Source organism: Chiloscyllium punctatum, chromosome 46, assembly GCF_047496795.1.
Source record: "Chiloscyllium punctatum isolate Juve2018m chromosome 46, sChiPun1.3, whole genome shotgun sequence".
Taxonomy (NCBI): Eukaryota; Metazoa; Chordata; class Chondrichthyes; order Orectolobiformes; family Hemiscylliidae; genus Chiloscyllium; species Chiloscyllium punctatum.
The window spans coordinates 17,250,240-17,392,215 of NC_092784.1; the positions used below are offsets into that span (position 1 = coordinate 17,250,240).

At 45.3% G+C, this 141,976-nt stretch overlaps 21 non-coding genes across 21 annotated transcripts; all 21 read left to right on the forward strand.

Annotated features, from left to right (window-relative positions):
• The first annotated feature begins 1,149 nt into the window (after positions 1-1,149).
• trnal-uag (transfer RNA leucine (anticodon UAG)) lies at positions 1,150-1,231 on the forward strand. The gene has a single exon. It is a non-coding gene; the product is annotated as a tRNA-Leu (tRNA).
• Positions 1,232-4,642: 3,411 nt separating this feature from the next.
• trnal-uag (transfer RNA leucine (anticodon UAG)) lies at positions 4,643-4,724 on the forward strand. The gene has a single exon. It is a non-coding gene; the product is annotated as a tRNA-Leu (tRNA).
• Positions 4,725-18,634: 13,910 nt separating this feature from the next.
• trnal-uag (transfer RNA leucine (anticodon UAG)) lies at positions 18,635-18,716 on the forward strand. The gene has a single exon. It is a non-coding gene; the product is annotated as a tRNA-Leu (tRNA).
• A 1,901-nt stretch (positions 18,717-20,617) lies between these two features.
• Positions 20,618-20,699, forward strand: trnal-uag (transfer RNA leucine (anticodon UAG)). Its single transcript has one exon. It is a non-coding gene; the product is annotated as a tRNA-Leu (tRNA).
• A 1,901-nt stretch (positions 20,700-22,600) lies between these two features.
• trnal-uag (transfer RNA leucine (anticodon UAG)) lies at positions 22,601-22,682 on the forward strand. Its single transcript has one exon. It is a non-coding gene; the product is annotated as a tRNA-Leu (tRNA).
• A 1,902-nt stretch (positions 22,683-24,584) lies between these two features.
• trnal-uag (transfer RNA leucine (anticodon UAG)) lies at positions 24,585-24,666 on the forward strand. The gene has a single exon. It is a non-coding gene; the product is annotated as a tRNA-Leu (tRNA).
• A 5,898-nt stretch (positions 24,667-30,564) lies between these two features.
• Positions 30,565-30,646, forward strand: trnal-uag (transfer RNA leucine (anticodon UAG)). The gene has a single exon. It is a non-coding gene; the product is annotated as a tRNA-Leu (tRNA).
• A 7,408-nt stretch (positions 30,647-38,054) lies between these two features.
• Positions 38,055-38,136, forward strand: trnal-uag (transfer RNA leucine (anticodon UAG)). Its single transcript has one exon. It is a non-coding gene; the product is annotated as a tRNA-Leu (tRNA).
• Positions 38,137-40,037: 1,901 nt separating this feature from the next.
• Positions 40,038-40,119, forward strand: trnal-uag (transfer RNA leucine (anticodon UAG)). The gene has a single exon. It is a non-coding gene; the product is annotated as a tRNA-Leu (tRNA).
• A 1,901-nt stretch (positions 40,120-42,020) lies between these two features.
• On the forward strand, positions 42,021-42,102 carry trnal-uag (transfer RNA leucine (anticodon UAG)). Its single transcript has one exon. It is a non-coding gene; the product is annotated as a tRNA-Leu (tRNA).
• A 1,901-nt stretch (positions 42,103-44,003) lies between these two features.
• On the forward strand, positions 44,004-44,085 carry trnal-uag (transfer RNA leucine (anticodon UAG)). The gene has a single exon. It is a non-coding gene; the product is annotated as a tRNA-Leu (tRNA).
• Positions 44,086-65,487: 21,402 nt separating this feature from the next.
• trnal-uag (transfer RNA leucine (anticodon UAG)) lies at positions 65,488-65,569 on the forward strand. The gene has a single exon. It is a non-coding gene; the product is annotated as a tRNA-Leu (tRNA).
• A 1,902-nt stretch (positions 65,570-67,471) lies between these two features.
• On the forward strand, positions 67,472-67,553 carry trnal-uag (transfer RNA leucine (anticodon UAG)). The gene has a single exon. It is a non-coding gene; the product is annotated as a tRNA-Leu (tRNA).
• Positions 67,554-69,470: 1,917 nt separating this feature from the next.
• Positions 69,471-69,552, forward strand: trnal-uag (transfer RNA leucine (anticodon UAG)). The gene has a single exon. It is a non-coding gene; the product is annotated as a tRNA-Leu (tRNA).
• A 3,915-nt stretch (positions 69,553-73,467) lies between these two features.
• trnal-uag (transfer RNA leucine (anticodon UAG)) lies at positions 73,468-73,549 on the forward strand. Its single transcript has one exon. It is a non-coding gene; the product is annotated as a tRNA-Leu (tRNA).
• A 1,917-nt stretch (positions 73,550-75,466) lies between these two features.
• On the forward strand, positions 75,467-75,548 carry trnal-uag (transfer RNA leucine (anticodon UAG)). The gene has a single exon. It is a non-coding gene; the product is annotated as a tRNA-Leu (tRNA).
• Positions 75,549-87,455: 11,907 nt separating this feature from the next.
• trnal-uag (transfer RNA leucine (anticodon UAG)) lies at positions 87,456-87,537 on the forward strand. Its single transcript has one exon. It is a non-coding gene; the product is annotated as a tRNA-Leu (tRNA).
• A 25,897-nt stretch (positions 87,538-113,434) lies between these two features.
• On the forward strand, positions 113,435-113,516 carry trnal-uag (transfer RNA leucine (anticodon UAG)). The gene has a single exon. It is a non-coding gene; the product is annotated as a tRNA-Leu (tRNA).
• A 3,916-nt stretch (positions 113,517-117,432) lies between these two features.
• trnal-uag (transfer RNA leucine (anticodon UAG)) lies at positions 117,433-117,514 on the forward strand. The gene has a single exon. It is a non-coding gene; the product is annotated as a tRNA-Leu (tRNA).
• A 3,916-nt stretch (positions 117,515-121,430) lies between these two features.
• Positions 121,431-121,512, forward strand: trnal-uag (transfer RNA leucine (anticodon UAG)). Its single transcript has one exon. It is a non-coding gene; the product is annotated as a tRNA-Leu (tRNA).
• A 1,917-nt stretch (positions 121,513-123,429) lies between these two features.
• On the forward strand, positions 123,430-123,511 carry trnal-uag (transfer RNA leucine (anticodon UAG)). Its single transcript has one exon. It is a non-coding gene; the product is annotated as a tRNA-Leu (tRNA).
• The last annotated feature ends 18,465 nt before the right edge of the window (positions 123,512-141,976 follow it).

Here is a 141,976-nt window from a genome sequence, read left to right on the forward strand (position 1 = left end):
CTGAGAATCTGGGAAAATTTCCCAGAGTATGGTCAGTCGGAGCAAAAGTAAGGAAATCGTTCGTTTCTGCAGTGGTTCACAATGCTACCTTTCCCGTGAGCAGTCGAAATGATTGTGCCACAGACTGCTTTTCATTTGGTTTTCTTTAAGTCACTGACGAGCAGGAAAATGTAAACGGGGAGGGCGAGTGGGGAAGGGAGGCAGTTGCAGCTCTGGTGAAATTCCTTTTTTGTGATTCACTCAGCAACCAGAGACGTGAAGGTGACTCAAGCGTGAGAGCTCTTCACATCGTGAACAAAAAGCAATCAAGGGCAGTTAGCACCTCTTCCGGAGTGGGGGTGGGGTGAGGTAATTACCTTTTGACTTCTGTTACTATGTTCAGAAACTGCCTTTTAGATTGAGGTGAAGAGAAACTGCATTTCTAAAACGCACCATGGAATTTAGCAAAATTTATTGAGTCGCTTATCTTCGATTCCCACACAGGTTTCCAACTCAGTTGGTATCCATGTGTGAAGATCTCTGCAGCGAATTGCACGGTGAAGGCAAAAAGGCAAGAAAAGTGGCATCTCGAACTGGCTCCGAGGTCAGAGCATCCTTACAATGTGATCTGTCGTTCTCGGATTGTAGTGCTACCTCCGGTTTTAGGGTGGAGACCATTCTTTGGGACTCGTATTCTGCAAAACAGGCACAGTGACTGAAACTATGCTGCGCGGTATGATGTGGAACACGGCCTACTCAGCTTTGTGCATCTTCCCTGTAGACCGGTGTGCTTCATATTCCGTGTAAACGTGAAAGTTGTCCTGTTTTGAGCAATGGGTGAAATCATTTAGCAATGCAAGAATCGAAATTGCAGTAATGTCAAATAGCTCATGATAATTTGACCAAATGATAACCGATCATATATTCTGACGCTCTCACAGATACATTTGTAGCTGAAAAGAGTCTGAGAAAATAGACTCAGCTGACCAATGATTTTTGTCTGGATTGACGGGCTATCATTATCTGCTGCGAAATTGATATTGTAGACGGGCACATCCCAGCAGCTGTGCGAGTCGGAGAGGGATCATGGAACCCTTTTCACGTGACTTTGCACCTGTTGTCATGCAGGAGCAGAATTGGAGTTGCAAGAAAGGTGTGCCGCCGCTGGCTGGTAGTGTGGCCGAGCGGTCTTAGGCGCTGGATTTAGGCTCCAGTCTCGACAGAGGCGTGGGTTCGAATCCCACCGCTGCCATTTCTGCTGATCAACTCCAACCACGCCGCTTCCTGCAGAGTTGTTTCGACCCCTGCTGCAGTTCGGTTTTAAACAGAAGCCAAATAGGTTTGCTTCCCGGGCAATGAAAGTGCCGATTTTTCCAACGTGTCTGTGCTGTCATGATCGTGTTCGCCTCTCGCGCGGAAAAATCGCAAGCAGCTCTACTCTTGCTTTATGTTCCAGACAAGTTGTCTTTTTACTGGAACCGAATGGAGACTGTTATTTCATCGCTGTTGTGAAACAAAGTCCTACGGTGACTCGACTCGTGGTTATTTGGTTTTCTGGCCAATGAGAAAATCCTTCCAATGAATTTCGACGTCATATGGTATTGAATTTCTCCCACTTCCTTCATTTCCGTCCTGGGTACATCGGAAGGGAAAGGTAATCTAATCGAGACTGTGATTGGTGAAATTCATTTTTTATGACCCATTCTTATAATATTCTTTCTTTCTCTCTTTTCGGCATTGTCTGGGAAGTGGTGGTGCACTCACGCTCCAGTATGTTTGAAAGAGTAGTTTGGAATTGCCCTGTTGTTAATTGTGAGATTACTTTATGGCTCATGCCCCCGGACTGTCTCACATTTAGCATTCATGCTCGCTGTGTCTGAGAATGCATTTGGTTTGGCAGTTTTGTTTGTGTTCCGTGTTAAATGCTTTCTGTTGTGCGATTCTCTCAATACATTACGAATTAACAGGGTTCGTGAGGTAACTTCCAGCGGCAAGAATCCTCAACTGAGAATCTGGGAAAATTTCCCAGAGTATGGTCAGTCGGAGCAAAAGTAAGGAAATCGTTCGTTTCTGCAGTGGTTCACAATGCTACCTTTCCCGTGAGCAGTCGAAATGATTGTGCCACAGACTGCTTTTCATTTGGTTTTCTTTAAATCACTGACGAGCAGGAAAATGTAAACGGGGAGGGCGAGTGGGGAAGGGAGGCAGTTGCAGCTCTGGTGAAATTCCTTTTTTGTGATTCACTCAGCAACCAGAGACGTGAAGGTGACTCAAGCGTGAGAGCTCTTCACATCGTGAACAAAAAGCAATCAAGGGCAGTTAGCACCTCTTCCGGAGTGGGGGTGGGGTGAGGTAATTACCTTTTGACTTCTGTTACTATGTTCAGAAACTGCCTTTTAGATTGAGGTGAAGAGAAACTGCATTTCTAAAACGCACCATGGAATTTAGCAAAATTTATTGAGTCGCTTATCTTCGATTCCCACACAGGTTTCCAACTCAGTTGGTATCCATGTGTGAAGATCTCTGCAGCGAATTGCACGGTGAAGGCAAAAAGGCAAGAAAAGTGGCATCTCGAACTGGCTCCGAGGTCAGAGCATCCTTACAATGTGATCTGTCGTTCTCGGATTGTAGTGCTACCTCCGGTTTTAGGGTGGAGAACATTCTTTGGGACTCGTATTCTGCAAAACAGGCACAGTGACTGAAACTATGCTGCGCGGTATGATGTGGAACACGGCCTACTCAGCTTTGTGCATCTTCCCTGTAGACCGGTGTGCTTCATATTCCGTGTAAACGTGAAAGTTGTCCTGTTTTTAGCAATGGGTGAAATCATTTAGCAATGCAAGAATCGAAATTGCAGTAATGTCAAATAGCTCATGATAATTTGACCAAATGATAACCGATCATATATTCTGACGCTCTCACAGATACATTTGTAGCTGAAAAGAGTCTGAGAAAATAGACTCAGCTTACCAATGAATTTTGTCTGGATTGACGGGCTATCATTATCTGCTGCGAAATTGATATTGTAGACGGGCACATCCCAGCAGCTGTGCGAGTCGGAGAGGGATCATGGAACCCTTTTCACGTGACTTTGCACCTGTTGTCATGCAGGAGCAGAATTGGAGTTGCAAGAAAAGGTGTTCTGCTGCCGGCTGGTAGTGTGGTAATCTAATCGAGACTGTGATTGGTGAAATTCATTTTTTATGACCCATTCTTATAATATTCTTTCTTTCTCTCTTTTCGGCATTGTCTGGGAAGTGGTGGTGCACTCAGGCTCCAGTATGTTTGAAAGAGTAGTTTGGAATTGCCCTGTTGTTAATTGTGAGATTACTTTATGGCTCATGCCCCCGGACTGTCTCACATTTAGCATTCATGCTCGCTGTGTCTGAGAATGCATTTGGTTTGCCAGTTTTGTTTGTGTTCCGTGTTAAATGCTTTCTGTTGTGCGATTCTCTCAATACATTACGAATTAACAGGGTTTGTGAGGTAACTTCCAGCGGCAAGAATCCTCAACTGAGAATCTGGAAAAATTTCCCAGAGTATGTTCAGTCGGAGCAAAAGTAAGGAAATCGTTCGTTTCTGCAGTGGTTCACAATGCTACCTTTCCCGTGAGCAGTCGAAATGATTGTGCCACAGACTGCTTTTCATTTGGTTTTCTTTAAATCACTGACGAGCAGGAAAATGTAAACGGGGAGGGCGAGTGGGGAAGGGAGGCAGTTGCAGCTCTGGTGAAATTCCTTTTTTGTGATTCACTCAGCAACCAGAGACGTGAAAGTGACTCCAGCGTGAGAGCTCTTCACACCGTGAACAAAAAGCAATCAAGGGCAGTTAGCACCTCTTCCGGAGTGGGGGTGGGGTGAGGTAATTACCTTTTGACTTCTGTTACTATGTTCAGAAACTGCCTTTTAGATTGAGGTGAAGAGAAACTGCATTTCTAAAACGCACCATGGAATTTAGCAAAATTTATTGAGTCGCATATCTTCGATTCCCACACAGGTTTCCAACTCAGTTGGTATCCATGTGTGAAGATCTCTGCAGCGAATTGCACGGTGAAGGCAAAAAGGCAAGAAAAGTGGCATCTCGAACTGGCTCCGAGGTCAGAGCATCCTTACAATGTGATCTGTCGTTCTCGGATTGTAGTGCTACCTCCGGTTTTAGGGTGGTGAACATTCTTTGGGACTCGTATTCTGCAAAACAGGCACAGTGACTGAAACTATGCTGCGCGGTATGATGTGGAACACGGCCTACTCAGCTTTGTGCATCTTCCCTGTAGACCGGTGTGCTTCATATTCCGTGTAAACGTGAAAGTTGTCCTGTTTTGAGCAATGGGAGAAATCATTTAGCAATGTAAGTATCGAATTTGCAGTAATGTCAAATAGCTCATGATAATTTGACCAAATGATAACCGATCATATATTCTGACGCTCTCACAGATACATTTGTAGCTGAAAAGAGTCTGAGAAAATAGACTCAGCTTACCAATGATTTTTGTCTGGATTGACGGGCTATCATTATCTGCTGCGAAATTGATATTGTAGACGGGCACATCCCAGCAGCTGTGCGAGTCGGAGAGGGATCATGGAACCCTTTTCACGTGACTTTGCACCTGTTGTCATGCAGGAGCAGAATTGGAGTTGCAAGAAAAGGTGTTCTGCCGCCGGCTGGTAGTGTGGCCGAGCGGTCTAAGGCGCTGGATTTAGGCTCCAGTCTCGACAGAGGCGTGGGTTCGAATCCCACCGCTGCCATTTCTGCTGATCAACTCCAACCACGCCGCTTCCTACAGAGTTGTTTCGACCCCTGCTGCAGTTCGGTTTTAAACAGAAGCCAAATAGGTTTGCTTCCCGGGCAATGAGCAGTGGTGTGGGAAAGTGCCGATTTTTTCCAACTTGTCTGTGCTGTCATGATCGTGTTCGCCTCTCGCGCGGAAAAATCGCAAGCAGCTCTACTCTTGCCTTATGTTCCAGACAAGTTGTCTTTTTACTGGAACCGAATGGAGACTGTTATTTCATCGCTGTTGTGAAACAAAGTCCTACGGTGACTCGACTCGTGGTTATTTGGTTTTCTGGCCAATGAGAAAATCCTTCCAATGAATTTCGACGTCATATGGTATTGAATTTCTCCCACTTCCTTCATTTCCGTCCTGGGTACATCGGAAGGGAAAGGTAATCTAATCGAGACTGTGATTGGTGAAATTCATTTTTTATGACCCATTCTTATAATATTCTTTCTTTCTCTCTTTTCGGCATTGTCTGGGAAGTGGTGGTGCACTCAGGCTCCAGTATGTTTGAAAGAGTAGTTTGGAATTGCCCTGTTGTTAATTGTGAGATTACTTTATGGCTCATGCCCCCGGACTGTCTCACATTTAGCATTCATGCTCGCTGTGTCTGAGAATGCATTTGGTTTGCCAGTTTTGTTTGTGTTCCGTGTTAAATGCTTTCTGTTGTGCCATTCTCTCAATACATTACGAATTAACAGGGTTTGTGAGGTAACTTCCAGCGGCAAGAATCCTCAACTGAGAATCTGGGAAAATTTCCCAGAGTATGGTCAGTCGGAGCAAAAGTAAGGAAATCGTTCGTTTCTGCAGTGGTTCACAATGCTACCTTTCCCGTGAGCAGTCGAAATGATTGTGCCACAGACTGCTTTTCATTTGGTTTTCTTTAAATCACTGACGAGCAGGAAAATGTAAACGGGGAGGGCGAGTGGGGAAGGGAGGCAGTTGCAGCTCTGGTGAAATTCCTTTTTTGTGATTCACTCAGCAACCAGAGACGTGAAAGTGACTCCAGCGTGAGAGCTCTTCACACCGTGAACAAAAAGCAATCAAGGGCAGTTAGCACCTCTTCCGGAGTGGGGGTGGGGTGAGGTAATTCCCTTTTGACTTCCGTTACTATGTTCAGAAACTGCCTTTTAGATTGAGGTGAAGAGAAACTGCATTTCTAAAACGCACCATGGAATTTAGCAAAATTTATTGAGTCGCTTATCTTCGATTCCCACACAGGTTTCCAACTCAGTTGGTATCCATGTGTGAAGATCTCTGCAGCGAATTGCACGGTGAAGGCAAAAAGGCATGAAAAGTGGCATCTCGAACTGGCTCCGAGGTCAGAGCATCCTTACAATGTGATCTGTCGTTCTCGGATTGTAGTGCTACCTCCGGTTTTAGGGTGGAGAACATTCTTTGGGACTCGTATTCTGCAAAACAGGCACAGTGACTGAAACTATGCTGCGCGGTATGATGTGGAACACGGCCTACTCAGCTTTGTGCATCTTCCCTGTAGACCGGTGTGCTTCATATTCCGTGTAAACGTGAAAGTTGTCCTGTTTTGAGCAATGGGAGAAATCATTTAGCAATGTAAGTATCGAATTTGCAGTAATGTCAAATAGCTCATGATAATTTGACCAAATGATAACCGATCATATATTCTGACGCTCTCACAGATACATTTGTAGCTGAAAAGAGTCTGAGAAAGTAGACTCAGCTTACCAATGATTTTTGTCTGGATTGACGGGCTATCATTATCTGCTGCGAAATTGATATTGTAGACGGGCACATCCCAGCAGCTGTGCGAGTCGGAGAGGGATCATGGAACCCTTTTCACGTGACTTTGCACCTGTTGTCATGCAGGAGCAGAATTGGAGTTGCAAGAAAAGGTGTTCTGCCGCCGGCTGGTAGTGTGGCCGAGCGGTCTAAGGCGCCGAATTTAGGCTCCAGTCTCGACAGAGGCGTGGGTTCGAATCCCACCGCTGCCATTTCTGCTGATCAACTCCAACCACGCCGCTTCCTGCAGAGTTGTTTCGACCCCTGCTGCAGTTCGGTTTTAAACAGAAGCCAAATAGGTTTGCTTCCCGGGCAATGAGCAGTGGTGTGGGAAAGTGCCGATTTTTTCCAACTTGTCTGTGCTGTCATGATCGTGTTCGCCTCTCGCGCGGAAAAATCGCAAGCAGCTCTACTCTTGCTTTATGTTCCAGACAAGTTGTCTTTTTACTGGAACCGAATGGAGACTGTTATTTCATCGCTGTTGTGAAACAAAGTCCTACGGTGACTCGACTCGTGGTTATTTGGTTTTCTGGCCAATGAGAAAATCCTTCCAATGAATTTCGACGTCATATGGTATTGAATTTCTCCCACTTCCTTCATTTCCGTCCTGGGTACATCGGAAGGGAAAGGTAATCTAATCGAGACTGTGATTGGTGAAATTCATTTTTTATGACCCATTCTTATAATATTCTTTCTTTCTCTCTTTTCGGCATTGTCTGGGAAGTGGTGGTGCACTCAGGCTCCAGTATGTTTGAAAGAGTAGTTTGGAATTGCCCTGTTGTTAATTGTGAGATTACTTTATGGCTCATGCCCCCGGACTGTCTCACATTTAGCATTCATGCTCGCTGTGTCTGAGAATGCATTTGGTTTGGCAGTTTTGTTTGTGTTCCGTGTTAAATGCTTTCTGTTGTGCCATTCTCTCAATACATTACGAATTAACAGGGTTTGTGAGGTAACTTCCAGCGGCAAGAATCCTCAACTGAGAATCTGGGAAAATTTCCCAGAGTATGGTCAGTCGGAGCAAAAGTAAGGAAATCGTTCGTTTCTGCAGTGGTTCACAATGCTACCTTTCCCGTGAGCAGTCGAAATGATTGTGCCACAGACTGCTTTTCATTTGGTTTTCTTTAAATCACTGACGAGCAGGAAAATGTAAACGGGGAGGGCGAGTGGGGAAGGGAGGCAGTTGCAGCTCTGGTGAAATTCCTTTTTTGTGATTCACTCAGCAACCAGAGACGTGAAAGTGACTCCAGCGTGAGAGCTCTTCACACCGTGAACAAAAAGCAATCAAGGGCAGTTAGCACCTCTTCCGGAGTGGGGGTGGGGTGAGGTAATTCCCTTTTGACTTCCGTTACTATGTTCAGAAACTGCCTTTTAGATTGAGGTGAAGAGAAACTGCATTTCTAAAACGCACCATGGAATTTAGCAAAATTTATTGAGTCGCTTATCTTCGATTCCCACACAGGTTTCCAACTCAGTTGGTATCCATGTGTGAAGATCTCTGCAGCGAATTGCACGGTGAAGGCAAAAAGGCATGAAAAGTGGCATCTCGAACTGGCTCCGAGGTCAGAGCATCCTTACAATGTGATCTGTCGTTCTCGGATTGTAGTGCTACCTCCGGTTTTAGGGTGGAGAACATTCTTTGGGACTCGTATTCTGCAAAACAGGCACAGTGACTGAAACTATGCTGCGCGGTATGATGTGGAACACGGCCTCCTCAGCTTTGTGCATCTTCCCTGTAGACCGGTGTGCTTCATATTCCGTGTAAACGTGAAAGTTGTCCTGTTTTGAGCAATGGGAGAAATCATTTAGCAATGTAAGTATCGAATTTGCAGTAATGTCAAATAGCTCATGATAATTTGACCAAATGATAACCGATCATATATTCTGACGCTCTCACAGATACATTTGTAGCTGAAAAGAGTCTGAGAAAGTAGACTCAGCTTACCAATGATTTTTGTCTGGATTGACGGGCTATCATTATCTGCTGCGAAATTGATATTGTAGACGGGCACATCCCAGCAGCTGTGCGAGTCGGAGAGGGATCATGGAACCCTTTTCACGTGACTTTGCACCTGTTGTCATGCAGGAGCAGAATTGGAGTTGCAAGAAAAGGTGTTCTGCCGCCGGCTGGTAGTGTGGCCGAGCGGTCTAAGGCGCCGAATTTAGGCTCCAGTCTCGACAGAGGCGTGGGTTCGAATCCCACCGCTGCCATTTCTGCTGATCAACTCCAACCACGCCGCTTCCTGCAGAGTTGTTTCGACCCCTGCTGCAGTTCGGTTTTAAACAGAAGCCAAATAGGTTTGCTTCCCGGGCAATGAGCAGTGGTGTGGGAAAGTGCCGATTTTTTCCAACTTGTCTGTGCTGTCATGATCGTGTTCGCCTCTCGCGCGGAAAAATCGCAAGCAGCTCTACTCTTGCTTTATGTTCCAGACAAGTTGTCTTTTTACTGGAACCGAATGGAGACTGTTATTTCATCGCTGTTGTGAAACAAAGTCCTACGGTGACTCGACTCGTGGTTATTTGGTTTTCTGGCCAATGAGAAAATCCTTCCAATGAATTTCGACGTCATATGGTATTGAATTTCTCCCACTTCCTTCATTTCCGTCCTGGGTACATCGGAAGGGAAAGGTAATCTAATCGAGACTGTGATTGGTGAAATTCATTTTTTATGACCCATTCTTATAATATTCTTTCTTTCTCTCTTTTCGGCATTGTCTGGGAAGTGGTGGTGCACTCAGGCTCCAGTATGTTTGAAAGAGTAGTTTGGAATTGCCCTGTTGTTAATTGTGAGATTACTTTATGGCTCATGCCCCCGGACTGTCTCACATTTAGCATTCATGCTCGCTGTGTCTGAGAATGCATTTGGTTTGGCAGTTTTGTTTGTGTTCCGTGTTAAATGCTTTCTGTTGTGCCATTCTCTCAATACATTACGAATTAACAGGGTTTGTGAGGTAACTTCCAGCGGCAAGAATCCTCAACTGAGAATCTGGGAAAATTTCCCAGAGTATGGTCAGTCGGAGCAAAAGTAAGGAAATCGTTCGTTTCTGCAGTGGTTCACAATGCTACCTTTCCCGTGAGCAGTCGAAATGATTGTGCCACAGACTGCTTTTCATTTGGTTTTCTTTAAATCACTGACGAGCAGGAAAATGTAAACGGGGAGGGCGAGTGGGGAAGGGAGGCAGTTGCAGCTCTGGTGAAATTCCGTTTTTGTGATTCACTCAGCAACCAGAGACGTGAAAGTGACTCCAGCGTGAGAGCTCTTCACACCGTGAACAAAAAGCAATCAAGGGCAGTTAGCACCTCTTCCGGAGTGGGGGTGGGGTGAGGTAATTACCTTTTGACTTCTGTTACTATGTTCAGAAACTGCCTTTTAGATTGAGGTGAAGAGAAACTGCATTTCTAAAACGCACCATGGAATTTAGCAAAATTTATTGAGTCGCTTATCTTCGATTCCCACACAGGTTTCCAACTCAGTTGGTATCCATGTGTGAAGATCTCTGCAGCGAATTGCACGGTGAAGGCAAAAAGGCAAGAAAAGTGGCATCTCGAACTGGCTCCGAGGTCAGAGCATCCTTACAATGTGATCTGTCGTTCTCGGATTGTAGTGCTACCTCCGGTTTTAGGGTGGAGAACATTCTTTGGGACTCGTATTCTGCAAAACAGGCACAGTGACTGAAACTATGCTGCGCGGTATGATGTGGAACACGGCCTACTCAGCTTTGTGCATCTTCCCTGTAGACCGGTGTGCTTCATATTCCGTGTAAACGTGAAAGTTGTCCTGTTTTGAGCAATGGGAGAAATCATTTAGCAATGTAAGTATCGAATTTGCAGTAATGTCAAATAGCTCATGATAATTTGACCAAATGATAACCGATCATATATTCTGACGCTCTCACAGATACATTTGTAGCTGAAAAGAGTCTGAGAAAATAGACTCAGCTTACCAATGATTTTTGTCTGGATTGACGGGCTATCATTATCTGCTGCGAAATTGATATTGTAGACGGGCACATCCCAGCAGCTGTGCGAGTCGGAGAGGGATCATGGAACCCTTTTCACGTGACTTTGCACCTGTTGTCATGCAGGAGCAGAATTGGAGTTGCAAGAAAAGGTGTTCTGCCGCCGGCTGGTAGTGTGGCCGAGCGGTCTAAGGCGCCGAATTTAGGCTCCAGTCTCGACAGAGGCGTGGGTTCGAATCCCACCGCTGCCATTTCTGCTGATCAACTCCAACCACGCCGCTTCCTGCAGAGTTGTTTCGACCCCTGCTGCAGTTCGGTTTTAAACAGAAGCCAAATAGGTTTGCTTCCCGGGCAATGAGCAGTGGTGTGGGAAAGTGCCGATTTTTTCCAACTTGTCTGTGCTGTCATGATCGTGTTCGCCTCTCGCGCGGAAAAATCGCAAGCAGCTCTACTCTTGCTTTATGTTCCAGACAAGTTGTCTTTTTACTGGAACCGAATGGAGACTGTTATTTCATCGCTGTTGTGAAACAAAGTCCTACGGTGACTCGACTCGTGGTTATTTGGTTTTCTGGCCAATGAGAAAATCCTTCCAATGAATTTCGACGTCATATGGTATTGAATTTCTCCCACTTCCTTCATTTCCGTCCTGGGTACATCGGAAGGGAAAGGTAATCTAATCGAGACTGTGATTGGTGAAATTCATTTTTTATGACCCATTCTTATAATATTCTTTCTTTCTCTCTTTTCGGCATTGTCTGGGAAGTGGTGGTGCACTCAGGCTCCAGTATGTTTGAAAGAGTAGTTTGGAATTGCCCTGTTGTTAATTGTGAGATTACTTTATGGCTCATGCCCCCGGACTGTCTCACATTTAGCATTCATGCTCGCTGTGTCTGAGAATGCATTTGGTTTGGCAGTTTTGTTTGTGTTCCGTGTTAAATGCTTTCTGTTGTGCCATTCTCTCAATACATTACGAATTAACAGGGTTTGTGAGGTAACTTCCAGCGGCAAGAATCCTCAACTGAGAATCTGGGAAAATTTCCCAGAGTATGGTCAGTCGGAGCAAAAGTAAGGAAATCGTTCGTTTCTGCAGTGGTTCACAATGCTACCTTTCCCGTGAGCAGTCGAAATGATTGTGCCACAGACTGCTTTTCATTTGGTTTTCTTTAAATCACTGACGAGCAGGAAAATGTAAACGGGGAGGGCGAGTGGGGAAGGGAGGCAGTTGCAGCTCTGGTGAAATTCCGTTTTTGTGATTCACTCAGCAACCAGAGACGTGAAAGTGACTCCAGCGTGAGAGCTCTTCACACCGTGAACAAAAAGCAATCAAGGGCAGTTAGCACCTCTTCCGGAGTGGGGGTGGGGTGAGGTAATTACCTTTTGACTTCTGTTACTATGTTCAGAAACTGCCTTTTAGATTGAGGTGAAGAGAAACTGCATTTCTAAAACGCACCATGGAATTTAGCAAAATTTATTGAGTCGCTTATCTTCGATTCCCACACAGGTTTCCAACTCAGTTGGTATCCATGTGTGAAGATCTCTGCAGCGAATTGCACGGTGAAGGCAAAAAGGCAAGAAAAGTGGCATCTCGAACTGGCTCCGAGGTCAGAGCATCCTTACAATGTGATCTGTCGTTCTCGGATTGTAGTGCTACCTCCGGTTTTAGGGTGGAGAACATTCTTTGGGACTCGTATTCTGCAAAACAGGCACAGTGACTGAAACTATGCTGCGCGGTATGATGTGGAACACGGCCTACTCAGCTTTGTGCATCTTCCCTGTAGACCGGTGTGCTTCATATTCCGTGTAAACGTGAAAGTTGTCCTGTTTTGAGCAATGGGAGAAATCATTTAGCAATGTAAGTATCGAATTTGCAGTAATGTCAAATAGCTCATGATAATTTGACCAAATGATAACCGATCATATATTCTGACGCTCTCACAGATACATTTGTAGCTGAAAAGAGTCTGAGAAAATAGACTCAGCTTACCAATGATTTTTGTCTGGATTGACGGGCTATCATTATCTGCTGCGAAATTGATATTGTAGACGGGCACATCCCAGCAGCTGTGCGAGTCGGAGAGGGATCATGGAACCCTTTTCACGTGACTTTGCACCTGTTGTCATGCAGGAGCAGAATTGGAGTTGCAAGAAAAGGTGTTCTGCCGCCGGCTGGTAGTGTGGCCGAGCGGTCTAAGGCGCCGAATTGAGGCTCCAGTCTCGACAGAGGCGTGGGTTCGAATCCCACCGCTGCCATTTCTGCTGATCAACTCCAACCACGCCGCTTCCTGCAGAGTTGTTTCGACCCCTGCTGCAGTTCGGTTTTAAACAGAAGCCAAATAGGTTTGCTTCCCGGGCAATGAGCAGTGGTGTGGGAAAGTGCCGATTTTTTCCAACTTGTCTGTGCTGTCATGATCGTGTTCGCCTCTCGCGCGGAAAAATCGCAAGCAGCTCTACTCTTGCTTTATGTTCCAGACAAGTTGTCTTTTTACTGGAACCGAATGGAGACTGTTATTTCATCGCTGTTGTGAAACAAAGTCCTACGGTGACTCGACTCGTGGTTATTTGGTTTTCTGGCCAATGAGAAAATCCTTCCAATGAATTTCGACGTCATATGGTATTGAATTTCTCCCACTTCCTTCATTTCCGTCCTGGGTACATCGGAAGGGAAAGGTAATCTAATCGAGACTGTGATTGGTGAAATTCATTTTTTATGACCCATTCTTATAATATTCTTTCTTTCTCTCTTTTCGGCATTGTCTGGGAAGTGGTGGTGCACTCAGGCTCCAGTATGTTTGAAAGAGTAGTTTGGAATTGCCCTGTTGTTAATTGTGAGATTACTTTATGGCTCATGCCCCCGGACTGTCTCACATTTAGCATTCATGCTCGCTGTGTCTGAGAATGCATTTGGTTTGGCAGTTTTGTTTGTGTTCCGTGTTAAATGCTTTCTGTTGTGCCATTCTCTCAATACATTACGAATTAACAGGGTTTGTGAGGTAACTTCCAGCGGCAAGAATCCTCAACTGAGAATCTGGGAAAATTTCCCAGAGTATGGTCAGTCGGAGCAAAAGTAAGGAAATCGTTCGTTTCTGCAGTGGTTCACAATGCTACCTTTCCCGTGAGCAGTCGAAATGATTGTGCCACAGACTGCTTTTCATTTGGTTTTCTTTAAATCACTGACGAGCAGGAAAATGTAAACGGGGAGGGCGAGTGGGGAAGGGAGGCAGTTGCAGCTCTGGTGAAATTCCGTTTTTGTGATTCACTCAGCAACCAGAGACGTGAAAGTGACTCCAGCGTGAGAGCTCTTCACACCGTGAACAAAAAGCAATCAAGGGCAGTTAGCACCTCTTCCGGAGTGGGGGTGGGGTGAGGTAATTACCTTTTGACTTCTGTTACTATGTTCAGAAACTGCCTTTTAGATTGAGGTGAAGAGAAACTGCATTTCTAAAACGCACCATGGAATTTAGCAAAATTTATTGAGTCGCTTATCTTCGATTCCCACACAGGTTTCCAACTCAGTTGGTATCCATGTGTGAAGATCTCTGCAGCGAATTGCACGGTGAAGGCAAAAAGGCAAGAAAAGTGGCATCTCGAACTGGCTCCGAGGTCAGAGCATCCTTACAATGTGATCTGTCGTTCTCGGATTGTAGTGCTACCTCCGGTTTTAGGGTGGAGAACATTCTTTGGGACTCGTATTCTGCAAAACAGGCACAGTGACTGAAACTATGCTGCGCGGTATGATGTGGAACACGGCCTACTCAGCTTTGTGCATCTTCCCTGTAGACCGGTGTGCTTCATATTCCGTGTAAACGTGAAAGTTGTCCTGTTTTGAGCAATGGGAGAAATCATTTAGCAATGTAAGTATCGAATTTGCAGTAATGTCAAATAGCTCATGATAATTTGACCAAATGATAACCGATCATATATTCTGACGCTCTCACAGATACATTTGTAGCTGAAAAGAGTCTGAGAAAATAGACTCAGCTTACCAATGATTTTTGTCTGGATTGACGGGCTATCATTATCTGCTGCGAAATTGATATTGTAGACGGGCACATCCCAGCAGCTGTGCGAGTCGGAGAGGGATCATGGAACCCTTTTCACGTGACTTTGCACCTGTTGTCATGCAGGAGCAGAATTGGAGTTGCAAGAAAAGGTGTTCTGCCGCCGGCTGGTAGTGTGGCCGAGCGGTCTAAGGCGCCGAATTGAGGCTCCAGTCTCGACAGAGGCGTGGGTTCGAATCCCACCGCTGCCATTTCTGCTGATCAACTCCAACCACGCCGCTTCCTGCAGAGTTGTTTCGACCCCTGCTGCAGTTCGGTTTTAAACAGAAGCCAAATAGGTTTGCTTCCCGGGCAATGAGCAGTGGTGTGGGAAAGTGCCGATTTTTTCCAACTTGTCTGTGCTGTCATGATCGTGTTCGCCTCTCGCGCGGAAAAATCGCAAGCAGCTCTACTCTTGCTTTATGTTCCAGACAAGTTGTCTTTTTACTGGAACCGAATGGAGACTGTTATTTCATCGCTGTTGTGAAACAAAGTCCTACGGTGACTCGACTCGTGGTTATTTGGTTTTCTGGCCAATGAGAAAATCCTTCCAATGAATTTCGACGTCATATGGTATTGAATTTCTCCCACTTCCTTCATTTCCGTCCTGGGTACATCGGAAGGGAAAGGTAATCTAATCGAGACTGTGATTGGTGAAATTCATTTTTTATGACCCATTCTTATAATATTCTTTCTTTCTCTCTTTTCGGCATTGTCTGGGAAGTGGTGGTGCACTCAGGCTCCAGTATGTTTGAAAGAGTAGTTTGGAATTGCCCTGTTGTTAATTGTGAGATTACTTTATGGCTCATGCCCCCGGACTGTCTCACATTTAGCATTCATGCTCGCTGTGTCTGAGAATGCATTTGGTTTGGCAGTTTTGTTTGTGTTCCGTGTTAAATGCTTTCTGTTGTGCCATTCTCTCAATACATTACGAATTAACAGGGTTTGTGAGGTAACTTCCAGCGGCAAGAATCCTCAACTGAGAATCTGGGAAAATTTCCCAGAGTATGGTCAGTCGGAGCAAAAGTAAGGAAATCGTTCGTTTCTGCAGTGGTTCACAATGCTACCTTTCCCGTGAGCAGTCGAAATGATTGTGCCACAGACTGCTTTTCATTTGGTTTTCTTTAAATCACTGACGAGCAGGAAAATGTAAACGGGGAGGGCGAGTGGGGAAGGGAGGCAGTTGCAGCTCTGGTGAAATTCCGTTTTTGTGATTCACTCAGCAACCAGAGACGTGAAAGTGACTCCAGCGTGAGAGCTCTTCACACCGTGAACAAAAAGCAATCAAGGGCAGTTAGCACCTCTTCCGGAGTGGGGGTGGGGTGAGGTAATTACCTTTTGACTTCTGTTACTATGTTCAGAAACTGCCTTTTAGATTGAGGTGAAGAGAAACTGCATTTCTAAAACGCACCATGGAATTTAGCAAAATTTATTGAGTCGCTTATCTTCGATTCCCACACAGGTTTCCAACTCAGTTGGTATCCATGTGTGAAGATCTCTGCAGCGAATTGCACGGTGAAGGCAAAAAGGCAAGAAAAGTGGCATCTCGAACTGGCTCCGAGGTCAGAGCATCCTTACAATGTGATCTGTCGTTCTCGGATTGTAGTGCTACCTCCGGTTTTAGGGTGGAGAACATTCTTTGGGACTCGTATTCTGCAAAACAGGCACAGTGACTGAAACTATGCTGCGCGGTATGATGTGGAACACGGCCTACTCAGCTTTGTGCATCTTCCCTGTAGACCGGTGTGCTTCATATTCCGTGTAAACGTGAAAGTTGTCCTGTTTTGAGCAATGGGAGAAATCATTTAGCAATGTAAGTATCGAATTTGCAGTAATGTCAAATAGCTCATGATAATTTGACCAAATGATAACCGATCATATATTCTGACGCTCTCACAGATACATTTGTAGCTGAAAAGAGTCTGAGAAAATAGACTCAGCTTACCAATGATTTTTGTCTGGATTGACGGGCTATCATTATCTGCTGCGAAATTGATATTGTAGACGGGTACATCCCAGCAGCTGTGCGAGTCGGAGAGGGATCATGGAACCCTTTTCACGTGACTTTGCACCTGTTGTCATGCAGGAGCAGAATTGGAGTTGCAAGAAAAGGTGTTCTGTACCGGCTGGTAGTGTGGCCGAGCGGTCTAAGGCGCCGAATTAAGGCTCCAGTCTCGACAGAGGCGTGGGTTCGAATCCCACCGCTGCCATTTCTGCTGATCAACTCCAACCACGCCGCTTCCTCCAGAGTTGTTTCGACCCCTGCTGCAGTTCGGTTTTAAACAGAAGCCAAATAGGTTTGCTTCCCGGGCAATGAGCAGTGGTGTGGGAAAGTGCCGATTTTTTCCAACTTGTCTGTGCTGTCATGATCGTGTTCGCCTCTCGCGCGGAAAAATCGCAAGCAGCTCTACTCTTGCTTTATGTTCCAGACAAGTTGTCTTTTTACTGGAACCGAATGGAGACTGTTATTTCATCGCTGTTGTGAAACAAAGTCCTACGGTGACTCGACTCGTGGTTATTTGGTTTTCTGGCCAATGAGAAAATCCTTCCAATGAATTTCGACGTCATATGGTATTGAATTTCTCCCACTTCCTTCATTTCCGTCCTGGGTACATCGGAAGGGAAAGGTAATCTAATCGAGACTGTGATTGGTGAAATTCATTTTTTATGACCCATTCTTATAATATTCTTTCTTTCTCTCTTTTCGGCATTGTCTGGGAAGTGGTGGTGCACTCAGGCTCCAGTATGTTTGAAAGAGTAGTTTGGAATTGCCCTGTTGTTAATTGTGAGATTACTTTATGGCTCATGCCCCCGGACTGTCTCACATTTAGCATTCATGCTCGCTGTGTCTGAGAATGCATTTGGTTTGGCAGTTTTGTTTGTGTTCCGTGTTAAATGCTTTCTGTTGTGCGATTCTCTCAATACATTACGAATTAACAGGGTTCGTGAGGTAACTTCCAGCGGCAAGAATCCTCAACTGAGAATCTGGGAAAATTTCCCAGAGTATGGTCAGTCGGAGCAAAAGTAAGGAAATATTTCGTTTCTGCAGTGGTTCACAATGCTACCTTTCCCGTGAGCAGTCGAAATGATTGTGCCACAGACTGCTTTTCATTTGGTTTTCTTTAAATCACTGACGAGCAGGAACATGTAAACGGGGAGGGCGAGTGGGGAAGGGAGGCAGTTGCAGCTCTGGTGAAATTCCTTTTTTGTGATTCACTCAGCAACCAGAGACGTGAAGGTGACTCAAGCGTGAGAGCTCTTCACATCGTGAACAAAAAGCAATCAAGGGCAGTTAGCACCTCTTCCGGAGTGGGGGTGGGGTGAGGTAATTACCTTTTGACTTCTGTTACTATGTTCAGAAACTGCCTTTTAGATTGAGGTGAAGAGAAACTGCATTTCTAAAACGCACCATGGAATTTAGCAAAATTTATTGAGTCGCTTATCTTCGATTCCCACACAGGTTTCCAACTCAGTTGGTATCCATGTGTGAAGATCTCTGCAGCGAATTGCACGGTGAAGGCAAAAAGGCAAGAAAAGTGGCATCTCGAACTGGCTCCGAGGTCAGAGCATCCTTACAATGTGATCGGTCGTTCTCGGATTGTAGTGCTACCTCCGGTTTTAGGGTGGTGAACATTCTTTGGGACTCGTATTCTGCAAAACAGGCACAGTGACTGAAACCATGCTGCGCGTTATGATGTGGAACACGGCCTACTCAGCTTTGTGCATCTTCCCTGTAGACCGGTGTGCTTCATATTCCGTGTAAACGTGAAAGTTGTCCTGTTTTGAGCAATGGGTGAAATCATTTAGCAATGCAAGAATCGAATTTGCAGTAATGTCAAATAGCTCATGATAATTTGACCAAATGATAACCGATCATATATTCTGACGCTCTCACAGATACATTTGTAGCTGAAAAGAGTCTGAGAAAATAGACTCAGCTTACCAATGATTTTTGTCTGGATTGACGGGCTATCATTATCTGCTGCGAAATTGATATTGTAGACGGGCACATCCCAGCAGCTGTGCGAGTCGGAGAGGGATCATGGAACCCTTTTCACGTGACTTTGCACCTGTTGTCATGCAGGAGCAGAATTGGAGATGGAAGAAAAGGTGTTCTGCCGCCGGCTGGTAGTGTGGCCGAGCGGTCTAAGGCGCTGGATTTAGGTTCCAGTCTCGACAGAGGCGTGGGTTCGAATCCCACCGCTGCCATTTCTGCTGATCAACTCCAACCACGCCGCTTCCTCCAGAGTTGTTTCGACCCCTGCTGCAGTTCGGTTTTAAACAGAAGCCAAATAGGTTTGCTTCCCGGGCAATGAAAGTGCCGATTTTTCCAACGTGTCTGTGCTGTCATGATCGTGTTCGCCTCTCGCGCGGAAAAATCGCAAGCAGCTCTACTCTTGCTTTATGTTCCAGACAAGTTGTCTTTTTACTGGAACCGAATGGAGACTGTTATTTCATCGCTGTTGTGAAACAAAGTCCTACGGTGACTCGACTCGTGGTTATTTGGTTTTCTGGCCAATGAGAAAATCCTTCCAATGAATTTCGACGTCATATGGTATTGAATTTCTCCCACTTCCTTCATTTCCGTCCTGGGTACATCGGAAGGGAAAGGTAATCTAATCGAGACTGTGATTGGTGAAATTCATTTTTTATGACCCATTCTTATAATATTCTTTCTTTCTCTCTTTTCGGCATTGTCTGGGAAGTGGTGGTGCACTCAGGCTCCAGTATGTTTGAAAGAGTAGTTTGGAATTGCCCTGTTGTTAATTGTGAGATTACTTTATGGCTCATGCCCCCGGACTGTCTCACATTTAGCATTCATGCTCGCTGTGTCTGAGAATGCATTTGGTTTGGCAGTTTTGTTTGTGTTCCGTGTTAAATGCTTTCTGTTGTGCGATTCTCTCAATACATTACGAATTAACAGGTTTTGAGAGGTAACTTCCAGCGGCAAGAATCCTCAACTGAGAATCTGGGAAAATTTCCCAGAGTATGGTCAGTCGGAGCAAAAGTAAGGAAATCGTTCGTTTCTGCAGTGGTTCACAATGCTACCTTTCCCGTGAGCAGTCGAAATGATTGTGCCACAGACTGCTTTTCATTTGGTTTTCTTTAAGTCACTGACGAGCAGGAAAATGTAAACGGGGAGGGCGAGTGGGGAAGGGAGGCAGTTGCAGCTCTGGTGAAATTCCTTTTTTGTGATTCACTCAGCAACCAGAGACGTGAAGGTGACTCAAGCGTGAGAGCTCTTCACATCGTGAACAAAAAGCAATCAAGGGCAGTTAGCACCTCTTCCGGAGTGGGGGTGGGGTGAGGTAATTACCTTTTGACTTCTGTTACTATGTTCAGAAACTGCCTTTTAGATTGAGGTGAAGAGAAACTGCATTTCTAAAACGCACCATGGAATTTAGCAAAATTTATTGAGTCGCTTATCTTCGATTCCCACACAGGTTTCCAACTCAGTTGGTATCCATGTGTGAAGATCTCTGCAGCGAATTGCACGGTGAAGGCAAAAAGGCAAGAAAAGTGGCATCTCGAACTGGCTCCGAGGTCAGAGCATCCTTACAATGTGATCTGTCGTTCTCTGATTGTAGTGCTAAATCCGGTTTTAGGGTGGAGAACATTCTTTGGGACTCGTATTCTGCAAAACAGGCACAGTGACTGAAACTATGCTGCGCGGTATGATGTGGAACACGGCCTACTCAGCTTTGTGCATCTTCCCTGTAGACCGGTGTGCTTCATATTCTGTGTAAACGTGAAAGTTGTCCTGTTTTGAGCAATGGGTGAAATCATTTAGCAATGCAAGAATCGAAATTGCAGTAATGTCAAATAGCTCATGATAATTTGACCAAATGATAACCGATCATATATTCTGACGCTCTCACAGATACATTTGTAGCTGAAAAGAGTCTGAGAAAATAGACTCAGCTGACCAATGATTTTTGTCTGGATTGACGGGCTATCATTATCTGCTGCGAAATTGATATTGTAGACGGGCACATCCCAGCAGCTGTGCGAGTCGGAGAGGGATCATGGAACCCTTTTCACGTGACTTTGCACCTGTTGTCATGCAGGAGCAGAATTGGAGTTGCAAGAAAGGTGTGCCGCCGCTGGCTGGTAGTGTGGCCGAGCGGTCTAAGGCGCTGGATTTAGGCTCCAGTCTCGACAGAGGCGTGGGTTCGAATCCCACCGCTGCCATTTCTGCTGATCAACTCCAACCACGCCGCTTCCTGCAGAGTTGTTTCGACCCCTGCTGCAGTTCGGTTTTAAACAGAAGCCAAATAGGTTTGCTTCCCGGGCAATGAAAGTGCCGATTTTTCCAACGTGTCTGTGCTGTCATGATCGTGTTCGCCTCTCGCGCGGAAAAATCGCAAGCAGCTCTACTCTTGCTTTATGTTCCAGACAAGTTGTCTTTTTACTGGAACCGAATGGAGACTGTTATTTCATCGCTGTTGTGAAACAAAGTCCTACGGTGACTCGACTCGTGGTTATTTGGTTTTCTGGCCAATGAGAAAATCCTTCCAATGAATTTCGACGTCATATGGTATTGAATTTCTCCCACTTCCTTCATTTCCGTCCTGGGTACATCGGAAGGGAAAGGTAATCTAATCGAGACTGTGATTGGTGAAATTCATTTTTTATGACCCATTCTTATAATATTCTTTCTTTCTCTCTTTTCGGCATTGTCTGGGAAGTGGTGGTGCACTCAGGCTCCAGTATGTTTGAAAGAGTAGTTTGGAATTGCCCTGTTGTTAATTGTGAGATTACTTTATGGCTCATGCCCCCGGACTGTCTCACATTTAGCATTCATGCTCGCTGTGTCTGAGAATGCATTTGGTTTGCCAGTTTTGTTTGTGTTCCGTGTTAAATGCTTTCTGTTGTGCGATTCTCTCAATACATTACGAATTAACAGGTTTTGAGAGGTAACTTCCAGCGGCAAGAATCCTCAACTGAGAATCTGGGAAAATTTCCCAGAGTATGGTCAGTCGGAGCAAAAGTAAGGAAATCGTTCGTTTCTGCAGTGGTTCACAATGCTACCTTTCCCGTGAGCAGTCGAAATGATTGTGCCACAGACTGCTTTTCATTTGGTTTTCTTTAAGTCACTGACGAGCAGGAAAATGTAAACGGGGAGGGCGAGTGGGGAAGGGAGGCAGTTGCAGCTCTGGTGAAATTCCTTTTTTGTGATTCACTCAGCAACCAGAGACGTGAAGGTGACTCAAGCGTGAGAGCTCTTCACATCGTGAACAAAAAGCAATCAAGGGCAGTTAGCACCTCTTCCGGAGTGGGGGTGGGGTGAGGTAATTACCTTTTGACTTCTGTTACTATGTTCAGAAACTGCCTTTTAGATTGAGGTGAAGAGAAACTGCATTTCTAAAACGCACCATGGAATTTAGCAAAATTTATTGAGTCGCTTATCTTCGATTCCCACACAGGTTTCCAACTCAGTTGGTATCCATGTGTGAAGATCTCTGCAGCGAATTGCACGGTGAAGGCAAAAAGGCAAGAAAAGTGGCATCTCGAACTGGCTCCGAGGTCAGAGCATCCTTACAATGTGATCTGTCGTTCTCGGATTGTAGTGCTACCTCCGGTTTTAGGGTGGAGACCATTCTTTGGGACTCGTATTCTGCAAAACAGGCACAGTGACTGAAACTATGCTGCGCGGTATGATGTGGAACACGGCCTACTCAGCTTTGTGCATCTTCCCTGTAGACCGGTGTGCTTCATATTCCGTGTAAACGTGAAAGTTGTCCTGTTTTGAGCAATGGGTGAAATCATTTAGCAATGCAAGAATCGAAATTGCAGTAATGTCAAATAGCTCATGATAATTTGACCAAATGATAACCGATCATATATTCTGACGCTCTCACAGATACATTTGTAGCTGAAAAGAGTCTGAGAAAATAGACTCAGCTGACCAATGATTTTTGTCTGGATTGACGGGCTATCATTATCTGCTGCGAAATTGATATTGTAGACGGGCACATCCCAGCAGCTGTGCGAGTCGGAGAGGGATCATGGAACCCTTTTCACGTGACTTTGCACCTGTTGTCATGCAGGAGCAGAATTGGAGTTGCAAGAAAGGTGTGCCGCCGCTGGCTGGTAGTGTGGCCGAGCGGTCTTAGGCGCTGGATTTAGGCTCCAGTCTCGACAGAGGCGTGGGTTCGAATCCCACCGCTGCCATTTCTGCTGATCAACTCCAACCACGCCGCTTCCTGCAGAGTTGTTTCGACCCCTGCTGCAGTTCGGTTTTAAACAGAAGCCAAATAGGTTTGCTTCCCGGGCAATGAAAGTGCCGATTTTTCCAACGTGTCTGTGCTGTCATGATCGTGTTCGCCTCTCGCGCGGAAAAATCGCAAGCAGCTCTACTCTTGCTTTATGTTCCAGACAAGTTGTCTTTTTACTGGAACCGAATGGAGACTGTTATTTCATCGCTGTTGTGAAACAAAGTCCTACGGTGACTCGACTCGTGGTTATTTGGTTTTCGGGCCAATGAGAAAATACTTCCAATGAATTTCGACGTCATATGGTATTGAATTTCTCCCACTTCCTTCATTTCCGTCCTGGGTACATCGGAAGGGAAAGGTAATCTAATCGAGACTGTGATTGGTGAAATTCATTTTTTATGACCCATTCTTATAATATTCTTTCTTTCTCTCTTTTCGGCATTGTCTGGGAAGTGGTGGTGCACTCAGGCTCCAGTATGTTTGAAAGAGTAGTTTGGAATTGCCCTGTTGTTAATTGTGAGATTACTTTATGGCTCATGCCCCCGGACTGTCTCACATTTAGCATTCATGCTCGCTGTGTCTGAGAATGCATTTGGTTTGGCAGTTTTGTTTGTGTTCCGTGTTAAATGCTTTCTGTTGTGCGATTCTCTCAATACATTACGAATTAACAGGGTTCGTGAGGTAACTTCCAGCGGCAAGAATCCTCAACTGAGAATCTGGGAAAATTTCCCAGAGTATGGTCAGTCGGAGCAAAAGTAAGGAAATATTTCGTTTCTGCAGTGGTTCACAATGCTACCTTTCCCGTGAGCAGTCGAAATGATTGTGCCACAGACTGCTTTTCATTTGGTTTTCTTTAAATCACTGACGAGCAGGAAAATGTAAACGGGGAGGGCGAGTGGGGAAGGGAGGCAGTTGCAGCTCTGGTGAAATTCCTTTTTTGTGATTCACTCAGCAACCAGAGACGTGAAGGTGACTCAAGCGTGAGAGCTCTTCACATCGTGAACAAAAAGCAATCAAGGGCAGTTAGCACCTCTTCCGGAGTGGGGGTGGGGTGAGGTAATTACCTTTTGACTTCTGTTACTATGTTCAGAAACTGCCTTTTAGATTGAGGTGAAGAGAAACTGCATTTCTAAAACGCACCATGGAATTTAGCAAAATTTATTGAGTCGCTTATCTTCGATTCCCACACAGGTTTCCAACTCAGTTGGTATCCATGTGTGAAGATCTCTGCAGCGAATTGCACGGTGAAGGCAAAAAGGCAAGAAAAGTGGCATCTCGAACTGGCTCCGAGGTCAGAGCATCCTTACAATGTGATCTGTCGTTCTCGGATTGTAGTGCTACCTCCGGTTTTAGGGTGGTGAACATTCTTTGGGACTCGTATTCTGCAAAACAGGCACAGTGACTGAAACTATGCTGCGCGGTATGATGTGGAACACGGCCTACTCAGCTTTGTGCATCTTCCCTGTAGACCGGTGTGCTTCATATTCCGTGTAAACGTGAAAGTTGTCCTGTTTTGAGCAATGGGTGAAATCATTTAGCAATGCAAGAATCGAATTTGCAGTAATGTCAAATAGCTCATGATAATTTGACCAAATGATAACCGATCATATATTCTGACGCTCTCACAGATACATTTGTAGCTGAAAAGAGTCTGAGAAAATAGACTCAGCTTACCAATGATTTTTGTCTGGATTGACGGGCTATCATTATCTGCTGCGAAATTGATATTGTAGACGGGCACATCCCAGCAGCTGTGCGAGTCGGAGAGGGATCATGGAACCCTTTTCACGTGACTTTGCACCTGTTGTCATGCAGGAGCAGAATTGGAGTTGCAAGAAAAGGTGTTCTGCCGCCGGCTGGTAGTGTGGCCGAGCGGTCTAAGGCGCTGGATTTAGGCTCCAGTCTCGACAGAGGCGTGGGTTCGAATCCCACCGCTGCCATTTCTGCTGATCAATTCCAACCACGCCGCTTCCTCCAGAGTTGTTTCGACCCCTGCTGCAGTTCGGTTTTAAACAGAAGCCAAATAGGTTTGCTTCCCGGGCAATGAGCAGTGGTGTGGGAAAGTGCCGATATTTTCCAACTTGTCTGTGCTGTCATGATCGTGTTCGCCTCTCGCGCGGAAAAATCGCAAGCAGCTCTACTCTTGCTTTATGTTCCAGACAAGTTGTCTTTTTACTGGAACCGAATGGAGACTGTTATTTCATCGCTGTTGTGAAACAAAGTCCTACGGTGACTCGACTCGTGGTTATTTGGTTTTCTGGCCAATGAGAAAATCCTTCCAATGAATTTCGACGTCATATGGTATTGAATTTCTCCCACTTCCTTCATTTCCGTCCTGGGTACATCGGAAGGGAAAGGTAATCTAATCGAGACTGTGATTGGTGAAATTCATTTTTTATGACCCATTCTTATAATATTCTTTCTTTCTCTCTTTTCGGCATTGTCTGGGAAGTGGTGGTGCACTCAGGCTCCAGTATGTTTGAAAGAGTAGTTTGGAATTGCCCTGTTGTTAATTGTGAGATTACTTTATGGCTCATGCCCCCGGACTGTCTCACATTTAGCATTCATGCTCGCTGTGTCTGAGAATGCATTTGGTTTGGCAGTTTTGTTTGTGTTCCGTGTTAAATGCTTTCTGTTGTGCGATTCTCTCAATACATTACGAATTAACAGGGTTCGTGAGGTAACTTCCAGCGGCAAGAATCCTCAACTGAGAATCTGGGAAAATTTCCCAGAGTATGGTCAGTCGGAGCAAAAGTAAGGAAATATTTCGTTTCTGCAGTGGTTCACAATGCTACCTTTCCCGTGAGCAGTCGAAATGATTGTGCCACAGACTGCTTTTCATTTGGTTTTCTTTAAATCACTGACGAGCAGGAAAATGTAAACGGGGAGGGCGAGTGGGGAAGGGAGGCAGTTGCAGCTCTGGTGAAATTCCTTTTTTGTGATTCACTCAGCAACCAGAGACGTGAAGGTGACTCAAGCGTGAGAGCTCTTCACATCGTGAACAAAAAGCAATCAAGGGCAGTTAGCACCTCTTCCGGAGTGGGGGTGGGGTGAGGTAATTACCTTTTGACTTCTGTTACTATGTTCAGAAACTGCCTTTTAGATTGAGGTGAAGAGAAACTGCATTTCTAAAACGCACCATGGAATTTAGCAAAATTTATTGAGTCGCTTATCTTCGATTCCCACACAGGTTTCCAACTCAGTTGGTATCCATGTGTGAAGATCTCTGCAGCGAATTGCACGGTGAAGGCAAAAAGGCAAGAAAAGTGGCATCTCGAACTGGCTCCGAGGTCAGAGCATCCTTACAATGTGATCTGTCGTTCTCGGATTGTAGTGCTACCTCCGGTTTTAGGGTGGTGAACATTCTTTGGGACTCGTATTCTGCAAAACAGGCACAGTGACTGAAACTATGCTGCGCGGTATGATGTGGAACACGGCCTACTCAGCTTTGTGCATCTTCCCTGTAGACCGGTGTGCTTCATATTCCGTGTAAACGTGAAAGTTGTCCTGTTTTGAGCAATGGGTGAAATCATTTAGCAATGCAAGAATCGAATTTGCAGTAATGTCAAATAGCTCATGATAATTTGACCAAATGATAACCGATCATATATTCTGACGCTCTCACAGATACATTTGTAGCTGAAAAGAGTCTGAGAAAATAGACTCAGCTTACCAATGAATTTTGTCTGGATTGACGGGCTATCATTATCTGCTGCGAAATTGATATTGTAGACGGGCACATCCCAGCAGCTGTGCGAGTCGGAGAGGGATCATGGAACCCTTTTCACGTGACTTTGCACCTGTTGTCATGCAGGAGCAGAATTGGAGTTGCAAGAAAAGGCGTTCCCCCGCTGGCTGGTAGTGTGGGCGAGCGGTCTAAGGCGCTGCATTTTGGCTCCAGTCGCGACAGAGGCGTGGGTTCGAATCCCACCGCTGCCATTTCTGCTGATCAACTCCAACCACGCCGCTTCCTGCAGAGTTGTTTCGACCCCTGCTGCAGTTCGGTTTTAAACAGAAGCCAAATAGGTTTGCTTCCCGGGCAATGAACAGTGGTGTGGGAAAGTGCCAATTTTTCCAACGTGTCTATGCTGTCATGATCGTGTTCGCCTCTCGCGCGGAAAAATCGCAAGCAGCTCTACTCTTGCTTTATGTTCCAGACAAGTTGTCTTTTTACTGGAACCGAATGGAGACTGTTATTTCATCGCTGTTGTGAAACAAAGTCCTACGGTGACTCGACTCGTGGTTATTTGGTTTTCTGGCCAATGAGAAAATCCTTCCAATGAATTTCGACGTCATATGGTATTGAATTTCTCCCACTTCCTTCATTTCCGTCCTGGGTACATCGGAAGGGAAAGGTAATCTAATCGAGACTGTGATTGGTGAAATTCATTTTTTATGACCCATTCTTATAATATTCTTTCTTTCTCTCTTTTCGGCATTGTCTGGGAAGTGGTGGTGCACTCAGGCTCCAGTATGTTTGAAAGAGTAGTTTGGAATTGCCCTGTTGTTAATTGTGAGATTACTTTATGGCTCATGCCCCCGGACTGTCTCACATTTAGCATTCATGCTCGCTGTGTCTGAGAATGCATTTGGTTTGGCAGTTTTGTTTGTGTTCCGTGTTAAATGCTTTCTGTTGTGCGATTCTCTCAATACATTACGAATTAACAGGGTTCGTGAGGTAACTTCCAGCGGCAAGAATCCTCAACTGAGAATCTGGGAAAATTTCCCAGAGTATGGTCAGTCGGAGCAAAAGTAAGGAAATATTTCGTTTCTGCAGTGGTTCACAATGCTACCTTTCCCGTGAGCAGTCGAAATGATTGTGCCACAGACTGCTTTTCATTTGGTTTTCTTTAAATCACTGACGAGCAGGAAAATGTAAACGGGGAGGGCGAGTGGGGAAGGGAGGCAGTTGCAGCTCTGGTGAAATTCCTTTTTTGTGATTCACTCAGCAACCAGAGACGTGAAGGTGACTCAAGCGTGAGAGCTCTTCACATCGTGAACAAAAAGCAATCAAGGGCAGTTAGCACCTCTTCCGGAGTGGGGGTGGGGTGAGGTAATTACCTTTTGACTTCTGTTACTATGTTCAGAAACTGCCTTTTAGATTGAGGTGAAGAGAAACTGCATTTCTAAAACGCACCATGGAATTTAGCAAAATTTATTGAGTCGCTTATCTTCGATTCCCACACAGGTTTCCAACTCAGTTGGTATCCATGTGTGAAGATCTCTGCAGCGAATTGCACGGTGAAGGCAAAAAGGCAAGAAAAGTGGCATCTCGAACTGGCTCCGAGGTCAGAGCATCCTTACAATGTGATCTGTCGTTCTCGGATTGTAGTGCTACCTCCGGTTTTAGGGTGGTGAACATTCTTTGGGACTCGTATTCTGCAAAACAGGCACAGTGACTGAAACTATGCTGCGCGGTATGATGTGGAACACGGCCTACTCAGCTTTGTGCATCTTCCCTGTAGACCGGTGTGCTTCATATTCCGTGTAAACGTGAAAGTTGTCCTGTTTTGAGCAATGGGTGAAATCATTTAGCAATGCAAGAATCGAATTTGCAGTAATGTCAAATAGCTCATGATAATTTGACCAAATGATAACCGATCATATATTCTGACGCTCTCACAGATACATTTGTAGCTGAAAAGAGTCTGAGAAAATAGACTCAGCTTACCAATGAATTTTGTCTGGATTGACGGGCTATCATTATCTGCTGCGAAATTGATATTGTAGACGGGCACATCCCAGCAGCTGTGCGAGTCGGAGAGGGATCATGGAACCCTTTTCACGTGACTTTGCACCTGTTGTCATGCAGGAGCAGAATTGGAGTTGCAAGAAAAGGCGTTCCCCCGCTGGCTGGTAGTGTGGGCGAGCGGTCTAAGGCGCTGCATTTTGGCTCCAGTCGCGACAGAGGCGTGGGTTCGAATCCCACCGCTGCCATTTCTGCTGATCAACTCCAACCACGCCGCTTCCTGCAGAGTTGTTTCGACCCCTGCTGCAGTTCGGTTTTAAACAGAAGCCAAATAGGTTTGCTTCCCGGGCAATGAAAGTGCCGATTTTTCCAACGTGTCTGTGCTGTCATGATCGTGTTCGCCTCTCGCGCGGAAAAATCGCAAGCAGCTCTACTCTTGCTTTATGTTCCAGACAAGTTGTCTTTTTACTGGAACCGAATGGAGACTGTTATTTCATCGCTGTTGTGAAACAAAGTCCTACGGTGACTCGACTCGTGGTTATTTGGTTTTCTGGCCAATGAGAAAATCCTTCCAATGAATTTCGACGTCATATGGTATTGAATTTCTCCCACTTCCTTCATTTCCGTCCTGGGTACATCGGAAGGGAAAGGTAATCTAATCGAGACTGTGATTGGTGAAATTCATTTTTTATGACCCATTCTTATAATATTCTTTCTTTCTCTCTTTTCGGCATTGTCTGGGAAGTGGTGGTGCACTCAGGCTCCAGTATGTTTGAAAGAGTAGTTTGGAATTGCCCTGTTGTTAATTGTGAGATTACTTTATGGCTCATGCCCCCGGACTGTCTCACATTTAGCATTCATGCTCGCTGTGTCTGAGAATGCATTTGGTTTGCCAGTTTTGTTTGTGTTCCGTGTTAAATGCTTTCTGTTGTGCGATTCTCTCAATACATTACGAATTAACAGGTTTTGAGAGGTAACTTCCAGCGGCAAGAATCCTCAACTGAGAATCTGGGAAAATTTCCCAGAGTATGGTCAGTCGGAGCAAAAGTAAGGAAATCGTTCGTTTCTGCAGTGGTTCACAATGCTACCTTTCCCGTGAGCAGTCGAAATGATTGTGCCACAGACTGCTTTTCATTTGGTTTTCTTTAAGTCACTGACGAGCAGGAAAATGTAAACGGGGAGGGCGAGTGGGGAAGGGAGGCAGTTGCAGCTCTGGTGAAATTCCTTTTTTGTGATTCACTCAGCAACCAGAGACGTGAAGGTGACTCAAGCGTGAGAGCTCTTCACATCGTGAACAAAAAGCAATCAAGGGCAGTTAGCACCTCTTCCGGAGTGGGGGTGGGGTGAGGTAATTACCTTTTGACTTCTGTTACTATGTTCAGAAACTGCCTTTTAGATTGAGGTGAAGAGAAACTGCATTTCTAAAACGCACCATGGAATTTATCAAAATTTATTGAGTCGCTTATCTTCGATTCCCACACAGGTTTCCAACTCAGTTGGTATCCATGTGTGAAGATCTCTGCAGCGAATTGCACGGTGAAGGCAAAAAGGCAAGAAAAGTGGCATCTCGAACTGGCTCCGAGGTCAGAGCATCCTTACAATGTGATCTGTCGTTCTCGGATTGTAGTGCTACCTCCGGTTTTAGGGTGGAGACCATTCTTTGGGACTCGTATTCTGCAAAACAGGCACAGTGACTGAAACTATGCTGCGCGGTATGATGTGGAACACGGCCTACTCAGCTTTGTGCATCTTCCCTGTAGACCGGTGTGCTTCATATTCCGTGTAAACGTGAAAGTTGTCCTGTTTTGAGCAATGGGTGAAATCATTTAGCAATGCAAGAATCGAAATTGCAGTAATGTCAAATAGCTCATGATAATTTGACCAAATGATAACCGATCATATATTCTGACGCTCTCACAGATACATTTGTAGCTGAAAAGAGTCTGAGAAAATAGACTCAGCTGACCAATGATTTTTGTCTGGATTGACGGGCTATCATTATCTGCTGCGAAATTGATATTGTAGACGGGCACATCCCAGCAGCTGTGCGAGTCGGAGAGGGATCATGGAACCCTTTTCACGTGACTTTGCACCTGTTGTCATGCAGGAGCAGAATTGGAGTTGCAAGAAAGGTGTGCCGCCGCTGGCTGGTAGTGTGGCCGAGCGGTCTAAGGCGCTGGATTTAGGCTCCAGTCTCGACAGAGGCGTGGGTTCGAATCCCACCGCTGCCATTTCTGCTGATCAACTCCAACCACGCCGCTTCCTGCAGAGTTGTTTCGACCCCTGCTGCAGTTCGGTTTTAAACAGAAGCCAAATAGGTTTGCTTCCCGGGCAATGAAAGTGCCGATTTTTCCAACGTGTCTGTGCTGTCATGATCGTGTTCGCCTCTCGCGCGGAAAAATCGCAAGCAGCTCTACTCTTGCTTTATGTTCCAGACAAGTTGTCTTTTTACTGGAACCGAATGGAGACTGTTATTTCATCGCTGTTGTGAAACAAAGTCCTACGGTGACTCGACTCGTGGTTATTTGGTTTTCTGGCCAATGAGAAAATCCTTCCAATGAATTTCGACGTCATATGGTATTGAATTTCTCCCACTTCCTTCATTTCCGTCCTGGGTACATCGGAAGGGAAAGGTAATCTAATCGAGACTGTGATTGGTGAAATTCATTTTTTATGACCCATTCTTATAATATTCTTTCTTTCTCTCTTTTCGGCATTGTCTGGGAAGTGGTGGTGCACTCACGCTCCAGTATGTTTGAAAGAGTAGTTTGGAATTGCCCTGTTGTTAATTGTGAGATTACTTTATGGCTCATGCCCCCGGACTGTCTCACATTTAGCATTCATGCTCGCTGTGTCTGAGAATGCATTTGGTTTGGCAGTTTTGTTTGTGTTCCGTGTTAAATGCTTTCTGTTGTGCGATTCTCTCAATACATTACGAATTAACAGGGTTCGTGAGGTAACTTCCAGCGGCAAGAATCCTCAACTGAGAATCTGGGAAAATTTCCCAGAGTATGGTCAGTCGGAGCAAAAGTAAGGAAATCGTTCGTTTCTGCAGTGGTTCACAATGCTACCTTTCCCGTGAGCAGTCGAAATGATTGTGCCACAGACTGCTTTTCATTTGGTTTTCTTTAAATCACTGACGAGCAGGAAAATGTAAACGGGGAGGGCGAGTGGGGAAGGGAGGCAGTTGCAGCTCTGGTGAAATTCCTTTTTTGTGATTCACTCAGCAACCAGAGACGTGAAGGTGACTCAAGCGTGAGAGCTCTTCACATCGTGAACAAAAAGCAATCAAGGGCAGTTAGCACCTCTTCCGGAGTGGGGGTGGGGTGAGGTAATTACCTTTTGACTTCTGTTACTATGTTCAGAAACTGCCTTTTAGATTGAGGTGAAGAGAAACTGCATTTCTAAAACGCACCATGGAATTTAGCAAAATTTATTGAGTCGCTTATCTTCGATTCCCACACAGGTTTCCAACTCAGTTGGTATCCATGTGTGAAGATCTCTGCAGCGAATTGCACGGTGAAGGCAAAAAGGCAAGAAAAGTGGCATCTCGAACTGGCTCCGAGGTCAGAGCATCCTTACAATGTGATCTGTCGTTCTCGGATTGTAGTGCTACCTCCGGTTTTAGGGTGGAGAACATTCTTTGGGACTCGTATTCTGCAAAACAGGCACAGTGACTGAAACTATGCTGCGCGGTATGATGTGGAACACGGCCTACTCAGCTTTGTGCATCTTCCCTGTAGACCGGTGTGCTTCATATTCCGTGTAAACGTGAAAGTTGTCCTGTTTTTAGCAATGGGTGAAATCATTTAGCAATGCAAGAATCGAAATTGCAGTAATGTCAAATAGCTCATGATAATTTGACCAAATGATAACCGATCATATATTCTGACGCTCTCACAGATACATTTGTAGCTGAAAAGAGTCTGAGAAAATAGACTCAGCTTACCAATGAATTTTGTCTGGATTGACGGGCTATCATTATCTGCTGCGAAATTGATATTGTAGACGGGCACATCCCAGCAGCTGTGCGAGTCGGAGAGGGATCATGGAACCCTTTTCACGTGACTTTGCACCTGTTGTCATGCAGGAGCAGAATTGGAGTTGCAAGAAAAGGTGTTCTGCTGCCGGCTGGTAGTGTGGTAATCTAATCGAGACTGTGATTGGTGAAATTCATTTTTTATGACCCATTCTTATAATATTCTTTCTTTCTCTCTTTTCGGCATTGTCTGGGAAGTGGTGGTGCACTCAGGCTCCAGTATGTTTGAAAGAGTAGTTTGGAATTGCCCTGTTGTTAATTGTGAGATTACTTTATGGCTCATGCCCCCGGACTGTCTCACATTTAGCATTCATGCTCGCTGTGTCTGAGAATGCATTTGGTTTGCCAGTTTTGTTTGTGTTCCGTGTTAAATGCTTTCTGTTGTGCCATTCTCTCAATACATTACGAATTAACAGGGTTTGTGAGGTAACTTCCAGCGGCAAGAATCCTCAACTGAGAATCTGGGAAAATTTCCCAGAGTATGGTCAGTCGGAGCAAAAGTAAGGAAATCGTTCGTTTCTGCAGTGGTTCACAATGCTACCTTTCCCGTGAGCAGTCGAAATGATTGTGCCACAGACTGCTTTTCATTTGGTTTTCTTTAAATCACTGACGAGCAGGAAAATGTAAACGGGGAGGGCGAGTGGGGAAGGGAGGCAGTTGCAGCTCTGGTGAAATTCCGTTTTTGTGATTCACTCAGCAACCAGAGACGTGAAAGTGACTCCAGCGTGAGAGCTCTTCACACCGTGAACAAAAAGCAATCAAGGGCAGTTAGCACCTCTTCCGGAGTGGGGGTGGGGTGAGGTAATTACCTTTTGACTTCTGTTACTATGTTCAGAAACTGCCTTTTAGATTGAGGTGAAGAGAAACTGCATTTCTAAAACGCACCATGGAATTTAGCAAAATTTATTGAGTCGCTTATCTTCGATTCCCACACAGGTTTCCAACTCAGTTGGTATCCATGTGTGAAGATCTCTGCAGCGAATTGCACGGTGAAGGCAAAAAGGCAAGAAAAGTGGCATCTCGAACTGGCTCCGAGGTCAGAGCATCCTTACAATGTGATCTGTCGTTCTCGGATTGTAGTGCTACCTCCGGTTTTAGGGTGGAGAACATTCTTTGGGACTCGTATTCTGCAAAACAGGCACAGTGACTGAAACTATGCTGCGCGGTATGATGTGGAACACGGCCTACTCAGCTTTGTGCATCTTCCCTGTAGACCGGTGTGCTTCATATTCCGTGTAAACGTGAAAGTTGTCCTGTTTTGAGCAATGGGAGAAATCATTTAGCAATGTAAGTATCGAATTTGCAGTAATGTCAAATAGCTCATGATAATTTGACCAAATGATAACCGATCATATATTCTGACGCTCTCACAGATACATTTGTAGCTGAAAAGAGTCTGAGAAAATAGACTCAGCTTACCAATGATTTTTGTCTGGATTGACGGGCTATCATTATCTGCTGCGAAATTGATATTGTAGACGGGCACATCCCAGCAGCTGTGCGAGTCGGAGAGGGATCATGGAACCCTTTTCACGTGACTTTGCACCTGTTGTCATGCAGGAGCAGAATTGGAGTTGCAAGAAAAGGTGTTCTGCCGCCGGCTGGTAGTGTGGCCGAGCGGTCTAAGGCGCCGAATTTAGGCTCCAGTCTCGACAGAGGCGTGGGTTCGAATCCCACCGCTGCCATTTCTGCTGATCAACTCCAACCACGCCGCTTCCTGCAGAGTTGTTTCGACCCCTGCTGCAGTTCGGTTTTAAACAGAAGCCAAATAGGTTTGCTTCCCGGGCAATGAGCAGTGGTGTGGGAAAGTGCCGATTTTTTCCAACTTGTCTGTGCTGTCATGATCGTGTTCGCCTCTCGCGCGGAAAAATCGCAAGCAGCTCTACTCTTGCTTTATGTTCCAGACAAGTTGTCTTTTTACTGGAACCGAATGGAGACTGTTATTTCATCGCTGTTGTGAAACAAAGTCCTACGGTGACTCGACTCGTGGTTATTTGGTTTTCTGGCCAATGAGAAAATCCTTCCAATGAATTTCGACGTCATATGGTATTGAATTTCTCCCACTTCCTTCATTTCCGTCCTGGGTACATCGGAAGGGAAAGGTAATCTAATCGAGACTGTGATTGGTGAAATTCATTTTTTATGACCCATTCTTATAATATTCTTTCTTTCTCTCTTTTCGGCATTGTCTGGGAAGTGGTGGTGCACTCAGGCTCCAGTATGTTTGAAAGAGTAGTTTGGAATTGCCCTGTTGTTAATTGTGAGATTACTTTATGGCTCATGCCCCCGGACTGTCTCACATTTAGCATTCATGCTCGCTGTGTCTGAGAATGCATTTGGTTTGGCAGTTTTGTTTGTGTTCCGTGTTAAATGCTTTCTGTTGTGCCATTCTCTCAATACATTACGAATTAACAGGGTTTGTGAGGTAACTTCCAGCGGCAAGAATCCTCAACTGAGAATCTGGGAAAATTTCCCAGAGTATGGTCAGTCGGAGCAAAAGTAAGGAAATCGTTCGTTTCTGCAGTGGTTCACAATGCTACCTTTCCCGTGAGCAGTCGAAATGATTGTGCCACAGACTGCTTTTCATTTGGTTTTCTTTAAATCACTGACGAGCAGGAAAATGTAAACGGGGAGGGCGAGTGGGGAAGGGAGGCAGTTGCAGCTCTGGTGAAATTCCGTTTTTGTGATTCACTCAGCAACCAGAGACGTGAAAGTGACTCCAGCGTGAGAGCTCTTCACACCGTGAACAAAAAGCAATCAAGGGCAGTTAGCACCTCTTCCGGAGTGGGGGTGGGGTGAGGTAATTACCTTTTGACTTCTGTTACTATGTTCAGAAACTGCCTTTTAGATTGAGGTGAAGAGAAACTGCATTTCTAAAACGCACCATGGAATTTAGCAAAATTTATTGAGTCGCTTATCTTCGATTCCCACACAGGTTTCCAACTCAGTTGGTATCCATGTGTGAAGATCTCTGCAGCGAATTGCACGGTGAAGGCAAAAAGGCAAGAAAAGTGGCATCTCGAACTGGCTCCGAGGTCAGAGCATCCTTACAATGTGATCTGTCGTTCTCGGATTGTAGTGCTACCTCCGGTTTTAGGGTGGAGAACATTCTTTGGGACTCGTATTCTGCAAAACAGGCACAGTGACTGAAACTATGCTGCGCGGTATGATGTGGAACACGGCCTACTCAGCTTTGTGCATCTTCCCTGTAGACCGGTGTGCTTCATATTCCGTGTAAACGTGAAAGTTGTCCTGTTTTGAGCAATGGGAGAAATCATTTAGCAATGTAAGTATCGAATTTGCAGTAATGTCAAATAGCTCATGATAATTTGACCAAATGATAACCGATCATATATTCTGACGCTCTCACAGATACATTTGTAGCTGAAAAGAGTCTGAGAAAATAGACTCAGCTTACCAATGATTTTTGTCTGGATTGACGGGCTATCATTATCTGCTGCGAAATTGATATTGTAGACGGGTACATCCCAGCAGCTGTGCGAGTCGGAGAGGGATCATGGAACCCTTTTCACGTGACTTTGCACCTGTTGTCATGCAGGAGCAGAATTGGAGTTGCAAGAAAAGGTGTTCTGCTCCGGCTGGTAGTGTGGCCGAGCGGTCTAAGGCGCCGAATTAAGGCTCCAGTCTCGACAGAGGCGTGGGTTCGAATCCCACCGCTGCCATTTCTGCTGATCAACTCCAACCACGCCGCTTCCTCCAGAGTTGTTTCGACCCCTGCTGCAGTTCGGTTTTAAACAGAAGCCAAATAGGTTTGCTTCCCGGGCAATGAGCAGTGGTGTGGGAAAGTGCCGATTTTTTCCAACTTGTCTGTGCTGTCATGATCGTGTTCGCCTCTCGCGCGGAAAAATCGCAAGCAGCTCTACTCTTGCTTTATGTTCCAGACAAGTTGTCTTTTTACTGGAACCGAATGGAGACTGTTATTTCATCGCTGTTGTGAAACAAAGTCCTACGGTGACTCGACTCGTGGTTATTTGGTTTTCTGGCCAATGAGAAAATCCTTCCAATGAATTTCGACGTCATATGGTATTGAATTTCTCCCACTTCCTTCATTTCCGTCCTGGGTACATCGGAAGGGAAAGGTAATCTAATCGAGACTGTGATTGGTGAAATTCATTTTTTATGACCCATTCTTATAATATTCTTTCTTTCTCTCTTTTCGGCATTGTCTGGGAAGTGGTGGTGCACTCAGGCTCCAGTATGTTTGAAAGAGTAGTTTGGAATTGCCCTGTTGTTAATTGTGAGATTACTTTATGGCTCATGCCCCCGGACTGTCTCACATTTAGCATTCATGCTCGCTGTGTCTGAGAATGCATTTGGTTTGGCAGTTTTGTTTGTGTTCCGTGTTAAATGCTTTCTGTTGTGCGATTCTCTCAATACATTACGAATTAACAGGGTTCGTGAGGTAACTTCCAGCGGCAAGAATCCTCAACTGAGAATCTGGGAAAATTTCCCAGAGTATGGTCAGTCGGAGCAAAAGTAAGGAAATATTTCGTTTCTGCAGTGGTTCACAATGCTACCTTTCCCGTGAGCAGTCGAAATGATTGTGCCACAGACTGCTTTTCATTTGGTTTTCTTTAAATCACTGACGAGCAGGAACATGTAAACGGGGAGGGCGAGTGGGGAAGGGAGGCAGTTGCAGCTCTGGTGAAATTCCTTTTTTGTGATTCACTCAGCAACCAGAGACGTGAAGGTGACTCAAGCGTGAGAGCTCTTCACATCGTGAACAAAAAGCAATCAAGGGCAGTTAGCACCTCTTCCGGAGTGGGGGTGGGGTGAGGTAATTACCTTTTGACTTCTGTTACTATGTTCAGAAACTGCCTTTTAGATTGAGGTGAAGAGAAACTGCATTTCTAAAACGCACCATGGAATTTATCAAAATTTATTGAGTCGCTTATCTTCGATTCCCACACAGGTTTCCAACTCAGTTGGTATCCATGTGTGAAGATCTCTGCAGCGAATTGCACGGTGAAGGCAAAAAGGCAAGAAAAGTGGCATCTCGAACTGGCTCCGAGGTCAGAGCATCCTTACAATGTGATCTGTCGTTCTCGGATTGTAGTGCTACCTCCGGTTTTAGGGTGGTGAACATTCTTTGGGACTCGTATTCTGCAAAACAGGCACAGTGACTGAAACCATGCTGCGCGTTATGATGTGGAACACGGCCTACTCAGCTTTGTGCATCTTCCCTGTAGACCGGTGTGCTTCATATTCCGTGTAAACGTGAAAGTTGTCCTGTTTTGAGCAATGGGTGAAATCATTTAGCAATGCAAGAATCGAATTTGCAGTAATGTCAAATAGCTCATGATAATTTGACCAAATGATAACCGATCATATATTCTGACGCTCTCACAGATACATTTGTAGCTGAAAAGAGTCTGAGAAAATAGACTCAGCTTACCAATGATTTTTGTCTGGATTGACGGGCTATCATTATCTGCTGCGAAATTGATATTGTAGACGGGCACATCCCAGCAGCTGTGCGAGTCGGAGAGGGATCATGGAACCCTTTTCACGTGACTTTGCACCTGTTGTCATGCAGGAGCAGAATTGGAGTTGCAAGAAAAGGTGTTCTGCCGCCGGCTGGTAGTGTGGCCGAGCGGTCTAAGGCGCTGGATTTAGGTTCCAGTCTCGACAGAGGCGTGGGTTCGAATCCCACCGCTGCCATTTCTGCTGATCAACTCCAACCACGCCGCTTCCTCCAGAGTTGTTTCGACCCCTGCTGCAGTTCGGTTTTAAACAGAAGCCAAATAGGTTTGCTTCCCGGGCAATGAAAGTGCCGATTTTTCCAACGTGTCTGTGCTGTCATGATCGTGTTCGCCTCTCGCGCGGAAAAATCGCAAGCAGCTCTACTCTTGCTTTATGTTCCAGACAAGTTGTCTTTTTACTGGAACCGAATGGAGACTGTTATTTCATCGCTGTTGTGAAACAAAGTCCTACGGTGACTCGACTCGTGGTTATTTGGTTTTCTGGCCAATGAGAAAATCCTTCCAATGAATTTCGACGTCATATGGTATTGAATTTCTCCCACTTCCTTCATTTCCGTCCTGGGTACATCGGAAGGGAAAGGTAATCTAATCGAGACTGTGATTGGTGAAATTCATTTTTTATGACCCATTCTTATAATATTCTTTCTTTCTCTCTTTTCGGCATTGTCTGGGAAGTGGTGGTGCACTCAGGCTCCAGTATGTTTGAAAGAGTAGTTTGGAATTGCCCTGTTGTTAATTGTGAGATTACTTTATGGCTCATGCCCCCGGACTGTCTCACATTTAGCATTCATGCTCGCTGTGTCTGAGAATGCATTTGGTTTGCCAGTTTTGTTTGTGTTCCGTGTTAAATGCTTTCTGTTGTGCGATTCTCTCAATACATTACGAATTAACAGGTTTTGAGAGGTAACTTCCAGCGGCAAGAATCCTCAACTGAGAATCTGGGAAAATTTCCCAGAGTATGGTCAGTCGGAGCAAAAGTAAGGAAATCGTTCGTTTCTGCAGTGGTTCACAATGCTACCTTTCCCGTGAGCAGTCGAAATGATTGTGCCACAGACTGCTTTTCATTTGGTTTTCTTTAAGTCACTGACGAGCAGGAAAATGTAAACGGGGAGGGCGAGTGGGGAAGGGAGGCAGTTGCAGCTCTGGTGAAATTCCTTTTTTGTGATTCACTCAGCAACCAGAGACGTGAAGGTGACTCAAGCGTGAGAGCTCTTCACATCGTGAACAAAAAGCAATCAAGGGCAGTTAGCACCTCTTCCGGAGTGGGGGTGGGGTGAGGTAATTACCTTTTGACTTCTGTTACTATGTTCAGAAACTGCCTTTTAGATTGAGGTGAAGAGAAACTGCATTTCTAAAACGCACCATGGAATTTAGCAAAATTTATTGAGTCGCTTATCTTCGATTCCCACACAGGTTTCCAACTCAGTTGGTATCCATGTGTGAAGATCTCTGCAGCGAATTGCACGGTGAAGGCAAAAAGGCAAGAAAAGTGGCATCTCGAACTGGCTCCGAGGTCAGAGCATCCTTACAATGTGATCTGTCGTTCTCTGATTGTAGTGCTAAATCCGGTTTTAGGGTGGAGAACATTCTTTGGGACTCGTATTCTGCAAAACAGGCACAGTGACTGAAACTATGCTGCGCGGTATGATGTGGAACACGGCCTACTCAGCTTTGTGCATCTTCCCTGTAGACCGGTGTGCTTCATATTCTGTGTAAACGTGAAAGTTGTCCTGTTTTGAGCAATGGGTGAAATCATTTAGCAATGCAAGAATCGAAATTGCAGTAATGTCAAATAGCTCATGATAATTTGACCAAATGATAACCGATCATATATTCTGACGCTCTCACAGATACATTTGTAGCTGAAAAGAGTCTGAGAAAATAGACTCAGCTGACCAATGATTTTTGTCTGGATTGACGGGCTATCATTATCTGCTGCGAAATTGATATTGTAGACGGGCACATCCCAGCAGCTGTGCGAGTCGGAGAGGGATCATGGAACCCTTTTCACGTGACTTTGCACCTGTTGTCATGCAGGAGCAGAATTGGAGTTGCAAGAAAGGTGTGCCGCCGCTGGCTGGTAGTGTGGCCGAGCGGTCTAAGGCGCTGGATTTAGGCTCCAGTCTCGACAGAGGCGTGGGTTCGAATCCCACCGCTGCCATTTCTGCTGATCAACTCCAACCACGCCGCTTCCTGCAGAGTTGTTTCGACCCCTGCTGCAGTTCGGTTTTAAACAGAAGCCAAATAGGTTTGCTTCCCGGGCAATGAAAGTGCCGATTTTTCCAACGTGTCTGTGCTGTCATGATCGTGTTCGCCTCTCGCGCGGAAAAATCGCAAGCAGCTCTACTCTTGCTTTATGTTCCAGACAAGTTGTCTTTTTACTGGAACCGAATGGAGACTGTTATTTCATCGCTGTTGTGAAACAAAGTCCTACGGTGACTCGACTCGTGGTTATTTGGTTTTCTGGCCAATGAGAAAATCCTTCCAATGAATTTCGACGTCATATGGTATTGAATTTCTCCCACTTCCTTCATTTCCGTCCTGGGTACATCGGAAGGGAAAGGTAATCTAATCGAGACTGTGATTGGTGAAATTCATTTTTTATGACCCATTCTTATAATATTCTTTCTTTCTCTCTTTTCGGCATTGTCTGGGAAGTGGTGGTGCACTCAGGCTCCAGTATGTTTGAAAGAGTAGTTTGGAATTGCCCTGTTGTTAATTGTGAGATTACTTTATGGCTCATGCCCCCGGACTGTCTCACATTTAGCATTCATGCTCGCTGTGTCTGAGAATGCATTTGGTTTGCCAGTTTTGTTTGTGTTCCGTGTTAAATGCTTTCTGTTGTGCGATTCTCTCAATACATTACGAATTAACAGGTTTTGAGAGGTAACTTCCAGCGGCAAGAATCCTCAACTGAGAATCTGGGAAAATTTCCCAGAGTATGGTCAGTCGGAGCAAAAGTAAGGAAATCGTTCGTTTCTGCAGTGGTTCACAATGCTACCTTTCCCGTGAGCAGTCGAAATGATTGTGCCACAGACTGCTTTTCATTTGGTTTTCTTTAAGTCACTGACGAGCAGGAAAATGTAAACGGGGAGGGCGAGTGGGGAAGGGAGGCAGTTGCAGCTCTGGTGAAATTCCTTTTTTGTGATTCACTCAGCAACCAGAGACGTGAAGGTGACTCAAGCGTGAGAGCTCTTCACATCGTGAACAAAAAGCAATCAAGGGCAGTTAGCACCTCTTCCGGAGTGGGGGTGGGGTGAGGTAATTACCTTTTGACTTCTGTTACTATGTTCAGAAACTGCCTTTTAGATTGAGGTGAAGAGAAACTGCATTTCTAAAACGCACCATGGAATTTAGCAAAATTTATTGAGTCGCTTATCTTCGATTCCCACACAGGTTTCCAACTCAGTTGGTATCCATGTGTGAAGATCTCTGCAGCGAATTGCACGGTGAAGGCAAAAAGGCAAGAAAAGTGGCATCTCGAACTGGCTCCGAGGTCAGAGCATCCTTACAATGTGATCTGTCGTTCTCGGATTGTAGTGCTACCTCCGGTTTTAGGGTGGAGACCATTCTTTGGGACTCGTATTCTGCAAAACAGGCACAGTGACTGAAACTATGCTGCGCGGTATGATGTGGAACACGGCCTACTCAGCTTTGTGCATCTTCCCTGTAGACCGGTGTGCTTCATATTCCGTGTAAACGTGAAAGTTGTCCTGTTTTGAGCAATGGGTGAAATCATTTAGCAATGCAAGAATCGAAATTGCAGTAATGTCAAATAGCTCATGATAATTTGACCAAATGATAACCGATCATATATTCTGACGCTCTCACAGATACATTTGTAGCTGAAAAGAGTCTGAGAAAATAGACTCAGCTGACCAATGATTTTTGTCTGGATTGACGGGCTATCATTATCTGCTGCGAAATTGATATTGTAGACGGGCACATCCCAGCAGCTGTGCGAGTCGGAGAGGGATCATGGAACCCTTTTCACGTGACTTTGCACCTGTTGTCATGCAGGAGCAGAATTGGAGTTGCAAGAAAGGTGTGCCGCCGCTGGCTGGTAGTGTGGCCGAGCGGTCTTAGGCGCTGGATTTAGGCTCCAGTCTCGACAGAGGCGTGGGTTCGAATCCCACCGCTGCCATTTCTGCTGATCAACTCCAACCACGCCGCTTCCTGCAGAGTTGTTTCGACCCCTGCTGCAGTTCGGTTTTAAACAGAAGCCAAATAGGTTTGCTTCCCGGGCAATGAAAGTGCCGATTTTTCCAACGTGTCTGTGCTGTCATGATCGTGTTCGCCTCTCGCGCGGAAAAATCGCAAGCAGCTCTACTCTTGCTTTATGTTCCAGACAAGTTGTCTTTTTACTGGAACCGAATGGAGACTGTTATTTCATCGCTGTTGTGAAACAAAGTCCTACGGTGACTCGACTCGTGGTTATTTGGTTTTCTGGCCAATGAGAAAATCCTTCCAATGAATTTCGACGTCATATGGTATTGAATTTCTCCCACTTCCTTCATTTCCGTCCTGGGTACATCGGAAGGGAAAGGTAATCTAATCGAGACTGTGATTGGTGAAATTCATTTTTTATGACCCATTCTTATAATATTCTTTCTTTCTCTCTTTTCGGCATTGTCTGGGAAGTGGTGGTGCACTCAGGCTCCAGTATGTTTGAAAGAGTAGTTTGGAATTGCCCTGTTGTTAATTGTGAGATTACTTTATGGCTCATGCCCCCGGACTGTCTCACATTTAGCATTCATGCTCGCTGTGTCTGAGAATGCATTTGGTTTGCCAGTTTTGTTTGTGTTCCGTGTTAAATGCTTTCTGTTGTGCGATTCTCTCAATACATTACGAATTAACAGGTTTTGAGAGGTAACTTCCAGCGGCAAGAATCCTCAACTGAGAATCTGGGAAAATTTCCCAGAGTATGGTCAGTCGGAGCAAAAGTAAGGAAATCGTTCGTTTCTGCAGTGGTTCACAATGCTACCTTTCCCGTGAGCAGTCGAAATGATTGTGCCACAGACTGCTTTTCATTTGGTTTTCTTTAAGTCACTGACGAGCAGGAAAATGTAAACGGGGAGGGCGAGTGGGGAAGGGAGGCAGTTGCAGCTCTGGTGAAATTCCTTTTTTGTGATTCACTCAGCAACCAGAGACGTGAAGGTGACTCAAGCGTGAGAGCTCTTCACATCGTGAACAAAAAGCAATCAAGGGCAGTTAGCACCTCTTCCGGAGTGGGGGTGGGGTGAGGTAATTACCTTTTGACTTCTGTTACTATGTTCAGAAACTGCCTTTTAGATTGAGGTGAAGAGAAACTGCATTTCTAAAACGCACCATGGAATTTAGCAAAATTTATTGAGTCGCTTATCTTCGATTCCCACACAGGTTTCCAACTCAGTTGGTATCCATGTGTGAAGATCTCTGCAGCGAATTGCACGGTGAAGGCAAAAAGGCAAGAAAAGTGGCATCTCGAACTGGCTCCGAGGTCAGAGCATCCTTACAATGTGATCTGTCGTTCTCGGATTGTAGTGCTACCTCCGGTTTTAGGGTGGAGACCATTCTTTGGGACTCGTATTCTGCAAAACAGGCACAGTGACTGAAACTATGCTGCGCGGTATGATGTGGAACACGGCCTACTCAGCTTTGTGCATCTTCCCTGTAGACCGGTGTGCTTCATATTCCGTGTAAACGTGAAAGTTGTCCTGTTTTGAGCAATGGGTGAAATCATTTAGCAATGCAAGAATCGAAATTGCAGTAATGTCAAATAGCTCATGATAATTTGACCAAATGATAACCGATCATATATTCTGACGCTCTCACAGATACATTTGTAGCTGAAAAGAGTCTGAGAAAATAGACTCAGCTGACCAATGATTTTTGTCTGGATTGACGGGCTATCATTATCTGCTGCGAAATTGATATTGTAGACGGGCACATCCCAGCAGCTGTGCGAGTCGGAGAGGGATCATGGAACCCTTTTCACGTGACTTTGCACCTGTTGTCATGCAGGAGCAGAATTGGAGTTGCAAGAAAGGTGTGCCGCCGCTGGCTGGTAGTGTGGCCGAGCGGTCTTAGGCGCTGGATTTAGGCTCCAGTCTGGACAGAGGCGTGGGTTCGAATCCCACCGCTGCCATTTCTGCTGATCAACTCCAACCACGCCGCTTCCTGCAGAGTTGTTTCGACCCCTGCTGCAGTTCGGTTTTAAACAGAAGCCAAATAGGTTTGCTTCCCGGGCAATGAAAGTGCCGATTTTTCCAACGTGTCTGTGCTGTCATGATCGTGTTCGCCTCTCGCGCGGAAAAATCGCAAGCAGCTCTACTCTTGCTTTATGTTCCAGACAAGTTGTCTTTTTACTGGAACCGAATGGAGACTGTTATTTCATCGCTGTTGTGAAACAAAGTCCTACGGTGACTCGACTCGTGGTTATTTGGTTTTCTGGCCAATGAGAAAATCCTTCCAATGAATTTCGACGTCATATGGTATTGAATTTCTCCCACTTCCTTCATTTCCGTCCTGGGTACATCGGAAGGGAAAGGTAATCTAATCGAGACTGTGATTGGTGAAATTCATTTTTTATGACCCATTCTTATAATATTCTTTCTTTCTCTCTTTTCGGCATTGTCTGGGAAGTGGTGGTGCACTCACGCTCCAGTATGTTTGAAAGAGTAGTTTGGAATTGCCCTGTTGTTAATTGTGAGATTACTTTATGGCTCATGCCCCCGGACTGTCTCACATTTAGCATTCATGCTCGCTGTGTCTGAGAATGCATTTGGTTTGGCAGTTTTGTTTGTGTTCCGTGTTAAATGCTTTCTGTTGTGCGATTCTCTCAATACATTACGAATTAACAGGGTTCGTGAGGTAACTTCCAGCGGCAAGAATCCTCAACTGAGAATCTGGGAAAATTTCCCAGAGTATGGTCAGTCGGAGCAAAAGTAAGGAAATCGTTCGTTTCTGCAGTGGTTCACAATGCTACCTTTCCCGTGAGCAGTCGAAATGATTGTGCCACAGACTGCTTTTCATTTGGTTTTCTTTAAATCACTGACGAGCAGGAAAATGTAAACGGGGAGGGCGAGTGGGGAAGGGAGGCAGTTGCAGCTCTGGTGAAATTCCTTTTTTGTGATTCACTCAGCAACCAGAGACGTGAAGGTGACTCAAGCGTGAGAGCTCTTCACATCGTGAACAAAAAGCAATCAAGGGCAGTTAGCACCTCTTCCGGAGTGGGGGTGGGGTGAGGTAATTACCTTTTGACTTCTGTTACTATGTTCAGAAACTGCCTTTTAGATTGAGGTGAAGAGAAACTGCATTTCTAAAACGCACCATGGAATTTAGCAAAATTTATTGAGTCGCTTATCTTCGATTCCCACACAGGTTTCCAACTCAGTTGGTATCCATGTGTGAAGATCTCTGCAGCGAATTGCACGGTGAAGGCAAAAAGGCAAGAAAAGTGGCATCTCGAACTGGCTCCGAGGTCAGAGCATCCTTACAATGTGATCTGTCGTTCTCGGATTGTAGTGCTACCTCCGGTTTTAGGGTGGAGAACATTCTTTGGGACTCGTATTCTGCAAAACAGGCACAGTGACTGAAACTATGCTGCGCGGTATGATGTGGAACACGGCCTACTCAGCTTTGTGCATCTTCCCTGTAGACCGGTGTGCTTCATATTCCGTGTAAACGTGAAAGTTGTCCTGTTTTTAGCAATGGGTGAAATCATTTAGCAATGCAAGAATCGAAATTGCAGTAATGTCAAATAGCTCATGATAATTTGACCAAATGATAACCGATCATATATTCTGACGCTCTCACAGATACATTTGTAGCTGAAAAGAGTCTGAGAAAATAGACTCAGCTTACCAATGAATTTTGTCTGGATTGACGGGCTATCATTATCTGCTGCGAAATTGATATTGTAGACGGGCACATCCCAGCAGCTGTGCGAGTCGGAGAGGGATCATGGAACCCTTTTCACGTGACTTTGCACCTGTTGTCATGCAGGAGCAGAATTGGAGTTGCAAGAAAAGGTGTTCTGCTGCCGGCTGGTAGTGTGGTAATCTAATCGAGACTGTGATTGGTGAAATTCATTTTTTATGACCCATTCTTATAATATTCTTTCTTTCTCTCTTTTCGGCATTGTCTGGGAAGTGGTGGTGCACTCAGGCTCCAGTATGTTTGAAAGAGTAGTTTGGAATTGCCCTGTTGTTAATTGTGAGATTACTTTATGGCTCATGCCCCCGGACTGTCTCACATTTAGCATTCATGCTCGCTGTGTCTGAGAATGCATTTGGTTTGCCAGTTTTGTTTGTGTTCCGTGTTAAATGCTTTCTGTTGTGCCATTCTCTCAATACATTACGAATTAACAGGGTTTGTGAGGTAACTTCCAGCGGCAAGAATCCTCAACTGAGAATCTGGGAAAATTTCCCAGAGTATGGTCAGTCGGAGCAAAAGTAAGGAAATCGTTCGTTTCTGCAGTGGTTCACAATGCTACCTTTCCCGTGAGCAGTCGAAATGATTGTGCCACAGACTGCTTTTCATTTGGTTTTCTTTAAATCACTGACGAGCAGTAAAATGTAAACGGGGAGGGCGAGTGGGGAAGGGAGGCAGTTGCAGCTCTGGTGAAATTCCTTTTTTGTGATTCACTCAGCAACCAGAGACGTGAAAGTGACTCCAGCGTGAGAGCTCTTCACACCGTGAACAAAAAGCAATCAAGGGCAGTTAGCACCTCTTCCGGAGTGGGGGTGGGGTGAGGTAATTCCCTTTTGACTTCCGTTACTATGTTCAGAAACTGCCTTTTAGATTGAGGTGAAGAGAAACTGCATTTCTAAAACGCACCATGGAATTTAGCAAAATTTATTGAGTCGCTTATCTTCGATTCCCACACAGGTTTCCAACTCAGTTGGTATCCATGTGTGAAGATCTCTGCAGCGAATTGCACGGTGAAGGCAAAAAGGCATGAAAAGTGGCATCTCGAACTGGCTCCGAGGTCAGAGCATCCTTACAATGTGATCTGTCGTTCTCGGATTGTAGTGCTACCTCCGGTTTTAGGGTGGAGAACATTCTTTGGGACTCGTATTCTGCAAAACAGGCACAGTGACTGAAACTATGCTGCGCGGTATGATGTGGAACACGGCCTACTCAGCTTTGTGCATCTTCCCTGTAGACCGGTGTGCTTCATATTCCGTGTAAACGTGAAAGTTGTCCTGTTTTGAGCAATGGGAGAAATCATTTAGCAATGTAAGTATCGAATTTGCAGTAATGTCAAATAGCTCATGATAATTTGACCAAATGATAACCGATCATATATTCTGACGCTCTCACAGATACATTTGTAGCTGAAAAGAGTCTGAGAAAGTAGACTCAGCTTACCAATGATTTTTGTCTGGATTGACGGGCTATCATTATCTGCTGCGAAATTGATATTGTAGACGGGCACATCCCAGCAGCTGTGCGAGTCGGAGAGGGATCATGGAACCCTTTTCACGTGACTTTGCACCTGTTGTCATGCAGGAGCAGAATTGGAGTTGCAAGAAAAGGTGTTCTGCCGCCGGCTGGTAGTGTGGCCGAGCGGTCTAAGGCGCCGAATTTCGGCTCCAGTCTCGACAGAGGCGTGGGTTCGAATCCCACCGCTGCCATTTCTGCTGATCAACTCCAACCACGCCGCTTCCTGCAGAGTTGTTTCGACCCCTGCTGCAGTTCGGTTTTAAACAGAAGCCAAATAGGTTTGCTTCCCGGGCAATGAGCAGTGGTGTGGGAAAGTGCCGATTTTTTCCAACTTGTCTGTGCTGTCATGATCGTGTTCGCCTCTCGCGCGGAAAAATCGCAAGCAGCTCTACTCTTGCTTTATGTTCCAGACAAGTTGTCTTTTTACTGGAACCGAATGGAGACTGTTATTTCATCGCTGTTGTGAAACAAAGTCCTACGGTGACTCGACTCGTGGTTATTTGGTTTTCTGGCCAATGAGAAAATCCTTCCAATGAATTTCGACGTCATATGGTATTGAATTTCTCCCACTTCCTTCATTTCCGTCCTGGGTACATCGGAAGGGAAAGGTAATCTAATCGAGACTGTGATTGGTGAAATTCATTTTTTATGACCCATTCTTATAATATTCTTTCTTTCTCTCTTTTCGGCATTGTCTGGGAAGTGGTGGTGCACTCAGGCTCCAGTATGTTTGAAAGAGTAGTTTGGAATTGCCCTGTTGTTAATTGTGAGATTACTTTATGGCTCATGCCCCCGGACTGTCTCACATTTAGCATTCATGCTCGCTGTGTCTGAGAATGCATTTGGTTTGGCAGTTTTGTTTGTGTTCCGTGTTAAATGCTTTCTGTTGTGCCATTCTCTCAATACATTACGAATTAACAGGGTTTGTGAGGTAACTTCCAGCGGCAAGAATCCTCAACTGAGAATCTGGGAAAATTTCCCAGAGTATGGTCAGTCGGAGCAAAAGTAAGGAAATCGTTCGTTTCTGCAGTGGTTCACAATGCTACCTTTCCCGTGAGCAGTCGAAATGATTGTGCCACAGACTGCTTTTCATTTGGTTTTCTTTAAATCACTGACGAGCAGGAAAATGTAAACGGGGAGGGCGAGTGGGGAAGGGAGGCAGTTGCAGCTCTGGTGAAATTCCTTTTTTGTGATTCACTCAGCAACCAGAGACGTGAAAGTGACTCCAGCGTGAGAGCTCTTCACACCGTGAACAAAAAGCAATCAAGGGCAGTTAGCACCTCTTCCGGAGTGGGGGTGGGGTGAGGTAATTCCCTTTTGACTTCCGTTACTATGTTCAGAAACTGCCTTTTAGATTGAGGTGAAGAGAAACTGCATTTCTAAAACGCACCATGGAATTTAGCAAAATTTATTGAGTCGCTTATCTTCGATTCCCACACAGGTTTCCAACTCAGTTGGTATCCATGTGTGAAGATCTCTGCAGCGAATTGCACGGTGAAGGCAAAAAGGCATGAAAAGTGGCATCTCGAACTGGCTCCGAGGTCAGAGCATCCTTACAATGTGATCTGTCGTTCTCGGATTGTAGTGCTACCTCCGGTTTTAGGGTGGAGAACATTCTTTGGGACTCGTATTCTGCAAAACAGGCACAGTGACTGAAACTATGCTGCGCGGTATGATGTGGAACACGGCCTCCTCAGCTTTGTGCATCTTCCCTGTAGACCGGTGTGCTTCATATTCCGTGTAAACGTGAAAGTTGTCCTGTTTTGAGCAATGGGAGAAATCATTTAGCAATGTAAGTATCGAATTTGCAGTAATGTCAAATAGCTCATGATAATTTGACCAAATGATAACCGATCATATATTCTGACGCTCTCACAGATACATTTGTAGCTGAAAAGAGTCTGAGAAAGTAGACTCAGCTTACCAATGATTTTTGTCTGGATTGACGGGCTATCATTATCTGCTGCGAAATTGATATTGTAGACGGGCACATCCCAGCAGCTGTGCGAGTCGGAGAGGGATCATGGAACCCTTTTCACGTGACTTTGCACCTGTTGTCATGCAGGAGCAGAATTGGAGTTGCAAGAAAAGGTGTTCTGCCGCCGGCTGGTAGTGTGGCCGAGCGGTCTAAGGCGCCGAATTTAGGCTCCAGTCTCGACAGAGGCGTGGGTTCGAATCCCACCGCTGCCATTTCTGCTGATCAACTCCAACCACGCCGCTTCCTGCAGAGTTGTTTCGACCCCTGCTGCAGTTCGGTTTTAAACAGAAGCCAAATAGGTTTGCTTCCCGGGCAATGAGCAGTGGTGTGGGAAAGTGCCGATTTTTTCCAACTTGTCTGTGCTGTCATGATCGTGTTCGCCTCTCGCGCGGAAAAATCGCAAGCAGCTCTACTCTTGCTTTATGTTCCAGACAAGTTGTCTTTTTACTGGAACCGAATGGAGACTGTTATTTCATCGCTGTTGTGAAACAAAGTCCTACGGTGACTCGACTCGTGGTTATTTGGTTTTCTGGCCAATGAGAAAATCCTTCCAATGAATTTCGACGTCATATGGTATTGAATTTCTCCCACTTCCTTCATTTCCGTCCTGGGTACATCGGAAGGGAAAGGTAATCTAATCGAGACTGTGATTGGTGAAATTCATTTTTTATGACCCATTCTTATAATATTCTTTCTTTCTCTCTTTTCGGCATTGTCTGGGAAGTGGTGGTGCACTCAGGCTCCAGTATGTTTGAAAGAGTAGTTTGGAATTGCCCTGTTGTTAATTGTGAGATTACTTTATGGCTCATGCCCCCGGACTGTCTCACATTTAGCATTCATGCTCGCTGTGTCTGAGAATGCATTTGGTTTGGCAGTTTTGTTTGTGTTCCGTGTTAAATGCTTTCTGTTGTGCCATTCTCTCAATACATTACGAATTAACAGGGTTTGTGAGGTAACTTCCAGCGGCAAGAATCCTCAACTGAGAATCTGGGAAAATTTCCCAGAGTATGGTCAGTCGGAGCAAAAGTAAGGAAATCGTTCGTTTCTGCAGTGGTTCACAATGCTACCTTTCCCGTGAGCAGTCGAAATGATTGTGCCACAGACTGCTTTTCATTTGGTTTTCTTTAAATCACTGACGAGCAGGAAAATGTAAACGGGGAGGGCGAGTGGGGAAGGGAGGCAGTTGCAGCTCTGGTGAAATTCCGTTTTTGTGATTCACTCAGCAACCAGAGACGTGAAAGTGACTCCAGCGTGAGAGCTCTTCACACCGTGAACAAAAAGCAATCAAGGGCAGTTAGCACCTCTTCCGGAGTGGGGGTGGGGTGAGGTAATTACCTTTTGACTTCTGTTACTATGTTCAGAAACTGCCTTTTAGATTGAGGTGAAGAGAAACTGCATTTCTAAAACGCACCATGGAATTTAGCAAAATTTATTGAGTCGCTTATCTTCGATTCCCACACAGGTTTCCAACTCAGTTGGTATCCATGTGTGAAGATCTCTGCAGCGAATTGCACGGTGAAGGCAAAAAGGCAAGAAAAGTGGCATCTCGAACTGGCTCCGAGGTCAGAGCATCCTTACAATGTGATCTGTCGTTCTCGGATTGTAGTGCTACCTCCGGTTTTAGGGTGGAGAACATTCTTTGGGACTCGTATTCTGCAAAACAGGCACAGTGACTGAAACTATGCTGCGCGGTATGATGTGGAACACGGCCTCCTCAGCTTTGTGCATCTTCCCTGTAGACCGGTGTGCTTCATATTCCGTGTAAACGTGAAAGTTGTCCTGTTTTGAGCAATGGGAGAAATCATTTAGCAATGTAAGTATCGAATTTGCAGTAATGTCAAATAGCTCATGATAATTTGACCAAATGATAACCGATCATATATTCTGACGCTCTCACAGATACATTTGTAGCTGAAAAGAGTCTGAGAAAGTAGACTCAGCTTACCAATGATTTTTGTCTGGATTGACGGGCTATCATTATCTGCTGCGAAATTGATATTGTAGACGGGCACATCCCAGCAGCTGTGCGAGTCGGAGAGGGATCATGGAACCCTTTTCACGTGACTTTGCACCTGTTGTCATGCAGGAGCAGAATTGGAGTTGCAAGAAAAGGTGTTCTGCCGCCGGCTGGTAGTGTGGCCGAGCGGTCTAAGGCGCCGAATTTAGGCTCCAGTCTCGACAGAGGCGTGGGTTCGAATCCCACCGCTGCCATTTCTGCTGATCAACTCCAACCACGCCGCTTCCTGCAGAGTTGTTTCGACCCCTGCTGCAGTTCGGTTTTAAACAGAAGCCAAATAGGTTTGCTTCCCGGGCAATGAGCAGTGGTGTGGGAAAGTGCCGATTTTTTCCAACTTGTCTGTGCTGTCATGATCGTGTTCGCCTCTCGCGCGGAAAAATCGCAAGCAGCTCTACTCTTGCTTTATGTTCCAGACAAGTTGTCTTTTTACTGGAACCGAATGGAGACTGTTATTTCATCGCTGTTGTGAAACAAAGTCCTACGGTGACTCGACTCGTGGTTATTTGGTTTTCTGGCCAATGAGAAAATCCTTCCAATGAATTTCGACGTCATATGGTATTGAATTTCTCCCACTTCCTTCATTTCCGTCCTGGGTACATCGGAAGGGAAAGGTAATCTAATCGAGACTGTGATTGGTGAAATTCATTTTTTATGACCCATTCTTATAATATTCTTTCTTTCTCTCTTTTCGGCATTGTCTGGGAAGTGGTGGTGCACTCAGGCTCCAGTATGTTTGAAAGAGTAGTTTGGAATTGCCCTGTTGTTAATTGTGAGATTACTTTATGGCTCATGCCCCCGGACTGTCTCACATTTAGCATTCATGCTCGCTGTGTCTGAGAATGCATTTGGTTTGGCAGTTTTGTTTGTGTTCCGTGTTAAATGCTTTCTGTTGTGCCATTCTCTCAATACATTACGAATTAACAGGGTTTGTGAGGTAACTTCCAGCGGCAAGAATCCTCAACTGAGAATCTGGGAAAATTTCCCAGAGTATGGTCAGTCGGAGCAAAAGTAAGGAAATCGTTCGTTTCTGCAGTGGTTCACAATGCTACCTTTCCCGTGAGCAGTCGAAATGATTGTGCCACAGACTGCTTTTCATTTGGTTTTCTTTAAATCACTGACGAGCAGGAAAATGTAAACGGGGAGGGCGAGTGGGGAAGGGAGGCAGTTGCAGCTCTGGTGAAATTCCGTTTTTGTGATTCACTCAGCAACCAGAGACGTGAAAGTGACTCCAGCGTGAGAGCTCTTCACACCGTGAACAAAAAGCAATCAAGGGCAGTTAGCACCTCTTCCGGAGTGGGGGTGGGGTGAGGTAATTACCTTTTGACTTCTGTTACTATGTTCAGAAACTGCCTTTTAGATTGAGGTGAAGAGAAACTGCATTTCTAAAACGCACCATGGAATTTAGCAAAATTTATTGAGTCGCTTATCTTCGATTCCCACACAGGTTTCCAACTCAGTTGGTATCCATGTGTGAAGATCTCTGCAGCGAATTGCACGGTGAAGGCAAAAAGGCAAGAAAAGTGGCATCTCGAACTGGCTCCGAGGTCAGAGCATCCTTACAATGTGATCTGTCGTTCTCGGATTGTAGTGCTACCTCCGGTTTTAGGGTGGAGAACATTCTTTGGGACTCGTATTCTGCAAAACAGGCACAGTGACTGAAACTATGCTGCGCGGTATGATGTGGAACACGGCCTACTCAGCTTTGTGCATCTTCCCTGTAGACCGGTGTGCTTCATATTCCGTGTAAACGTGAAAGTTGTCCTGTTTTGAGCAATGGGAGAAATCATTTAGCAATGTAAGTATCGAATTTGCAGTAATGTCAAATAGCTCATGATAATTTGACCAAATGATAACCGATCATATATTCTGACGCTCTCACAGATACATTTGTAGCTGAAAAGAGTCTGAGAAAATAGACTCAGCTTACCAATGATTTTTGTCTGGATTGACGGGCTATCATTATCTGCTGCGAAATTGATATTGTAGACGGGCACATCCCAGCAGCTGTGCGAGTCGGAGAGGGATCATGGAACCCTTTTCACGTGACTTTGCACCTGTTGTCATGCAGGAGCAGAATTGGAGTTGCAAGAAAAGGTGTTCTGCCGCCGGCTGGTAGTGTGGCCGAGCGGTCTAAGGCGCCGAATTTAGGCTCCAGTCTCGACAGAGGCGTGGGTTCGAATCCCACCGCTGCCATTTCTGCTGATCAACTCCAACCACGCCGCTTCCTGCAGAGTTGTTTCGACCCCTGCTGCAGTTCGGTTTTAAACAGAAGCCAAATAGGTTTGCTTCCCGGGCAATGAGCAGTGGTGTGGGAAAGTGCCGATTTTTTCCAACTTGTCTGTGCTGTCATGATCGTGTTCGCCTCTCGCGCGGAAAAATCGCAAGCAGCTCTACTCTTGCTTTATGTTCCAGACAAGTTGTCTTTTTACTGGAACCGAATGGAGACTGTTATTTCATCGCTGTTGTGAAACAAAGTCCTACGGTGACTCGACTCGTGGTTATTTGGTTTTCTGGCCAATGAGAAAATCCTTCCAATGAATTTCGACGTCATATGGTATTGAATTTCTCCCACTTCCTTCATTTCCGTCCTGGGTACATCGGAAGGGAAAGGTAATCTAATCGAGACTGTGATTGGTGAAATTCATTTTTTATGACCCATTCTTATAATATTCTTTCTTTCTCTCTTTTCGGCATTGTCTGGGAAGTGGTGGTGCACTCAGGCTCCAGTATGTTTGAAAGAGTAGTTTGGAATTGCCCTGTTGTTAATTGTGAGATTACTTTATGGCTCATGCCCCCGGACTGTCTCACATTTAGCATTCATGCTCGCTGTGTCTGAGAATGCATTTGGTTTGCCAGTTTTGTTTGTGTTCCGTGTTAAATGCTTTCTGTTGTGCCATTTTCTCAATACATTACGAATTAACAGGGTTTGTGAGGTAACTTCCAGCGGCAAGAATCCTCAACTGAGAATCTGGGAAAATTTCCCAGAGTATGGTCAGTCGGAGCAAAAGTAAGGAAATCGTTCGTTTCTGCAGTGGTTCACAATGCTACCTTTCCCGTGAGCAGTCGAAATGATTGTGCCACAGACTGCTTTTCATTTGGTTTTCTTTAAATCACTGACGAGCAGGAAAATGTAAACGGGGAGGGCGAGTGGGGAAGGGAGGCAGTTGCAGCTCTGGTGAAATTCCTTTTTTGTGATTCACTCAGCAACCAGAGACGTGAAAGTGACTCCAGCGTGAGAGCTCTTCACACCGTGAACAAAAAGCAATCAAGGGCAGTTAGCACCTCTTCCGGAGTGGGGGTGGGGTGAGGTAATTACCTTTTGACTTCCGTTACTATGTTCAGAAACTGCCTTTTAGATTGAGGTGAAGAGAAACTGCATTTCTAAAACGCACCATGGAATTTAGCAAAATTTATTGAGTCGCTTATCTTCGATTCCCACACAGGTTTCCAACTCAGTTGGTATCCATGTGTGAAGATCTCTGCAGCGAATTGCACGGTGAAGGCAAAAAGGCATGAAAAGTGGCATCTCGAACTGGCTCCGAGGTCAGAGCATCCTTACAATGTGATCTGTCGTTCTCGGATTGTAGTGCTACCTCCGGTTTTAGGGTGGAGAACATTCTTTGGGACTCGTATTCTGCAAAACAGGCACAGTGACTGAAACTATGCTGCGCGGTATGATGTGGAACACGGCCTACTCAGCTTTGTGCATCTTCCCTGTAGACCGGTGTGCTTCATATTCCGTGTAAACGTGAAAGTTGTCCTGTTTTGAGCAATGGGAGAAATCATTTAGCAATGTAAGTATCGAATTTGCAGTAATGTCAAATAGCTCATGATAATTTGACCAAATGATAACCGATCATATATTCTGACGCTCTCACAGATACATTTGTAGCTGAAAAGAGTCTGAGAAAGTAGACTCAGCTTACCAATGATTTTTGTCTGGATTGACGGGCTATCATTATCTGCTGCGAAATTGATATTGTAGACGGGCACATCCCAGCAGCTGTGCGAGTCGGAGAGGGATCATGGAACCCTTTTCACGTGACTTTGCACCTGTTGTCATGCAGGAGCAGAATTGGAGTTGCAAGAAAAGGTGTTCTGCCGCCGGCTGGTAGTGTGGCCGAGCGGTCTAAGGCGCCGAATTTCGGCTCCAGTCTCGACAGAGGCGTGGGTTCGAATCCCACCGCTGCCATTTCTGCTGATCAACTCCAACCACGCCGCTTCCTGCAGAGTTGTTTCGACCCCTGCTGCAGTTCGGTTTTAAACAGAAGCCAAATAGGTTTGCTTCCCGGGCAATGAGCAGTGGTGTGGGAAAGTGCCGATTTTTTCCAACTTGTCTGTGCTGTCATGATCGTGTTCGCCTCTCGCGCGGAAAAATCGCAAGCAGCTCTACTCTTGCTTTATGTTCCAGACAAGTTGTCTTTTTACTGGAACCGAATGGAGACTGTTATTTCATCGCTGTTGTGAAACAAAGTCCTACGGTGACTCGACTCGTGGTTATTTGGTTTTCTGGCCAATGAGAAAATCCTTCCAATGAATTTCGACGTCATATGGTATTGAATTTCTCCCACTTCCTTCATTTCCGTCCTGGGTACATCGGAAGGGAAAGGTAATCTAATCGAGACTGTGATTGGTGAAATTCATTTTTTATGACCCATTCTTATAATATTCTTTCTTTCTCTCTTTTCGGCATTGTCTGGGAAGTGGTGGTGCACTCAGGCTCCAGTATGTTTGAAAGAGTAGTTTGGAATTGCCCTGTTGTTAATTGTGAGATTACTTTATGGCTCATGCCCCCGGACTGTCTCACATTTAGCATTCATGCTCGCTGTGTCTGAGAATGCATTTGGTTTGGCAGTTTTGTTTGTGTTCCGTGTTAAATGCTTTCTGTTGTGCCATTCTCTCAATACATTACGAATTAACAGGGTTTGTGAGGTAACTTCCAGCGGCAAGAATCCTCAACTGAGAATCTGGGAAAATTTCCCAGAGTATGGTCAGTCGGAGCAAAAGTAAGGAAATCGTTCGTTTCTGCAGTGGTTCACAATGCTACCTTTCCCGTGAGCAGTCGAAATGATTGTGCCACAGACTGCTTTTCATTTGGTTTTCTTTAAATCACTGACGAGCAGGAAAATGTAAACGGGGAGGGCGAGTGGGGAAGGGAGGCAGTTGCAGCTCTGGTGAAATTCCGTTTTTGTGATTCACTCAGCAACCAGAGACGTGAAAGTGACTCCAGCGTGAGAGCTCTTCACACCGTGAACAAAAAGCAATCAAGGGCAGTTAGCACCTCTTCCGGAGTGGGGGTGGGGTGAGGTAATTACCTTTTGACTTCTGTTACTATGTTCAGAAACTGCCTTTTAGATTGAGGTGAAGAGAAACTGCATTTCTAAAACGCACCATGGAATTTAGCAAAATTTATTGAGTCGCTTATCTTCGATTCCCACACAGGTTTCCAACTCAGTTGGTATCCATGTGTGAAGATCTCTGCAGCGAATTGCACGGTGAAGGCAAAAAGGCAAGAAAAGTGGCATCTCGAACTGGCTCCGAGGTCAGAGCATCCTTACAATGTGATCTGTCGTTCTCGGATTGTAGTGCTACCTCCGGTTTTAGGGTGGAGAACATTCTTTGGGACTCGTATTCTGCAAAACAGGCACAGTGACTGAAACTATGCTGCGCGGTATGATGTGGAACACGGCCTACTCAGCTTTGTGCATCTTCCCTGTAGACCGGTGTGCTTCATATTCCGTGTAAACGTGAAAGTTGTCCTGTTTTGAGCAATGGGAGAAATCATTTAGCAATGTAAGTATCGAATTTGCAGTAATGTCAAATAGCTCATGATAATTTGACCAAATGATAACCGATCATATATTCTGACGCTCTCACAGATACATTTGTAGCTGAAAAGAGTCTGAGAAAATAGACTCAGCTTACCAATGATTTTTGTCTGGATTGACGGGCTATCATTATCTGCTGCGAAATTGATATTGTAGACGGGCACATCCCAGCAGCTGTGCGAGTCGGAGAGGGATCATGGAACCCTTTTCACGTGACTTTGCACCTGTTGTCATGCAGGAGCAGAATTGGAGTTGCAAGAAAAGGTGTTCTGCCGCCGGCTGGTAGTGTGGCCGAGCGGTCTAAGGCGCCGAATTTAGGCTCCAGTCTCGACAGAGGCGTGGGTTCGAATCCCACCGCTGCCATTTCTGCTGATCAACTCCAACCACGCCGCTTCCTGCAGAGTTGTTTCGACCCCTGCTGCAGTTCGGTTTTAAACAGAAGCCAAATAGGTTTGCTTCCCGGGCAATGAGCAGTGGTGTGGGAAAGTGCCGATTTTTTCCAACTTGTCTGTGCTGTCATGATCGTGTTCGCCTCTCGCGCGGAAAAATCGCAAGCAGCTCTACTCTTGCTTTATGTTCCAGACAAGTTGTCTTTTTACTGGAACCGAATGGAGACTGTTATTTCATCGCTGTTGTGAAACAAAGTCCTACGGTGACTCGACTCGTGGTTATTTGGTTTTCTGGCCAATGAGAAAATCCTTCCAATGAATTTCGACGTCATATGGTATTGAATTTCTCCCACTTCCTTCATTTCCGTCCTGGGTACATCGGAAGGGAAAGGTAATCTAATCGAGACTGTGATTGGTGAAATTCATTTTTTATGACCCATTCTTATAATATTCTTTCTTTCTCTCTTTTCGGCATTGTCTGGGAAGTGGTGGTGCACTCAGGCTCCAGTATGTTTGAAAGAGTAGTTTGGAATTGCCCTGTTGTTAATTGTGAGATTACTTTATGGCTCATGCCCCCGGACTGTCTCACATTTAGCATTCATGCTCGCTGTGTCTGAGAATGCATTTGGTTTGCCAGTTTTGTTTGTGTTCCGTGTTAAATGCTTTCTGTTGTGCCATTTTCTCAATACATTACGAATTAACAGGGTTTGTGAGGTAACTTCCAGCGGCAAGAATCCTCAACTGAGAATCTGGGAAAATTTCCCAGAGTATGGTCAGTCGGAGCAAAAGTAAGGAAATCGTTCGTTTCTGCAGTGGTTCACAATGCTACCTTTCCCGTGAGCAGTCGAAATGATTGTGCCACAGACTGCTTTTCATTTGGTTTTCTTTAAATCACTGACGAGCAGGAAAATGTAAACGGGGAGGGCGAGTGGGGAAGGGAGGCAGTTGCAGCTCTGGTGAAATTCCTTTTTTGTGATTCACTCAGCAACCAGAGACGTGAAAGTGACTCCAGCGTGAGAGCTCTTCACACCGTGAACAAAAAGCAATCAAGGGCAGTTAGCACCTCTTCCGGAGTGGGGGTGGGGTGAGGTAATTCCCTTTTGACTTCCGTTACTATGTTCAGAAACTGCCTTTTAGATTGAGGTGAAGAGAAACTGCATTTCTAAAACGCACCATGGAATTTAGCAAAATTTATTGAGTCGCTTATCTTCGATTCCCACACAGGTTTCCAACTCAGTTGGTATCCATGTGTGAAGATCTCTGCAGCGAATTGCACGGTGAAGGCAAAAAGGCATGAAAAGTGGCATCTCGAACTGGCTCCGAGGTCAGAGCATCCTTACAATGTGATCTGTCGTTCTCGGATTGTAGTGCTACCTCCGGTTTTAGGGTGGAGAACATTCTTTGGGACTCGTATTCTGCAAAACAGGCACAGTGACTGAAACTATGCTGCGCGGTATGATGTGGAACACGGCCTCCTCAGCTTTGTGCATCTTCCCTGTAGACCGGTGTGCTTCATATTCCGTGTAAACGTGAAAGTTGTCCTGTTTTGAGCAATGGGAGAAATCATTTAGCAATGTAAGTATCGAATTTGCAGTAATGTCAAATAGCTCATGATAATTTGACCAAATGATAACCGATCATATATTCTGACGCTCTCACAGATACATTTGTAGCTGAAAAGAGTCTGAGAAAGTAGACTCAGCTTACCAATGATTTTTGTCTGGATTGACGGGCTATCATTATCTGCTGCGAAATTGATATTGTAGACGGGCACATCCCAGCAGCTGTGCGAGTCGGAGAGGGATCATGGAACCCTTTTCACGTGACTTTGCACCTGTTGTCATGCAGGAGCAGAATTGGAGTTGCAAGAAAAGGTGTTCTGCCGCCGGCTGGTAGTGTGGCCGAGCGGTCTAAGGCGCCGAATTTCGGCTCCAGTCTCGACAGAGGCGTGGGTTCGAATCCCACCGCTGCCATTTCTGCTGATCAACTCCAACCACGCCGCTTCCTGCAGAGTTGTTTCGACCCCTGCTGCAGTTCGGTTTTAAACAGAAGCCAAATAGGTTTGCTTCCCGGGCAATGAGCAGTGGTGTGGGAAAGTGCCGATTTTTTCCAACTTGTCTGTGCTGTCATGATCGTGTTCGCCTCTCGCGCGGAAAAATCGCAAGCAGCTCTACTCTTGCTTTATGTTCCAGACAAGTTGTCTTTTTACTGGAACCGAATGGAGACTGTTATTTCATCGCTGTTGTGAAACAAAGTCCTACGGTGACTCGACTCGTGGTTATTTGGTTTTCTGGCCAATGAGAAAATCCTTCCAATGAATTTCGACGTCATATGGTATTGAATTTCTCCCACTTCCTTCATTTCCGTCCTGGGTACATCGGAAGGGAAAGGTAATCTAATCGAGACTGTGATTGGTGAAATTCATTTTTTATGACCCATTCTTATAATATTCTTTCTTTCTCTCTTTTCGGCATTGTCTGGGAAGTGGTGGTGCACTCAGGCTCCAGTATGTTTGAAAGAGTAGTTTGGAATTGCCCTGTTGTTAATTGTGAGATTACTTTATGGCTCATGCCCCCGGACTGTCTCACATTTAGCATTCATGCTCGCTGTGTCTGAGAATGCATTTGGTTTGGCAGTTTTGTTTGTGTTCCGTGTTAAATGCTTTCTGTTGTGCCATTCTCTCAATACATTACGAATTAACAGGGTTTGTGAGGTAACTTCCAGCGGCAAGAATCCTCAACTGAGAATCTGGGAAAATTTCCCAGAGTATGGTCAGTCGGAGCAAAAGTAAGGAAATCGTTCGTTTCTGCAGTGGTTCACAATGCTACCTTTCCCGTGAGCAGTCGAAATGATTGTGCCACAGACTGCTTTTCATTTGGTTTTCTTTAAATCACTGACGAGCAGGAAAATGTAAACGGGGAGGGCGAGTGGGGAAGGGAGGCAGTTGCAGCTCTGGTGAAATTCCGTTTTTGTGATTCACTCAGCAACCAGAGACGTGAAAGTGACTCCAGCGTGAGAGCTCTTCACACCGTGAACAAAAAGCAATCAAGGGCAGTTAGCACCTCTTCCGGAGTGGGGGTGGGGTGAGGTAATTACCTTTTGACTTCTGTTACTATGTTCAGAAACTGCCTTTTAGATTGAGGTGAAGAGAAACTGCATTTCTAAAACGCACCATGGAATTTAGCAAAATTTATTGAGTCGCTTATCTTCGATTCCCACACAGGTTTCCAACTCAGTTGGTATCCATGTGTGAAGATCTCTGCAGCGAATTGCACGGTGAAGGCAAAAAGGCAAGAAAAGTGGCATCTCGAACTGGCTCCGAGGTCAGAGCATCCTTACAATGTGATCTGTCGTTCTCGGATTGTAGTGCTACCTCCGGTTTTAGGGTGGAGAACATTCTTTGGGACTCGTATTCTGCAAAACAGGCACAGTGACTGAAACTATGCTGCGCGGTATGATGTGGAACACGGCCTACTCAGCTTTGTGCATCTTCCCTGTAGACCGGTGTGCTTCATATTCCGTGTAAACGTGAAAGTTGTCCTGTTTTGAGCAATGGGAGAAATCATTTAGCAATGTAAGTATCGAATTTGCAGTAATGTCAAATAGCTCATGATAATTTGACCAAATGATAACCGATCATATATTCTGACGCTCTCACAGATACATTTGTAGCTGAAAAGAGTCTGAGAAAATAGACTCAGCTTACCAATGATTTTTGTCTGGATTGACGGGCTATCATTATCTGCTGCGAAATTGATATTGTAGACGGGCACATCCCAGCAGCTGTGCGAGTCGGAGAGGGATCATGGAACCCTTTTCACGTGACTTTGCACCTGTTGTCATGCAGGAGCAGAATTGGAGTTGCAAGAAAAGGTGTTCTGCCGCCGGCTGGTAGTGTGGCCGAGCGGTCTAAGGCGCCGAATTTAGGCTCCAGTCTCGACAGAGGCGTGGGTTCGAATCCCACCGCTGCCATTTCTGCTGATCAACTCCAACCACGCCGCTTCCTGCAGAGTTGTTTCGACCCCTGCTGCAGTTCGGTTTTAAACAGAAGCCAAATAGGTTTGCTTCCCGGGCAATGAGCAGTGGTGTGGGAAAGTGCCGATTTTTTCCAACTTGTCTGTGCTGTCATGATCGTGTTCGCCTCTCGCGCGGAAAAATCGCAAGCAGCTCTACTCTTGCTTTATGTTCCAGACAAGTTGTCTTTTTACTGGAACCGAATGGAGACTGTTATTTCATCGCTGTTGTGAAACAAAGTCCTACGGTGACTCGACTCGTGGTTATTTGGTTTTCTGGCCAATGAGAAAATCCTTCCAATGAATTTCGACGTCATATGGTATTGAATTTCTCCCACTTCCTTCATTTCCGTCCTGGGTACATCGGAAGGGAAAGGTAATCTAATCGAGACTGTGATTGGTGAAATTCATTTTTTATGACCCATTCTTATAATATTCTTTCTTTCTCTCTTTTCGGCATTGTCTGGGAAGTGGTGGTGCACTCAGGCTCCAGTATGTTTGAAAGAGTAGTTTGGAATTGCCCTGTTGTTAATTGTGAGATTACTTTATGGCTCATGCCCCCGGACTGTCTCACATTTAGCATTCATGCTCGCTGTGTCTGAGAATGCATTTGGTTTGGCAGTTTTGTTTGTGTTCCGTGTTAAATGCTTTCTGTTGTGCCATTCTCTCAATACATTACGAATTAACAGGGTTTGTGAGGTAACTTCCAGCGGCAAGAATCCTCAACTGAGAATCTGGGAAAATTTCCCAGAGTATGGTCAGTCGGAGCAAAAGTAAGGAAATCGTTCGTTTCTGCAGTGGTTCACAATGCTACCTTTCCCGTGAGCAGTCGAAATGATTGTGCCACAGACTGCTTTTCATTTGGTTTTCTTTAAATCACTGACGAGCAGGAAAATGTAAACGGGGAGGGCGAGTGGGGAAGGGAGGCAGTTGCAGCTCTGGTGAAATTCCGTTTTTGTGATTCACTCAGCAACCAGAGACGTGAAAGTGACTCCAGCGTGAGAGCTCTTCACACCGTGAACAAAAAGCAATCAAGGGCAGTTAGCACCTCTTCCGGAGTGGGGGTGGGGTGAGGTAATTACCTTTTGACTTCTGTTACTATGTTCAGAAACTGCCTTTTAGATTGAGGTGAAGAGAAACTGCATTTCTAAAACGCACCATGGAATTTAGCAAAATTTATTGAGTCGCTTATCTTCGATTCCCACACAGGTTTCCAACTCAGTTGGTATCCATGTGTGAAGATCTCTGCAGCGAATTGCACGGTGAAGGCAAAAAGGCAAGAAAAGTGGCATCTCGAACTGGCTCCGAGGTCAGAGCATCCTTACAATGTGATCTGTCGTTCTCGGATTGTAGTGCTACCTCCGGTTTTAGGGTGGAGAACATTCTTTGGGACTCGTATTCTGCAAAACAGGCACAGTGACTGAAACTATGCTGCGCGGTATGATGTGGAACACGGCCTACTCAGCTTTGTGCATCTTCCCTGTAGACCGGTGTGCTTCATATTCCGTGTAAACGTGAAAGTTGTCCTGTTTTGAGCAATGGGAGAAATCATTTAGCAATGTAAGTATCGAATTTGCAGTAATGTCAAATAGCTCATGATAATTTGACCAAATGATAACCGATCATATATTCTGACGCTCTCACAGATACATTTGTAGCTGAAAAGAGTCTGAGAAAGTAGACTCAGCTTACCAATGATTTTTGTCTGGATTGACGGGCTATCATTATCTGCTGCGAAATTGATATTGTAGACGGGCACATCCCAGCAGCTGTGCGAGTCGGAGAGGGATCATGGAACCCTTTTCACGTGACTTTGCACCTGTTGTCATGCAGGAGCAGAATTGGAGTTGCAAGAAAAGGTGTTCTGCCGCCGGCTGGTAGTGTGGCCGAGCGGTCTAAGGCGCCGAATTTCGGCTCCAGTCTCGACAGAGGCGTGGGTTCGAATCCCACCGCTGCCATTTCTGCTGATCAACTCCAACCACGCCGCTTCCTGCAGAGTTGTTTCGACCCCTGCTGCAGTTCGGTTTTAAACAGAAGCCAAATAGGTTTGCTTCCCGGGCAATGAGCAGTGGTGTGGGAAAGTGCCGATTTTTTCCAACTTGTCTGTGCTGTCATGATCGTGTTCGCCTCTCGCGCGGAAAAATCGCAAGCAGCTCTACTCTTGCTTTATGTTCCAGACAAGTTGTCTTTTTACTGGAACCGAATGGAGACTGTTATTTCATCGCTGTTGTGAAACAAAGTCCTACGGTGACTCGACTCGTGGTTATTTGGTTTTCTGGCCAATGAGAAAATCCTTCCAATGAATTTCGACGTCATATGGTATTGAATTTCTCCCACTTCCTTCATTTCCGTCCTGGGTACATCGGAAGGGAAAGGTAATCTAATCGAGACTGTGATTGGTGAAATTCATTTTTTATGACCCATTCTTATAATATTCTTTCTTTCTCTCTTTTCGGCATTGTCTGGGAAGTGGTGGTGCACTCAGGCTCCAGTATGTTTGAAAGAGTAGTTTGGAATTGCCCTGTTGTTAATTGTGAGATTACTTTATGGCTCATGCCCCCGGACTGTCTCACATTTAGCATTCATGCTCGCTGTGTCTGAGAATGCATTTGGTTTGGCAGTTTTGTTTGTGTTCCGTGTTAAATGCTTTCTGTTGTGCCATTCTCTCAATACATTACGAATTAACAGGGTTTGTGAGGTAACTTCCAGCGGCAAGAATCCTCAACTGAGAATCTGGGAAAATTTCCCAGAGTATGGTCAGTCGGAGCAAAAGTAAGGAAATCGTTCGTTTCTGCAGTGGTTCACAATGCTACCTTTCCCGTGAGCAGTCGAAATGATTGTGCCACAGACTGCTTTTCATTTGGTTTTCTTTAAATCACTGACGAGCAGGAAAATGTAAACGGGGAGGGCGAGTGGGGAAGGGAGGCAGTTGCAGCTCTGGTGAAATTCCTTTTTTGTGATTCACTCAGCAACCAGAGACGTGAAAGTGACTCCAGCGTGAGAGCTCTTCACACCGTGAACAAAAAGCAATCAAGGGCAGTTAGCACCTCTTCCGGAGTGGGGGTGGGGTGAGGTAATTACCTTTTGACTTCTGTTACTATGTTCAGAAACTGCCTTTTAGATTGAGGTGAAGAGAAACTGCATTTCTAAAACGCACCATGGAATTTAGCAAAATTTATTGAGTCGCTTATCTTCGATTCCCACACAGGTTTCCAACTCAGTTGGTATCCATGTGTGAAGATCTCTGCAGCGAATTGCACGGTGAAGGCAAAAAGGCAAGAAAAGTGGCATCTCGAACTGGCTCCGAGGTCAGAGCATCCTTACAATGTGATCTGTCGTTCTCGGATTGTAGTGCTACCTCCGGTTTTAGGGTGGTGAACATTCTTTGGGACTCGTATTCTGCAAAACAGGCACAGTGACTGAAACTATGCTGCGCGGTATGATGTGGAACACGGCCTACTCAGCTTTGTGCATCTTCCCTGTAGACCGGTGTGCTTCATATTCCGTGTAAACGTGAAAGTTGTCCTGTTTTGAGCAATGGGTGAAATCATTTAGCAATGCAAGAATCGAAATTGCAGTAATGTCAAATAGCTCATGATAATTTGACCAAATGATAACCGATCATATATTCTGACGCTCTCACAGATACATTTGTAGCTGAAAAGAGTCTGAGAAAATAGACTCAGCTTACCAATGATTTTTGTCTGGATTGACGGGCTATCATTATCTGCTGCGAAATTGATATTGTAGACGGGCACATCCCAGCAGCTGTGCGAGTCGGAGAGGGATCATGGAACCCTTTTCACGTGACTTTGCACCTGTTGTCATGCAGGAGCAGAATTGGAGTTGCAAGAAAAGGTGTTCTGCCGCCGGATAGTAGTGTGGCCGAGCGGTCTAAGGCGCTGGATTTAGGCTCCAGTCTCGACAGAGGCGTGGGTTCGAATCCCACCGCTGCCATTTCTGCTGATCAACTCCAACCACGCCGCTTCCTGCAGAGTTGTTTCGACCCCTGCTGCAGTTCGGTTTTAAACAGAAGCCAAATAGGTTTGCTTCCCGGGCAATGAAAGTGCCGATTTTTCCAACGTGTCTGTGCTGTCATGATCGTGTTCGCCTCTCGCGCGGAAAAATCGCAAGCAGCTCTACTCTTGCTTTATGTTCCAGACAAGTTGTCTTTTTACTGGAACCGAATGGAGACTGTTATTTCATCGCTGTTGTGAAACAAAGTCCTACGGTGACTCGACTCGTGGTTATTTGGTTTTCTGGCCAATGAGAAAATCCTTCCAATGAATTTCGACGTCATATGGTATTGAATTTCTCCCACTTCCTTCATTTCCGTCCTGGGTACATCGGAAGGGAAAGGTAATCTAATCGAGACTGTGATTGGTGAAATTCATTTTTTATGACCCATTCTTATAATATTCTTTCTTTCTCTCTTTTCGGCATTGTCTGGGAAGTGGTGGTGCACTCAGGCTCCAGTATGTTTGAAAGAGTAGTTTGGAATTGCCCTGTTGTTAATTGTGAGATTACTTTATGGCTCATGCCCCCGGACTGTCTCACATTTAGCATTCATGCTCGCTGTGTCTGAGAATGCATTTGGTTTGGCAGTTTTGTTTGTGTTCCGTGTTAAATGCTTTCTGTTGTGCGATTCTCTCAATACATTACGAATTAACAGGGTTCGTGAGGTAACTTCCAGCGGCAAGAATCCTCAACTGAGAATCTGGGAAAATTTCCCAGAGTATGGTCAGTCGGAGCAAAAGTAAGGAAATATTTCGTTTCTGCAGTGGTTCACAATGCTACCTTTCCCGTGAGCAGTCGAAATGATTGTGCCACAGACTGCTTTTCATTTGGTTTTCTTTAAATCACTGACGAGCAGGAACATGTGAACGGGGAGGGCGAGTGGGGAAGGGAGGCAGTTGCAGCTCTGGTGAAATTCCTTTTTTGTGATTCACTCAGCAACCAGAGACGTGAAGGTGACTCAAGCGTGAGAGCTCTTCACATCGTGAACAAAAAGCAATCAAGGGCAGTTAGCACCTCTTCCGGAGTGGGGGTGGGGTGAGGTAATTACCTTTTGACTTCTGTTACTATGTTCAGAAACTGCCTTTTAGATTGAGGTGAAGAGAAACTGCATTTCTAAAACGCACCATGGAATTTATCAAAATTTATTGAGTCGCTTATCTTCGATTCCCACACAGGTTTCCAACTCAGTTGGTATCCATGTGTGAAGATCTCTGCAGCGAATTGCACGGTGAAGGCAAAAAGGCAAGAAAAGTGGCATCTCGAACTGGCTCCGAGGTCAGAGCATCCTTACAATGTGATCTGTCGTTCTCGGATTGTAGTGCTACCTCCGGTTTTAGGGTGGTGAACATTCTTTGGGACTCGTATTCTGCAAAACAGGCACAGTGACTGAAACCATGCTGCGCGTTATGATGTGGAACACGGCCTACTCAGCTTTGTGCATCTTCCCTGTAGACCGGTGTGCTTCATATTCCGTGTAAACGTGAAAGTTGTCCTGTTTTGAGCAATGGGTGAAATCATTTAGCAATGCAAGAATCGAATTTGCAGTAATGTCAAATAGCTCATGATAATTTGACCAAATGATAACCGATCATATATTCTGACGCTCTCACAGATACATTTGTAGCTGAAAAGAGTCTGAGAAAATAGACTCAGCTTACCAATGATTTTTGTCTGGATTGACGGGCTATCATTATCTGCTGCGAAATTGATATTGTAGACGGGCACATCCCAGCAGCTGTGCGAGTCGGAGAGGGATCATGGAACCCTTTTCACGTGACTTTGCACCTGTTGTCATGCAGGAGCAGAATTGGAGTTGCAAGAAAAGGTGTTCTGCCGCCGGCTGGTAGTGTGGCCGAGCGGTCTAAGGCGCTGGATTTAGGTTCCAGTCTCGACAGAGGCGTGGGTTCGAATCCCACCGCTGCCATTTCTGCTGATCAACTCCAACCACGCCGCTTCCTCCAGAGTTGTTTCGACCCCTGCTGCAGTTCGGTTTTAAACAGAAGCCAAATAGGTTTGCTTCCCGGGCAATGAACAGTGGTGTGGGAAAGTGCCGATATTTTCCAACTTGTCTGTGCTGTCATGATCGTGTTCGCCTCTCGCGCGGAAAAATCGCAAGCAGCTCTACTGTTGCTTTATGTTCCAGACAAGTTGTCTTTTTACTGGAACCGAATGGAGACTGTTATTTCATCGCTGTTGTGAAACAAAGTCCTACGGTGACTCGACTCATGGTTATTTGGTTTTCTGGCCAATGAGAAAATCCTTCCAATGAATTTCGACGTCATATGGTATTGAATTTCTCCCACTTCCTTCATTTCCGTCCTGGGTACATCGGAAGGGAAAGGTAATCTAATCGAGACTGTGATTGGTGAAATTCATTTTTTATGACCCATTCTTATAATATTCTTTCTTTCTCTCTTTTCGGCATTGTCTGGGAAGTGGTGGTGCACTCAGGCTCCAGTATGTTTGAAAGAGTAGTTTGGAATTGCCCTGTTGTTAATTGTGAGATTACTTTATGGCTCATGCCCCCGGACTGTCTCACATTTAGCATTCATGCTCGCTGTGTCTGAGAATGCATTTGGTTTGGCAGTTTTGTTTGTGTTCCGTGTTAAATGCTTTCTGTTGTGCGATTCTCTCAATACATTACGAATTAACAGGGTTCGTGAGGTAACTTCCAGCGGCAAGAATCCTCAACTGAGAATCTGGGAAAATTTCCCAGAGTATGGTCAGTCGGAGCAAAAGTAAGGAAATATTTCGTTTCTGCAGTGGTTCACAATGCTACCTTTCCCGTGAGCAGTCGAAATGATTGTGCCACAGACTGCTTTTCATTTGGTTTTCTTTAAATCACTGACGAGCAGGAAAATGTAAACGGGGAGGGCGAGTGGGGAAGGGAGGCAGTTGCAGCTCTGGTGAAATTCCTTTTTTGTGATTCACTCAGCAACCAGAGACGTGAAGGTGACTCAAGCGTGAGAGCTCTTCACATCGTGAACAAAAAGCAATCAAGGGCAGTTAGCACCTCTTCCGGAGTGGGGGTGGGGTGAGGTAATTACCTTTTGACTTCTGTTACTATGTTCAGAAACTGCCTTTTAGATTGAGGTGAAGAGAAACTGCATTTCTAAAACGCACCATGGAATTTAGCAAAATTTATTGAGTCGCTTATCTTCGATTCCCACACAGGTTTCCAACTCAGTTGGTATCCATGTGTGAAGATCTCTGCAGCGAATTGCACGGTGAAGGCAAAAAGGCAAGAAAAGTGGCATCTCGAACTGGCTCCGAGGTCAGAGCATCCTTACAATGTGATCTGTCGTTCTCGGATTGTAGTGCTACCTCCGGTTTTAGGGTGGTGAACATTCTTTGGGACTCGTATTCTGCAAAACAGGCACAGTGACTGAAACTATGCTGCGCGGTATGATGTGGAACACGGCCTACTCAGCTTTGTGCATCTTCCCTGTAGACCGGTGTGCTTCATATTCCGTGTAAACGTGAAAGTTGTCCTGTTTTGAGCAATGGGTGAAATCATTTAGCAATGCAAGAATCGAATTTGCAGTAATGTCAAATAGCTCATGATAATTTGACCAAATGATAACCGATCATATATTCTGACGCTCTCACAGATACATTTGTAGCTGAAAAGAGTCTGAGAAAATAGACTCAGCTTACCAATGATTTTTGTCTGGATTGACGGGCTATCATTATCTGCTGCGAAATTGATATTGGAGACGGGCACATCCCAGCAGCTGTGCGAGTCGGAGAGGGATCATGGAACCCTTTTCACGTGACTTTGCACCTGTTGTCATGCAGGAGCAGAATTGGAGTTGCAAGAAAAGGTGTTCTGCCGCCGGCTGGTAGTGTGGCCGAGCGGTCTAAGGCGCTGGATTTAGGCTCCAGTCTCGACAGAGGCGTGGGTTCGAATCCCACCGCTGCCATTTCTGCTGGTCAATTCCAACCACGCCGCTTCCTCCAGAGTTGTTTCGACCCCTGCTGCAGTTCGGTTTTAAACAGAAGCCAAATAGGTTTGCTTCCCGGGCAATGAACAGTGGTGTGGGAAAGTGCCGATATTTTCCAACTTGTCTGTGCTGTCATGATCGTGTTCGCCTCTCGCGCGGAAAAATCGCAAGCAGCTCTACTCTTGCTTTATGTTCCAGACAAGTTGTCTTTTTACTGGAACCGAATGGAGACTGTTATTTCATCGCTGTTGTGAAACAAAGTCCTACGGTGACTCGACTCGTGGTTATTTGGTTTTCTGGCCAATGAGAAAATCCTTCCAATGAATTTCGACGTCATATGGTATTGAATTTCTCCCACTTCCTTCATTTCCGTCCTGGGTACATCGGAAGGGAAAGGTAATCTAATCGAGACTGTGATTGGTGAAATTCATTTTTTATGACCCATTCTTATAATATTCTTTCTTTCTCTCTTTTCGGCATTGTCTGGGAAGTGGTGGTGCACTCAGGCTCCAGTATGTTTGAAAGAGTAGTTTGGAATTGCCCTGTTGTTAATTGTGAGATTACTTTATGGCTCATGCCCCCGGACTGTCTCACATTTAGCATTCATGCTCGCTGTGTCTGAGAATGCATTTGGTTTGGCAGTTTTGTTTGTGTTCCGTGTTAAATGCTTTCTGTTGTGCGATTCTCTCAATACATTACGAATTAACAGGGTTCGTGAGGTAACTTCCAGCGGCAAGAATCCTCAACTGAGAATCTGGGAAAATTTCCCAGAGTATGGTCAGTCGGAGCAAAAGTAAGGAAATATTTCGTTTCTGCAGTGGTTCACAATGCTACCTTTCCCGTGAGCAGTCGAAATGATTGTGCCACAGACTGCTTTTCATTTGGTTTTCTTTAAATCACTGACGAGCAGGAAAATGTAAACGGGGAGGGCGAGTGGGGAAGGGAGGCAGTTGCAGCTCTGGTGAAATTCCTTTTTTGTGATTCACTCAGCAACCAGAGACGTGAAGGTGACTCAAGCGTGAGAGCTCTTCACATCGTGAACAAAAAGCAATCAAGGGCAGTTAGCACCTCTTCCGGAGTGGGGGTGGGGTGAGGTAATTACCTTTTGACTTCTGTTACTATGTTCAGAAACTGCCTTTTAGATTGAGGTGAAGAGAAACTGCATTTCTAAAACGCACCATGGAATTTAGCAAAATTTATTGAGTCGCTTATCTTCGATTCCCACACAGGTTTCCAACTCAGTTGGTATCCATGTGTGAAGATCTCTGCAGCGAATTGCACGGTGAAGGCAAAAAGGCAAGAAAAGTGGCATCTCGAACTGGCTCCGAGGTCAGAGCATCCTTACAATGTGATCTGTCGTTCTCGGATTGTAGTGCTACCTCCGGTTTTAGGGTGGTGAACATTCTTTGGGACTCGTATTCTGCAAAACAGGCACAGTGACTGAAACTATGCTGCGCGGTATGATGTGGAACACGGCCTACTCAGCTTTGTGCATCTTCCCTGTAGACCGGTGTGCTTCATATTCCGTGTAAACGTGAAAGTTGTCCTGTTTTGAGCAATGGGTGAAATCATTTAGCAATGCAAGAATCGAATTTGCAGTAATGTCAAATAGCTCATGATAATTTGACCAAATGATAACCGATCATATATTCTGACGCTCTCACAGATACATTTGTAGCTGAAAAGAGTCTGAGAAAATAGACTCAGCTTACCAATGAATTTTGTCTGGATTGACGGGCTATCATTATCTGCTGCGAAATTGATATTGTAGACGGGCACATCCCAGCAGCTGTGCGAGTCGGAGAGGGATCATGGAACCCTTTTCACGTGACTTTGCACCTGTTGTCATGCAGGAGCAGAATTGGAGTTGCAAGAAAAGGCGTTCCCCCGCTGGCTGGTAGTGTGGGCGAGCGGTCTAAGGCGCTGCATTTTGGCTCCAGTCGCGACAGAGGCGTGGGTTCGAATCCCACCGCTGCCATTTCTGCTGATCAACTCCAACCACGCCGCTTCCTGCAGAGTTGTTTCGACCCCTGCTGCAGTTCGGTTTTAAACAGAAGCCAAATAGGTTTGCTTCCCGGGCAATGAACAGTGGTGTGGGAAAGTGCCAATTTTTCCAACGTGTCTATGCTGTCATGATCGTGTTCGCCTCTCGCGCGGAAAAATCGCAAGCAGCTCTACTCTTGCTTTATGTTCCAGACAAGTTGTCTTTTTACTGGAACCGAATGGAGACTGTTATTTCATCGCTGTTGTGAAACAAAGTCCTACGGTGACTCGACTCGTGGTTATTTGGTTTTCTGGCCAATGAGAAAATCCTTCCAATGAATTTCGACGTCATATGGTATTGAATTTCTCCCACTTCCTTCATTTCCGTCCTGGGTACATCGGAAGGGAAAGGTAATCTAATCGAGACTGTGATTGGTGAAATTCATTTTTTATGACCCATTCTTATAATATTCTTTCTTTCTCTCTTTTCGGCATTGTCTGGGAAGTGGTGGTGCACTCAGGCTCCAGTATGTTTGAAAGAGTAGTTTGGAATTGCCCTGTTGTTAATTGTGAGATTACTTTATGGCTCATGCCCCCGGACTGTCTCACATTTAGCATTCATGCTCGCTGTGTCTGAGAATGCATTTGGTTTGGCAGTTTTGTTTGTGTTCCGTGTTAAATGCTTTCTGTTGTGCGATTCTCTCAATACATTACGAATTAACAGGGTTCGTGAGGTAACTTCCAGCGGCAAGAATCCTCAACTGAGAATCTGGGAAAATTTCCCAGAGTATGGTCAGTCGGAGCAAAAGTAAGGAAATATTTCGTTTCTGCAGTGGTTCACAATGCTACCTTTCCCGTGAGCAGTCGAAATGATTGTGCCACAGACTGCTTTTCATTTGGTTTTCTTTAAATCACTGACGAGCAGGAACATGTAAACGGGGAGGGCGAGTGGGGAAGGGAGGCAGTTGCAGCTCTGGTGAAATTCCTTTTTTGTGATTCACTCAGCAACCAGAGACGTGAAGGTGACTCAAGCGTGAGAGCTCTTCACATCGTGAACAAAAAGCAATCAAGGGCAGTTAGCACCTCTTCCGGAGTGGGGGTGGGGTGAGGTAATTACCTTTTGACTTCTGTTACTATGTTCAGAAACTGCCTTTTAGATTGAGGTGAAGAGAAACTGCATTTCTAAAACGCACCATGGAATTTATCAAAATTTATTGAGTCGCTTATCTTCGATTCCCACACAGGTTTCCAACTCAGTTGGTATCCATGTGTGAAGATCTCTGCAGCGAATTGCACGGTGAAGGCAAAAAGGCAAGAAAAGTGGCATCTCGAACTGGCTCCGAGGTCAGAGCATCCTTACAATGTGATCTGTCGTTCTCGGATTGTAGTGCTACCTCCGGTTTTAGGGTGGTGAACATTCTTTGGGACTCGTATTCTGCAAAACAGGCACAGTGACTGAAACCATGCTGCGCGTTATGATGTGGAACACGGCCTACTCAGCTTTGTGCATCTTCCCTGTAGACCGGTGTGCTTCATATTCCGTGTAAACGTGAAAGTTGTCCTGTTTTGAGCAATGGGTGAAATCATTTAGCAATGCAAGAATCGAATTTGCAGTAATGTCAAATAGCTCATGATAATTTGACCAAATGATAACCGATCATATATTCTGACGCTCTCACAGATACATTTGTAGCTGAAAAGAGTCTGAGAAAATAGACTCAGCTTACCAATGATTTTTGTCTGGATTGACGGGCTATCATTATCTGCTGCGAAATTGATATTGTAGACGGGCACATCCCAGCAGCTGTGCGAGTCGGAGAGGGATCATGGAACCCTTTTCACGTGACTTTGCACCTGTTGTCATGCAGGAGCAGAATTGGAGTTGCAAGAAAAGGTGTTCTGCCGCCGGCTGGTAGTGTGGCCGAGCGGTCTAAGGCGCTGGATTTAGGTTCCAGTCTCGACAGAGGCGTGGGTTCGAATCCCACCGCTGCCATTTCTGCTGATCAACTCCAACCACGCCGCTTCCTCCAGAGTTGTTTCGACCCCTGCTGCAGTTCGGTTTTAAACAGAAGCCAAATAGGTTTGCTTCCCGGGCAATGAACAGTGGTGTGGGAAAGTGCCGATATTTTCCAACTTGTCTGTGCTGTCATGATCGTGTTCGCCTCTCGCGCGGAAAAATCGCAAGCAGCTCTACTCTTGCTTTATGTTCCAGACAAGTTGTCTTTTTACTGGAACCGAATGGAGACTGTTATTTCATCGCTGTTGTGAAACAAAGTCCTACGGTGACTCGACTCATGGTTATTTGGTTTTCTGGCCAATGAGAAAATCCTTCCAATGAATTTCGACGTCATATGGTATTGAATTTCTCCCACTTCCTTCATTTCCGTCCTGGGTACATCGGAAGGGAAAGGTAATCTAATCGAGACTGTGATTGGTGAAATTCATTTTTTATGACCCATTCTTATAATATTCTTTCTTTCTCTCTTTTCGGCATTGTCTGGGAAGTGGTGGTGCACTCAGGCTCCAGTATGTTTGAAAGAGTAGTTTGGAATTGCCCTGTTGTTAATTGTGAGATTACTTTATGGCTCATGCCCCCGGACTGTCTCACATTTAGCATTCATGCTCGCTGTGTCTGAGAATGCATTTGGTTTGGCAGTTTTGTTTGTGTTCCGTGTTAAATGCTTTCTGTTGTGCGATTCTCTCAATACATTACGAATTAACAGGGTTCGTGAGGTAACTTCCAGCGGCAAGAATCCTCAACTGAGAATCTGGGAAAATTTCCCAGAGTATGGTCAGTCGGAGCAAAAGTAAGGAAATATTTCGTTTCTGCAGTGGTTCACAATGCTACCTTTCCCGTGAGCAGTCGAAATGATTGTGCCACAGACTGCTTTTCATTTGGTTTTCTTTAAATCACTGACGAGCAGGAAAATGTAAACGGGGAGGGCGAGTGGGGAAGGGAGGCAGTTGCAGCTCTGGTGAAATTCCTTTTTTGTGATTCACTCAGCAACCAGAGACGTGAAGGTGACTCAAGCGTGAGAGCTCTTCACATCGTGAACAAAAAGCAATCAAGGGCAGTTAGCACCTCTTCCGGAGTGGGGGTGGGGTGAGGTAATTACCTTTTGACTTCTGTTACTATGTTCAGAAACTGCCTTTTAGATTGAGGTGAAGAGAAACTGCATTTCTAAAACGCACCATGGAATTTAGCAAAATTTATTGAGTCGCTTATCTTCGATTCCCACACAGGTTTCCAACTCAGTTGGTATCCATGTGTGAAGATCTCTGCAGCGAATTGCACGGTGAAGGCAAAAAGGCAAGAAAAGTGGCATCTCGAACTGGCTCCGAGGTCAGAGCATCCTTACAATGTGATCTGTCGTTCTCGGATTGTAGTGCTACCTCCGGTTTTAGGGTGGTGAACATTCTTTGGGACTCGTATTCTGCAAAACAGGCACAGTGACTGAAACTATGCTGCGCGGTATGATGTGGAACACGGCCTACTCAGCTTTGTGCATCTTCCCTGTAGACCGGTGTGCTTCATATTCCGTGTAAACGTGAAAGTTGTCCTGTTTTGAGCAATGGGTGAAATCATTTAGCAATGCAAGAATCGAATTTGCAGTAATGTCAAATAGCTCATGATAATTTGACCAAATGATAACCGATCATATATTCTGACGCTCTCACAGATACATTTGTAGCTGAAAAGAGTCTGAGAAAATAGACTCAGCTTACCAATGATTTTTGTCTGGATTGACGGGCTATCATTATCTGCTGCGAAATTGATATTGTAGACGGGCACATCCCAGCAGCTGTGCGAGTCGGAGAGGGATCATGGAACCCTTTTCACGTGACTTTGCACCTGTTGTCATGCAGGAGCAGAATTGGAGTTGCAAGAAAAGGTGTTCTGCCGCCGGCTGGTAGTGTGGCCGAGCGGTCTAAGGCGCTGGATTTAGGCTCCAGTCTCGACAGAGGCGTGGGTTCGAATCCCACCGCTGCCATTTCTGCTGATCAATTCCAACCACGCCGCTTCCTCCAGAGTTGTTTCGACCCCTGCTGCAGTTCGGTTTTAAACAGAAGCCAAATAGGTTTGCTTCCCGGGCAATGAACAGTGGTGTGGGAAAGTGCCGATATTTTCCAACTTGTCTGTGCTGTCATGATCGTGTTCGCCTCTCGCGCGGAAAAATCGCAAGCAGCTCTACTCTTGCTTTATGTTCCAGACAAGTTGTCTTTTTACTGGAACCGAATGGAGACTGTTATTTCATCGCTGTTGTGAAACAAAGTCCTACGGTGACTCGACTCGTGGTTATTTGGTTTTCTGGCCAATGAGAAAATCCTTCCAATGAATTTCGACGTCATATGGTATTGAATTTCTCCCACTTCCTTCATTTCCGTCCTGGGTACATCGGAAGGGAAAGGTAATCTAATCGAGACTGTGATTGGTGAAATTCATTTTTTATGACCCATTCTTATAATATTCTTTCTTTCTCTCTTTTCGGCATTGTCTGGGAAGTGGTGGTGCACTCAGGCTCCAGTATGTTTGAAAGAGTAGTTTGGAATTGCCCTGTTGTTAATTGTGAGATTACTTTATGGCTCATGCCCCCGGACTGTCTCACATTTAGCATTCATGCTCGCTGTGTCTGAGAATGCATTTGGTTTGGCAGTTTTGTTTGTGTTCCGTGTTAAATGCTTTCTGTTGTGCGATTCTCTCAATACATTACGAATTAACAGGGTTCGTGAGGTAACTTCCAGCGGCAAGAATCCTCAACTGAGAATCTGGGAAAATTTCCCAGAGTATGGTCAGTCGGAGCAAAAGTAAGGAAATATTTCTTTTCTGCAGTGGTTCACAATGCTACCTTTCCCGTGAGCAGTCGAAATGATTGTGCCACAGACTGCTTTTCATTTGGTTTTCTTTAAATCACTGACGAGCAGGAAAATGTAAACGGGGAGGGCGAGTGGGGAAGGGAGGCAGTTGCAGCTCTGGTGAAATTCCTTTTTTGTGATTCACTCAGCAACCAGAGACGTGAAGGTGACTCAAGCGTGAGAGCTCTTCACATCGTGAACAAAAAGCAATCAAGGGCAGTTAGCACCTCTTCCGGAGTGGGGGTGGGGTGAGGTAATTACCTTTTGACTTCTGTTACTATGTTCAGAAACTGCCTTTTAGATTGAGGTGAAGAGAAACTGCATTTCTAAAACGCACCATGGAATTTAGCAAAATTTATTGAGTCGCTTATCTTCGATTCCCACACAGGTTTCCAACTCAGTTGGTATCCATGTGTGAAGATCTCTGCAGCGAATTGCACGGTGAAGGCAAAAAGGCAAGAAAAGTGGCATCTCGAACTGGCTCCGAGGTCAGAGCATCCTTACAATGTGATCTGTCGTTCTCGGATTGTAGTGCTACCTCCGGTTTTAGGGTGGTGAACATTCTTTGGGACTCGTATTCTGCAAAACAGGCACAGTGACTGAAACTATGCTGCGCGGTATGATGTGGAACACGGCCTACTCAGCTTTGTGCATCTTCCCTGTAGACCGGTGTGCTTCATATTCCGTGTAAACGTGAAAGTTGTCCTGTTTTGAGCAATGGGTGAAATCATTTAGCAATGCAAGAATCGAATTTGCAGTAATGTCAAATAGCTCATGATAATTTGACCAAATGATAACCGATCATATATTCTGACGCTCTCACAGATACATTTGTAGCTGAAAAGAGTCTGAGAAAATAGACTCAGCTTACCAATGAATTTTGTCTGGATTGACGGGCTATCATTATCTGCTGCGAAATTGATATTGTAGACGGGCACATCCCAGCAGCTGTGCGAGTCGGAGAGGGATCATGGAACCCTTTTCACGTGACTTTGCACCTGTTGTCATGCAGGAGCAGAATTGGAGTTGCAAGAAAAGGCGTTCCCCCGCTGGCTGGTAGTGTGGGCGAGCGGTCTAAGGCGCTGCATTTTGGCTCCAGTCGCGACAGAGGCGTGGGTTCGAATCCCACCGCTGCCATTTCTGCTGATCAACTCCAACCACGCCGCTTCCTGCAGAGTTGTTTCGACCCCTGCTGCAGTTCGGTTTTAAACAGAAGCCAAATAGGTTTGCTTCCCGGGCAATGAACAGTGGTGTGGGAAAGTGCCAATTTTTCCAACGTGTCTATGCTGTCATGATCGTGTTCGCCTCTCGCGCGGAAAAATCGCAAGCAGCTCTACTCTTGCTTTATGTTCCAGACAAGTTGTCTTTTTACTGGAACCGAATGGAGACTGTTATTTCATCGCTGTTGTGAAACAAAGTCCTACGGTGACTCGACTCGTGGTTATTTGGTTTTCTGGCCAATGAGAAAATCCTTCCAATGAATTTCGACGTCATATGGTATTGAATTTCTCCCACTTCCTTCATTTCCGTCCTGGGTACATCGGAAGGGAAAGGTAATCTAATCGAGACTGTGATTGGTGAAATTCATTTTTTATGACCCATTCTTATAATATTCTTTCTTTCTCTCTTTTCGGCATTGTCTGGGAAGTGGTGGTGCACTCAGGCTCCAGTATGTTTGAAAGAGTAGTTTGGAATTGCCCTGTTGTTAATTGTGAGATTACTTTATGGCTCATGCCCCCGGACTGTCTCACATTTAGCATTCATGCTCGCTGTGTCTGAGAATGCATTTGGTTTGGCAGTTTTGTTTGTGTTCCGTGTTAAATGCTTTCTGTTGTGCGATTCTCTCAATACATTACGAATTAACAGGGTTCGTGAGGTAACTTCCAGCGGCAAGAATCCTCAACTGAGAATCTGGGAAAATTTCCCAGAGTATGGTCAGTCGGAGCAAAAGTAAGGAAATATTTCGTTTCTGCAGTGGTTCACAATGCTACCTTTCCCGTGAGCAGTCGAAATGATTGTGCCACAGACTGCTTTTCATTTGGTTTTCTTTAAATCACTGACGAGCAGGAAAATGTAAACGGGGAGGGCGAGTGGGGAAGGGAGGCAGTTGCAGCTCTGGTGAAATTCCTTTTTTGTGATTCACTCAGCAACCAGAGACGTGAAGGTGACTCAAGCGTGAGAGCTCTTCACATCGTGAACAAAAAGCAATCAAGGGCAGTTAGCACCTCTTCCGGAGTGGGGGTGGGGTGAGGTAATTACCTTTTGACTTCTGTTACTATGTTCAGAAACTGCCTTTTAGATTGAGGTGAAGAGAAACTGCATTTCTAAAACGCACCATGGAATTTAGCAAAATTTATTGAGTCGCTTATCTTCGATTCCCACACAGGTTTCCAACTCAGTTGGTATCCATGTGTGAAGATCTCTGCAGCGAATTGCACGGTGAAGGCAAAAAGGCAAGAAAAGTGGCATCTCGAACTGGCTCCGAGGTCAGAGCATCCTTACAATGTGATCTGTCGTTCTCGGATTGTAGTGCTACCTCCGGTTTTAGGGTGGTGAACATTCTTTGGGACTCGTATTCTGCAAAACAGGCACAGTGACTGAAACTATGCTGCGCGGTATGATGTGGAACACGGCCTACTCAGCTTTGTGCATCTTCCCTGTAGACCGGTGTGCTTCATATTCCGTGTAAACGTGAAAGTTGTCCTGTTTTGAGCAATGGGTGAAATCATTTAGCAATGCAAGAATCGAATTTGCAGTAATGTCAAATAGCTCATGATAATTTGACCAAATGATAACCGATCATATATTCTGACGCTCTCACAGATACATTTGTAGCTGAAAAGAGTCTGAGAAAATAGACTCAGCTTACCAATGAATTTTGTCTGGATTGACGGGCTATCATTATCTGCTGCGAAATTGATATTGTAGACGGGCACATCCCAGCAGCTGTGCGAGTCGGAGAGGGATCATGGAACCCTTTTCACGTGACTTTGCACCTGTTGTCATGCAGGAGCAGAATTGGAGTTGCAAGAAAAGGCGTTCCCCCGCTGGCTGGTAGTGTGGGCGAGCGGTCTAAGGCGCTGCATTTTGGCTCCAGTCGCGACAGAGGCGTGGGTTCGAATCCCACCGCTGCCATTTCTGCTGATCAACTCCAACCACGCCGCTTCCTGCAGAGTTGTTTCGACCCCTGCTGCAGTTCGGTTTTAAACAGAAGCCAAATAGGTTTGCTTCCCGGGCAATGAACAGTGGTGTGGGAAAGTGCCAATTTTTCCAACGTGTCTATGCTGTCATGATCGTGTTCGCCTCTCGCGCGGAAAAATCGCAAGCAGCTCTACTCTTGCTTTATGTTCCAGACAAGTTGTCTTTTTACTGGAACCGAATGGAGACTGTTATTTCATCGCTGTTGTGAAACAAAGTCCTACGGTGACTCGACTCGTGGTTATTTGGTTTTCTGGCCAATGAGAAAATCCTTCCAATGAATTTCGACGTCATATGGTATTGAATTTCTCCCACTTCCTTCATTTCCGTCCTGGGTACATCGGAAGGGAAAGGTAATCTAATCGAGACTGTGATTGGTGAAATTCATTTTTTATGACCCATTCTTATAATATTCTTTCTTTCTCTCTTTTCGGCATTGTCTGGGAAGTGGTGGTGCACTCAGGCTCCAGTATGTTTGAAAGAGTAGTTTGGAATTGCCCTGTTGTTAATTGTGAGATTACTTTATGGCTCATGCCCCCGGACTGTCTCACATTTAGCATTCATGCTCGCTGTGTCTGAGAATGCATTTGGTTTGGCAGTTTTGTTTGTGTTCCGTGTTAAATGCTTTCTGTTGTGCGATTCTCTCAATACATTACGAATTAACAGGGTTCGTGAGGTAACTTCCAGCGGCAAGAATCCTCAACTGAGAATCTGGGAAAATTTCCCAGAGTATGGTCAGTCGGAGCAAAAGTAAGGAAATATTTCGTTTCTGCAGTGGTTCACAATGCTACCTTTCCCGTGAGCAGTCGAAATGATTGTGCCACAGACTGCTTTTCATTTGGTTTTCTTTAAATCACTGACGAGCAGGAAAATGTAAACGGGGAGGGCGAGTGGGGAAGGGAGGCAGTTGCAGCTCTGGTGAAATTCCTTTTTTGTGATTCACTCAGCAACCAGAGACGTGAAGGTGACTCAAGCGTGAGAGCTCTTCACATCGTGAACAAAAAGCAATCAAGGGCAGTTAGCACCTCTTCCGGAGTGGGGGTGGGGTGAGGTAATTACCTTTTGACTTCTGTTACTATGTTCAGAAACTGCCTTTTAGATTGAGGTGAAGAGAAACTGCATTTCTAAAACGCACCATGGAATTTAGCAAAATTTATTGAGTCGCTTATCTTCGATTCCCACACAGGTTTCCAACTCAGTTGGTATCCATGTGTGAAGATCTCTGCAGCGAATTGCACGGTGAAGGCAAAAAGGCAAGAAAAGTGGCATCTCGAACTGGCTCCGAGGTCAGAGCATCCTTACAATGTGATCTGTCGTTCTCGGATTGTAGTGCTACCTCCGGTTTTAGGGTGGTGAACATTCTTTGGGACTCGTATTCTGCAAAACAGGCACAGTGACTGAAACTATGCTGCGCGGTATGATGTGGAACACGGCCTACTCAGCTTTGTGCATCTTCCCTGTAGACCGGTGTGCTTCATATTCCGTGTAAACGTGAAAGTTGTCCTGTTTTGAGCAATGGGTGAAATCATTTAGCAATGCAAGAATCGAAATTGCAGTAATGTCAAATAGCTCATGATAATTTGACCAAATGATAACCGATCATATATTCTGACGCTCTCACAGATACATTTGTAGCTGAAAAGAGTCTGAGAAAATAGACTCAGCTTACCAATGAATTTTGTCTGGATTGACGGGCTATCATTATCTGCTGCGAAATTGATATTGTAGACGGGCACATCCCAGCAGCTGTGCGAGTCGGAGAGGGATCATGGAACCCTTTTCACGTGACTTTGCACCTGTTGTCATGCAGGAGCAGAATTGGAGTTGCAAGAAAAGGCGTTCCCCCGCTGGCTGGTAGTGTGGGCGAGCGGTCTAAGGCGCTGCATTTTGGCTCCAGTCGCGACAGAGGCGTGGGTTCGAATCCCACCGCTGCCATTTCTGCTGATCAACTCCAACCACGCCGCTTCCTGCAGAGTTGTTTCGACCCCTGCTGCAGTTCGGTTTTAAACAGAAGCCAAATAGGTTTGCTTCCCGGGCAATGAACAGTGGTGTGGGAAAGTGCCAATTTTTCCAACGTGTCTATGCTGTCATGATCGTGTTCGCCTCTCGCGCGGAAAAATCGCAAGCAGCTCTACTCTTGCTTTATGTTCCAGACAAGTTGTCTTTTTACTGGAACCGAATGGAGACTGTTATTTCATCGCTGTTGTGAAACAAAGTCCTACGGTGACTCGACTCGTGGTTATTTGGTTTTCTGGCCAATGAGAAAATCCTTCCAATGAATTTCGACGTCATATGGTATTGAATTTCTCCCACTTCCTTCATTTCCGTCCTGGGTACATCGGAAGGGAAAGGTAATCTAATCGAGACTGTGATTGGTGAAATTCATTTTTTATGACCCATTCTTATAATATTCTTTCTTTCTCTCTTTTCGGCATTGTCTGGGAAGTGGTGGTGCACTCAGGCTCCAGTATGTTTGAAAGAGTAGTTTGGAATTGCCCTGTTGTTAATTGTGAGATTACTTTATGGCTCATGCCCCCGGACTGTCTCACATTTAGCATTCATGCTCGCTGTGTCTGAGAATGCATTTGGTTTGGCAGTTTTGTTTGTGTTCCGTGTTAAATGCTTTCTGTTGTGCGATTCTCTCAATACATTACGAATTAACAGGGTTCGTGAGGTAACTTCCAGCGGCAAGAATCCTCAACTGAGAATCTGGGAAAATTTCCCAGAGTATGGTCAGTCGGAGCAAAAGTAAGGAAATCGTTCGTTTCTGCAGTGGTTCACAATGCTACCTTTCCCGTGAGCAGTCGAAATGATTGTGCCACAGACTGCTTTTCATTTGGTTTTCTTTAAATCACTGACGAGCAGGAAAATGTAAACGGGGAGGGCGAGTGGGGAAGGGAGGCAGTTGCAGCTCTGGTGAAATTCCTTTTTTGTGATTCACTCAGCAACCAGAGACGTGAAGGTGACTCAAGCGTGAGAGCTCTTCACATCGTGAACAAAAAGCAATCAAGGGCAGTTAGCACCTCTTCCGGAGTGGGGGTGGGGTGAGGTAATTACCTTTTGACTTCTGTTACTATGTTCAGAAACTGCCTTTTAGATTGAGGTGAAGAGAAACTGCATTTCTAAAACGCACCATGGAATTTAGCAAAATTTATTGAGTCGCTTATCTTCGATTCCCACACAGGTTTCCAACTCAGTTGGTATCCATGTGTGAAGATCTCTGCAGCGAATTGCACGGTGAAGGCAAAAAGGCAAGAAAAGTGGCATCTCGAACTGGCTCCGAGGTCAGAGCATCCTTACAATGTGATCTGTCGTTCTCGGATTGTAGTGCTACCTCCGGTTTTAGGGTGGTGAACATTCTTTGGGACTCGTATTCTGCAAAACAGGCACAGTGACTGAAACTATGCTGCGCGGTATGATGTGGAACACGGCCTACTCAGCTTTGTGCATCTTCCCTGTAGACCGGTGTGCTTCATATTCCGTGTAAACGTGAAAGTTGTCCTGTTTTGAGCAATGGGTGAAATCATTTAGCAATGCAAGAATCGAAATTGCAGTAATGTCAAATAGCTCATGATAATTTGACCAAATGATAACCGATCATATATTCTGACGCTCTCACAGATACATTTGTAGCTGAAAAGAGTCTGAGAAAATAGACTCAGCTTACCAATGAATTTTGTCTGGATTGACGGGCTATCATTATCTGCTGCGAAATTGATATTGTAGACGGGCACATCCCAGCAGCTGTGCGAGTCGGAGAGGGATCATGGAACCCTTTTCACGTGACTTTGCACCTGTTGTCATGCAGGAGCAGAATTGGAGTTGCAAGAAAAGGCGTTCCCCCGCTGGCTGGTAGTGTGGGCGAGCGGTCTAAGGCGCTGCATTTTGGCTCCAGTCGCGACAGAGGCGTGGGTTCGAATCCCACCGCTGCCATTTCTGCTGATCAACTCCAACCACGCCGCTTCCTGCAGAGTTGTTTCGACCCCTGCTGCAGTTCGGTTTTAAACAGAAGCCAAATAGGTTTGCTTCCCGGGCAATGAACAGTGGTGTGGGAAAGTGCCAATTTTTCCAACGTGTCTATGCTGTCATGATCGTGTTCGCCTCTCGCGCGGAAAAATCGCAAGCAGCTCTACTCTTGCTTTATGTTCCAGACAAGTTGTCTTTTTACTGGAACCGAATGGAGACTGTTATTTCATCGCTGTTGTGAAACAAAGTCCTACGGTGACTCGACTCGTGGTTATTTGGTTTTCTGGCCAATGAGAAAATCCTTCCAATGAATTTCGACGTCATATGGTATTGAATTTCTCCCACTTCCTTCATTTCCGTCCTGGGTACATCGGAAGGGAAAGGTAATCTAATCGAGACTGTGATTGGTGAAATTCATTTTTTATGACCCATTCTTATAATATTCTTTCTTTCTCTCTTTTCGGCATTGTCTGGGAAGTGGTGGTGCACTCAGGCTCCAGTATGTTTGAAAGAGTAGTTTGGAATTGCCCTGTTGTTAATTGTGAGATTACTTTATGGCTCATGCCCCCGGACTGTCTCACATTTAGCATTCATGCTCGCTGTGTCTGAGAATGCATTTGGTTTGGCAGTTTTGTTTGTGTTCCGTGTTAAATGCTTTCTGTTGTGCGATTCTCTCAATACATTACGAATTAACAGGGTTCGTGAGGTAACTTCCAGCGGCAAGAATCCTCAACTGAGAATCTGGGAAAATTTCCCAGAGTATGGTCAGTCGGAGCAAAAGTAAGGAAATCGTTCGTTTCTGCAGTGGTTCACAATGCTACCTTTCCCGTGAGCAGTCGAAATGATTGTGCCACAGACTGCTTTTCATTTGGTTTTCTTTAAATCACTGACGAGCAGGAAAATGTAAACGGGGAGGGCGAGTGGGGAAGGGAGGCAGTTGCAGCTCTGGTGAAATTCCTTTTTTGTGATTCACTCAGCAACCAGAGACGTGAAGGTGACTCAAGCGTGAGAGCTCTTCACATCGTGAACAAAAAGCAATCAAGGGCAGTTAGCACCTCTTCCGGAGTGGGGGTGGGGTGAGGTAATTACCTTTTGACTTCTGTTACTATGTTCAGAAACTGCCTTTTAGATTGAGGTGAAGAGAAACTGCATTTCTAAAACGCACCATGGAATTTAGCAAAATTTATTGAGTCGCTTATCTTCGATTCCCACACAGGTTTCCAACTCAGTTGGTATCCATGTGTGAAGATCTCTGCAGCGAATTGCACGGTGAAGGCAAAAAGGCAAGAAAAGTGGCATCTCGAACTGGCTCCGAGGTCAGAGCATCCTTACAATGTGATCTGTCGTTCTCGGATTGTAGTGCTACCTCCGGTTTTAGGGTGGAGAACATTCTTTGGGACTCGTATTCTGCAAAACAGGCACAGTGACTGAAACTATGCTGCGCGGTATGATGTGGAACACGGCCTACTCAGCTTTGTGCATCTTCCCTGTAGACCGGTGTGCTTCATATTCCGTGTAAACGTGAAAGTTGTCCTGTTTTTAGCAATGGGTGAAATCATTTAGCAATGCAAGAATCGAAATTGCAGTAATGTCAAATAGCTCATGATAATTTGACCAAATGATAACCGATCATATATTCTGACGCTCTCACAGATACATTTGTAGCTGAAAAGAGTCTGAGAAAATAGACTCAGCTTACCAATGAATTTTGTCTGGATTGACGGGCTATCATTATCTGCTGCGAAATTGATATTGTAGACGGGCACATCCCAGCAGCTGTGCGAGTCGGAGAGGGATCATGGAACCCTTTTCACGTGACTTTGCACCTGTTGTCATGCAGGAGCAGAATTGGAGTTGCAAGAAAAGGCGTTCCCCCGCTGGCTGGTAGTGTGGGCGAGCGGTCTAAGGCGCTGCATTTTGGCTCCAGTCGCGACAGAGGCGTGGGTTCGAATCCCACCGCTGCCATTTCTGCTGATCAACTCCAACCACGCCGCTTCCTGCAGAGTTGTTTCGACCCCTGCTGCAGTTCGGTTTTAAACAGAAGCCAAATAGGTTTGCTTCCCGGGCAATGAACAGTGGTGTGGGAAAGTGCCAATTTTTCCAACGTGTCTATGCTGTCATGATCGTGTTCGCCTCTCGCGCGGAAAAATCGCAAGCAGCTCTACTCTTGCTTTATGTTCCAGACAAGTTGTCTTTTTACTGGAACCGAATGGAGACTGTTATTTCATCGCTGTTGTGAAACAAAGTTCTACGGTGACTCGACTCGTGGTTATTTGGTTTTCGGGCCAATGAGAAAATACTTCCAATGAATTTCGACGTCATATGGTATTGAATTTCTCCCACTTCCTTCATTTCCGTCCTGGGTACATCGGAAGGGAAAGGTAATCTAATCGAGACTGTGATTGGTGAAATTCATTTTTTATGACCCATTCTTATAATATTCTTTCTTTCTCTCTTTTCGGCATTGTCTGGGAAGTGGTGGTGCACTCAGGCTCCAGTATGTTTGAAAGAGTAGTTTGGAATTGCCCTGTTGTTAATTGTGAGATTACTTTATGGCTCATGCCCCCGGACTGTCTCACATTTAGCATTCATGCTCGCTGTGTCTGAGAATGCATTTGGTTTGGCAGTTTTGTTTGTGTTCCGTGTTAAATGCTTTCTGTTGTGCGATTCTCTCAATACATTACGAATTAACAGGGTTCGTGAGGTAACTTCCAGCGGCAAGAATCCTCAACTGAGAATCTGGGAAAATTTCCCAGAGTATGGTCAGTCGGAGCAAAAGTAAGGAAATATTTCGTTTCTGCAGTGGTTCACAATGCTACCTTTCCCGTGAGCAGTCGAAATGATTGTGCCACAGACTGCTTTTCATTTGGTTTTCTTTAAATCACTGACGAGCAGGAAAATGTAAACGGGGAGGGCGAGTGGGGAAGGGAGGCAGTTGCAGCTCTGGTGAAATTCCTTTTTTGTGATTCACTCAGCAACCAGAGACGTGAAGGTGACTCAAGCGTGAGAGCTCTTCACATCGTGAACAAAAAGCAATCAAGGGCAGTTAGCACCTCTTCCGGAGTGGGGGTGGGGTGAGGTAATTACCTTTTGACTTCTGTTACTATGTTCAGAAACTGCCTTTTAGATTGAGGTGAAGAGAAACTGCATTTCTAAAACGCACCATGGAATTTAGCAAAATTTATTGAGTCGCTTATCTTCGATTCCCACACAGGTTTCCAACTCAGTTGGTATCCATGTGTGAAGATCTCTGCAGCGAATTGCACGGTGAAGGCAAAAAGGCAAGAAAAGTGGCATCTCGAACTGGCTCCGAGGTCAGAGCATCCTTACAATGTGATCTGTCGTTCTCGGATTGTAGTGCTACCTCCGGTTTTAGGGTGGTGAACATTCTTTGGGACTCGTATTCTGCAAAACAGGCACAGTGACTGAAACTATGCTGCGCGGTATGATGTGGAACACGGCCTACTCAGCTTTGTGCATCTTCCCTGTAGACCGGTGTGCTTCATATTCCGTGTAAACGTGAAAGTTGTCCTGTTTTGAGCAATGGGTGAAATCATTTAGCAATGCAAGAATCGAATTTGCAGTAATGTCAAATAGCTCATGATAATTTGACCAAATGATAACCGATCATATATTCTGACGCTCTCACAGATACATTTGTAGCTGAAAAGAGTCTGAGAAAATAGACTCAGCTTACCAATGATTTTTGTCTGGATTGACGGGCTATCATTATCTGCTGCGAAATTGATATTGTAGACGGGCACATCCCAGCAGCTGTGCGAGTCGGAGAGGGATCATGGAACCCTTTTCACGTGACTTTGCACCTGTTGTCATGCAGGAGCAGAATTGGAGTTGCAAGAAAAGGTGTTCTGCCGCCGGCTGGTAGTGTGGCCGAGCGGTCTAAGGCGCTGGATTTAGGCTCCAGTCTCGACAGAGGCGTGGGTTCGAATCCCACCGCTGCCATTTCTGCTGATCAATTCCAACCACGCCGCTTCCTCCAGAGTTGTTTCGACCCCTGCTGCAGTTCGGTTTTAAACAGAAGCCAAATAGGTTTGCTTCCCGGGCAATGAGCAGTGGTGTGGGAAAGTGCCGATATTTTCCAACTTGTCTGTGCTGTCATGATCGTGTTCGCCTCTCGCGCGGAAAAATCGCAAGCAGCTCTACTCTTGCTTTATGTTCCAGACAAGTTGTCTTTTTACTGGAACCGAATGGAGACTGTTATTTCATCGCTGTTGTGAAACAAAGTCCTACGGTGACTCGACTCGTGGTTATTTGGTTTTCTGGCCAATGAGAAAATCCTTCCAATGAATTTCGACGTCATATGGTATTGAATTTCTCCCACTTCCTTCATTTCCGTCCTGGGTACATCGGAAGGGAAAGGTAATCTAATCGAGACTGTGATTGGTGAAATTCATTTTTTATGACCCATTCTTATAATATTCTTTCTTTCTCTCTTTTCGGCATTGTCTGGGAAGTGGTGGTGCACTCAGGCTCCAGTATGTTTGAAAGAGTAGTTTGGAATTGCCCTGTTGTTAATTGTGAGATTACTTTATGGCTCATGCCCCCGGACTGTCTCACATTTAGCATTCATGCTCGCTGTGTCTGAGAATGCATTTGGTTTGGCAGTTTTGTTTGTGTTCCGTGTTAAATGCTTTCTGTTGTGCGATTCTCTCAATACATTACGAATTAACAGGGTTCGTGAGGTAACTTCCAGCGGCAAGAATCCTCAACTGAGAATCTGGGAAAATTTCCCAGAGTATGGTCAGTCGGAGCAAAAGTAAGGAAATATTTCGTTTCTGCAGTGGTTCACAATGCTACCTTTCCCGTGAGCAGTCGAAATGATTGTGCCACAGACTGCTTTTCATTTGGTTTTCTTTAAATCACTGACGAGCAGGAAAATGTAAACGGGGAGGGCGAGTGGGGAAGGGAGGCAGTTGCAGCTCTGGTGAAATTCCTTTTTTGTGATTCACTCAGCAACCAGAGACGTGAAGGTGACTCAAGCGTGAGAGCTCTTCACATCGTGAACAAAAAGCAATCAAGGGCAGTTAGCACCTCTTCCGGAGTGGGGGTGGGGTGAGGTAATTACCTTTTGACTTCTGTTACTATGTTCAGAAACTGCCTTTTAGATTGAGGTGAAGAGAAACTGCATTTCTAAAACGCACCATGGAATTTAGCAAAATTTATTGAGTCGCTTATCTTCGATTCCCACACAGGTTTCCAACTCAGTTGGTATCCATGTGTGAAGATCTCTGCAGCGAATTGCACGGTGAAGGCAAAAAGGCAAGAAAAGTGGCATCTCGAACTGGCTCCGAGGTCAGAGCATCCTTACAATGTGATCTGTCGTTCTCGGATTGTAGTGCTACCTCCGGTTTTAGGGTGGAGAACATTCTTTGGGACTCGTATTCTGCAAAACAGGCACAGTGACTGAAACTATGCTGCGCGGTATGATGTGGAACACGGCCTACTCAGCTTTGTGCATCTTCCCTGTAGACCGGTGTGCTTCATATTCCGTGTAAACGTGAAAGTTGTCCTGTTTTGAGCAATGGGTGAAATCATTTAGCAATGCAAGAATCGAATTTGCAGTAATGTCAAATAGCTCATGATAATTTGACCAAATGATAACCGATCATATATTCTGACGCTCTCACAGATACATTTGTAGCTGAAAAGAGTCTGAGAAAATAGACTCAGCTTACCAATGAATTTTGTCTGGATTGACGGGCTATCATTATCTGCTGCGAAATTGATATTGTAGACGGGCACATCCCAGCAGCTGTGCGAGTCGGAGAGGGATCATGGAACCCTTTTCACGTGACTTTGCACCTGTTGTCATGCAGGAGCAGAATTGGAGTTGCAAGAAAAGGCGTTCCCCCGCTGGCTGGTAGTGTGGGCGAGCGGTCTAAGGCGCTGCATTTTGGCTCCAGTCGCGACAGAGGCGTGGGTTCGAATCCCACCGCTGCCATTTCTGCTGATCAACTCCAACCACGCCGCTTCCTGCAGAGTTGTTTCGACCCCTGCTGCAGTTCGGTTTTAAACAGAAGCCAAATAGGTTTGCTTCCCGGGCAATGAACAGTGGTGTGGGAAAGTGCCAATTTTTCCAACGTGTCTATGCTGTCATGATCGTGTTCGCCTCTCGCGCGGAAAAATCGCAAGCAGCTCTACTCTTGCTTTATGTTCCAGACAAGTTGTCTTTTTACTGGAACCGAATGGAGACTGTTATTTCATCGCTGTTGTGAAACAAAGTCCTACGGTGACTCGACTCGTGGTTATTTGGTTTTCTGGCCAATGAGAAAATCCTTCCAATGAATTTCGACGTCATATGGTATTGAATTTCTCCCACTTCCTTCATTTCCGTCCTGGGTACATCGGAAGGGAAAGGTAATCTAATCGAGACTGTGATTGGTGAAATTCATTTTTTATGACCCATTCTTATAATATTCTTTCTTTCTCTCTTTTCGGCATTGTCTGGGAAGTGGTGGTGCACTCAGGCTCCAGTATGTTTGAAAGAGTAGTTTGGAATTGCCCTGTTGTTAATTGTGAGATTACTTTATGGCTCATGCCCCCGGACTGTCTCACATTTAGCATTCATGCTCGCTGTGTCTGAGAATGCATTTGGTTTGGCAGTTTTGTTTGTGTTCCGTGTTAAATGCTTTCTGTTGTGCGATTCTCTCAATACATTACGAATTAACAGGGTTCGTGAGGTAACTTCCAGCGGCAAGAATCCTCAACTGAGAATCTGGGAAAATTTCCCAGAGTATGGTCAGTCGGAGCAAAAGTAAGGAAATATTTCGTTTCTGCAGTGGTTCACAATGCTACCTTTCCCGTGAGCAGTCGAAATGATTGTGCCACAGACTGCTTTTCATTTGGTTTTCTTTAAATCACTGACGAGCAGGAAAATGTAAACGGGGAGGGCGAGTGGGGAAGGGAGGCAGTTGCAGCTCTGGTGAAATTCCTTTTTTGTGATTCACTCAGCAACCAGAGACGTGAAGGTGACTCAAGCGTGAGAGCTCTTCACATCGTGAACAAAAAGCAATCAAGGGCAGTTAGCACCTCTTCCGGAGTGGGGGTGGGGTGAGGTAATTACCTTTTGACTTCTGTTACTATGTTCAGAAACTGCCTTTTAGATTGAGGTGAAGAGAAACTGCATTTCTAAAACGCACCATGGAATTTAGCAAAATTTATTGAGTCGCTTATCTTCGATTCCCACACAGGTTTCCAACTCAGTTGGTATCCATGTGTGAAGATCTCTGCAGCGAATTGCACGGTGAAGGCAAAAAGGCAAGAAAAGTGGCATCTCGAACTGGCTCCGAGGTCAGAGCATCCTTACAATGTGATCTGTCGTTCTCGGATTGTAGTGCTACCTCCGGTTTTAGGGTGGTGAACATTCTTTGGGACTCGTATTCTGCAAAACAGGCACAGTGACTGAAACTATGCTGCGCGGTATGATGTGGAACACGGCCTACTCAGCTTTGTGCATCTTCCCTGTAGACCGGTGTGCTTCATATTCCGTGTAAACGTGAAAGTTGTCCTGTTTTGAGCAATGGGTGAAATCATTTAGCAATGCAAGAATCGAATTTGCAGTAATGTCAAATAGCTCATGATAATTTGACCAAATGATAACCGATCATATATTCTGACGCTCTCACAGATACATTTGTAGCTGAAAAGAGTCTGAGAAAATAGACTCAGCTTACCAATGAATTTTGTCTGGATTGACGGGCTATCATTATCTGCTGCGAAATTGATATTGTAGACGGGCACATCCCAGCAGCTGTGCGAGTCGGAGAGGGATCATGGAACCCTTTTCACGTGACTTTGCACCTGTTGTCATGCAGGAGCAGAATTGGAGTTGCAAGAAAAGGCGTTCCCCCGCTGGCTGGTAGTGTGGGCGAGCGGTCTAAGGCGCTGCATTTTGGCTCCAGTCGCGACAGAGGCGTGGGTTCGAATCCCACCGCTGCCATTTCTGCTGATCAACTCCAACCACGCCGCTTCCTGCAGAGTTGTTTCGACCCCTGCTGCAGTTCGGTTTTAAACAGAAGCCAAATAGGTTTGCTTCCCGGGCAATGAACAGTGGTGTGGGAAAGTGCCAATTTTTCCAACGTGTCTATGCTGTCATGATCGTGTTCGCCTCTCGCGCGGAAAAATCGCAAGCAGCTCTACTCTTGCTTTATGTTCCAGACAAGTTGTCTTTTTACTGGAACCGAATGGAGACTGTTATTTCATCGCTGTTGTGAAACAAAGTCCTACGGTGACTCGACTCGTGGTTATTTGGTTTTCTGGCCAATGAGAAAATCCTTCCAATGAATTTCGACGTCATATGGTATTGAATTTCTCCCACTTCCTTCATTTCCGTCCTGGGTACATCGGAAGGGAAAGGTAATCTAATCGAGACTGTGATTGGTGAAATTCATTTTTTATGACCCATTCTTATAATATTCTTTCTTTCTCTCTTTTCGGCATTGTCTGGGAAGTGGTGGTGCACTCAGGCTCCAGTATGTTTGAAAGAGTAGTTTGGAATTGCCCTGTTGTTAATTGTGAGATTACTTTATGGCTCATGCCCCCGGACTGTCTCACATTTAGCATTCATGCTCGCTGTGTCTGAGAATGCATTTGGTTTGGCAGTTTTGTTTGTGTTCCGTGTTAAATGCTTTCTGTTGTGCGATTCTCTCAATACATTACGAATTAACAGGGTTCGTGAGGTAACTTCCAGCGGCAAGAATCCTCAACTGAGAATCTGGGAAAATTTCCCAGAGTATGGTCAGTCGGAGCAAAAGTAAGGAAATATTTCGTTTCTGCAGTGGTTCACAATGCTACCTTTCCCGTGAGCAGTCGAAATGATTGTGCCACAGACTGCTTTTCATTTGGTTTTCTTTAAATCACTGACGAGCAGGAAAATGTAAACGGGGAGGGCGAGTGGGGAAGGGAGGCAGTTGCAGCTCTGGTGAAATTCCTTTTTTGTGATTCACTCAGCAACCAGAGACGTGAAGGTGACTCAAGCGTGAGAGCTCTTCACATCGTGAACAAAAAGCAATCAAGGGCAGTTAGCACCTCTTCCGGAGTGGGGGTGGGGTGAGGTAATTACCTTTTGACTTCTGTTACTATGTTCAGAAACTGCCTTTTAGATTGAGGTGAAGAGAAACTGCATTTCTAAAACGCACCATGGAATTTAGCAAAATTTATTGAGTCGCTTATCTTCGATTCCCACACAGGTTTCCAACTCAGTTGGTATCCATGTGTGAAGATCTCTGCAGCGAATTGCACGGTGAAGGCAAAAAGGCAAGAAAAGTGGCATCTCGAACTGGCTCCGAGGTCAGAGCATCCTTACAATGTGATCTGTCGTTCTCGGATTGTAGTGCTACCTCCGGTTTTAGGGTGGTGAACATTCTTTGGGACTCGTATTCTGCAAAACAGGCACAGTGACTGAAACTATGCTGCGCGGTATGATGTGGAACACGGCCTACTCAGCTTTGTGCATCTTCCCTGTAGACCGGTGTGCTTCATATTCCGTGTAAACGTGAAAGTTGTCCTGTTTTGAGCAATGGGTGAAATCATTTAGCAATGCAAGAATCGAATTTGCAGTAATGTCAAATAGCTCATGATAATTTGACCAAATGATAACCGATCATATATTCTGACGCTCTCACAGATACATTTGTAGCTGAAAAGAGTCTGAGAAAATAGACTCAGCTTACCAATGAATTTTGTCTGGATTGACGGGCTATCATTATCTGCTGCGAAATTGATATTGTAGACGGGCACATCCCAGCAGCTGTGCGAGTCGGAGAGGGATCATGGAACCCTTTTCACGTGACTTTGCACCTGTTGTCATGCAGGAGCAGAATTGGAGTTGCAAGAAAAGGCGTTCCCCCGCTGGCTGGTAGTGTGGGCGAGCGGTCTAAGGCGCTGCATTTTGGCTCCAGTCGCGACAGAGGCGTGGGTTCGAATCCCACCGCTGCCATTTCTGCTGATCAACTCCAACCACGCCGCTTCCTGCAGAGTTGTTTCGACCCCTGCTGCAGTTCGGTTTTAAACAGAAGCCAAATAGGTTTGCTTCCCGGGCAATGAACAGTGGTGTGGGAAAGTGCCAATTTTTCCAACGTGTCTATGCTGTCATGATCGTGTTCGCCTCTCGCGCGGAAAAATCGCAAGCAGCTCTACTCTTGCTTTATGTTCCAGACAAGTTGTCTTTTTACTGGAACCGAATGGAGACTGTTATTTCATCGCTGTTGTGAAACAAAGTCCTACGGTGACTCGACTCGTGGTTATTTGGTTTTCTGGCCAATGAGAAAATCCTTCCAATGAATTTCGACGTCATATGGTATTGAATTTCTCCCACTTCCTTCATTTCCGTCCTGGGTACATCGGAAGGGAAAGGTAATCTAATCGAGACTGTGATTGGTGAAATTCATTTTTTATGACCCATTCTTATAATATTCTTTCTTTCTCTCTTTTCGGCATTGTCTGGGAAGTGGTGGTGCACTCAGGCTCCAGTATGTTTGAAAGAGTAGTTTGGAATTGCCCTGTTGTTAATTGTGAGATTACTTTATGGCTCATGCCCCCGGACTGTCTCACATTTAGCATTCATGCTCGCTGTGTCTGAGAATGCATTTGGTTTGGCAGTTTTGTTTGTGTTCCGTGTTAAATGCTTTCTGTTGTGCGATTCTCTCAATACATTACGAATTAACAGGGTTCGTGAGGTAACTTCCAGCGGCAAGAATCCTCAACTGAGAATCTGGGAAAATTTCCCAGAGTATGGTCAGTCGGAGCAAAAGTAAGGAAATATTTCGTTTCTGCAGTGGTTCACAATGCTACCTTTCCCGTGAGCAGTCGAAATGATTGTGCCACAGACTGCTTTTCATTTGGTTTTCTTTAAATCACTGACGAGCAGGAAAATGTAAACGGGGAGGGCGAGTGGGGAAGGGAGGCAGTTGCAGCTCTGGTGAAATTCCTTTTTTGTGATTCACTCAGCAACCAGAGACGTGAAGGTGACTCAAGCGTGAGAGCTCTTCACATCGTGAACAAAAAGCAATCAAGGGCAGTTAGCACCTCTTCCGGAGTGGGGGTGGGGTGAGGTAATTACCTTTTGACTTCTGTTACTATGTTCAGAAACTGCCTTTTAGATTGAGGTGAAGAGAAACTGCATTTCTAAAACGCACCATGGAATTTAGCAAAATTTATTGAGTCGCTTATCTTCGATTCCCACACAGGTTTCCAACTCAGTTGGTATCCATGTGTGAAGATCTCTGCAGCGAATTGCACGGTGAAGGCAAAAAGGCAAGAAAAGTGGCATCTCGAACTGGCTCCGAGGTCAGAGCATCCTTACAATGTGATCTGTCGTTCTCGGATTGTAGTGCTACCTCCGGTTTTAGGGTGGTGAACATTCTTTGGGACTCGTATTCTGCAAAACAGGCACAGTGACTGAAACTATGCTGCGCGGTATGATGTGGAACACGGCCTACTCAGCTTTGTGCATCTTCCCTGTAGACCGGTGTGCTTCATATTCCGTGTAAACGTGAAAGTTGTCCTGTTTTGAGCAATGGGTGAAATCATTTAGCAATGCAAGAATCGAATTTGCAGTAATGTCAAATAGCTCATGATAATTTGACCAAATGATAACCGATCATATATTCTGACGCTCTCACAGATACATTTGTAGCTGAAAAGAGTCTGAGAAAATAGACTCAGCTTACCAATGAATTTTGTCTGGATTGACGGGCTATCATTATCTGCTGCGAAATTGATATTGTAGACGGGCACATCCCAGCAGCTGTGCGAGTCGGAGAGGGATCATGGAACCCTTTTCACGTGACTTTGCACCTGTTGTCATGCAGGAGCAGAATTGGAGTTGCAAGAAAAGGCGTTCCCCCGCTGGCTGGTAGTGTGGGCGAGCGGTCTAAGGCGCTGCATTTTGGCTCCAGTCGCGACAGAGGCGTGGGTTCGAATCCCACCGCTGCCATTTCTGCTGATCAACTCCAACCACGCCGCTTCCTGCAGAGTTGTTTCGACCCCTGCTGCAGTTCGGTTTTAAACAGAAGCCAAATAGGTTTGCTTCCCGGGCAATGAACAGTGGTGTGGGAAAGTGCCAATTTTTCCAACGTGTCTATGCTGTCATGATCGTGTTCGCCTCTCGCGCGGAAAAATCGCAAGCAGCTCTACTCTTGCTTTATGTTCCAGACAAGTTGTCTTTTTACTGGAACCGAATGGAGACTGTTATTTCATCGCTGTTGTGAAACAAAGTCCTACGGTGACTCGACTCGTGGTTATTTGGTTTTCTGGCCAATGAGAAAATCCTTCCAATGAATTTCGACGTCATATGGTATTGAATTTCTCCCACTTCCTTCATTTCCGTCCTGGGTACATCGGAAGGGAAAGGTAATCTAATCGAGACTGTGATTGGTGAAATTCATTTTTTATGACCCATTCTTATAATATTCTTTCTTTCTCTCTTTTCGGCATTGTCTGGGAAGTGGTGGTGCACTCAGGCTCCAGTATGTTTGAAAGAGTAGTTTGGAATTGCCCTGTTGTTAATTGTGAGATTACTTTATGGCTCATGCCCCCGGACTGTCTCACATTTAGCATTCATGCTCGCTGTGTCTGAGAATGCATTTGGTTTGGCAGTTTTGTTTGTGTTCCGTGTTAAATGCTTTCTGTTGTGCGATTCTCTCAATACATTACGAATTAACAGGGTTCGTGAGGTAACTTCCAGCGGCAAGAATCCTCAACTGAGAATCTGGGAAAATTTCCCAGAGTATGGTCAGTCGGAGCAAAAGTAAGGAAATATTTCGTTTCTGCAGTGGTTCACAATGCTACCTTTCCCGTGAGCAGTCGAAATGATTGTGCCACAGACTGCTTTTCATTTGGTTTTCTTTAAATCACTGACGAGCAGGAAAATGTAAACGGGGAGGGCGAGTGGGGAAGGGAGGCAGTTGCAGCTCTGGTGAAATTCCTTTTTTGTGATTCACTCAGCAACCAGAGACGTGAAGGTGACTCAAGCGTGAGAGCTCTTCACATCGTGAACAAAAAGCAATCAAGGGCAGTTAGCACCTCTTCCGGAGTGGGGGTGGGGTGAGGTAATTACCTTTTGACTTCTGTTACTATGTTCAGAAACTGCCTTTTAGATTGAGGTGAAGAGAAACTGCATTTCTAAAACGCACCATGGAATTTAGCAAAATTTATTGAGTCGCTTATCTTCGATTCCCACACAGGTTTCCAACTCAGTTGGTATCCATGTGTGAAGATCTCTGCAGCGAATTGCACGGTGAAGGCAAAAAGGCAAGAAAAGTGGCATCTCGAACTGGCTCCGAGGTCAGAGCATCCTTACAATGTGATCTGTCGTTCTCGGATTGTAGTGCTACCTCCGGTTTTAGGGTGGAGAACATTCTTTGGGACTCGTATTCTGCAAAACAGGCACAGTGACTGAAACTATGCTGCGCGGTATGATGTGGAACACGGCCTACTCAGCTTTGTGCATCTTCCCTGTAGACCGGTGTGCTTCATATTCCGTGTAAACGTGAAAGTTGTCCTGTTTTGAGCAATGGGTGAAATCATTTAGCAATGCAAGAATCGAAATTGCAGTAATGTCAAATAGCTCATGATAATTTGACCAAATGATAACCGATCATATATTCTGACGCTCTCACAGATACATTTGTAGCTGAAAAGAGTCTGAGAAAATAGACTCAGCTTACCAATGAATTTTGTCTGGATTGACGGGCTATCATTATCTGCTGCGAAATTGATATTGTAGACGGGCACATCCCAGCAGCTGTGCGAGTCGGAGAGGGATCATGGAACCCTTTTCACGTGACTTTGCACCTGTTGTCATGCAGGAGCAGAATTGGAGTTGCAAGAAAAGGCGTTCCCCCGCTGGCTGGTAGTGTGGGCGAGCGGTCTAAGGCGCTGCATTTTGGCTCCAGTCGCGACAGAGGCGTGGGTTCGAATCCCACCGCTGCCATTTCTGCTGATCAACTCCAACCACGCCGCTTCCTGCAGAGTTGTTTCGACCCCTGCTGCAGTTCGGTTTTAAACAGAAGCCAAATAGGTTTGCTTCCCGGGCAATGAACAGTGGTGTGGGAAAGTGCCAATTTTTCCAACGTGTCTATGCTGTCATGATCGTGTTCGCCTCTCGCGCGGAAAAATCGCAAGCAGCTCTACTCTTGCTTTATGTTCCAGACAAGTTGTCTTTTTACTGGAACCGAATGGAGACTGTTATTTCATCGCTGTTGTGAAACAAAGTCCTACGGTGACTCGACTCGTGGTTATTTGGTTTTCTGGCCAATGAGAAAATCCTTCCAATGAATTTCGACGTCATATGGTATTGAATTTCTCCCACTTCCTTCATTTCCGTCCTGGGTACATCGGAAGGGAAAGGTAATCTAATCGAGACTGTGATTGGTGAAATTCATTTTTTATGACCCATTCTTATAATATTCTTTCTTTCTCTCTTTTCGGCATTGTCTGGGAAGTGGTGGTGCACTCAGGCTCCAGTATGTTTGAAAGAGTAGTTTGGAATTGCCCTGTTGTTAATTGTGAGATTACTTTATGGCTCATGCCCCCGGACTGTCTCACATTTAGCATTCATGCTCGCTGTGTCTGAGAATGCATTTGGTTTGCCAGTTTTGTTTGTGTTCCGTGTTAAATGCTTTCTGTTGTGCGATTCTCTCAATACATTACGAATTAACAGGGTTTGTGAGGTAACTTCCAGCGGCAAGAATCCTCAACTGAGAATCTGGGAAAATTTCCCAGAGTATGGTCAGTCGGAGCAAAAGTAAGGAAATCGTTCGTTTCTGCAGTGGTTCACAATGCTACCTTTCCCGTGAGCAGTCGAAATGATTGTGCCACAGACTGCTTTTCATTTGGTTTTCTTTAAATCACTGACGAGCAGGAACATGTAAACGGGGAGGGCGAGTGGGGAAGGGAGGCAGTTGCAGCTCTGGTGAAATTCCTTTTTTGTGATTCACTCAGCAACCAGAGACGTGAAGGTGACTCAAGCGTGAGAGCTCTTCACATCGTGAACAAAAAGCAATCAAGGGCAGTTAGCACCTCTTCCGGAGTGGGGGTGGGGTGAGGTAATTACCTTTTGACTTCTGTTACTATGTTCAGAAACTGCCTTTTAGATTGAGGTGAAGAGAAACTGCATTTCTAAAACGCACCATGGAATTTAGCAAAATTTATTGAGTCGCTTATCTTCGATTCCCACACAGGTTTCCAACTCAGTTGGTATCCATGTGTGAAGATCTCTGCAGCGAATTGCACGGTGAAGGCAAAAAGGCAAGAAAAGTGGCATCTCGAACTGGCTCCGAGGTCAGAGCATCCTTACAATGTGATCTGTCGTTCTCGGATTGTAGTGCTACCTCCGGTTTTAGGGTGGAGAACATTCTTTGGGACTCGTATTCTGCAAAACAGGCACAGTGACTGAAACTATGCTGCGCGGTATGATGTGGAACACGGCCTACTCAGCTTTGTGCATCTTCCCTGTAGACCGGTGTGCTTCATATTCCGTGTAAACGTGAAAGTTGTCCTGTTTTGAGCAATGGGTGAAATCATTTAGCAATGCAAGAATCGAAATTGCAGTAATGTCAAATAGCTCATGATAATTTGACCAAATGATAACCGATCATATATTCTGACGCTCTCACAGATACATTTGTAGCTGAAAAGAGTCTGAGGAAATAGACTCAGCTTACCAATGAATTTTGTCTGGATTGACGGGCTATCATTATCTGCTGCGAAATTGATATTGTAGACGGGCACATCCCAGCAGCTGTGCGAGTCGGAGAGGGATCATGGAACCCTTTTCACGTGACTTTGCACCTGTTGTCATGCAGGAGCAGAATTGGAGTTGCAAGAAAAGGCGTTCCCCCGCTGGCTGGTAGTGTGGGCGAGCGTTCTAAGGCGCTGCATTTTGGCTCCAGTCGCGACAGAGGCGTGGGTTCGAATCCCACCGCTGCCATTTCTGCTGATCAACTCCAACCACGCCGCTTCCTGCAGAGTTGTTTCGACCCCTGCTGCAGTTCGGTTTTAAACAGAAGCCAAATAGGTTTGCTTCCCGGGCAATGAACAGTGGTGTGGGAAAGTGCCAATTTTTCCAACGTGTCTATGCTGTCATGATCGTGTTCGCCTCTCGCGCGGAAAAATCGCAAGCAGCTCTACTCTTGCTTTATGTTCCAGACAAGTTGTCTTTTTACTGGAACCGAATGGAGACTGTTATTTCATCGCTGTTGTGAAACAAAGTCCTACGGTGACTCGACTCGTGGTTATTTGGTTTTCTGGCCAATGAGAAAATCCTTCCAATGAATTTCGACGTCATATGGTATTGAATTTCTCCCACTTCCTTCATTTCCGTCCTGGGTACATCGGAAGGGAAAGGTAATCTAATCGAGACTGTGATTGGTGAAATTCATTTTTTATGACCCATTCTTATAATATTCTTTCTTTCTCTCTTTTCGGCATTGTCTGGGAAGTGGTGGTGCACTCAGGCTCCAGTATGTTTGAAAGAGTAGTTTGGAATTGCCCTGTTGTTAATTGTGAGATTACTTTATGGCTCATGCCCCCGGACTGTCTCACATTTAGCATTCATGCTCGCTGTGTCTGAGAATGCATTTGGTTTGGCAGTTTTGTTTGTGTTCCGTGTTAAATGCTTTCTGTTGTGCGATTCTCTCAATACATTACGAATTAACAGGGTTCGTGAGGTAACTTCCAGCGGCAAGAATCCTCAACTGAGAATCTGGGAAAATTTCCCAGAGTATGGTCAGTCGGAGCAAAAGTAAGGAAATCGTTCGTTTCTGCAGTGGTTCACAATGCTACCTTTCCCGTGAGCAGTCGAAATGATTGTGCCACAGACTGCTTTTCATTTGGTTTTCTTTAAATCACTGACGAGCAGGAAAATGTAAACGGGGAGGGCGAGTGGGGAAGGGAGGCAGTTGCAGCTCTGGTGAAATTCCTTTTTTGTGATTCACTCAGCAACCAGAGACGTGAAGGTGACTCAAGCGTGAGAGCTCTTCACATCGTGAACAAAAAGCAATCAAGGGCAGTTAGCACCTCTTCCGGAGTGGGGGTGGGGTGAGGTAATTACCTTTTGACTTCTGTTACTATGTTCAGAAACTGCCTTTTAGATTGAGGTGAAGAGAAACTGCATTTCTAAAACGCACCATGGAATTTAGCAAAATTTATTGAGTCGCTTATCTTCGATTCCCACACAGGTTTCCAACTCAGTTGGTATCCATGTGTGAAGATCTCTGCAGCGAATTGCACGGTGAAGGCAAAAAGGCAAGAAAAGTGGCATCTCGAACTGGCTCCGAGGTCAGAGCATCCTTACAATGTGATCTGTCGTTCTCGGATTGTAGTGCTACCTCCGGTTTTAGGGTGGAGAACATTCTTTGGGACTCGTATTCTGCAAAACAGGCACAGTGACTGAAACTATGCTGCGCGGTATGATGTGGAACACGGCCTACTCAGCTTTGTGCATCTTCCCTGTAGACCGGTGTGCTTCATATTCCGTGTAAACGTGAAAGTTGTCCTGTTTTGAGCAATGGGTGAAATCATTTAGCAATGCAAGAATCGAAATTGCAGTAATGTCAAATAGCTCATGATAATTTGACCAAATGATAACCGATCATATATTCTGACGCTCTCACAGATACATTTGTAGCTGAAAAGAGTCTGAGAAAATAGACTCAGCTTACCAATGAATTTTGTCTGGATTGACGGGCTATCATTATCTGCTGCGAAATTGATATTGTAGACGGGCACATCCCAGCAGCTGTGCGAGTCGGAGAGGGATCATGGAACCCTTTTCACGTGACTTTGCACCTGTTGTCATGCAGGAGCAGAATTGGAGTTGCAAGAAAAGGCGTTCCCCCGCTGGCTGGTAGTGTGGGCGAGCGGTCTAAGGCGCTGCATTTTGGCTCCAGTCGCGACAGAGGCGTGGGTTCGAATCCCACCGCTGCCATTTCTGCTGATCAACTCCAACCACGCCGCTTCCTGCAGAGTTGTTTCGACCCCTGCTGCAGTTCGGTTTTAAACAGAAGCCAAATAGGTTTGCTTCCCGGGCAATGAACAGTGGTGTGGGAAAGTGCCAATTTTTCCAACGTGTCTATGCTGTCATGATCGTGTTCGCCTCTCGCGCGGAAAAATCGCAAGCAGCTCTACTCTTGCTTTATGTTCCAGACAAGTTGTCTTTTTACTGGAACCGAATGGAGACTGTTATTTCATCGCTGTTGTGAAACAAAGTTCTACGGTGACTCGACTCGTGGTTATTTGGTTTTCGGGCCAATGAGAAAATACTTCCAATGAATTTCGACGTCATATGGTATTGAATTTCTCCCACTTCCTTCATTTCCGTCCTGGGTACATCGGAAGGGAAAGGTAATCTAATCGAGACTGTGATTGGTGAAATTCATTTTTTATGACCCATTCTTATAATATTCTTTCTTTCTCTCTTTTCGGCATTGTCTGGGAAGTGGTGGTGCACTCAGGCTCCAGTATGTTTGAAAGAGTAGTTTGGAATTGCCCTGTTGTTAATTGTGAGATTACTTTATGGCTCATGCCCCCGGACTGTCTCACATTTAGCATTCATGCTCGCTGTGTCTGAGAATGCATTTGGTTTGGCAGTTTTGTTTGTGTTCCGTGTTAAATGCTTTCTGTTGTGCGATTCTCTCAATACATTACGAATTAACAGGGTTCGTGAGGTAACTTCCAGCGGCAAGAATCCTCAACTGAGAATCTGGGAAAATTTCCCAGAGTATGGTCAGTCGGAGCAAAAGTAAGGAAATCGTTCGTTTCTGCAGTGGTTCACAATGCTACCTTTCCCGTGAGCAGTCGAAATGATAGTGCCGCAGACTGCTTTTCATTTGGTTTTCATTAAGTCACTGACGAGCAGGAAAATGTAAACGGGGAGGGCGAGTGGGGAAGGGAGGCAGTTGCAGCTCTGGTGAAATTCTTTTTTTGTGATTCACTCAGCAACCAGAGACGTGAAGGTGACTCAAGCGTGAGAGCTCTTCACATCGTGAACAAAAAGCAATCAAGGGCAGTTAGCACCTCTTCCGGAGTGGGGGTGGGGTGAGGTAATTACCTTTTGACTTCTGTTACTATGTTCAGAAACTGCCTTTTAGATTGAGGTGAAGAGAAACTGCATTTCTAAAACGCACCATGGAATTTAGCAAAATTTATTGAGTCGCTTATCTTCGATTCCCACACAGGTTTCCAACTCAGTTGGTATCCATGTGTGAAGATCTCTGCAGCGAATTGCACGGTGAAGGCAAAAAGGCAAGAAAAGTGGCATCTCGACCTGGCTCCGAGGTCAGAGCATCCTTACAATGTGATCTGTCGTTCTCGGATTGTAGTGCTACCTCCGGTTTTAGGGTGGAGAACATTCTTTGGGACTCGTATTCTGCAAAACAGGCACAGTGACTGAAACTATGCTGCGCGGTATGATGTGGAACACGGCCTACTCAGCTTTGTGCATCTTCCCTGTAGACCGGTGTGCTTCATATTCCGTGTAAACGTGAAAGTTGTCCTGTTTTGAGCAATGGGTGAAATCATTTAGCAATGCAAGAATCGAAATTGCAGTAATGTCAAATAGCTCATGATAATTTGACCAAATGATAACCGATCGTATATTCTGACGCTCTCACAGATACATTTGTAGCTGAAAAGAGTTTGAGAAAATAGACTCAGCTTACCATTGATTTTTGTCTGGATTGACGGGCTATCATTATCTGCTGCGAAATTGATATTGTAGACGGGCACATCCCAGCAGCTGTGCGAGTCGGAGAGGGATCATGGAACCCTTTTCACGTGACTTTGCACCTGTTGTCATGCAGGAGCAGAATTGGAGTTGCAAGAAAAGGTGCTCTGCCGCCGGCTGGTAGTGTGGCCGAGCGGTCTAAGGCGCCGAATTTAGGCTCCAGTCTCGACAGAGGCGTGGGTTAGAATCCCACCGCTGCCATTTCTGCTGATCAACTCCAACCACGCCGCTTCCTGCAGAGTTGTTTCGATCCCTGCTGCCGTTCGGTTTTAAACAGAAGCCAAATAGGTTTGCTTCCCGGGCAATGAACAGTGGTGTGGGAAAGTGCCGATTTTTTCCAACTTGTCTGTGCTGTAATGATCGTATTCGCCTCTCGCGCGGAAAAATCGCAAGCAGCTCTACTCTTGCTTTATGTTCCAGACAAGTTGTCTTTTTACTGGAACCGAATGGAGACTGTTATTTCATCGCTGTTGTGAAACAAAGTCCTACGGTGACTCGACTCGTGGTTATTTGGTTTTCTGGCCAATGAGAAAATCCTTCCAATGAATTTCGACGTCATATGGTATTGAATTTCTCCCACTTCCTTCATTTCCGTCCTGGGTACATCGGAAGGGAAAGGTAATCTAATCGAGACTGTGATTGGTGAAATTCATTTTTTATGACCCATTCTTATAATATTCTTTCTTTCTCTCTTTTCGGCATTGTCTGGGAAGTGGTGGTGCACTCAGGCTCCAGTATGTTTGAAAGAGTAGTTTGGAATTGCCCTGTTGTTAATTGTGAGATTACTTTATGGCTCATGCCCCCGGACTGTCTCACATTTAGCATTCATGCTCGCTGTGTCTGAGAATGCATTTGGTTTGCCAGTTTTGTTTGTGTTCCGTGTTAAATGCTTTCTGTTGTGCGATTCTCTCAATACATTACGAATTAACAGGGTTCGTGAGGTAACTTCCAGCGGCAAGAATCCTCAACTGAGAATCTGGGAAAATTTCCCAGAGTATGGTCAGTCGGAGCAAAAGTAAGGAAATCGTTCGTTTCTGCAGTGGTTCACAATGCTACCTTTCCCGTGAGCAGTCGAAATGATTGTGCCACAGACTGCTTTTCATTTGGTTTTCTTTAAATCACTGACGAGCAGGAAAATGTAAACGGGGAGGGCGAGTGGGGAAGGGAGGCAGTTGCAGCTCTGGTGAAATTCCTTTTTTGTGATTCACTCAGCAACCAGAGACGTGAAGGTGACTCAAGCGTGAGAGCTCTTCACATCGTGAACAAAAAGCAATCAAGGGCAGTTAGCACCTCTTCCGGAGTGGGGGTGGGGTGAGGTAATTACCTTTTGACTTCTGTTACTATGTTCAGAAACTGCCTTTTAGATTGAGGTGAAGAGAAACTGCATTTCTAAAACGCACCATGGAATTTATCAAAATTTATTGAGTCGCTTATCTTCGATTCCCACACAGGTTTCCAACTCAGTTGGTATCCATGTGTGAAGATCTCTGCAGCGAATTGCACGGTGAAGGCAAAAAGGCAAGAAAAGTGGCATCTCGAACTGGCTCCGAGGTCAGAGCATCCTTACAATGTGATCTGTCGTTCTCGGATTGTAGTGCTACCTCCGGTTTTAGGGTGGAGAACATTCTTTGGGACTCGTATTCTGCAAAACAGGCACAGTGACTGAAACTATGCTGCGCGGTATGATGTGGAACACGGCCTACTCAGCTTTGTGCATCTTCCCTGTAGACCGGTGTGCTTCATATTCCGTGTAAACGTGAAAGTTGTCCTGTTTTTAGCAATGGGTGAAATCATTTAGCAATGCAAGAATCGAAATTGCAGTAATGTCAAATAGCTCATGATAATTTGACCAAATGATAACCGATCATATATTCTGACGCTCTCACAGATACATTTGTAGCTGAAAAGAGTCTGAGAAAATAGACTCAGCTTACCAATGAATTTTGTCTGGATTGACGGGCTATCATTATCTGCTGCGAAATTGATATTGTAGACGGGCACATCCCAGCAGCTGTGCGAGTCGGAGAGGGATCATGGAACCCTTTTCACGTGACTTTGCACCTGTTGTCATGCAGGAGCAGAATTGGAGTTGCAAGAAAAGGCGTTCCCCCGCTGGCTGGTAGTGTGGGCGAGCGGTCTAAGGCGCTGCATTTTGGCTCCAGTCGCGACAGAGGCGTGGGTTCGAATCCCACCGCTGCCATTTCTGCTGATCAACTCCAACCACGCCGCTTCCTGCAGAGTTGTTTCGACCCCTGCTGCAGTTCGGTTTTAAACAGAAGCCAAATAGGTTTGCTTCCCGGGCAATGAACAGTGGTGTGGGAAAGTGCCAATTTTTCCAACGTGTCTATGCTGTCATGATCGTGTTCGCCTCTCGCGCGGAAAAATCGCAAGCAGCTCTACTCTTGCTTTATGTTCCAGACAAGTTGTCTTTTTACTGGAACCGAATGGAGACTGTTATTTCATCGCTGTTGTGAAACAAAGTCCTACGGTGACTCGACTCGTGGTTATTTGGTTTTCTGGCCAATGAGAAAATCCTTCCAATGAATTTCGACGTCATATGGTATTGAATTTCTCCCACTTCCTTCATTTCCGTCCTGGGTACATCGGAAGGGAAAGGTAATCTAATCGAGACTGTGATTGGTGAAATTCATTTTTTATGACCCATTCTTATAATATTCTTTCTTTCTCTCTTTTCGGCATTGTCTGGGAAGTGGTGGTGCACTCAGGCTCCAGTATGTTTGAAAGAGTAGTTTGGAATTGCCCTGTTGTTAATTGTGAGATTACTTTATGGCTCATGCCCCCGGACTGTCTCACATTTAGCATTCATGCTCGCTGTGTCTGAGAATGCATTTGGTTTGCCAGTTTTGTTTGTGTTCCGTGTTAAATGCTTTCTGTTGTGCGATTCTCTCAATACATTACGAATTAACAGGGTTCGTGAGGTAACTTCCAGCGGCAAGAATCCTCAACTGAGAATCTGGGAAAATTTCCCAGAGTATGGTCAGTCGGAGCAAAAGTAAGGAAATCGTTCGTTTCTGCAGTGGTTCACAATGCTACCTTTCCCGTGAGCAGTCGAAATGATTGTGCCACAGACTGCTTTTCATTTGGTTTTCTTTAAATCACTGACGAGCAGGAAAATGTAAACGGGGAGGGCGAGTGGGGAAGGGAGGCAGTTGCAGCTCTGGTGAAATTCCTTTTTTGTGATTCACTCAGCAACCAGAGACGTGAAGGTGACTCAAGCGTGAGAGCTCTTCACATCGTGAACAAAAAGCAATCAAGGGCAGTTAGCACCTCTTCCGGAGTGGGGGTGGGGTGAGGTAATTACCTTTTGACTTCTGTTACTATGTTCAGAAACTGCCTTTTAGATTGAGGTGAAGAGAAACTGCATTTCTAAAACGCACCATGGAATTTAGCAAAATTTATTGAGTCGCTTATCTTCGATTCCCACACAGGTTTCCAACTCAGTTGGTATCCATGTGTGAAGATCTCTGCAGCGAATTGCACGGTGAAGGCAAAAAGGCAAGAAAAGTGGCATCTCGAACTGGCTCCGAGGTCAGAGCATCCTTACAATGTGATCTGTCGTTCTCTGATTGTAGTGCTAAATCCGGTTTTAGGGTGGAGAACATTCTTTGGGACTCGTATTCTGCAAAACAGGCACAGTGACTGAAACTATGCTGCGCGGTATGATGTGGAACACGGCCTACTCAGCTTTGTGCATCTTCCCTGTAGACCGGTGTGCTTCATATTCCGTGTAAACGTGAAAGTTGTCCTGTTTTTAGCAATGGGTGAAATCATTTAGCAATGCAAGAATCGAAATTGCAGTAATGTCAAATAGCTCATGATAATTTGACCAAATGATAACCGATCATATATTCTGACGCTCTCACAGATACATTTGTAGCTGAAAAGAGTCTGAGAAAATAGACTCAGCTTACCAATGAATTTTGTCTGGATTGACGGGCTATCATTATCTGCTGCGAAATTGATATTGTAGACGGGCACATCCCAGCAGCTGTGCGAGTCGGAGAGGGATCATGGAACCCTTTTCACGTGACTTTGCACCTGTTGTCATGCAGGAGCAGAATTGGAGTTGCAAGAAAAGGTGTTCCGCCGCCGGCTGGTAGTGTGGCCGACCGGTCTAAGGCGCTGCATTTAGGCTCCAGTCGCGACAGAGGCGTGGGTTCGAATCCCACCGCTGCCATTTCTGCTGATCAACTCCAACCACGCCGCTTCCTGCAGAGTTGTTTCGACCCCTGCTGCAGTTCGGTTTTAAACAGAAGCCAAATAGGTTTGCTTCCCGGGCAATGAGCAGTGGTGTGGGAAAGTGCCGATTTTTTCCAACTTGTCTGTGCTGTCATGATCGTGTTCGCCTCTCGCGCGGAAAAATCGAAAGCAGCTCTACTCTTGCTTTATGTTCCAGACAAGTTGTCTTTTTACTGGAACCGAATGGAGACTGTTATTTCATCGCTGTTGTGAAACAAAGTCCTACGGTGACTCGACTCGTGGTTATTTGGTTTTCTGGCCAATGAGAAAATCCTTCCAATGAATTTCGACGTCATATGGTATTGAATTTCTCCCACTTCCTTCATTTCCGTCCTGGGTACATCGGAAGGGAAAGGTAATCTAATCGAGACTGTGATTGGTGAAATTCATTTTTTATGACCCATTCTTATAATATTCTTTCTTTCTCTCTTTTCGGCATTGTCTGGGAAGTGGTGGTGCACTCAGGCTCCAGTATGTTTGAAAGAGTAGTTTGGAATTGCCCTGTTGTTAATTGTGAGATTACTTTATGGCTCATGCCCCCGGACTGTCTCACATTTAGCATTCATGCTCGCTGTGTCTGAGAATGCATTTGGTTTGGCAGTTTTGTTTGTGTTCCGTGTTAAATGCTTTCTGTTGTGCCATTCTCTCAATACATTACGAATTAACAGGGTTTGTGAGGTAACTTCCAGCGGCAAGAATCCTCAACTGAGAATCTGGGAAAATTTCCCAGAGTATGGTCAGTCGGAGCAAAAGTAAGGAAATCGTTCGTTTCTGCAGTGGTTCACAATGCTACCTTTCCCGTGAGCAGTCGAAATGATTGTGCCACAGACTGCTTTTCATTTGGTTTTCTTTAAATCACTGACGAGCAGGAAAATGTAAACGGGGAGGGCGAGTGGGGAAGGGAGGCAGTTGCAGCTCTGGTGAAATTCCGTTTTTGTGATTCACTCAGCAACCAGAGACGTGAAAGTGACTCCAGCGTGAGAGCTCTTCACACCGTGAACAAAAAGCAATCAAGGGCAGTTAGCACCTCTTCCGGAGTGGGGGTGGGGTGAGGTAATTACCTTTTGACTTCTGTTACTATGTTCAGAAACTGCCTTTTAGATTGAGGTGAAGAGAAACTGCATTTCTAAAACGCACCATGGAATTTAGCAAAATTTATTGAGTCGCTTATCTTCGATTCCCACACAGGTTTCCAACTCAGTTGGTATCCATGTGTGAAGATCTCTGCAGCGAATTGCACGGTGAAGGCAAAAAGGCAAGAAAAGTGGCATCTCGAACTGGCTCCGAGGTCAGAGCATCCTTATAATGTGATCTGTCGTTCTCGGATTGTAGTGCTACCTCCGGTTTTAGGGTGGAGAACATTCTTTGGGACTCGTATTCTGCAAAACAGGCACAGTGACTGAAACTATGCTGCGCGGTATGATGTGGAACACGGCCTACTCAGCTTTGTGCATCTTCCCTGTAGACCGGTGTGCTTCATATTCCGTGTAAACGTGAAAGTTGTCCTGTTTTTAGCAATGGGTGAAATCATTTAGCAATGCAAGAATCGAAATTGCAGTAATGTCAAATAGCTCATGATAATTTGACCAAATGATAACCGATCATATATTCTGACGCTCTCACAGATACATTTGTAGCTGAAAAGAGTCTGAGAAAATAGACTCAGCTTACCAATGATTTTTGTCTGGATTGACGGGCTATCATTATCTGCTGCGAAATTGATATTGTAGACGGGCACATCCCAGCAGCTGTGCGAGTCGGAGAGGGATCATGGAACCCTTTTCACGTGACTTTGCACCTGTTGTCATGCAGGAGCAGAATTGGAGTTGCAAGAAAAGGTGTCCTGCCGCCGGCTGGTAGTGTGGCCGAGCGGTCTAAGGCGCCGAATTTAGGCTCCAGTCTCGACAGAGGCGTGGGTTCGAATCCCACCGCTGCCATTTCTGCTGATCAACTCCAACCACGCCGCTTCCTGCAGAGTTGTTTCGACCCCTGCTGCAGTTCGGTTTTAAACAGAAGCCAAATAGGTTTGCTTCCCGGGCAATGAGCAGTGGTGTGGGAAAGTGCCGATTTTTTCCAACTTGTCTGTGCTGTCATGATCGTGTTCGCCTCTCGCGCGGAAAAATCGCAAGCAGCTCTACTCTTGCTTTATGTTCCAGACAAGTTGTCTTTTTACTGGAACCGAATGGAGACTGTTATTTCATCGCTGTTGTGAAACAAAGTCCTACGGTGACTCGACTCGTGGTTATTTGGTTTTCTGGCCAATGAGAAAATCCTTCCAATGAATTTCGACGTCATATGGTATTGAATTTCTCCCACTTCCTTCATTTCCGTCCTGGGTACATCGGAAGGGAAAGGTAATCTAATCGAGACTGTGATTGGTGAAATTCATTTTTTATGACCCATTCTTATAATATTCTTTCTTTCTCTCTTTTCGGCATTGTCTGGGAAGTGGTGGTGCACTCAGGCTCCAGTATGTTTGAAAGAGTAGTTTGGAATTGCCCTGTTGTTAATTGTGAGATTACTTTATGGCTCATGCCCCCGGACTGTCTCACATTTAGCATTCATGCTCGCTGTGTCTGAGAATGCATTTGGTTTGCCAGTTTTGTTTGTGTTCCGTGTTAAATGCTTTCTGTTGTGCCATTCTCTCAATACATTACGAATTAACAGGGTTTGTGAGGTAACTTCCAGCGGCAAGAATCCTCAACTGAGAATCTGGGAAAATTTCCCAGAGTATGGTCAGTCGGAGCAAAAGTAAGGAAATCGTTCGTTTCTGCAGTGGTTCACAATGCTACCTTTCCCGTGAGCAGTCGAAATGATTGTGCCACAGACTGCTTTTCATTTGGTTTTCTTTAAATCACTGACGAGCAGGAAAATGTAAACGGGGAGGGCGAGTGGGGAAGGGAGGCAGTTGCAGCTCTGGTGAAATTCCGTTTTTGTGATTCACTCAGCAACCAGAGACGTGAAAGTGACTCCAGCGTGAGAGCTCTTCACACCGTGAACAAAAAGCAATCAAGGGCAGTTAGCACCTCTTCCGGAGTGGGGGTGGGGTGAGGTAATTACCTTTTGACTTCTGTTACTATGTTCAGAAACTGCCTTTTAGATTGAGGTGAAGAGAAACTGCATTTCTAAAACGCACCATGGAATTTAGCAAAATTTATTGAGTCGCTTATCTTCGATTCCCACACAGGTTTCCAACTCAGTTGGTATCCATGTGTGAAGATCTCTGCAGCGAATTGCACGGTGAAGGCAAAAAGGCAAGAAAAGTGGCATCTCGAACTGGCTCCGAGGTCAGAGCATCCTTACAATGTGATCTGTCGTTCTCGGATTGTAGTGCTACCTCCGGTTTTAGGGTGGAGAACATTCTTTGGGACTCGTATTCTGCAAAACAGGCACAGTGACTGAAACTATGCTGCGCGGTATGATGTGGAACACGGCCTACTCAGCTTTGTGCATCTTCCCTGTAGACCGGTGTGCTTCATATTCCGTGTAAACGTGAAAGTTGTCCTGTTTTGAGCAATGGGAGAAATCATTTAGCAATGTAAGTATCGAATTTGCAGTAATGTCAAATAGCTCATGATAATTTGACCAAATGATAACCGATCATATATTCTGACGCTCTCACAGATACATTTGTAGCTGAAAAGAGTCTGAGAAAATAGACTCAGCTTACCAATGATTTTTGTCTGGATTGACGGGCTATCATTATCTGCTGCGAAATTGATATTGTAGACGGGCACATCCCAGCAGCTGTGCGAGTCGGAGAGGGATCATGGAACCCTTTTCACGTGACTTTGCACCTGTTGTCATGCAGGAGCAGAATTGGAGTTGCAAGAAAAGGTGTTCTGCCGCCGGCTGGTAGTGTGGCCGAGCGGTCTAAGGCGCCGAATTAAGGCTCCAGTCTCGACAGAGGCGTGGGTTCGAATCCCACCGCTGCCATTTCTGCTGATCAACTCCAACCACGCCGCTTCCTCCAGAGTTGTTTCGACCCCTGCTGCAGTTCGGTTTTAAACAGAAGCCAAATAGGTTTGCTTCCCGGGCAATGAGCAGTGGTGTGGGAAAGTGCCGATTTTTTCCAACTTGTCTGTGCTGTCATGATCGTGTTCGCCTCTCGCGCGGAAAAATCGCAAGCAGCTCTACTCTTGCTTTATGTTCCAGACAAGTTGTCTTTTTACTGGAACCGAATGGAGACTGTTATTTCATCGCTGTTGTGAAACAAAGTCCTACGGTGACTCGACTCGTGGTTATTTGGTTTTCTGGCCAATGAGAAAATCCTTCCAATGAATTTCGACGTCATATGGTATTGAATTTCTCCCACTTCCTTCATTTCCGTCCTGGGTACATCGGAAGGGAAAGGTAATCTAATCGAGACTGTGATTGGTGAAATTCATTTTTTATGACCCATTCTTATAATATTCTTTCTTTCTCTCTTTTCGGCATTGTCTGGGAAGTGGTGGTGCACTCAGGCTCCAGTATGTTTGAAAGAGTAGTTTGGAATTGCCCTGTTGTTAATTGTGAGATTACTTTATGGCTCATGCCCCCGGACTGTCTCACATTTAGCATTCATGCTCGCTGTGTCTGAGAATGCATTTGGTTTGCCAGTTTTGTTTGTGTTCCGTGTTAAATGCTTTCTGTTGTGCGATTCTCTCAATACATTACGAATTAACAGGGTTTGTGAGGTAACTTCCAGCGGCAAGAATCCTCAACTGAGAATCTGGGAAAATTTCCCAGAGTATGGTCAGTCGGAGCAAAAGTAAGGAAATCGTTCGTTTCTGCAGTGGTTCACAATGCTACCTTTCCCGTGAGCAGTCGAAATGATTGTGCCACAGACTGCTTTTCATTTGGTTTTCTTTAAATCACTGACGAGCAGGAAAATGTAAACGGGGAGGGCGAGTGGGGAAGGGAGGCAGTTGCAGCTCTGGTGAAATTCCTTTTTTGTGATTCACTCAGCAACCAGAGACGTGAAAGTGACTCCAGCGTGAGAGCTCTTCACACCGTGAACAAAAAGCAATCAAGGGCAGTTAGCACCTCTTCCGGAGTGGGGGTGGGGTGAGGTAATTACCTTTTGACTTCTGTTACTATGTTCAGAAACTGCCTTTTAGATTGAGGTGAAGAGAAACTGCATTTCTAAAACGCACCATGGAATTTAGCAAAATTTATTGAGTCGCTTATCTTCGATTCCCACACAGGTTTCCAACTCAGTTGGTATCCATGTGTGAAGATCTCTGCAGCGAATTGCACGGTGAAGGCAAAAAGGCAAGAAAAGTGGCATCTCGAACTGGCTCCGAGGTCAGAGCATCCTTACAATGTGATCTGTCGTTCTCGGATTGTAGTGCTACCTCCGGTTTTAGGGTGGTGAACATTCTTTGGGACTCGTATTCTGCAAAACAGGCACAGTGACTGAAACTATGCTGCGCGGTATGATGTGGAACACGGCCTACTCAGCTTTGTGCATCTTCCCTGTAGACCGGTGTGCTTCATATTCCGTGTAAACGTGAAAGTTGTCCTGTTTTGAGCAATGGGTGAAATCATTTAGCAATGCAAGAATCGAAATTGCAGTAATGTCAAATAGCTCATGATAATTTGACCAAATGATAACCGATCATATATTCTGACGCTCTCACAGATACATTTGTAGCTGAAAAGAGTCTGAGAAAATAGACTCAGCTTACCAATGATTTTTGTCTGGATTGACGGGCTATCATTATCTGCTGCGAAATTGATATTGTAGACGGGCACATCCCAGCAGCTGTGCGAGTCGGAGAGGGATCATGGAACCCTTTTCACGTGACTTTGCACCTGTTGTCATGCAGGAGCAGAATTGGAGTTGCAAGAAAAGGTGTTCTGCCGCCGGATAGTAGTGTGGCCGAGCGGTCTAAGGCGCTGGATTTAGGCTCCAGTCTCGACAGAGGCGTGGGTTCGAATCCCACCGCTGCCATTTCTGCTGATCAACTCCAACCACGCCGCTTCCTGCAGAGTTGTTTCGACCCCTGCTGCAGTTCGGTTTTAAACAGAAGCCAAATAGGTTTGCTTCCCGGGCAATGAACAGTGGTGTGGGAAAGTGCCGATATTTTCCAACTTGTCTGTGCTGTCATGATCGTGTTCGCCTCTCGCGCGGAAAAATCGCAAGCAGCTCTACTCTTGCTTTATGTTCCAGACAAGTTGTCTTTTTACTGGAACCGAATGGAGACTGTTATTTCATCGCTGTTGTGAAACAAAGTCCTACGGTGACTCGACTCGTGGTTATTTGGTTTTCTGGCCAATGAGAAAATCCTTCCAATGAATTTCGACGTCATATGGTATTGAATTTCTCCCACTTCCTTCATTTCCGTCCTGGGTACATCGGAAGGGAAAGGTAATCTAATCGAGACTGTGATTGGTGAAATTCATTTTTTATGACCCATTCTTATAATATTCTTTCTTTCTCTCTTTTCGGCATTGTCTGGGAAGTGGTGGTGCACTCAGGCTCCAGTATGTTTGAAAGAGTAGTTTGGAATTGCCCTGTTGTTAATTGTGAGATTACTTTATGGCTCATGCCCCCGGACTGTCTCACATTTAGCATTCATGCTCGCTGTGTCTGAGAATGCATTTGGTTTGGCAGTTTTGTTTGTGTTCCGTGTTAAATGCTTTCTGTTGTGCGATTCTCTCAATACATTACGAATTAACAGGGTTCGTGAGGTAACTTCCAGCGGCAAGAATCCTCAACTGAGAATCTGGGAAAATTTCCCAGAGTATGGTCAGTCGGAGCAAAAGTAAGGAAATATTTCGTTTCTGCAGTGGTTCACAATGCTACCTTTCCCGTGAGCAGTCGAAATGATTGTGCCACAGACTGCTTTTCATTTGGTTTTCTTTAAATCACTGACGAGCAGGAACATGTAAACGGGGAGGGCGAGTGGGGAAGGGAGGCAGTTGCAGCTCTGGTGAAATTCCTTTTTTGTGATTCACTCAGCAACCAGAGACGTGAAGGTGACTCAAGCGTGAGAGCTCTTCACATCGTGAACAAAAAGCAATCAAGGGCAGTTAGCACCTCTTCCGGAGTGGGGGTGGGGTGAGGTAATTACCTTTTGACTTCTGTTACTATGTTCAGAAACTGCCTTTTAGATTGAGGTGAAGAGAAACTGCATTTCTAAAACGCACCATGGAATTTATCAAAATTTATTGAGTCGCTTATCTTCGATTCCCACACAGGTTTCCAACTCAGTTGGTATCCATGTGTGAAGATCTCTGCAGCGAATTGCACGGTGAAGGCAAAAAGGCAAGAAAAGTGGCATCTCGAACTGGCTCCGAGGTCAGAGCATCCTTACAATGTGATCTGTCGTTCTCGGATTGTAGTGCTACCTCCGGTTTTAGGGTGGTGAACATTCTTTGGGACTCGTATTCTGCAAAACAGGCACAGTGACTGAAACCATGCTGCGCGTTATGATGTGGAACACGGCCTACTCAGCTTTGTGCATCTTCCCTGTAGACCGGTGTGCTTCATATTCCGTGTAAACGTGAAAGTTGTCCTGTTTTGAGCAATGGGTGAAATCATTTAGCAATGCAAGAATCGAATTTGCAGTAATGTCAAATAGCTCATGATAATTTGACCAAATGATAACCGATCATATATTCTGACGCTCTCACAGATACATTTGTAGCTGAAAAGAGTCTGAGAAAATAGACTCAGCTTACCAATGATTTTTGTCTGGATTGACGGGCTATCATTATCTGCTGCGAAATTGATATTGTAGACGGGCACATCCCAGCAGCTGTGCGAGTCGGAGAGGGATCATGGAACCCTTTTCACGTGACTTTGCACCTGTTGTCATGCAGGAGCAGAATTGGAGTTGCAAGAAAAGGTGTTCTGCCGCCGGCTGGTAGTGTGGCCGAGCGGTCTAAGGCGCCGAATTTAGGCTCCAGTCTCGACAGAGGCGTGGGTTCGAATCCCACCGCTGCCATTTCTGCTGATCAACTCCAACCACGCCGCTTCCTGCAGAGTTGTTTCGACCCCTGCTGCAGTTCGGTTTTAAACAGAAGCCAAATAGGTTTGCTTCCCGGGCAATGAGCAGTGGTGTGGGAAAGTGCCGATTTTTTCCAACTTGTCTGTGCTGTCATGATCGTGTTCGCCTCTCGCGCGGAAAAATCGCAAGCAGCTCTACTCTTGCTTTATGTTCCAGACAAGTTGTCTTTTTACTGGAACCGAATGGAGACTGTTATTTCATCGCTGTTGTGAAACAAAGTCCTACGGTGACTCGACTCGTGGTTATTTGGTTTTCTGGCCAATGAGAAAATCCTTCCAATGAATTTCGACGTCATATGGTATTGAATTTCTCCCACTTCCTTCATTTCCGTCCTGGGTACATCGGAAGGGAAAGGTAATCTAATCGAGACTGTGATTGGTGAAATTCATTTTTTATGACCCATTCTTATAATATTCTTTCTTTCTCTCTTTTCGGCATTGTCTGGGAAGTGGTGGTGCACTCAGGCTCCAGTATGTTTGAAAGAGTAGTTTGGAATTGCCCTGTTGTTAATTGTGAGATTACTTTATGGCTCATGCCCCCGGACTGTCTCACATTTAGCATTCATGCTCGCTGTGTCTGAGAATGCATTTGGTTTGCCAGTTTTGTTTGTGTTCCGTGTTAAATGCTTTCTGTTGTGCGATTCTCTCAATACATTACGAATTAACAGGGTTTGTGAGGTAACTTCCAGCGGCAAGAATCCTCAACTGAGAATCTGGGAAAATTTCCCAGAGTATGGTCAGTCGGAGCAAAAGTAAGGAAATCGTTCGTTTCTGCAGTGGTTCACAATGCTACCTTTCCCGTGAGCAGTCGAAATGATTGTGCCACAGACTGCTTTTCATTTGGTTTTCTTTAAATCACTGACGAGCAGGAAAATGTAAACGGGGAGGGCGAGTGGGGAAGGGAGGCAGTTGCAGCTCTGGTGAAATTCCTTTTTTGTGATTCACTCAGCAACCAGAGACGTGAAAGTGACTCCAGCGTGAGAGCTCTTCACACCGTGAACAAAAAGCAATCAAGGGCAGTTAGCACCTCTTCCGGAGTGGGGGTGGGGTGAGGTAATTACCTTTTGACTTCTGTTACTATGTTCAGAAACTGCCTTTTAGATTGAGGTGAAGAGAAACTGCATTTCTAAAACGCACCATGGAATTTAGCAAAATTTATTGAGTCGCTTATCTTCGATTCCCACACAGGTTTCCAACTCAGTTGGTATCCATGTGTGAAGATCTCTGCAGCGAATTGCACGGTGAAGGCAAAAAGGCAAGAAAAGTGGCATCTCGAACTGGCTCCGAGGTCAGAGCATCCTTACAATGTGATCTGTCGTTCTCGGATTGTAGTGCTACCTCCGGTTTTAGGGTGGTGAACATTCTTTGGGACTCGTATTCTGCAAAACAGGCACAGTGACTGAAACTATGCTGCGCGGTATGATGTGGAACACGGCCTACTCAGCTTTGTGCATCTTCCCTGTAGACCGGTGTGCTTCATATTCCGTGTAAACGTGAAAGTTGTCCTGTTTTGAGCAATGGGTGAAATCATTTAGCAATGCAAGAATCGAAATTGCAGTAATGTCAAATAGCTCATGATAATTTGACCAAATGATAACCGATCATATATTCTGACGCTCTCACAGATACATTTGTAGCTGAAAAGAGTCTGAGAAAATAGACTCAGCTTACCAATGATTTTTGTCTGGATTGACGGGCTATCATTATCTGCTGCGAAATTGATATTGTAGACGGGCACATCCCAGCAGCTGTGCGAGTCGGAGAGGGATCATGGAACCCTTTTCACGTGACTTTGCACCTGTTGTCATGCAGGAGCAGAATTGGAGTTGCAAGAAAAGGTGTTCTGCCGCCGGATAGTAGTGTGGCCGAGCGGTCTAAGGCGCTGGATTTAGGCTCCAGTCTCGACAGAGGCGTGGGTTCGAATCCCACCGCTGCCATTTCTGCTGATCAACTCCAACCACGCCGCTTCCTGCAGAGTTGTTTCGACCCCTGCTGCAGTTCGGTTTTAAACAGAAGCCAAATAGGTTTGCTTCCCGGGCAATGAACAGTGGTGTGGGAAAGTGCCGATATTTTCCAACTTGTCTGTGCTGTCATGATCGTGTTCGCCTCTCGCGCGGAAAAATCGCAAGCAGCTCTACTCTTGCTTTATGTTCCAGACAAGTTGTCTTTTTACTGGAACCGAATGGAGACTGTTATTTCATCGCTGTTGTGAAACAAAGTCCTACGGTGACTCGACTCGTGGTTATTTGGTTTTCTGGCCAATGAGAAAATCCTTCCAATGAATTTCGACGTCATATGGTATTGAATTTCTCCCACTTCCTTCATTTCCGTCCTGGGTACATCGGAAGGGAAAGGTAATCTAATCGAGACTGTGATTGGTGAAATTCATTTTTTATGACCCATTCTTATAATATTCTTTCTTTCTCTCTTTTCGGCATTGTCTGGGAAGTGGTGGTGCACTCAGGCTCCAGTATGTTTGAAAGAGTAGTTTGGAATTGCCCTGTTGTTAATTGTGAGATTACTTTATGGCTCATGCCCCCGGACTGTCTCACATTTAGCATTCATGCTCGCTGTGTCTGAGAATGCATTTGGTTTGGCAGTTTTGTTTGTGTTCCGTGTTAAATGCTTTCTGTTGTGCGATTCTCTCAATACATTACGAATTAACAGGGTTCGTGAGGTAACTTCCAGCGGCAAGAATCCTCAACTGAGAATCTGGGAAAATTTCCCAGAGTATGGTCAGTCGGAGCAAAAGTAAGGAAATATTTCGTTTCTGCAGTGGTTCACAATGCTACCTTTCCCGTGAGCAGTCGAAATGATTGTGCCACAGACTGCTTTTCATTTGGTTTTCTTTAAATCACTGACGAGCAGGAACATGTAAACGGGGAGGGCGAGTGGGGAAGGGAGGCAGTTGCAGCTCTGGTGAAATTCCTTTTTTGTGATTCACTCAGCAACCAGAGACGTGAAGGTGACTCAAGCGTGAGAGCTCTTCACATCGTGAACAAAAAGCAATCAAGGGCAGTTAGCACCTCTTCCGGAGTGGGGGTGGGGTGAGGTAATTACCTTTTGACTTCTGTTACTATGTTCAGAAACTGCCTTTTAGATTGAGGTGAAGAGAAACTGCATTTCTAAAACGCACCATGGAATTTATCAAAATTTATTGAGTCGCTTATCTTCGATTCCCACACAGGTTTCCAACTCAGTTGGTATCCATGTGTGAAGATCTCTGCAGCGAATTGCACGGTGAAGGCAAAAAGGCAAGAAAAGTGGCATCTCGAACTGGCTCCGAGGTCAGAGCATCCTTACAATGTGATCTGTCGTTCTCGGATTGTAGTGCTACCTCCGGTTTTAGGGTGGTGAACATTCTTTGGGACTCGTATTCTGCAAAACAGGCACAGTGACTGAAACCATGCTGCGCGTTATGATGTGGAACACGGCCTACTCAGCTTTGTGCATCTTCCCTGTAGACCGGTGTGCTTCATATTCCGTGTAAACGTGAAAGTTGTCCTGTTTTGAGCAATGGGTGAAATCATTTAGCAATGCAAGAATCGAATTTGCAGTAATGTCAAATAGCTCATGATAATTTGACCAAATGATAACCGATCATATATTCTGACGCTCTCACAGATACATTTGTAGCTGAAAAGAGTCTGAGAAAATAGACTCAGCTTACCAATGATTTTTGTCTGGATTGACGGGCTATCATTATCTGCTGCGAAATTGATATTGTAGACGGGCACATCCCAGCAGCTGTGCGAGTCGGAGAGGGATCATGGAACCCTTTTCACGTGACTTTGCACCTGTTGTCATGCAGGAGCAGAATTGGAGTTGCAAGAAAAGGTGTTCTGCCGCCGGCTGGTAGTGTGGCCGAGCGGTCTAAGGCGCCGAATTTAGGCTCCAGTCTCGACAGAGGCGTGGGTTCGAATCCCACCGCTGCCATTTCTGCTGATCAACTCCAACCACGCCGCTTCCTGCAGAGTTGTTTCGACCCCTGCTGCAGTTCGGTTTTAAACAGAAGCCAAATAGGTTTGCTTCCCGGGCAATGAGCAGTGGTGTGGGAAAGTGCCGATTTTTTCCAACTTGTCTGTGCTGTCATGATCGTGTTCGCCTCTCGCGCGGAAAAATCGCAAGCAGCTCTACTCTTGCTTTATGTTCCAGACAAGTTGTCTTTTTACTGGAACCGAATGGAGACTGTTATTTCATCGCTGTTGTGAAACAAAGTCCTACGGTGACTCGACTCGTGGTTATTTGGTTTTCTGGCCAATGAGAAAATCCTTCCAATGAATTTCGACGTCATATGGTATTGAATTTCTCCCACTTCCTTCATTTCCGTCCTGGGTACATCGGAAGGGAAAGGTAATCTAATCGAGACTGTGATTGGTGAAATTCATTTTTTATGACCCATTCTTATAATATTCTTTCTTTCTCTCTTTTCGGCATTGTCTGGGAAGTGGTGGTGCACTCAGGCTCCAGTATGTTTGAAAGAGTAGTTTGGAATTGCCCTGTTGTTAATTGTGAGATTACTTTATGGCTCATGCCCCCGGACTGTCTCACATTTAGCATTCATGCTCGCTGTGTCTGAGAATGCATTTGGTTTGCCAGTTTTGTTTGTGTTCCGTGTTAAATGCTTTCTGTTGTGCGATTCTCTCAATACATTACGAATTAACAGGGTTTGTGAGGTAACTTCCAGCGGCAAGAATCCTCAACTGAGAATCTGGGAAAATTTCCCAGAGTATGGTCAGTCGGAGCAAAAGTAAGGAAATCGTTCGTTTCTGCAGTGGTTCACAATGCTACCTTTCCCGTGAGCAGTCGAAATGATTGTGCCACAGACTGCTTTTCATTTGGTTTTCTTTAAATCACTGACGAGCAGGAAAATGTAAACGGGGAGGGCGAGTGGGGAAGGGAGGCAGTTGCAGCTCTGGTGAAATTCCTTTTTTGTGATTCACTCAGCAACCAGAGACGTGAAAGTGACTCCAGCGTGAGAGCTCTTCACACCGTGAACAAAAAGCAATCAAGGGCAGTTAGCACCTCTTCCGGAGTGGGGGTGGGGTGAGGTAATTACCTTTTGACTTCTGTTACTATGTTCAGAAACTGCCTTTTAGATTGAGGTGAAGAGAAACTGCATTTCTAAAACGCACCATGGAATTTAGCAAAATTTATTGAGTCGCTTATCTTCGATTCCCACACAGGTTTCCAACTCAGTTGGTATCCATGTGTGAAGATCTCTGCAGCGAATTGCACGGTGAAGGCAAAAAGGCAAGAAAAGTGGCATCTCGAACTGGCTCCGAGGTCAGAGCATCCTTACAATGTGATCTGTCGTTCTCGGATTGTAGTGCTACCTCCGGTTTTAGGGTGGTGAACATTCTTTGGGACTCGTATTCTGCAAAACAGGCACAGTGACTGAAACTATGCTGCGCGGTATGATGTGGAACACGGCCTACTCAGCTTTGTGCATCTTCCCTGTAGACCGGTGTGCTTCATATTCCGTGTAAACGTGAAAGTTGTCCTGTTTTGAGCAATGGGTGAAATCATTTAGCAATGCAAGAATCGAAATTGCAGTAATGTCAAATAGCTCATGATAATTTGACCAAATGATAACCGATCATATATTCTGACGCTCTCACAGATACATTTGTAGCTGAAAAGAGTCTGAGAAAATAGACTCAGCTTACCAATGATTTTTGTCTGGATTGACGGGCTATCATTATCTGCTGCGAAATTGATATTGTAGACGGGCACATCCCAGCAGCTGTGCGAGTCGGAGAGGGATCATGGAACCCTTTTCACGTGACTTTGCACCTGTTGTCATGCAGGAGCAGAATTGGAGTTGCAAGAAAAGGTGTTCTGCCGCCGGATAGTAGTGTGGCCGAGCGGTCTAAGGCGCTGGATTTAGGCTCCAGTCTCGACAGAGGCGTGGGTTCGAATCCCACCGCTGCCATTTCTGCTGATCAACTCCAACCACGCCGCTTCCTGCAGAGTTGTTTCGACCCCTGCTGCAGTTCGGTTTTAAACAGAAGCCAAATAGGTTTGCTTCCCGGGCAATGAACAGTGGTGTGGGAAAGTGCCGATATTTTCCAACTTGTCTGTGCTGTCATGATCGTGTTCGCCTCTCGCGCGGAAAAATCGCAAGCAGCTCTACTCTTGCTTTATGTTCCAGACAAGTTGTCTTTTTACTGGAACCGAATGGAGACTGTTATTTCATCGCTGTTGTGAAACAAAGTCCTACGGTGACTCGACTCGTGGTTATTTGGTTTTCTGGCCAATGAGAAAATCCTTCCAATGAATTTCGACGTCATATGGTATTGAATTTCTCCCACTTCCTTCATTTCCGTCCTGGGTACATCGGAAGGGAAAGGTAATCTAATCGAGACTGTGATTGGTGAAATTCATTTTTTATGACCCATTCTTATAATATTCTTTCTTTCTCTCTTTTCGGCATTGTCTGGGAAGTGGTGGTGCACTCAGGCTCCAGTATGTTTGAAAGAGTAGTTTGGAATTGCCCTGTTGTTAATTGTGAGATTACTTTATGGCTCATGCCCCCGGACTGTCTCACATTTAGCATTCATGCTCGCTGTGTCTGAGAATGCATTTGGTTTGGCAGTTTTGTTTGTGTTCCGTGTTAAATGCTTTCTGTTGTGCGATTCTCTCAATACATTACGAATTAACAGGGTTCGTGAGGTAACTTCCAGCGGCAAGAATCCTCAACTGAGAATCTGGGAAAATTTCCCAGAGTATGGTCAGTCGGAGCAAAAGTAAGGAAATATTTCGTTTCTGCAGTGGTTCACAATGCTACCTTTCCCGTGAGCAGTCGAAATGATTGTGCCACAGACTGCTTTTCATTTGGTTTTCTTTAAATCACTGACGAGCAGGAACATGTAAACGGGGAGGGCGAGTGGGGAAGGGAGGCAGTTGCAGCTCTGGTGAAATTCCTTTTTTGTGATTCACTCAGCAACCAGAGACGTGAAGGTGACTCAAGCGTGAGAGCTCTTCACATCGTGAACAAAAAGCAATCAAGGGCAGTTAGCACCTCTTCCGGAGTGGGGGTGGGGTGAGGTAATTACCTTTTGACTTCTGTTACTATGTTCAGAAACTGCCTTTTAGATTGAGGTGAAGAGAAACTGCATTTCTAAAACGCACCATGGAATTTATCAAAATTTATTGAGTCGCTTATCTTCGATTCCCACACAGGTTTCCAACTCAGTTGGTATCCATGTGTGAAGATCTCTGCAGCGAATTGCACGGTGAAGGCAAAAAGGCAAGAAAAGTGGCATCTCGAACTGGCTCCGAGGTCAGAGCATCCTTACAATGTGATCTGTCGTTCTCGGATTGTAGTGCTACCTCCGGTTTTAGGGTGGTGAACATTCTTTGGGACTCGTATTCTGCAAAACAGGCACAGTGACTGAAACCATGCTGCGCGTTATGATGTGGAACACGGCCTACTCAGCTTTGTGCATCTTCCCTGTAGACCGGTGTGCTTCATATTCCGTGTAAACGTGAAAGTTGTCCTGTTTTGAGCAATGGGTGAAATCATTTAGCAATGCAAGAATCGAATTTGCAGTAATGTCAAATAGCTCATGATAATTTGACCAAATGATAACCGATCATATATTCTGACGCTCTCACAGATACATTTGTAGCTGAAAAGAGTCTGAGAAAATAGACTCAGCTTACCAATGATTTTTGTCTGGATTGACGGGCTATCATTATCTGCTGCGAAATTGATATTGTAGACGGGCACATCCCAGCAGCTGTGCGAGTCGGAGAGGGATCATGGAACCCTTTTCACGTGACTTTGCACCTGTTGTCATGCAGGAGCAGAATTGGAGTTGCAAGAAAAGGTGTTCTGCCGCCGGCTGGTAGTGTGGCCGAGCGGTCTAAGGCGCTGGATTTAGGTTCCAGTCTCGACAGAGGCGTGGGTTCGAATCCCACCGCTGCCATTTCTGCTGATCAACTCCAACCACGCCGCTTCCTCCAGAGTTGTTTCGACCCCTGCTGCAGTTCGGTTTTAAACAGAAGCCAAATAGGTTTGCTTCCCGGGCAATGAACAGTGGTGTGGGAAAGTGCCGATATTTTCCAACTTGTCTGTGCTGTCATGATCGTGTTCGCCTCTCGCGCGGAAAAATCGCAAGCAGCTCTACTCTTGCTTTATGTTCCAGACAAGTTGTCTTTTTACTGGAACCGAATGGAGACTGTTATTTCATCGCTGTTGTGAAACAAAGTCCTACGGTGACTCGACTCATGGTTATTTGGTTTTCTGGCCAATGAGAAAATCCTTCCAATGAATTTCGACGTCATATGGTATTGAATTTCTCCCACTTCCTTCATTTCCGTCCTGGGTACATCGGAAGGGAAAGGTAATCTAATCGAGACTGTGATTGGTGAAATTCATTTTTTATGACCCATTCTTATAATATTCTTTCTTTCTCTCTTTTCGGCATTGTCTGGGAAGTGGTGGTGCACTCAGGCTCCAGTATGTTTGAAAGAGTAGTTTGGAATTGCCCTGTTGTTAATTGTGAGATTACTTTATGGCTCATGCCCCCGGACTGTCTCACATTTAGCATTCATGCTCGCTGTGTCTGAGAATGCATTTGGTTTGGCAGTTTTGTTTGTGTTCCGTGTTAAATGCTTTCTGTTGTGCGATTCTCTCAATACATTACGAATTAACAGGGTTCGTGAGGTAACTTCCAGCGGCAAGAATCCTCAACTGAGAATCTGGGAAAATTTCCCAGAGTATGGTCAGTCGGAGCAAAAGTAAGGAAATATTTCGTTTCTGCAGTGGTTCACAATGCTACCTTTCCCGTGAGCAGTCGAAATGATTGTGCCACAGACTGCTTTTCATTTGGTTTTCTTTAAATCACTGACGAGCAGGAAAATGTAAACGGGGAGGGCGAGTGGGGAAGGGAGGCAGTTGCAGCTCTGGTGAAATTCCTTTTTTGTGATTCACTCAGCAACCAGAGACGTGAAGGTGACTCAAGCGTGAGAGCTCTTCACATCGTGAACAAAAAGCAATCAAGGGCAGTTAGCACCTCTTCCGGAGTGGGGGTGGGGTGAGGTAATTACCTTTTGACTTCTGTTACTATGTTCAGAAACTGCCTTTTAGATTGAGGTGAAGAGAAACTGCATTTCTAAAACGCACCATGGAATTTAGCAAAATTTATTGAGTCGCTTATCTTCGATTCCCACACAGGTTTCCAACTCAGTTGGTATCCATGTGTGAAGATCTCTGCAGCGAATTGCACGGTGAAGGCAAAAAGGCAAGAAAAGTGGCATCTCGAACTGGCTCCGAGGTCAGAGCATCCTTACAATGTGATCTGTCGTTCTCGGATTGTAGTGCTACCTCCGGTTTTAGGGTGGTGAACATTCTTTGGGACTCGTATTCTGCAAAACAGGCACAGTGACTGAAACTATGCTGCGCGGTATGATGTGGAACACGGCCTACTCAGCTTTGTGCATCTTCCCTGTAGACCGGTGTGCTTCATATTCCGTGTAAACGTGAAAGTTGTCCTGTTTTGAGCAATGGGTGAAATCATTTAGCAATGCAAGAATCGAATTTGCAGTAATGTCAAATAGCTCATGATAATTTGACCAAATGATAACCGATCATATATTCTGACGCTCTCACAGATACATTTGTAGCTGAAAAGAGTCTGAGAAAATAGACTCAGCTTACCAATGAATTTTGTCTGGATTGACGGGCTATCATTATCTGCTGCGAAATTGATATTGTAGACGGGCACATCCCAGCAGCTGTGCGAGTCGGAGAGGGATCATGGAACCCTTTTCACGTGACTTTGCACCTGTTGTCATGCAGGAGCAGAATTGGAGTTGCAAGAAAAGGCGTTCTCCCGCTGGCTGGTAGTGTGGGCGAGCGGTCTAAGGCGCTGCATTTTGGCTCCAGTCGCGACAGAGGCGTGGGTTCGAATCCCACCGCTGCCATTTCTGCTGATCAACTCCAACCACGCCGCTTCCTGCAGAGTTGTTTCGACCCCTGCTGCAGTTCGGTTTTAAACAGAAGCCAAATAGGTTTGCTTCCCGGGCAATGAACAGTGGTGTGGGAAAGTGCCAATTTTTCCAACGTGTCTATGCTGTCATGATCGTGTTCGCCTCTCGCGCGGAAAAATCGCAAGCAGCTCTACTCTTGCTTTATGTTCCAGACAAGTTGTCTTTTTACTGGAACCGAATGGAGACTGTTATTTCATCGCTGTTGTGAAACAAAGTCCTACGGTGACTCGACTCGTGGTTATTTGGTTTTCTGGCCAATGAGAAAATCCTTCCAATGAATTTCGACGTCATATGGTATTGAATTTCTCCCACTTCCTTCATTTCCGTCCTGGGTACATCGGAAGGGAAAGGTAATCTAATCGAGACTGTGATTGGTGAAATTCATTTTTTATGACCCATTCTTATAATATTCTTTCTTTCTCTCTTTTCGGCATTGTCTGGGAAGTGGTGGTGCACTCAGGCTCCAGTATGTTTGAAAGAGTAGTTTGGAATTGCCCTGTTGTTAATTGTGAGATTACTTTATGGCTCATGCCCCCGGACTGTCTCACATTTAGCATTCATGCTCGCTGTGTCTGAGAATGCATTTGGTTTGGCAGTTTTGTTTGTGTTCCGTGTTAAATGCTTTCTGTTGTGCGATTCTCTCAATACATTACGAATTAACAGGGTTCGTGAGGTAACTTCCAGCGGCAAGAATCCTCAACTGAGAATCTGGGAAAATTTCCCAGAGTATGGTCAGTCGGAGCAAAAGTAAGGAAATATTTCGTTTCTGCAGTGGTTCACAATGCTACCTTTCCCGTGAGCAGTCGAAATGATTGTGCCACAGACTGCTTTTCATTTGGTTTTCTTTAAATCACTGACGAGCAGGAAAATGTAAACGGGGAGGGCGAGTGGGGAAGGGAGGCAGTTGCAGCTCTGGTGAAATTCCTTTTTTGTGATTCACTCAGCAACCAGAGACGTGAAGGTGACTCAAGCGTGAGAGCTCTTCACATCGTGAACAAAAAGCAATCAAGGGCAGTTAGCACCTCTTCCGGAGTGGGGGTGGGGTGAGGTAATTACCTTTTGACTTCTGTTACTATGTTCAGAAACTGCCTTTTAGATTGAGGTGAAGAGAAACTGCATTTCTAAAACGCACCATGGAATTTAGCAAAATTTATTGAGTCGCTTATCTTCGATTCCCACACAGGTTTCCAACTCAGTTGGTATCCATGTGTGAAGATCTCTGCAGCGAATTGCACGGTGAAGGCAAAAAGGCAAGAAAAGTGGCATCTCGAACTGGCTCCGAGGTCAGAGCATCCTTACAATGTGATCTGTCGTTCTCGGATTGTAGTGCTACCTCCGGTTTTAGGGTGGTGAACATTCTTTGGGACTCGTATTCTGCAAAACAGGCACAGTGACTGAAACTATGCTGCGCGGTATGATGTGGAACACGGCCTACTCAGCTTTGTGCATCTTCCCTGTAGACCGGTGTGCTTCATATTCCGTGTAAACGTGAAAGTTGTCCTGTTTTGAGCAATGGGTGAAATCATTTAGCAATGCAAGAATCGAATTTGCAGTAATGTCAAATAGCTCATGATAATTTGACCAAATGATAACCGATCATATATTCTGACGCTCTCACAGATACATTTGTAGCTGAAAAGAGTCTGAGAAAATAGACTCAGCTTACCAATGAATTTTGTCTGGATTGACGGGCTATCATTATCTGCTGCGAAATTGATATTGTAGACGGGCACATCCCAGCAGCTGTGCGAGTCGGAGAGGGATCATGGAACCCTTTTCACGTGACTTTGCACCTGTTGTCATGCAGGAGCAGAATTGGAGTTGCAAGAAAAGGCGTTCTCCCGCTGGCTGGTAGTGTGGGCGAGCGGTCTAAGGCGCTGCATTTTGGCTCCAGTCGCGACAGAGGCGTGGGTTCGAATCCCACCGCTGCCATTTCTGCTGATCAACTCCAACCACGCCGCTTCCTGCAGAGTTGTTTCGACCCCTGCTGCAGTTCGGTTTTAAACAGAAGCCAAATAGGTTTGCTTCCCGGGCAATGAACAGTGGTGTGGGAAAGTGCCAATTTTTCCAACGTGTCTATGCTGTCATGATCGTGTTCGCCTCTCGCGCGGAAAAATCGCAAGCAGCTCTACTCTTGCTTTATGTTCCAGACAAGTTGTCTTTTTACTGGAACCGAATGGAGACTGTTATTTCATCGCTGTTGTGAAACAAAGTCCTACGGTGACTCGACTCGTGGTTATTTGGTTTTCTGGCCAATGAGAAAATCCTTCCAATGAATTTCGACGTCATATGGTATTGAATTTCTCCCACTTCCTTCATTTCCGTCCTGGGTACATCGGAAGGGAAAGGTAATCTAATCGAGACTGTGATTGGTGAAATTCATTTTTTATGACCCATTCTTATAATATTCTTTCTTTCTCTCTTTTCGGCATTGTCTGGGAAGTGGTGGTGCACTCAGGCTCCAGTATGTTTGAAAGAGTAGTTTGGAATTGCCCTGTTGTTAATTGTGAGATTACTTTATGGCTCATGCCCCCGGACTGTCTCACATTTAGCATTCATGCTCGCTGTGTCTGAGAATGCATTTGGTTTGGCAGTTTTGTTTGTGTTCCGTGTTAAATGCTTTCTGTTGTGCGATTCTCTCAATACATTACGAATTAACAGGGTTCGTGAGGTAACTTCCAGCGGCAAGAATCCTCAACTGAGAATCTGGGAAAATTTCCCAGAGTATGGTCAGTCGGAGCAAAAGTAAGGAAATATTTCGTTTCTGCAGTGGTTCACAATGCTACCTTTCCCGTGAGCAGTCGAAATGATTGTGCCACAGACTGCTTTTCATTTGGTTTTCTTTAAATCACTGACGAGCAGGAAAATGTAAACGGGGAGGGCGAGTGGGGAAGGGAGGCAGTTGCAGCTCTGGTGAAATTCCTTTTTTGTGATTCACTCAGCAACCAGAGACGTGAAGGTGACTCAAGCGTGAGAGCTCTTCACATCGTGAACAAAAAGCAATCAAGGGCAGTTAGCACCTCTTCCGGAGTGGGGGTGGGGTGAGGTAATTACCTTTTGACTTCTGTTACTATGTTCAGAAACTGCCTTTTAGATTGAGGTGAAGAGAAACTGCATTTCTAAAACGCACCATGGAATTTAGCAAAATTTATTGAGTCGCTTATCTTCGATTCCCACACAGGTTTCCAACTCAGTTGGTATCCATGTGTGAAGATCTCTGCAGCGAATTGCACGGTGAAGGCAAAAAGGCAAGAAAAGTGGCATCTCGAACTGGCTCCGAGGTCAGAGCATCCTTACAATGTGATCTGTCGTTCTCGGATTGTAGTGCTACCTCCGGTTTTAGGGTGGTGAACATTCTTTGGGACTCGTATTCTGCAAAACAGGCACAGTGACTGAAACTATGCTGCGCGGTATGATGTGGAACACGGCCTACTCAGCTTTGTGCATCTTCCCTGTAGACCGGTGTGCTTCATATTCCGTGTAAACGTGAAAGTTGTCCTGTTTTGAGCAATGGGTGAAATCATTTAGCAATGCAAGAATCGAATTTGCAGTAATGTCAAATAGCTCATGATAATTTGACCAAATGATAACCGATCATATATTCTGACGCTCTCACAGATACATTTGTAGCTGAAAAGAGTCTGAGAAAATAGACTCAGCTTACCAATGAATTTTGTCTGGATTGACGGGCTATCATTATCTGCTGCGAAATTGATATTGTAGACGGGCACATCCCAGCAGCTGTGCGAGTCGGAGAGGGATCATGGAACCCTTTTCACGTGACTTTGCACCTGTTGTCATGCAGGAGCAGAATTGGAGTTGCAAGAAAAGGCGTTCCCCCGCTGGCTGGTAGTGTGGGCGAGCGGTCTAAGGCGCTGCATTTTGGCTCCAGTCGCGACAGAGGCGTGGGTTCGAATCCCACCGCTGCCATTTCTGCTGATCAACTCCAACCACGCCGCTTCCTGCAGAGTTGTTTCGACCCCTGCTGCAGTTCGGTTTTAAACAGAAGCCAAATAGGTTTGCTTCCCGGGCAATGAACAGTGGTGTGGGAAAGTGCCAATTTTTCCAACGTGTCTATGCTGTCATGATCGTGTTCGCCTCTCGCGCGGAAAAATCGCAAGCAGCTCTACTCTTGCTTTATGTTCCAGACAAGTTGTCTTTTTACTGGAACCGAATGGAGACTGTTATTTCATCGCTGTTGTGAAACAAAGTCCTACGGTGACTCGACTCGTGGTTATTTGGTTTTCTGGCCAATGAGAAAATCCTTCCAATGAATTTCGACGTCATATGGTATTGAATTTCTCCCACTTCCTTCATTTCCGTCCTGGGTACATCGGAAGGGAAAGGTAATCTAATCGAGACTGTGATTGGTGAAATTCATTTTTTATGACCCATTCTTATAATATTCTTTCTTTCTCTCTTTTCGGCATTGTCTGGGAAGTGGTGGTGCACTCAGGCTCCAGTATGTTTGAAAGAGTAGTTTGGAATTGCCCTGTTGTTAATTGTGAGATTACTTTATGGCTCATGCCCCCGGACTGTCTCACATTTAGCATTCATGCTCGCTGTGTCTGAGAATGCATTTGGTTTGGCAGTTTTGTTTGTGTTCCGTGTTAAATGCTTTCTGTTGTGCGATTCTCTCAATACATTACGAATTAACAGGGTTCGTGAGGTAACTTCCAGCGGCAAGAATCCTCAACTGAGAATCTGGGAAAATTTCCCAGAGTATGGTCAGTCGGAGCAAAAGTAAGGAAATCGTTCGTTTCTGCAGTGGTTCACAATGCTACCTCTCCCGTGAGCAGTCGAAATGATTGTGCCACAGACTGCTTTTCATTTGGTTTTCTTTAAATCACTGACGAGCAGGAAAATGTAAACGGGGAGGGCGAGTGGGGAAGGGAGGCAGTTGCAGCTCTGGTGAAATTCCTTTTTTGTGATTCACTCAGCAACCAGAGACGTGAAGGTGACTCAAGCGTGAGAGCTCTTCACATCGTGAACAAAAAGCAATCAAGGGCAGTTAGCACCTCTTCCGGAGTGGGGGTGGGGTGAGGTAATTACCTTTTGACTTCTGTTACTATGTTCAGAAACTGCCTTTTAGATTGAGGTGAAGAGAAACTGCATTTCTAAAACGCACCATGGAATTTAGCAAAATTTATTGAGTCGCTTATCTTCGATTCCCACACAGGTTTCCAACTCAGTTGGTATCCATGTGTGAAGATCTCTGCAGCGAATTGCACGGTGAAGGCAAAAAGGCAAGAAAAGTGGCATCTCGAACTGGCTCCGAGGTCAGAGCATCCTTACAATGTGATCTGTCGTTCTCGGATTGTAGTGCTACCTCCGGTTTTAGGGTGGAGAACATTCTTTGGGACTCGTATTCTGCAAAACAGGCACAGTGACTGAAACTATGCTGCGCGGTATGATGTGGAACACGGCCTACTCAGCTTTGTGCATCTTCCCTGTAGACCGGTGTGCTTCATATTCCGTGTAAACGTGAAAGTTGTCCTGTTTTGAGCAATGGGTGAAATCATTTAGCAATGCAAGAATCGAAATTGCAGTAATGTCAAATAGCTCATGATAATTTGACCAAATGATAACCGATCGTATATTCTGACGCTCTCACAGATACATTTGTAGCTGAAAAGAGTTTGAGAAAATAGACTCAGCTTACCATTGATTTTTGTCTGGATTGACGGGCTATCATTATCTGCTGCGAAATTGATATTGTAGACGGGCACATCCCAGCAGCTGTGCGAGTCGGAGAGGGATCATGGAACCCTTTTCACGTGACTTTGCACCTGTTGTCATGCAGGAGCAGAATTGGAGTTGCAAGAAAAGGTGTTCTGCCGCCGGCTGGTAGTGTGGCCGAGCGGTCTAAGGCGCCGAATTTAGGCTCCAGTCTCGACAGAGGCGTGGGTTAGAATCCCACCGCTGCCATTTCTGCTGATCAACTCCAACCACGCCGCTTCCTGCAGAGTTGTTTCGATCCCTGCTGCAGTTCTGTTTTAAACAGAAGCCAAATAGGTTTGCTTCCCGGGCAATGAACAGTGGTGTGGGAAAGTGCCGATTTTTTCCAACTTGTCTGTGCTGTCATGATCGTGTTCGCCTCTCGCGCGGAAAAATCGCAAGCAGCTCTACTCTTGCTTTATGTTCCAGACAAGTTGTCTTTTTACTGGAACCGAATGGAGACTGTTATTTCATCGCTGTTGTGAAACAAAGTCCTACGGTGACTCGACTCGTGGTTATTTGGTTTTCTGGCCAATGAGAAAATCCTTCCAATGAATTTCGACGTCATATGGTATTGAATTTCTCCCACTTCATTCATTTCCGTCCTGGGTACATCGGAAGGGAAAGGTAATCTAATCGAGACTGTGATTGTTGAAATTCATTTTTTATGACCCATTCTTATAATATTCTTTCTTTCTCTCTTTTCGGCATTGTCTGGGAAGTGGTGGTGCACTCAGGCTCCAGTATGTTTGAAAGAGTAGTTTTGAATTGCCCTGTTGTTAATTGTGAGATTACTTTATGGCTCATGCCCCCGGACTGTCTCACATTTAGCATTCATGCTCGCTGTGTCTGAGAATGCATTTGGTTTGCCAGTTTTGTTTGTGTTCCGTGTTAAATGCTTTCTGTTGTGCGATTCTCTCAATACATTACGAATTAACAGGGTTTGTGAGGTAACTTCCAGCGGCAAGAATCCTCAACTGAGAATCTGGGAAAATTTCCCAGAGTATGGTCAGTCGGAGCAAAAGTAAGGAAATCGTTCGTTTCTGCAGTGGTTCACAATGCTACCTTTCCCGTGAGCAGTCGAAATGATAGTGCCACAGACTGCTTTTCATTTGGTTTTCATTAAGTCACTGACGAGCAGGAAAATGTAAACGGGGAGGGCGAGTGGGGAAGGGAGGCAGTTGCAGCTCTGGTGAAATTCCTTTTTTGTGATTCACTCAGCAACCAGAGACGTGAAGGTGACTCAAGCGTGAGAGCTCTTCACATCGTGAACAAAAAGCAATCAAGGGCAGTTAGCACCTCTTCCGGAGTGGGGGTGGGGTGAGGTAATTACCTTTTGACTTCTGTTACTATGTTCAGAAACTGCCTTTTAGATTGAGGTGAAGAGAAACTGCATTTCTAAAACGCACCATGGAATTTAGCAAAATTTATTGAGTCGCTTATCTTCGATTCCCACACAGGTTTCCAACTCAGTTGGTATCCATGTGTGAAGATCTCTGCAGCGAATTGCACGGTGAAGGCAAAAAGGCAAGAAAAGTGGCATCTCGACCTGGCTCCGAGGTCAGAGCATCCTTACAATGTGATCTGTCGTTCTCGGATTGTAGTGCTACCTCCGGTTTTAGGGTGGAGAACATTCTTTGGGACTCGTATTCTGCAAAACAGGCACAGTGACTGAAACTATGCTGCGCGGTATGATGTGGAACACGGCCTACTCAGCTTTGTGCATCTTCCCTGTAGACCGGTGTGCTTCATATTCCGTGTAAACGTGAAAGTTGTCCTGTTTTGAGCAATGTGTGAAATCATTTAGCAATGCAAGAATCGAAATTGCAGTAATGTCAAATAGCTCATGATAATTTGACCAAATGATAACCGATCGTATATTCTGACGCTCTCACAGATACATTTGTAGCTGAAAAGAGTTTGAGAAAATAGACTCAGCTTACCATTGATTTTTGTCTGGATTGACGGGCTATCATTATCTGCTGCGAAATTGATATTGTAGACGGGCACATCCCAGCAGCTGTGCGAGTCGGAGAGGGATCATGGAACCCTTTACACGTGACTTTGCACCTGTTGTCATGCAGGAGCAGAATTGGAGTTGCAAGAAAAGGTGTTCTGCCACCGGCTGGTAGTGTGGCCGAGCGGTCTAAGGCGCCGAATTTAAGCTCCAGTCTCGACAGAGGCGTGGGTTCGAATCCCACCGCTGCCATTTCTGCTGATCAACTCCAACCACGCCGCTTCCTGCAGAGTTGTTTCGACCCCTGCTGCAGTTCGGTTTTAAACAGAAGCCAAATAGGTTTGCTTCCCGGGCAATGAACAGTGGTGTGGGAAAGTGCCGATTTTTTCCAACTTGTCTGTGCTGTAATGATCGTATTCGCCTCTCGCGCGGAAAAATCGCAAGCAGCTCTACTCTTGCTTTATGTTCCAGACAAGTTGTCTTTTTACTGGAACCGAATGGAGACTGTTATTTCATCGCTGTTGTGAAACAAAGTCCTACGGTGACTCGACTCGTGGTTATTTGGTTTTCTGGCCAATGAGAAAATCCTTCCAATGAATTTCGACGTCATATGGTATTGAATTTCTCCCACTTCATTCATTTCCGTCCTGGGTACGTCGGAAGGGAAAGGTAATCTAATCGAGACTGTGATTGTTGAAATTCATTTTTTATGACCCATTCTTATAATATTCTTTCTTTCTCTCTTTTCGGCATTGTCTGGGAAGTGGTGGTGCACTCAGGCTCCAGTATGTTTGAAAGAGTAGTTTGGAATTGCCCTGTTGTTAATTGTGAGATTACTTTATGGCTCATGCCCCCGGACTGTCTCACATTTAGCATTCATGCTCGCTGTGTCTGAGAATGCATTTGGTTTGCCAGTTTTGTTTGTGTTCCGTGTTAAATGCTTTCTGTTGTGCGATTCTCTCAATACATTACGAATTAACAGGGTTTGTGAGGTAACTTCCAGCGGCAAGAATCCTCAACTGAGAATCTGGGAAAATTTCCCAGAGTATGGTCAGTCGGAGCAAAAGTAAGGAAATCGTTCGTTTCTGCAGTGGTTCACAATGCTACCTTTCCCGTGAGCAGTCGAAATGATAGTGCCGCAGACTGCTTTTCATTTGGTTTTCATTAAGTCACTGACGAGCAGGAAAATGTAAACGGGGAGGGCGAGTGGGGAAGGGAGGCAGTTGCAGCTCTGGTGAAATTCCTTTTTTGTGATTCACTCAGCAACCAGAGACGTGAAGGTGACTCAAGCGTGAGAGCTCTTCACATCGTGAACAAAAAGCAATCAAGGGCAGTTAGCACCTCTTCCGGAGTGGGGGTGGGGTGAGGTAATTACCTTTTGACTTCTGTTACTATGTTCAGAAACTGCCTTTTAGATTGAGGTGAAGAGAAACTGCATTTCTAAAACGCACCATGGAATTTAGCAAAATTTATTGAGTCGCTTATCTTCGATTCCCACACAGGTTTCCAACTCAGTTGGTATCCATGTGTGAAGATCTCTGCAGCGAATTGCACGGTGAAGGCAAAAAGGCAAGAAAAGTGGCATCTCGACCTGGCTCCGAGGTCAGAGCATCCTTACAATGTGATCTGTCGTTCTCGGATTGTAGTGCTACCTCCGGTTTTAGGGTGGAGAACATTCTTTGGGACTCGTATTCTGCAAAACAGGCACAGTGACTGAAACTATGCTGCGCGGTATGATGTGGAACACGGCCTACTCAGCTTTGTGCATCTTCCCTGTAGACCGGTGTGCTTCATATTCCGTGTAAACGTGAAAGTTGTCCTGTTTTGAGCAATGGGTGAAATCATTTAGCAATGCAAGAATCGAAATTGCAGTAATGTCAAATAGCTCATGATAATTTGACCAAATGATAACCGATCGTATATTCTGACGCTCTCACAGATACATTTGTAGCTGAAAAGAGTTTGAGAAAATAGACTCAGCTTACCATTGATTTTTGTCTGGATTGACGGGCTATCATTATCTGCTGCGAAATTGATATTGTAGACGGGCACATCCCAGCAGCTGTGCGAGTCGGAGAGGGATCATGGAACCCTTTACACGTGACTTTGCACCTGTTGTCATGCAGGAGCAGAATTGGAGTTGCAAGAAAAGGTGTTCTGCCGCCGGCTGGTAGTGTGGCCGAGCGGTCTAAGGCGCCGAATTTAAGCTCCAGTCTCGACAGAGGCGTGGGTTCGAATCCCACCGCTGCCATTTCTGCTGATCAACTCCAACCACGCCGCTTCCTGCAGAGTTGTTTCGACCCCTGCTGCAGTTCGGTTTTAAACAGAAGCCAAATAGGTTTGCTTCCCGGGCAATGAACAGTGGTGTGGGAAAGTGCCGATTTTTTCCAACTTGTCTGTGCTGTAATGATCGTATTCGCCTCTCGCGCGGAAAAATCGCAAGCAGCTCTACTCTTGCTTTATGTTCCAGACAAGTTGTCTTTTTACTGGAACCGAATGGAGACTGTTATTTCATCGCTGTTGTGAAACAAAGTCCTACGGTGACTCGACTCGTGGTTATTTGGTTTTCTGGCCAATGAGAAAATCCTTCCAATGAATTTCGACGTCATATGGTATTGAATTTCTCCCACTTCATTCATTTCCGTCCTGGGTACGTCGGAAGGGAAAGGTAATCTAATCGAGACTGTGATTGTTGAAATTCATTTTTTATGACCCATTCTTATAATATTCTTTCTTTCTCTCTTTTCGGCATTGTCTGGGAAGTGGTGGTGCACTCAGGCTCCAGTATGTTTGAAAGAGTAGTTTGGAATTGCCCTGTTGTTAATTGTGAGATTACTTTATGGCTCATGCCCCCGGACTGTCTCACATTTAGCATTCATGCTCGCTGTGTCTGAGAATGCATTTGGTTTGCCAGTTTTGTTTGTGTTCCGTGTTAAATGCTTTCTGTTGTGCGATTCTCTCAATACATTACGAATTAACAGGGTTTGTGAGGTAACTTCCAGCGGCAAGAATCCTCAACTGAGAATCTGGGAAAATTTCCCAGAGTATGGTCAGTCGGAGCAAAAGTAAGGAAATCGTTCGTTTCTGCAGTGGTTCACAATGCTACCTTTCCCGTGAGCAGTCGAAATGATAGTGCCGCAGACTGCTTTTCATTTGGTTTTCATTAAGTCACTGACGAGCAGGAAAATGTAAACGGGGAGGGCGAGTGGGGAAGGGAGGCAGTTGCAGCTCTGGTGAAATTCCTTTTTTGTGATTCACTCAGCAACCAGAGACGTGAAGGTGACTCAAGCGTGAGAGCTCTTCACATCGTGAACAAAAAGCAATCAAGGGCAGTTAGCACCTCTTCCGGAGTGGGGGTGGGGTGAGGTAATTACCTTTTGACTTCTGTTACTATGTTCAGAAACTGCCTTTTAGATTGAGGTGAAGAGAAACTGCATTTCTAAAACGCACCATGGAATTTAGCAAAATTTATTGAGTCGCTTATCTTCGATTCCCACACAGGTTTCCAACTCAGTTGGTATCCATGTGTGAAGATCTCTGCAGCGAATTGCACGGTGAAGGCAAAAAGGCAAGAAAAGTGGCATCTCGACCTGGCTCCGAGGTCAGAGCATCCTTACAATGTGATCTGTCGTTCTCGGATTGTAGTGCTACCTCCGGTTTTAGGGTGGAGAACATTCTTTGGGACTCGTATTCTGCAAAACAGGCACAGTGACTGAAACTATGCTGCGCGGTATGATGTGGAACACGGCCTACTCAGCTTTGTGCATCTTCCCTGTAGACCGGTGTGCTTCATATTCCGTGTAAACGTGAAAGTTGTCCTGTTTTGAGCAATGGGTGAAATCATTTAGCAATGCAAGAATCGAAATTGCAGTAATGTCAAATAGCTCATGATAATTTGACCAAATGATAACCGATCGTATATTCTGACGCTCTCACAGGTACATTTGTAGCTGAAAAGAGTTTGAGAAAATAGACTCAGCTTACCATTGATTTTTGTCTGGATTGACGGGCTATCATTATCTGCTGCGAAATTGATATTGTAGACGGGCACATCCCAGCAGCTGTGCGAGTCGGAGAGGGATCATGGAACCCTTTACACGTGACTTTGCACCTGTTGTCATGCAGGAGCAGAATTGGAGTTGCAAGAAAAGGTGTTCTGCCGCCGGCTGGTAGTGTGGCCGAGCGGTCTAAGGCGCCGAATTTAAGCTCCAGTCTCGACAGAGGCGTGGGTTCGAATCCCACCGCTGCCATTTCTGCTGATCAACTCCAACCACGCCGCTTCCTGCAGAGTTGTTTCGACCCCTGCTGCAGTTCGGTTTTAAACAGAAGCCAAATAGGTTTGCTTCCCGGGCAATGAACAGTGGTGTGGGAAAGTGCCGATTTTTTCCAACTTGTCTGTGCTGTAATGATCGTATTCGCCTCTCGCGCGGAAAAATCGCAAGCAGCTCTACTCTTGCTTTATGTTCCAGACAAGTTGTCTTTTTACTGGAACCGAATGGAGACTGTTATTTCATCGCTGTTGTGAAACAAAGTCCTACGGTGACTCGACTCGTGGTTATTTGGTTTTCTGGCCAATGAGAAAATCCTTCCAATGAATTTCGACGTCATATGGTATTGAATTTCTCCCACTTCATTCATTTCCGTCCTGGGTACGTCGGAAGGGAAAGGTAATCTAATCGAGACTGTGATTGTTGAAATTCATTTTTTATGACCCATTCTTATAATATTCTTTCTTTCTCTCTTTTCGGCATTGTCTGGGAAGTGGTGGTGCACTCAGGCTCCAGTATGTTTGAAAGAGTAGTTTGGAATTGCCCTGTTGTTAATTGTGAGATTACTTTATGGCTCATGCCCCCGGACTGTCTCACATTTAGCATTCATGCTCGCTGTGTCTGAGAATGCATTTGGTTTGCCAGTTTTGTTTGTGTTCCGTGTTAAATGCTTTCTGTTGTGCGATTCTCTCAATACATTACGAATTAACAGGGTTTGTGAGGTAACTTCCAGCGGCAAGAATCCTCAACTGAGAATCTGGGAAAATTTCCCAGAGTATGGTCAGTCGGAGCAAAAGTAAGGAAATCGTTCGTTTCTGCAGTGGTTCACAATGCTACCTTTCCCGTGAGCAGTCGAAATGATAGTGCCGCAGACTGCTTTTCATTTGGTTTTCATTAAGTCACTGACGAGCAGGAAAATGTAAACGGGGAGGGCGAGTGGGGAAGGGAGGCAGTTGCAGCTCTGGTGAAATTCTTTTTTTGTGATTCACTCAGCAACCAGAGACGTGAAGGTGACTCAAGCGTGAGAGCTCTTCACATCGTGAACAAAAAGCAATCAAGGGCAGTTAGCACCTCTTCCGGAGTGGGGGTGGGGTGAGGTAATTACCTTTTGACTTCTGTTACTATGTTCAGAAACTGCCTTTTAGATTGAGGTGAAGAGAAACTGCATTTCTAAAACGCACCATGGAATTTAGCAAAATTTATTGAGTCGCTTATCTTCGATTCCCACACAGGTTTCCAACTCAGTTGGTATCCATGTGTGAAGATCTCTGCAGCGAATTGCACGGTGAAGGCAAAAAGGCAAGAAAAGTGGCATCTCGACCTGGCTCCGAGGTCAGAGCATCCTTACAATGTGATCTGTCGTTCTCGGATTGTAGTGCTACCTCCGGTTTTAGGGTGGAGAACATTCTTTGGGACTCGTATTCTGCAAAACAGGCACAGTGACTGAAACTATGCTGCGCGGTATGATGTGGAACACGGCCTACTCAGCTTTGTGCATCTTCCCTGTAGACCGGTGTGCTTCATATTCCGTGTAAACGTGAAAGTTGTCCTGTTTTGAGCAATGGGTGAAATCATTTAGCAATGCAAGAATCGAAATTGCAGTAATGTCAAATAGCTCATGATAATTTGACCAAATGATAACCGATCGTATATTCTGACGCTCTCACAGATACATTTGTAGCTGAAAAGAGTTTGAGAAAATAGACTCAGCTTACCATTGATTTTTGTCTGGATTGACGGGCTATCATTATCTGCTGCGAAATTGATATTGTAGACGGGCACATCCCAGCAGCTGTGCGAGTCGGAGAGGGATCATGGAACCCTTTTCACGTGACTTTGCACCTGTTGTCATGCAGGAGCAGAATTGGAGTTGCAAGAAAAGGTGCTCTGCCGCCGGCTGGTAGTGTGGCCGAGCGGTCTAAGGCGCCGAATTTAGGCTCCAGTCTCGACAGAGGCGTGGGTTAGAATCCCACCGCTGCCATTTCTGCTGATCAACTCCAACCACGCCGCTTCCTGCAGAGTTGTTTCGATCCCTGCTGCCGTTCGGTTTTAAACAGAAGCCAAATAGGTTTGCTTCCCGGGCAATGAACAGTGGTGTGGGAAAGTGCCGATTTTTTCCAACTTGTCTGTGCTGTAATGATCGTATTCGCCTCTCGCGCGGAAAAATCGCAAGCAGCTCTACTCTTGCTTTATGTTCCAGACAAGTTGTCTTTTTACTGGAACCGAATGGAGACTGTTATTTCATCGCTGTTGTGAAACAAAGTCCTACGGTGACTCGACTCGTGGTTATTTGGTTTTCTGGCCAATGAGAAAATCCTTCCAATGAATTTCGACGTCATATGGTATTGAATTTCTCCCACTTCATTCATTTCCGTCCTGGGTACGTCGGAAGGGAAAGGTAATCTAATCGAGACTGTGATTGTTGAAATTCATTTTTTATGACCCATTCTTATAATATTCTTTCTTTCTCTCTTTTCGGCATTGTCTGGGAAGTGGTGGTGCACTCAGGCTCCAGTATGTTTGAAAGAGTAGTTTTGAATTGCCCTGTTGTTAATTGTGAGATTACTTTATGGCTCATGCCCCCGGACTGTCTCACATTTAGCATTCATGCTCGCTGTGTCTGAGAATGCATTTGGTTTGGCAGTTTTGTTTGTGTTCCGTGTTAAATGCTTTCTGTTGTGCGATTCTCTCAATACATTACGAATTAACAGGGTTCGTGAGGTAACTTCCAGCGGCAAGAATCCTCAACTGAGAATCTGGGAAAATTTCCCAGAGTATGGTCAGTCGGAGCAAAAGTAAGGAAATCGTTCGTTTCTGCAGTGGTTCACAATGCTACCTTTCCCGTGAGCAGTCGAAATGATTGTGCCACAGACTGCTTTTCATTTGGTTTTCTTTAAATCACTGACGAGCAGGAAAATGTAAACGGGGAGGGCGAGTGGGGAAGGGAGGCAGTTGCAGCTCTGGTGAAATTCCTTTTTTGTGATTCACTCAGCAACCAGAGACGTGAAGGTGACTCAAGCGTGAGAGCTCTTCACATCGTGAACAAAAAGCAATCAAGGGCAGTTAGCACCTCTTCCGGAGTGGGGGTGGGGTGAGGTAATTACCTTTTGACTTCTGTTACTATGTTCAGAAACTGCCTTTTAGATTGAGGTGAAGAGAAACTGCATTTCTAAAACGCACCATGGAATTTAGCAAAATTTATTGAGTCGCTTATCTTCGATTCCCACACAGGTTTCCAACTCAGTTGGTATCCATGTGTGAAGATCTCTGCAGCGAATTGCACGGTGAAGGCAAAAAGGCAAGAAAAGTGGCATCTCGAACTGGCTCCGAGGTCAGAGCATCCTTACAATGTGATCTGTCGTTCTCGGATTGTAGTGCTACCTCCGGTTTTAGGGTGGAGAACATTCTTTGGGACTCGTATTCTGCAAAACAGGCACAGTGACTGAAACTATGCTGCGCGGTATGATGTGGAACACGGCCTACTCAGCTTTGTGCATCTTCCCTGTAGACCGGTGTGCTTCATATTCCGTGTAAACGTGAAAGTTGTCCTGTTTTGAGCAATGGGTGAAATCATTTAGCAATGCAAGAATCGAAATTGCAGTAATGTCAAATAGCTCATGATAATTTGACCAAATGATAACCGATCGTATATTCTGACGCTCTCACAGATACATTTGTAGCTGAAAAGAGTTTGAGAAAATAGACTCAGCTTACCATTGATTTTTGTCTGGATTGACGGGCTATCATTATCTGCTGCGAAATTGATATTGTAGACGGGCACATCCCAGCAGCTGTGCGAGTCGGAGAGGGATCATGGAACCCTTTTCACGTGACTTTGCACCTGTTGTCATGCAGGAGCAGAATTGGAGTTGCAAGAAAAGGTGCTCTGCCGCCGGCTGGTAGTGTGGCCGAGCGGTCTAAGGCGCCGAATTTAGGCTCCAGTCTCGACAGAGGCGTGGGTTAGAATCCCACCGCTGCCATTTCTGCTGATCAACTCCAACCACGCCGCTTCCTGCAGAGTTGTTTCGACCCCTGCTGCAGTTCGGTTTTAAACAGAAGCCAAATAGGTTTGCTTCCCGGGCAATGAACAGTGGTGTGGGAAAGTGCCGATTTTTCCAACGTGTCTGTGCTGTCATGATCGTGTTCGCCTCTCGCGCGGAAAAATCGCAAGCAGCTCTACTCTTGCTTTATGTTCCAGACAAGTTGTCTTTTTACTGGAACCGAATGGAGACTGTTATTTCATCGCTGTTGTGAAACAAAGTCCTACGGTGACTCGACTCGTGGTTATTTGGTTTTCTGGCCAATGAGAAAATCCTTCCAATGAATTTCGATGTCATATGGTATTGAATTTCTCCCACTTCCTTCATTTCCGTCCTGGGTACATCGGAAGGGAAAGGTAATCTAATCGAGACTGTGATTGTTGAAATTCATTTTTTATGACCCATTCTTATAATATT